At 44.9% G+C, this 144,179-nt stretch overlaps 2 long non-coding RNA genes across 3 annotated transcripts; both read left to right on the forward strand.

The window, feature by feature from the left end:
- Window positions 1–25,009: 25,009 nt before the first annotated feature.
- Window positions 25,010–28,378, forward strand: LOC128786587 (uncharacterized). The gene is made up of 3 exons (XR_008430351.1): window positions 25,010–26,169; window positions 26,996–27,204; window positions 28,178–28,378. It is a non-coding gene; the product is annotated as an uncharacterized LOC128786587 (long non-coding RNA).
- An 8,665-nt stretch (window positions 28,379–37,043) lies between these two features.
- LOC128786586 (uncharacterized) lies at window positions 37,044–104,797 on the forward strand. Of its 2 annotated transcripts, XR_008430350.1 has the most exons (14): window positions 37,044–37,120; window positions 38,322–38,462; window positions 49,426–49,546; window positions 51,810–52,012; window positions 53,897–54,017; window positions 55,897–56,041; window positions 56,454–56,640; window positions 56,756–56,793; window positions 57,028–57,201; window positions 71,584–71,717; window positions 73,204–73,502; window positions 74,360–74,531; window positions 75,282–77,020; window positions 103,811–104,797. It is a non-coding gene; the product is annotated as an uncharacterized LOC128786586 (long non-coding RNA). The 2 variants fall into 2 exon arrangements; XR_008430349.1 differs by lacking the exon at window positions 103,811–104,797 and having other exon boundaries at window positions 75,282–77,196.
- Window positions 104,798–144,179: the final 39,382 nt, after the last annotated feature.

Here is a 144,179-nt window from a genome sequence, read left to right on the forward strand (position 1 = left end):
TGAAGGGACAGTCAGGGACAGTGAACCTGCACATCAATGTGTTCAGACTGGTTTAATATCTCTGCTGCCACAAAAGGGTTGATAATGCAACATGAAGCTGAGTTGTGTGTCAGACCACAAAGTATGGGGCTGCTCTGTCAGATGGAAAAATCATCCAGGGCCTCAGCCATTATCCTGTCATCTTCAAATAATCTGTTCCATTAAAAACATTTGGAATATGTTGATAACTATTTGGTATTTTAAGCACTATTCTGGTTATTTTCTGTCAACTGATGATGACTTTGAAATCACTCCAAATGTGGCAGAGCTAATAATTGCATTGGCCTATGGAAGTGCAACATAGGAAATGGCTGTTGAAATGTAATTTTTATTTTTCCATCCATTTCTAGCTATGCCTTAGAACAGTGCATCTCAGCCCCTCTAAGCTGCAGTGCAAGGGGCTCCTCCATGTGCTCTAACAACCCCTGCTTCCTGAATTCCCTGCTGCTGCTGGGTGCAGGGCTTGGTGCATATCAATTTGGTAACTCCTGTATCTTGTACTGAATGAAAATGTTGTCAGCACAGTGTAGTGCAAGAAAGTTATGTGAGTACCCCTCAAGAGTTTAAATGAACTTGGTCTGTGGTTATATGATTATTATCTGTAAATAACATCTGATAGGCTTTAAATGCAGTTTAAAAAAACTGATTCCATGAGCCTTGCTAGTTTAACCAAGAATCAGAGTTTATCTGCAAAATATGCTTTTAACATTAAGGAGATTCTGTTTTTTGAATGGCTAGTTCAAAATAAATAATTTCTGTTTTATGTACACAAGAACATGAATTCAAGGATTTTTGCCACAGAATTTATGGTAGCTAATTTTAGAGTTTTTTTTCTGTGAGCTATTTGTAGGCAGTCCACAGACTCCAATGTGTCTCTGGGTTCATGTATTTGTCATAGAATCTCCAACTGGGTATGGCTACTGTCAGCTTTATATCTGCTTGTGTGATAAATCAATACCTGCGGATCACACAGGTACTCAAGGAGATGCCCCCATTCCTTCCCTTGGCTTGCATGCTCTATGGCCACCTGTAATTCAGCTCATCAGGATGTCTCTTGACCACCAAGGATGATCAATATTCATTTCACCACATATGAAATGTGTCTTTTGTCCCCTTTTCCAGAGCCTTCCTTTCTTTGGTATCTTGTTCTGCTCTGTTATCTCTTTTCTGGGAAATTGTCTTTCTCGTGGCTCTGCAAGCTTGGCCCAGTGTCAGGAAAACTTGCCAGAGGACAAAATATGGGCTCTTGGAGAGGATTTTATTACAGGTTGTTTTTCAGTTCAGGTGTCTGTGTAAATAAATCCAGTTTAGGTCCTTCTCCAAACCAGGGGTCTGAGAGAACACACAGATGTGCTACAAACTTTGACCTGGAAGAAATCTGCTTTTCTCTTATTTCATACAGCCTTGGACAAAGCCATGAGTAGTAGACACAGGGCAGTGAATTTTCAGTCAGCTCAGTCCTAAGGAAGTCAAAGTAATTGTCAGGAAGTTTAGCAGTCTGTCTTGTGGTCAGTTCTAAGATGTTTTCTGCAGTGCCCCTAAAAGGCCACAAAGCACAAGCAATGTCAGCCACTGCTAAAGACGCTGTGGGGAGAGGATTTTGTCCTCAGCCGTGTCACACTGCTCCAGGAAAACATCCTCACATCCCAGCCTGTCCTTGCACACCAGGAAACAGGGCTGCTTCCCGTGGAGCTGACCTGGAAATGGCACTGGGATGTGTTGGGACGATGGATGGATTTGGGGGTGTCTCTTTTCCTCAGAATTTCACCCAGACATGATTCAAATCTCAGGAGTGATCATGGAAAAGGAGAATCACGCTGAGCAGTTCTGGCTGCTGGAGCAATGTGCAGAGCATGCAGGAGGTGATGGTAATGGGCTGGGATTTGATTTGCATGGCCCACGGCAGCACAAGGGTTAATTGCCTGTGGAACTGCGGCACGGGGTTAATTGGAGCAGATCAGATTACCATGATTAGCGGTGCCTGGGGAGCAGCACCAAGTGATTCACCATTCCAACAGGTTTGTGCTGCTAGAATGGAAATAACCTGTGCAGGAAAATCCAATTCTCATTGCTGGGAATTATGGGTGTGGATTTGGAGGGGTGACTTAGTTCTTCTATGTCTAATTAAACTCAACTAAAACAGTTCACAAATTTGTTCTGACCTCAGAAAATATGCAGGAGAATTAACCCTGAGGGGCTGCACAGAGCTGAACTCTCTGGAATATCATATTTTAAAATAAGGGATTTGAAATCTTCCAGTTAGTTTGCTTTTTCAGGAATTGATCCAAATTAGCTGGAGGTAATTTAAAATAAATAAATAAAAATTGTTATTAATAATAATAGCAACAGTTACTCAGAGCCACAAAAATGGAAATGCAATGGAAGCCTTATTTTTGTCCTACATTTTTCTAAAACTCTAAGTAGAAACAGAATAGTATTTCTGAGAGGCAGGACAGTTTTCTAGTCTGTGTTGTCAGACAGAACAAGGTCACTTGAAAAAATTCTGTTTAGCAGAGAACTTCATGTTTCTCAATTTTTATCTGTAATAAATTTATGAAAAATGCTGTCTGTGCTATGAACATGTGTTAACCATAGGAATATATTGTGTGTCCTACTTGTCAGCAGTAAATTTCTATCTTTCCAAGCTAACACTTGCCATTGATTCCAGCTCTTAGTTATACCCACTGCATGTTTTCTTAAACCAAGACTTAATCAGACAAATGATTTTGTTTTATTTAGCAAGTAATGGTAAGTTACATAAACTCTGGAAGTCATAACACTTAGAATTGCAGGACATATATGTTACTGTTACTATGATTATATAAGTTAAATGCTAGTCATTTAACTGCATATAAGGTCTTATTGTTTAGTGGTGCACTTAGTTAAAATGAATGTCCTAGAAATTCTTTTTAATTTTAGATTTAAAACTGTTTCTACTGAAGTTGATTTATTAAAGATCGGGCAATGTACATTTAATAACTAATAGTCCCCAGTGATATTAATTATCAAACAGGATTCACTTAACAGTCAATAAATAAACTAATAAATGTAAATTTTGTAGTCAGTTGTCTGATAATTAGAGCAAGACATTGGGAAATTGGATACATATATATATCTCCAATATATATGTGTGTATATATATATGTGTATCTGGTAGATACCAGATACACATATATATACACACATATATATCAGCAGTATGGTATCAGCAGTAGATATACACCTTTTTTCATTAAGGTTTTTTTCTACTACTCAAAATGTTTCTTGTTGTTTCTTAAGCATATACAAAGCTACCAGCTTGTTATTGTAACAGAACCCCGTGAGAACAAATTATTTATATTAGTATTATACATGTCAAACCCTTGCAGTCAGTCAAAAAACAAAAGGAGTGCTCATTGTCTCTCCCCACTGGTGCTGTTACATGATTCAGACATAAAGTGAAACAGTGCAAGATAATAAGGAAATAGTTCTTTTTCTCAAGGTATTTCTTATTAAAAGAGATGGTTTTGCAGTTTTGTTTGCTCCTGACAGTATTTTGAGTAAATATGAGCTTCTAAGACATGCTCAGGGCAATTAAATATTTATGCTTCCCAAACTGAATTTTTCAAGAACATTTTCTGTTGACAGGAAGCAGTTTGCTTTGCTTTTATGGCTTTTCTTACAGGTTATAAGACAGATTTTTTTTCTTCATTTGGGGAAAAGATATGTATTTCTGTGTTTGTGAAGACTTTGTTCTGCTGTAAAAAAGCAATAGATAACATGAGTATAACTCTGTGTTCTTGCATATTTCTGTTTTAAAGTCCTATGACCTGTGATATTTTCCATTTTGGCTTCTATTAGGGCTGAAATTGGAAACTATGTAAAACCTAACAACCCGCAGAGCTGATCCCTGTTCTTTGAGCAGCAGCAGAAGTGTGGCTATTATGGTTTGACATGGAAATGAAGAACAAGCTCTGCTCCCCAGCAGCTGCTCAAGTGGAAATTTGCAGGTGAGCTCTCACCAGCAGTGAGATGTTGGCTGCTGACTCCGCTGCTCCTGGCCACGGACTGCTGCCTTGTTGGATCACGTTTGTCCTTCTGTCTTTTTTGTGGTCTGTGTGGACTTGATGGCAAATGCAGCACTTGTCCTCTTCCCTGGGAGCTCCAGCAGGTCAGGAGGTTACTGCAGGTTACCATCAGCTGGCTCCTTTCAGCCAACCCTTTCCCTTTCCTTCCCTGATCCTGTTTTCCCATGTGGTTGGAAAGAAAACAAAACCACACGTTTACAAAATCAGCTGAGGGAAGATGTTACTCAATTGTTTGTTTCATTCAAACAAACACTTCTAACATTCAGTCCTTGGAGTAGGAATGCCTTTTATAAGAAGCTGATAAAAATAGGAGTTTTAAAGCAGGAATATTAAAAGTAGGACCAGATGGGGGCAAATTCATCACTGGGAAAGTTCCGTTTGCACTGAGGCAGTGCCATCAATTTTGTCTCTGTCCTGTCTCACTGATCCTGCAACAACAGTGCTTGCTTTAAAGAACTTGAGCCTCAGGAGTGATTGGATCTCTGGCACTCTGGGTGTTTCCAGCTGCAGCACTGCATCACGGGCAGACAAGAGCTCTGACTGGATCACCCTTGTTGACATTTTCATGTAGAACTCGTAACTCACTTGATCAGCAACACTTTCTTGAATTTTGCCTTTTGCCTTGGCTATTGCCACTAAATAGTCCTTGAGCTGAGGAGTGATCCTGATCTAACAGTCAACAGGAATCTTTAATTACGCCTTTATAACTCATGAAAGCACAGTAACCTCACTCTCATTTTAGAATGTGAACATTCTTTGGACAGACACTAAATTGTAGCTTCAATGACGTGAGCTAAAGCAAAGACTCTCAGTGATCCTTGAGTGATAGCTCTGAAAGGCAATCGGAGTGAAGATCCTGAATAATTTGCTTTTCCAACCAGCTTTTACTGTATTTCCCCTGCAAATCAGTGAATGTATCATAGAGCTCAATTACCTTGCCCAAAATATGAGAATTGTTGCTCAGAACTGTGGAATTAGGGTAGCGAGAAGCCCAATGCTAGAGCAGATAAACACTGCTGCAATACTCTCTCAGCTCCATTTAGGGTATTTTAAATTTGCAGCAAGTCTCAGTAAGGATGAGGAAGTGCTGAGCTACGTAAAAATAATGGAGGCTGGAGGAGAAATTAGCCTTGCAGCATTCTTCAGTCTCAACATTACCAGCCAGCACATGTGGTGTAGTGAAAATGTTGGTTTACATTTGTAGAAAAAGAACTGCAATCAATGAGATGCACTGCCAAGTAATAAGTACTTTGTTAGTCAATTCCCCTAGGAGCTCTTCCTTGATAAAAGGCCTGTTCCAAATCTATGCCTTGCTAAAAATAAAAACCAGCAACAAGCCATAGTGTCTTTATTTGACCTGTCCCAGACTTCAATTATTTATTTGTTTACTTACAGTCTGAAGTATGAGTCGAGTACCTGTAGTAGTGCCTTTAGCAATGTGAAGTGCAGTATTTTGAATATTGTTATTTAGTGCTCCAATTTTAATGAGTTTGGAGCATAGTAAAGGAGATCAGATGTTGCCAGGTACTGGGTGAGGGTAGAAGTAATTAGAAAGCATTTAAAAAGTAGCATCACTTTTTTCTCAGTTATCTCTTGAGGGGCTGGTGTAAATCCCAAACTGTTGAAGAGCAATCACTGTACAAACAGAATTTGGACCTTGCCCACCGGAAGAGTCCTCGCTGTAGGCAGATGTTTCTTCTTAGAGCAGTACAAGTGGTTGGACACTGAACCTCAAAGAAGAGGGAACTAAGATCCCTGACCTGGATAAGCCCACAAGTGAGTACACTGGAGAAGCTCTCCCACCAAAACCAGTTCTTGTAAGCCTTTGCAGCCCTTTACAGGAAATGAGCTGATTCCTGCAGGGTGCCACATGAAGACTTCCAGGCTGAAGTGAGCATCCTGCTATTATAGCAAGGATTCGGGTGTAGTGCATCATAATTTGTATGCAGAGTTAATCTGTGCCAAATTGGGAATTTTAAATTTTCTTCATTTGAAAAAATATCACATCTTCATAAAGAGACATTGTCTATCATTTCTGCTGTGGATACCTGAATAATTCAGCTGGGCAGGTGGAATGACAAGGTAATACAATCCAGATGTTGAAAGGGTTTTTTGGATGATTTTTCATAGGTTCAAGCTGAAGTCCCTGATTTATTCAGGCTTTGAAGTACCATGCAAGCCTTTCCTGTGGAAGGAATTCTAGTTTACGTAAATAATTCACTGTATGGTAAAGTAGAGGAAGGCAGGGAGCAATGAAACTCCCTAGCATGTTAAAGCTTCACGTTTGGTGTGACTGTACAGTCAATGTTGGAAGACAATTTTTAGAAGTTGTCTTACTTTAAGTTCTATGGAAGCATTCAGCCACTGTTTAATGTGCTTTTATTGTTGCTCTCAGTAATTTTTGCCTGTTACATTTTTTTGATTGGAAATGTTTGACTGAGCTAGCTTCTTCCATTGCAACACAGTAAGAAGCCATAACTAAAAAATTGTAAATTTTTTGTAATTCAAAAATAATGGGAGCTTTATTTGAATAGAAAGTATTCCCAACTCTCCTCTCCATCCCCTCCTTGAAATACTGTTTTAAAGTTATAGAACTCTGTACTCTTTATTACAGAAAAATGCCCTCCATCAAGAAAATGACATGTGCCTTGACAAATCTAGAAATGGCTGTTCTCTGTGATCTTCAATGATGTTCTTCACTCAAAACCTCCAAGCACAAATCATTTTAGTGAGGCAGGTAAGAGAGTCACTTGCATTTTCTCCTCCAGTCCAGCAGCTGCTCCTATAGCTCATGTGACAATGGTTTAGGCAGGCACACGAGAGGTGAAACTATGGGGTGAACTTGGCTTCAGATGCTTCTTGCTGTGCATCTTAGACTCTCAGCCAAATGGTGAGATTCAGCACAGTTCAGTGCTTTGACAGCATGACCAATTTGCTAAAACTAAACTGGCAGTAGCAGCAACACTGAAATATTGTGATGCTGGTGCCTCCTATGAATGACTTTAAATAGCAGAAATAAATGCAGCTGCAGCAATAGTGAAATATTGCAATACTGGTACCTATTAGAAATACTTTAAAATATCACAAATAATGAGAATGACTAAATTCTGAAGTTAAAGTCCAAGATGGCAACTTTTAAGGACTCAGGTTTTACAGGTCCTAAAAAACCTGGGGATTAGTATTTCCTTGATTTTGTGTCAGAAAGCCACACACAGTGGAGCTGTTTGTGCACTGAGGGCAGTCTCCTTTGTGGTTTCTTGAGCTCCAGTTCTTCAAGCCCTTTTAGTGTGAACAACAGCAGCTTAAAGCACTTCCTAATCTTAAAGAGATCATGAGCAACACACTGCTGTAACAAGGTGGGTTTGAAGCAGATTTAGCAGTGATTTGCCTTTTCCTGTGTTGCAGTTTTCATTTTGCTTAACACTGAATTGTTGTAGGGGTGGAATAGTTTAGAGTATTCAGCACTTACATATACAGTTTACCAGAGGAAGTAAGAATAAGGTTTCTAGAGTTTTGTTCTTCTTTTGTTCATTATAATGTGAGTTATGTGGCTCAACCCATAGAAGTTCCTTGAAATTTTAAATTCTAAGGAGTCAAGGATTAGGTTTTCAGTGGGTTCTGTTATGCTGGTGCAGATTGGAATGATTTGTTCAAACCCTGTCCATCTTACATGACATCTGTAGCAAGTGAATCCCAGAAGATTTTAAGATTTTGAGTCTGTTTCAATCTTGAATATAATTCCAAAATTATTTCTATTTAGTCCTTGTAGACTGGAGTGTTTTTGAGACTAATTGCGTTATGTGTTGGGGATTAGAAGAAATGGAAAAACTATGTGAGAACTGGGGGGAGAAAATGGTCTTGCAATAAAGTAACTACCGACCCAGATGTTGTCATACATTATGAATAATAATCTCATTTTTGCTGGAATCCTGTAATGTATTCCAGACATTATGGCTAGTAAAATGAGCTGCGGGAGTACTGCTTTCTTAGGTACTTCTGTACCAGAAGATGGAGCAGGAGAGCCTGGATTCAGGATCTCAGCAGGACCAACTTTCTTTTAGTAGTGCTGACCTGACTTTTGTGATCTCCATGGATGAGATCTAAAAAGGAAAATTGAGCTCACAGCTACTTCACAATTTAATAGCCCTGTAACCATTAAAACAAGCTAAATCCAAGAATAAAAGCAGAACCTAAGTCAAGTCAATTTAAGCAGTTAAGGAGCAAAGACACATTTCAGTGGGAAACATCTATAAGGTAATGCAGAACTGTTTTTTACCTAACAAATACTTACAGATTAATTTTAAATTCCAGTGTGGCAGGTCTCAAAGGTAAAGCTGAGTATGATTATTAATGTAAGATCATTCATAGCTGATTCTCTGTAGGACTTGGATTGAATTATGCAAAGCAAGGGATATGATTCTGCAAACTTGGTCACAGGCAGACCTTTATAGAAACTGTTGCTGTGGAATTTTTAAGCAAGATGCCCAACGCCAACTAGTTTGAAGAGTTAATGCATGTTTGGATCCTCTGATGGATGGCCCTGAGGATCAGTACTTGGCAAACTTTTTTTTACCTTACAAAGCCCCAGCCATGAGATATGCCCACATGATTGCCATTTTCAGGGTTTCTGAGCACAATAAAAGCATGTGCATTTTATTAATGCAGATGGAGACATTTTTAAGAAGAATCCTGATCAGTCACGAACATGGCAACCTCCCCCTCTCCCTCCCACTAGTATTGCAGGCACGATGGATCTAACTAACCCTGCAAAAATAACCTTAGGGAAGGGTTGAAACCAATTTCCATAATTTCCTTTTTTTAATAGCAACAGTTGCAAATCCATCCATAATGTTGCCGCCACTTTATCCACTTACTGTAAATACCACATGCAAATCAGTAGGGTCTTTTCTGTTTTCCAAACAAATCTTGAATGTTTAAAAAGCTCTCTGAAAAGGAATCCTATTTCAATATTTTGCTTTGAAAGTAGTATATTCTGTCATTGATTTTTGCACAAAATACTCCTTGTTTTATTAAGAACTCCTTGGGAAGTTTTGCATTGTTGGACATGAATTCACTCCATCTTCCAGACAAACCAGTGCCTGCAGAAATTTATTTCCTTGAGGTTGCTGCTGGAGCTCTTGGACTTCTCACAGGAAACACCCCCGTGTTTTATCATCCTTGCCCTCCACTCTTCTCCCTAGCAGCCTTTTAATTACTGTAAATAATTAAATGTTTTAAATTTCCTTAAACACTATCTATGACCAACAAAACACCAGTAGTGGCAGTGCCAGTATTTGGTTTCTGTTTGCAAGGTCATGACATGGCACAGCGTGGGTCTGATTGCCTGCTGTGCTACTGCAGATTTTTGAAACAAGCAGGACAAATGATATTTATGTTGGTCATATTCTGAAACCAGTCATTGTATGAAAGAACTGCGACCTTTGGGTCACTTTGCAAAACAGCTTGAATGCTGTTGTGTGTTTCAGTCAGTTATTTCCTGAAGTGCCTAAATGCTTCAGGCATTTCAGCAAGTGAACATTACGTTGCTGTTACATAGAATCTCTTGCTGTGAGTGTTCTATCCAAGTGGGTTTTTGTGAGTGGTTAATACTTGCATAGAAAAATCAGACCCGTGCACTTGAGAGTTCTCACAGACGTAGGGCTGTAGTTCCAGAAGTACAGTTGCCTACTTTGGATATTCCCAGTGGCACCCTGCCATTGTTTTAGTATGTAAAACACAAGCTTTCATACAACTCTAGTCCCTTTGCTTTTTTATTTATTGCTGAATAATTAACACAAACACATCTGTGTATTGTGTCCAACTGCATACGGGCTTCTTGCTGGATGATTGTAATTCTGTGGTAAGCCCAGAGGGTGATTATTAACAAATAATAGCAAAGGCTGTGTCGTGAGCAACAGTAAACCAGTGGGCTTGAAAATGTGAGAAAACACACTTCTACTAATTTTCTGGAGTGTCAGTCCTTCAGGTAAGTCAGAAGCCCTGGCTCACAGGAGCAGCAGAGCACTGCAGATTTATTCAGTAGGTCTGTAATTTACATACATTCCTCCTTGACTCCCTGTTCTAATGTGTAATATCAATAACTTCCTCCTGCTTATTAACGTTGATTAATAGGCAAAATATGGGGCCAGGGGATGCAGAACTCAACTTCTCTATCTACCCCCAAATATTCAAAATACTGTTTCCTTTTGATGAAGAAACTAATGATTTTACATTTTCAAGTTTTGCATAAAATTGCTGCATAATTTCTAAAGGCTATGCTATTACATCAATTCCACTGAGAATTGGTGGTGAGGTCTCAAGTCACTCTTCTTATGGGTCTGGTGTCAGAACCTTGCCCACAGAGAGCAGGAATCCTCCTCAGCCACGTGACTAAATGAGTGCCTGCTGAGTGAAACATGATCTATCCTGTTTTTCCCTGGGGAAAAAAAATCATTGCAGTAATGGAATCTGCTTAGATCTACTAAAGGGAATTCCTCCCAGAGCATTAATACCTTCAGTGGGCTTGAGACCCACAGAACAAAGGTTTAGGCTCACCTTTTATGAGAAACCACGAAAGATGAGAATGTGGTCAGTTTTCCAGTTTCTAGTTGTAGCTTGCTGAACTAGTGTTTATTTTAAGGCATTATATTCCTTGGGCTATAACTCTGAAATTTCAAATAAGAACACAATTAGCATGTGACCTCATTATAACCAACACTTGCATTTGCTGTTTTGTATTTTTGTAGTTGAGACTAAATTGGGTGGGGAAAAAATCAGATCTCAAAGGGGGTTGGATACTAAATCTTGCAAACCCTTAATAATCTGCTGAAGGCCAGAGTGCTTTATCTTATGTACTTTTTGTCAAAGGGTTATGCTCTTCCAGACATTTTCTAATTAGCCTCTTTCAATCTCCTTCTATCAGTTTCATTTCCCTGCACTACACTTGACACTCACATTTCAAATCTTGTGTTTTTATGCTAAATGCTTCTGCTGCATCATTAATTTGTCTTAAAATCAAACAGATGAATATTATTCCAAATCTTTCACAGTCTAAATTTATTTTGGAAAATTATTAAGAAAGGTTTTCTCACTCTATTTCTGTCCTTGAATATAATTCCCCAGGCTAAATTGAATCTTTTCTGCATAGAGGAGGGCAAAGATTTCAGTTGTTGCTGCAAATCCTCCTGAAGCATCTCTACAGAGAATGTACAGTTCTGTGTAACCTATGGCATATTTTAAGTACAAAGGTCATAAACAGCATTTCTGCAAGAGCAGAGGAAGCACAGTAGAAATTTTAGCTTTAAATAATAAAGGCGAAGCCAAGTATGCATCTCTCTTTCATAGCTTCCCCTCAGCCTCAGTTTAATTCTAAGTTCTGCACAGAATAGAATAAAGGAACCATGTGAGTCTTGGTGTGAGGCCACTGAAGCAGAGTTTTCTCTCCGGTTTCAGTCACCTTGTCATTCACAGGATGCTATAAGCACAGGACATCAGTCTTTCAAAATAAGTCAAAACTATTGCTTCTCTACCATAAAAAGTGTGGAAGTCACTTTCTGTAGTTTCAGTTCTGACTTGTTTGTGTGATAACTGCAGGTCCTCAAATTGGTAGGTGTCCTATTTCATCATCACGTTTATCATTTGCAGGTGCCAAAGATGCCCTTCTGTAAACTGACTTTGTGTAGCACTCATCCTTTGGTCTGGACTCAGTAATTGTGTGATTCACTCAAAAGGCTGTAATCATATGACAGAAGAAGAGCAATTAAATACAAAATTATTGAATTACTCTTAACATAGGGATTTAAATGTGTTTTGTTGCATTGCAGTGCTTTAGAATATTTTATGGCACTTGCACAGGCATAGAGTCTGTAACCCATAAAACAAGCAAAAGGCCTAATTGCTCTGTGCACGGATCATTTATAACTCTGTGGTCTATGACGGAGTAAGAGTCCATAAAAAGAATGCCACTGAGTGTTAAAACCCATCTGCTTGCTGCATTTTAATTGGGATGAGAGTCTTAGATTTCAGAAACATTGCACTATGGATATGGTGCTTGCATTCTAATTTTAAACAGAAATAGGAGAAGTAAATATTGATTCAGGAACTTTGTGTGTCAGGGGTATGGTCACGATATGACAGATGAAGCCATTAAACCCTGGGAGATTTCTCTCTTATTGGTTCTAAAGTTTAGATCTGCTGATTTACTTGGGAGGGGCAGGGAGAAGTTAGGATTTGCTCATAGAATTCCTCTGTCTGCATAAGGATTTGTGGAGGCATAACCAGGCATGACTCGAGTTATGCAAAGGTGTTTATGTCAGCCTGCCTCTCTCCCAGTTTATTTCCTTGATTCATTTGTTCTCTGCTCTCTCTTGCTGAACACATGGGTCTGGACCTCTTAGGACACACTGAAGCTTCCTTCTGGCTCTCTCCTTGTCTGGAAGATACCACAGGCTGTACCCAGTGCATGGGTTTTGTACAACAAGCTTGGCACAGAATTTGTGTGAGGTTGGCAAATGGTGATGCCAGGAATGCAAAATACATTGAATTTCATTGACTGTGTAAAATAATTTCCTCCTGACTTCCCTTAAGGGAGAGTCAAGTTTTACATCCAAGTTGTTACACAAAAGGTAATAATTCAGCCATATAATGGCTCACATAGCACTGCTATAGTGCCCAATTAAAATCTGTCCCTGCAGGGGTGCTAAAATCCATGATCACCCTTGAAAGCTGCTCTGGACGCTTGGCACTTAACCTGATCTATTGATCCATTAGTGCTCACCTTTTGCTAACCTATTGGTTAGTTAGTCTCCTTTAATTTTCCCCTTTACTGAAGCAGTTCCACTGCTCTACATGTAATTATGGTCCAACATGCATACCTTGTCAAAACCTGCATCTTGGGAAGCTTATGCTGGTTTCTGTGTGGGAGAAGTAAGGAAATTGCTGTTAACCGTGATAACTACCCAGAAAAGGAAGAGAGACCCAAACCCCCTACAGCTGATGCACTCTGTCTGATTTATATTTCACATGAAGTAACTTTTGTTACCTATGCCTGAAGGGAAACAAACAAACAAAACCTACAAATGAATCAAACTTCACAACTGCAAGAGGTGTGAGTTGTGAAAATGAATTGGAAAACAATGGCACTTGGAGTTGGATTAGATATAACAGGACCAGGCTTGCTCTCTTCTGAGACTGAGGAATAGCAGAAAAGATGAAGGGTAACCTAAGCACTCAGGGGTCAAGAAGGAATAATGTTTGTTATTTTTCTTAACAACATCTTTTGATTGTGGCAGAAGATATATTCAGCAGTAACAACAAATCTGTGCTGCCTTCAGTTTAACTATTTCCCATACAGTAGAAAATCAATGCTGTTTAATAAGGATAAAGGAGGGCAAAATTGTTACTTTAAACATTTTTCCTTCATAAAGGAATATTTCATTAAAATATCTTAGAAAGTAAAATACTACTTATCAGAGTGTCCTAAAAATTATGTACACATTGGCTAAATGTATACGTTCCAATAGCCAGTAACTGTATTCTTACAAAGCTAATGGTATTCTCCCTGGAAACACCAGGGAAGATGAGGACACTAAGTGGTTATTTTGCTTGGGAAAAAGTAGTTCAGCTTCAGCAAATTGTCTGCTGATACTGAGGTTTCTCAAACAACTCATACCTTCCCATACCTTGTCTACCACCTGCCTTGAAGTCCCATTTCAATGAGCTTCATTATCCTAAAAGTTAAATAAGAGAAGCTGAAAACATAGACAAGGTTTAACACTAATGGTACTTGTGAAGAGTCTTTTTCTATTTTTAATTAAAAACTGGACATGCTTTGAAAAGAAGCTAGCCCATGTGTTGTTCTGAAGCTAACTGTAAGATCAGTACATTTTGCAGTGAAATTGTTGCTGGGCACTGTTAGATAGCAGCAAAACTCTAGAGGTGAGCAGCTGTCAGTTGACAGGAGATGCAGAATGCATTTTAGGTGGAATTAGGAACAACTTGGTGTAGGCTTCAAAGAGACAGGAACTGCCACCATCAACTTCTTCTGGTGTCCTGTGTGGGTGTTCCTTTAGGGTCTGGAGGTGGGGCAGGAGCTGCTGCTTTGGAAAGCTTCAGTGTGTGTGGTGTATGCTCGTGTGCATCCCAGGCTTTATGGTGTGTGACAGATTGGTTTAGCTCTTCACTTACATTTCCTCTGGGAACCTAAATAAACATCATAGGGCTCTTGGGAAACCGAGCTGTTAATACTGCACCACTGGCACCACAGCAGAGCTCAAATTATTAAAGCAAGCAAAAAAAACCCCAGATCTAGTGAGCAAAAATGCTTTTTTATTTATATTCCCTTGCAGTCGTATTTCTGGCCTATGACTGTAGTGTGTTGTAGATGTTCAAGATAAAGTTTGTCCCAGGTGATAAAGTACACTCCAATTTTCATAAGTCTTCATGTAAAAAACAGATCCGAAGCTGATGGACTTGGACAATTTTCTGATTCACCCTTAGTCACTGGAGCTTAGGGAATATATTCTGGAAATGCCATGTTATCAGTGGATTGCCAAGTCATTTCTGATTTAGCCCCTGGCTCTAACCAGTCTGTCCTGCTTTCTGTGAGAGGAATAAAAAGATAAGCCTTGAGATAGATGTAGGGGGGAGAAAGCTCATTTGCATTCAGATGCGCTATTCTTCCAGCCTCTCTATTTTATCATATAAAAATTATCATAGATTTGACCAAAAGCAGAGAAAAGACACATAAATCCAAAGACGGGTTAACAGCAGAGTTTCTTAAAATAGTAACTCCAGTAGAAAACTGATGCATAGAAATCCATCTTTCCACTCACTGAAATCTGTGTGCAGAGTATCATGTTCTTGATCAGGAGTGTTAGATGTGACACTGAAATGTCAAATAACTTCACAATGAGCTGAAATAGGGAATTTCATCTTAATAAGGCTTCTCTGAAAATGCTGACAGGGTCCCTTAGCTTTGATGACATTGCTAAGTTTCTTTTTGGCCACCATTGCATATGGCATGCAAACTGTTTTATTGCTAGGAACTCTATTGAAGGGATGTAGGAGTGTGCTCCAAACACAGATACCAGAGGATATCTTCAGCCCTGTAATCTGATAATGCTCCTAAAATAAGGCTGCTGACACAAGCCTGTGGGGCAGTCTGTTTATGGATGTGTATTTCTCACCTGGCGGTCATGTCCTTACATTCCTTTAGTACAAGTGAGGGCAGACCCTCAGTAGTATCAAGGCATGTTGATCCTCCAACCCAAGAACACCAGGTAGAGGTGCTGACCAGTGCAGAATCCTGCCAGGATGTACACATGGAGACCTCGCTCAGCCTTCTCCAAGGATCCTTTAGACTCTGTAAATAAGATTATAGCACAGGATGTACAAGTTGGTGGCAGATAGTGAACACCGCTGCTTCTTCCTCTCTGACAGACTGTTCAGGGGGAAGTTTACTTGTGGTAACACTGTTTTGACCCAATAAATAAAAGTAAAATTTAGGAAGCAAGTACCTCTGAGAACAGATAAACTCAGAATGTGGTTTAAAATGGCAGGTTTGCACAAGATGCAAAGCAAGTGTTTTTCTTTCACATTTTTTTGTTTAATTACAACAGGGGAAAAAAGCTCCTATGTCCTTGTTCTGTATGAGACACTTCCTCTCTTTGTACAGACTGGGGAGGAGAAAGGACTGAACTGCTCTTTGCTTTTGCCTGTGGAGGATTGCAGTTGTTGACTGAAACCTACCTCAGCCATGCTTATTTTCAGATTGTTGCAGCTTGTTCCATAATGGATTTCTGTCTCTTGACTGGATACTCAGCATCTGTAAGTGCAGAATCCTTCCTGGTACCATGCATCCTCACCTTGTCCCTGGCTCCACCAGTGGAATATTTTCCTTTCTTTGTAAAGTGAGTGAGATTTTACTCAGGTGGGATTTTGCAGTGAAATGAAGTTTTTTTATGCACCTTCAGAGTGAGCCTTTCATAAGGGCTTCTGTCTTACACAGAGGACACACATATTTGGGTCTGAAGACTGATACAGTTCTAATCACTTTAAAATCGAACCACTTTGGTTTGTATGGAAGGCAGCCATTCTCTCTGTTACCAACTTTATAAAATAGTTTACTCAGGTTGAAGAAAAGTACCTCTTGGATATTGCTGAGAAATTGCATCATGATTAGGACAGGGATGGATAAGAGAAGCATCAACTTGCTCATGCCATCAGACTTGGGGTCAATATGCAGGCCTGCAGTTATACTTTTAATCCACAGCATCTACAGATCATCCTTTATTATCTAAAAAAGTCAATAGTATAACGCTGGAAGCAAGTTGAAGTGGGACGAGTTGGGTTCTTAAACACTCTTGTTTACAGCAGGATTGGAGAGTCTTTGCCTCTTATTACAGTTTTTAAACTTGTGGATAATCCTGACCTAGGAAATACAGATTGGTGGCTGCATTGTTGCCCTTCCAGCAGCCACATGACATCCAAGTAAAAGTGCTTTGTTCTGACCTCTGTGGAAGCAGTGGCTGAAAATGCCGTAAGGAAGTGGTGAATGGCAGGACATTGGATGGATGCTGCTAGCCCACAGTCTAAAAGGACTTGGAAACATCAGCTATAGCCACATGGTAAGTCCATTTATGTAATTAAAAATCAGTTCCTGCACTGTCTGTGCTCCTCTGTTCTGTATCAGCTTGGTGACCAGGCTGATGAAACTGTCGGGGAGGAAAAAGCACTTAGACTTAAAGCAAAGGAGTTGCTCCATTGTAAATTATGAAGATAAACCCGTGAGGCTATAAAATAAATCTTTTTGGCTTCCAGTAATAATTTAAGATGGGTAACAAATATATGCTGCATAATCTGCTTTTAATGTATTTATTTTGGGACATAACTGCATTCCATAACTGCAATACGTTCACACATGCAATTTCACCCTCAAATGGCCACAGGAAATGTGACAGCTTCTGTTTTCTGTTCCTTCTGTTTATTAATGCTTCAAGGTGTTTCTCCGTATTTGTACACAGCTGTCATGGCATTAGAAAGAAAATGTTCTAAAATTAGGAGCAAAAACACTCAGAGAGCTGCTTTTTGAGGCAGGCACAGGCAACATTTGATCTGAATTGTTTTTGCAAAGCATCCTAGTGGAGAGGCAGATACCAAGAATGCAAACTGCAGAGGGTGTGAGGCTGCTCAGTACCTCAGGCTGGGTTCAGGAAGGGCAGTGTTACAGAGAGGAAAGCCAAGAGTTTTAATGAGCTGAGCATGAGCCACCAGCCAGTCAGGGTGCACACTGCTGATTTGTATCAGGGAAAGGCAAGAGTCAGGCCCACCTGCTAATGGAAATGCAAGTTACAGCTTCAGCAGCCAGAGGGTGTGCGAATCAATCGCTCGTATGGGTTGGCGAGTACTAAGCATAAAGTTTCTGTTTCATACAGTTGTTTGAAGGCAACGCAGGACTCCAGAGCTTAGTGCTGGAATTGCAACTTTAATTTCCTTCTTTGCTGTTATTTAGACTGCTCTGAAGTAGTAATGAGAAGAAAAAATTAAAGAAAGCGTTATTTCACAGGGACTGTGGTAGGGCTTTCTTCACAGACTTGAAATGGTTTTAATTCATTGAAGTCTCCAGGTGAGGGGAAGATTGTATTCATTGCTCTCTCTTTAAACCAGATTTTCAAAGAAGGGTCTAAAATTGCATTGAGGGTTGCGATGGGGTTTTTTTCCCTTCTTTCATGTGCAATCTAAGAACTCCAATTTTACAGGCCTATTTAACATTTGATCCATAAACATCAGTCCTTGGCTTTGTATTTTGGGAACTCCTTAATCTTGGGAAATGTGTAATCTTCTCTGGGCATTGAAGGTCAATCAAATGCTGCAGGTTTCACTCTGCATTTAATGTGGTTTATGTAGTAGGGTTTGACTCTTAGCCAGAGATGTTTTTTATTGGCAGCCTGGCAGTTCTACTGTGGAACTCAGTGCAGGAAAATTCACTTGAGAGCGATGGGTAAATCAGCTCCTGGGAAGATGGGCACTGCCTGGCCCCGATGCTTCAGCATGCTTGGGGTCAGGCTGGCTGTCTCTGACTGTCTAATCACAGTGCATAATAATGTAAGTATTCATTTTAACTGGTGATAAATAAGATTTTTTTCAAGTGAAGTCTGTTTCATCAGTGACCTCCCTGACTTTAGCCTGAGCTTTCTAGTTCCTGCTTTTCTTATTTTCTCCTCTGTCCTTCTGAGAGGAAGGGATGGGGGCTGGAAGTGTGCGGCCAACAAGGGCCAGGCCACCACAATCACCCTGCACACTCAGCCTTGGAGATCTGATCAGGAATCTGCTGCTGCTGCTCAGCTTTTCACTGCAGAGACTGGCCCTGCTGCCATCACTGTGCTAGAACACTGAATTTTCATCTGTTTGGTCAAACTCAAAAAACAGCCTTCATTGTAAAGAGGAATTCTTTGTGGATGGGGCTTGAAGAATGTGGTGTTTATGCTCGCATCATACTGGCAGTAGAGCAGAACAACTCCTAACTGATTGGCAATCAAGACCTAGTTTTTTCTTCACTAAACCTGCACTAGCAAAATTCACAGGCTGGTGATAGCTGTCTCTACAGTGGAAAATATTTATTGACTTTATTGACAATATACTTTGTCATGCTCTGTTGTTTAGTTTCTATTGATCCTGAGACACGTGGGGCTGCTTTTGCTTCCTAAGGGATTAAACTGGCAAGCAGTTACAAGCAGATATTGGGAAGATGGGTGCACAAGACTCTCTAATTCACTTCTGAAAAGCATAATAATGATGAAGATTTCAGAGAGAAATGATAGTATTTAATATGTAAAATTTTTATTATGTGATTTTTTTTTTTTTAATCCTGGATAAATTAAATGAGGCTTTGGAGAAAGCATGAGTTGGACTTTATATTGAGTTTGATAACCTCTGATTCTGCTCTCCCTTCTCTTTCTGCTGGAACTTGTGGTGAACTTATTACGCCTAACTATAATTTTGTAATAATTAACTTTCAGATTGAGCCTTTCTCACTTGGTGTTGGGGAGGGATGGGAATAGAGAAAAACCTGCTTTCCTGAAAACAATTTAAATTTCATACTGATGATTTGACTGTTTCCAGGATTCCACTGAGCAGTGGATCTGGTTGAAACTGAGGGGACGACTCACAACTCAGGTATAAAAACTACATTTCATTCCCTGCATTAGGAGTTTTCGTTGCCCACAAGAAAGTTAAGGGGAAAAAAGAGAAATGGGTTTAAAATTTCCTGTGCAATTTTCAGCTTGCTCCTCTTTCTGGAGATACCTTAGCAACTGTAGGACATCTGAAAAACTTTGAACGGTGTGTTTTTGAGGCTCTGTTGAGCATTGCTTTTGTTATGGTGTTCTTATGTCAGTACTTGGAACTTACCCAAGTAATGCTGGTATCAGCAGTGACTCTGATAAAGCTATGCCTTTCTAATTAATAATACATGCTTAATGAAACAAAGAATATACTTCTCCATGTATTTGATAACCTAATGAGTATAAGACTGAATGAAGTCAATACCAAGCAGATCTAAAGCAAAACACTGTTTTTTAATGTGTTTCACTGTAGGTTCTGCACAAGGAAATAGACATTTATTTTTAAGTTTCAGCTACCTTTAATTACTTACTCTATGCATATTCAAATTCAGGTTGATGAATGTTGAACCAAAAGCAGACCTAAAATAGTTAATTTAAATTTTCCTACTTCAGAGGCCAACTATTTTTGTCGCTTTGTTTTGAGGTTTTTTTTGCTAAGGAAATGGCAAGTATTTATTTATGCAGCTCCCTCCACATTTCCCCCGTCATTATTCCCAGTGATCCCTGCAGGGATAAGTGGTCCCTGACCCCTCGCCCAGGGCAAGCTGCAGGAGCCTTGCAGCCGTGCCTGTGATTTCTCACAGTGGCAGAACAACTACAACAGCACAGGCACATTTTGCTAAAAGCTCCTATTTTTCCCCACAGGTTATTATACAGGCAGAATAAAATGCTTTCTTAAGGAACAACCACATCTTTTATCTGCCCGAAAGGTCAGATTTGTTTGGTTTTTTTCCCCTCTTATTTAGGTGAGAGATAAAGAAACGAAGAGAAAACTTGGAGGAAATGCCAAAACTACCAGCTGGCAGTATTTCTGTGTGAGTGCCTCCATTTACACCTCGAGCTTGCTCTTAGAGGCCTTTGAACTACATTGAAAATGTATTTTAGCAGGTGGTGGCTGCTGACTCTCTGCATTTCTTCTTCCATTTGCTTTCTGTGCTCGTTTGGTATCACTGCTGAATGTCGCCAATAAGGAAACTGGTGTGGAAGAGTTGAGGAACCGGCTTTTGAAATTGTCAAGCTGATTTGTAGGGTTTTTTCCTATCGCATTTGTAGAAATGGGTACGGCACCAAAGTTAACGTTCTCCAGACAATAGCAACATTGTCCTCCTCGCAGTGAGGGATCTGTGTTTAACAGAGGTGTTGATGGTGCTGTAATGGAGCAAGATGCAGAGTAACTCAAAGAGAAGTCATTTAAGCCGGGGGCACGTCGTCGTGTCGCACCAAGTGCTTTGTTCCACATCTCCCCTCTCCCCCCAGAGCCTGGTGCTGGCGCTCTTAGCCGGGTTACTGCCTCCCCTCGCCCCTGCCTTCAGTGGTGCCCCCCTGGCTGTGATTCCCTCGCCTCCGCCCCCTTTCCCCGGGTTTGAAGCCTCCCGCCATCAGCATTCCCGCTCTTGGGAGATTGAGAGGGGCTGCGGGCCCTGAGCCAGCCGGATCGGACCCCAAAGGCACCGGGATCAGTCTTACAGGCGTACTCATGGTTGGTTCCGAGACATAAAGTAACTAAGGTTTTGTTTTGTAGGAAAATGAACTCTAATCCCATTTTGAGGATGAACAGGATAAATGCAAAGAGCTGAATACAAATAAATACAAAAGCCCCAGAAAGATACGAAACAGGACTGGGCCTCTCGGGACTGATGGCTGGCATAGCCCAGCAGCCCCCGGATGTCTCTGCCTGCCTGAATTCAGCCCTTCCCTGGGCCCCGGGCTGGGCCGCCCTGGGTGTGTCCCACAGCATTCCAGGGACGATCCTGCTCCTTCCCTGGTGCCCCGGGGTCCTGCAAGCACCTTCTGGGGCCACCCAGACACCTCCCGGGGCCTTTGGGGGCCCCCCGGCACAGTGCAGGCGGGGATCGACTCCAAGCTTCCTGGGAAGGTGGAGGCAGGAGAATATTGCCCACCATCCCCTGTGCAGCAGCTGCTCTCCATACTCGTGCAGACCCTGCTGGAGCACTCAGGCTCTCATTCCAGGCAGGCTGGAGCTCCCGTGCGAACCCATCACTCGCCGTGTCCCCTCCGGGATGGCGTGTCCAGAAAAGGGCACAGCACAGCGTAGAGAACGTGAACTTTATTCACTTGACTGCTCCTAAAATCTATACTACGGGGTGACTACAAGACTACGGGGTAAGAATCTTATGCCTAAAACACTTCTACTTTTAGAAAGGGACTACGGGGTAAGAACTTATGCCTAAAACACTTCTACTTTTAGAAAGGGAACACCGAGGGCAATGTCAGCTTCTTATGGAAAAGGCGTCGGGGATGGGGCGTCTCTTAACTCCTAAGATGGGGATGTCGCAGCGCCCGGGCCGGGCGCTGGTCACACATCCCCGCAGGGCTCTGCAGCGCGCTGGGGCCGGAGCTCCGCGCTAGGGGAGGCCGGGGTCTCCTCCTCTCTCAGTCGGGCCCCGGTGCCGCTCTCTCGGCTCCGGGCCTCCGCTGGGAGCGGTGGCGCAGGCACAGCCGCAGCAGGGCGCGGTTGTGCCTCAGCAGCTGGATCAGCTTCCTGGAGCAGCCGCGTCCCCGGCAGCAGCAGCGGGGCCCGGCACGGGCCGAGCACACCCGGCGCTTCTCCTGCAAGGCCAAACGCAGGGATCCCCATGGGAGCGGCGGAGCGGGGCCGAGGCCTCTGCGAGAGAGACCCGGGCCTGCCTGGGCTGCCCGGAGCAGAGGCTGCAGCAAGCAGAGCTGCCTCGGGCCCGGTGCCTGCCCAGCTGCTCCGCTCCCCTCTGCCACCGCGCCTTGGCCGAGGGGCTGCCCAAGAGGCCCGGCGGCCTCGGGCTCTGCCCCCTCCTGCTTGCCCGACTCCTCCCTCACCTCTGTGCGGCGTCTCCAGAGCCTTCTGCCCAGGTAGCATCCCAGGACAAGGCCTGTGATCAGCAGCTCCCCCAGGAACAAGGTCCAGGACACCAGCGCCAGGTCCCCCCACAGGGCGGCTTCACCCATGTCATGCAGCTCCAGCTCCTCGGGAAGCAGACACCAGGCATCCGTGTCCCGCTTAGGACGGCTGGAGGGGTCGAGGGGATGGACCATGAGCATCAGCATGTACAGCTGCAGCATCCAGGAGAAGCCCTGGCCGGCCATGGTGCTCTGCACGAGGAACTGCCGCCACAACGCAAGCTCTGGACGTCGCTCCACGCCGAGATCTGCCTGGGTTCTGGACACGGACGGCTGGGGACAGCCGCCAGCTACCATGCTGTCTCCAGAGGCTGTGATGTCACAAATCACGGAATGTACTGGCTTGGAAGGGCCCTGTGAAGTGAGTCCAACCTGTGGCCCATGGCCACCATGGCAAGCAGGCCCGAGCCCGGTGTGCTATGGCCGGGTTTCCCTTGAACGCCTCCCACAATGGTGACTCCACCAGTGCTCCCGGGGTGGAGCATTCCTGCATCTAATGCCCCTTTTGGGGCCAAAGTCCTTCCTGATGTCCAATGTAAACCTCTCTTGGCACAGCTTCAGACCCTTGTTGGCATCTGCTCTCTCGTGTCCCGGCCCATCTCTGAGAAGGCCGGCGCTGCCGCACTGGGCCCTCGCTGGGTGTGGAAGAAGAGGCTGTGCCAGCGAGTGCTGCTCAGCCTTTAGCCACTCAAAGGAGCACTGGATTGTGCTTGCTGTGGAAAGTAGCATTTGTGCACGTTGCCATTTTTTAGAGGTTTTACCCCAGATTTTCATGGACGGCTGTCCTAGTGAAAGCAAGTCTGTTTTCATGAGTATTTGAAGGGTAATAGAACACAATGTCATCTCAGGGAAGTTCTGCTGGTGTCATTTTACGGAGGTTTTGAGATGAGTTGTAAGTCCCGAAAATTTTCTCCTTGGGGAGGTAGTAATTTCACAGTTTAGGTTGTGGGGATATTGACTGCCCAATGTTGAGGACCTAATGCAGCTTTCAGCACGAGAAATTTTAAACATCCAGTGTTTGTCCTTGAAACAAAAACATTTTAAGTCTTTTCTGTGGACAGGAATTGCTTCTGCGTTATTTTACATAATCCATAAAAAATTTCTGGAAAAAGTCCATGGTGCTGTGTGATTTCCTTGGTACTGTTCTTTGGAATGGTTTCCCCCCCATTTTCTGAAGCTGCCCACAGAAAGGTAACAGATGTGTGAGAAGTTCTGTCAGGCAACTGGTGTCGGTCTTTGCCTCCTGTTTAGAGGTCTGCGGTGAGCTGTGCGTCCCAGAGCTGATTTTACATGATGTTGAAAACGCAATTTAACCTTTTCGCAGCAGGATGTATTGACAGAATCAAAGCAGAGCATGGCTGATGCTAGTAAATGGATTAAAATGCATATCTGGAATGTGTTTATTTGGTTGTTATGCTAATATTGTAGTAATAGTTATGGTGTCTGAGTACTAAACAAGCTAACACCTGATTTGTCGTTGATTGTCTGTCTCTAACGTAGTGAACAGGTTTTGACTTTATGTATTATTGTCTGGCAGGCTAACCTTTTCAGATTGTGTGCTGCAAAATGTTGCTACTAAGGACAGTTGGTGTCAAAACAGGTGCTTTTCTAGCTTTTATTAAAACATTGAAAGATGAAAGGTTTCTAATGAAGTTACAGAACTGCACATCATTAGGAAATGAACCTCTTCCCTGCCTGTATCTAGAAAAACAGGTTGGTGCCAATTGAACTTCTGAAATATGATGCAGAGATATTGTGAGAAATATTATGTACAGTGGCCACCCCAGGTGTATTCAATTCTGGGAAACACAGTTTTTGCTAGAAACCATTTTTGCTTTAATAGTGCCAGCCTATTACATCCCCAGACTGACAGGATATGTCCTTGAGCATCTGCATTTGTGTTACATTAATCATGAGCTTTTGTGTTAACCATGGGCTTGAGTTTCCTGTCTTTTTATCACTTCTTCAAATCCCAGATTTATACACTTGCTGGCTTGGTCTTTATGTTTAACGATGGTGTACCTTAGGCATGTACCTCGGTGTTAGTGTGAGCTGTGACGATAACATTTCTGGTCTGCCTTCCTTTGGTTAAGTGGTTCCCGTGAAAGGACTGGGAGGTTTTGTGTTTGAAGATGGGAAAGAAGAAGTTCAGCAGCCTTGGCAAGTGAGTGTGCCAGTTCACAGGATGAATGTACAGAATCACCCGTGCCTCAGCTAGAGCATGCACTATTGGAGCTTGCTGCTGCTGGGGTGTTTGGATTTGTTGGCCTGTGAATCCATTTGTCAGAACTCCATTTCACTTTTACAGTCCCTCTGTTTTCCCACTTCTGAATTATGGTGTTCTCCGTGCCTTTTCTATGGGGAATTCTTGGGGATAAAAATAATACGTGGTCCATAATGGTTTATGTTTCTGATTGGATTTTTTTTTTCTAGTTTTTAAATAATTGCCTTTTGTTTCTATCCTGGGGCAAAATGCATTTACAGTTTCAGTGGGTTTTTCCAATTGCTATTCCCACCCAGGCACTAAATAAGGAAAAAGAAGTCCCTTGGTTTCATGGAAAACATTCTGTGTTCTTGTGTACCTTTAAATTAATTAAAATATGGTTGTATTGCTATCTGTTTAATTTCTTAACTTAATTTGGTAGAGTATAGAAACCTCTTAACATAAAAAAGGTAGTGAACAATGCCTGCCTTTCTGTGTTTAACTGCTGGGTGGGCATCCCAAGCTTAGTTCAGAGATTTGCTTTTAAACATCCCTTGTTCTTCTAAAATCTCTCATTTTGCTTGTTTGTATTTGTGTTAGAACATAAAGAGGGAAAGCATCCTGAAAAATTTTTCATCAGAACCGAATTTCACCCCAGCAGTGACTGCTCATTTGTTTTCTTAAGGCATGAAGGACACTGGGAATTTCTCACAGACTCATTTTTTGGGACAGCAGTCATTTCTGTTTGGCTGCATGAGAGGCTTTGCAAGTAGTGCTGAAGCTCTGAGGGGCAGGGACATTCCATGAGGACGAATGATAAATAATTCCTATACCTTGCACTGTTTCAAACCTAACACAGCAGAAGGAATTGTTTCCCTGATTATCAGTTTAACGGCGCTCCTGACGAGTTCTGCTGCTGAAGAGCACCAGCCTCGGATGTGTGAGGGGTTTCTCTGGAGGAGAAGCAGTTTGTGAGCCTGGACCTTTGTCCAGTGGGCAGCCCTGGTTTTACACAGGAGGGATCTGGAACTTAGTAAGGATTTGGAAGATGAGTATGTTTGTTGCTGGAGGTGTGAGGGGGGGAAAGTCCTCTACAGTCCCGGAGCAGTGATGAGAGAAAGTCCTGGAACAGCCCCTGGAGAGGGTGCTGCTGCTGCACACGATTCTCCTGGAGCTCAGCAAGATTTGTTATGACTAAAAGGATTGCCACTAAACAGAATGCAGTCATTTCTCTTGTCACTTAGTGAAGCATCTTTTGATCCATTTTGAGCTGCGGGCTCACTGTGCAAGGCTGAAAGTAAATGAGATGCTCTAAAGAGATTTTGGTCTTTGTGACTTATTGAAGGTGGATAGGACAGAATTCCTTTGCTCATTGGGACTGCACAGTTTAGTTTTATCTGCTCTGTTTCTAAGCACTGCTAAAAAATGTTATTTCCCATGATTTTGATGGCAGCAGAGGCTCAGCTGATTAATATGGATCTAAGTAAGGTCTGTAAAGTGAAATAAATAGTCTGAAAACCTGCTAGACAACCCTATAGGCAATCTTAACAGAAAAGGAAGAAGCTGAACTTCCATCTTAATTTCAGAGAGGATTCCTCTGTCCTGCCTGCTTTTCCTGCACTGGGTATGTAACCACCACAGTTCGTTTTGATCCTTAGCCCTGCCTGTACCACCTCACCTGCCTTCTGCTGCTCACCTTTGCTTTCTTGTCAGGTGGAGTCACTGAAATAGAAAATATGGCCTTATCTCATTTACTTCATTAAAATGTCTTGGCAATTTTTAAATTTTAAAACTTTGCCCTTTTATCTTTGGCTGAATACTGGTGCTGGCTCACACCTAAGGTAGCAAATGTAGATGGAAATGCTGTACTGGACATAACATAATTATGTTAGGAGGAGCAGTTATTGCTGCATTGCTAGGAAGAATACTAAATTGAGCCTGTGGGACAGTGTGCCTGATTATACTAATTGGTGCCTGTGCTTGTAATGCTTAGTTACTTTTTTTTCCCTCACAACTGTGGAAGAACACTCGGTCATCTGATGTGGCCAAGCAATTACTGCAGCTTCCTGTTGCCCTGCTGGGGCATGCAGGAATGGCCATTTGAGCACCAAGCTCCCCATTGATGCACGTGTTATGGTGATGCTAATTTGGGATGAGGGCACATCCGTCTCAGAAAAGTCATTAGCTTTCAGAACACTTGCTTTTCCTAGGTGCTTTCATGAAATCTACTGATGAGCTCCCTTTTCCGGGAGAGAATTTAATTTCTTACCCTGAGACGGGAAAGGTTTAGTATCTGTCACACCCAAGGATGTTGGTTTGGCACAATTTCATGATACCTGAATGAGTCCTTTAACACAGCAGCATGCTTTCAGATCAGTTAATTGTTTCTATTTTCCTCAGGTAGATTACTAACCCTAACAAATTAGTGGTGGTTTTTGATTTTCCTGCAGCCAGCAGCACAGCTTACCCCCTCAAAGAGGTTCCAGCAGGACAGAAGCACAACTCATTCTTTTCACCCCAACACATGGGCAGGAAAACCTTTCACAGCTCTCATCCCAATTTCTTATGTGGACCAAAACAGCCTGGTCTCATCACAACAGATGTTCTCTTCATCAAAGTCCCATGGACAACTGGACAAAGCCTCTTCTTTCACTGCTTGGTGAGTACCAAGGTCAGCATCTGCTGTTTCACCACTGCTGTACTACGACATTGCCTCTGACTATGGGGTGGCTAAATCTTGCTCCAGCTACAGTTTATCTGTCTCACTTGCTCCTCCAAAATGGATTTACTCATGAAAATTAATGAAGTCCATTCTTGCAACTGGTGCCTAGCTTTTGCAACAGAAGAAGAGATCTATTTTAAGAAGTTTATCCACACAGAGTATTATTAGTTATTATACTACTGAGAAAGTTTTCATTGTGTTAATTTTGTTTATCTCTGATTCAGCCTCCCATTAGCCAAAATTACTAGAAACCCCTAACAAATCACTGACTATGTCAGTTATTTTTGATTCAATATTGAACCAACTGGCTATCAAAATCCCATTACCTTGGTCCTCCACTCCTTGGTGTGAGTCTTTAATTTCTCTAATTAACTTTTCCCAGACAAATGAAGCCAGCTTACTGTGACTGACAACTTCTGTCCCTTGACATTTGTTACCTTTTGAGGTAATGCAGAGAGGCCCTGTGGGAACTCCAGTCTGCTTCAGGCCTCTCTTAATTGATTTTCTGTGAATTTTAATGATAAAGCTTCTCAGGGTGCTAGTCTGAGTTCTGAAGGGAACTGGGATGATCTGCTTCAATTAATGCAGCATCTTCAGTTTCCCATTAGTTGCTGACAGTTTCATACTGAAAAGTCCTCTTCATTTGGGTCCAGAAAAAAACATCATCCTCATTGCTAACTCCAGGAAAAGGACTTTTGGCATAGAGGGAAGGAGATCTTGTCTTAGACTGAGCCAGAGAAGTGATAATCTAGTGAGGCCAGTTATTAATCTTCTCCCTGTAGCCCTTATGCCTTAGCAGGCTGAAAAAGTTCCCTTTTTTCCTATCTGACTTTGAAGACAATTTCCCAGCTGGTTGCCTGTAAAATTCCTGTCATCCTGGGCATCTGGCTTTGTATGTATTTCTGTGTAGATCCTCTGAATTATTGGGAGGCATTCCAACTGCAACGTGGCTGGAAAGCAAGGCCAGAAGACATTGGTAAGTCTTGTGCAGCAGGATGCCAGCCTTATTTCGAAGCATGTTTTTCTTTTTTTTTTTTTTTTTCTTCCCCCCCCCCCCACTGCATGTGTAATGGAAATCAAAGTGTTCATTAGAAAATCTTGCCTTTTAAAAACAAACGTTCCTCCCTCAAATGAGCCATGTAAATAAAGAAACAAAGCCCAAAACCCAAAGCAAAGGTATTCTGAGAATGTACTGTAGTTGTTTCTTTGTTGAAATGTTACCTTTCCACTTAAAAAGTATGGAAATAATATGAACCCTCCTCAAAAACAGGAAGCCTACAGACTTCATTGTATCTTCAACTAGAGATAGGGTAAGTGGATGAAGAAAGGATCTTCAGAAAGGTTAAATGAAGTTCAAACGAAGCAGTCAAAAAGATCTGGATTATTGCAGTGATGTCACTAAAATGTTTACTGTGACATTAATAGTAATTAATCTCTCCAAACCTTTATTCCGCAGATAAAACTGAATATTTAACTGCTTTTTCATCATAACTCATTGCTAAAGCATAGTATAAAGGATGGGAAGCTGGATATATGAAGAGAGACATCTTCTGTATCGCTTCTAATACATTTACTGGGTCTTTTTTTCCTCCTTGCTCATAACACCAGGCTCACGATACAGGGCCACTGTACGTGCCTTAAGTTATGACTTCATCAGAGAAGCAAGAAAGAAAAGCTTTTGTAGACGACATGTTGCAGTATTTCATGCTGGGTTAACTGCAGGCAAATCTGGATCTCCATTCCCACACATGCCTCTGAGCAGCGGAGTTTTGAAGTCTCCCATCAAGCACTTGCAATGTATGTGTGCACTTCCCTGTTTTCTAAGGGCATCCGTTCACCTGAATATTCCTCAGCCCTTTCTCTCTTCACCATACACTGCTGAAACCTTCTGCGTGTTTCAGACAGTTTGAGGGGTTTTTTTTTTTTTTTTTTTTTTTTTTTTTTTTTGCCATTGTTTGTGGTTTTTGTTCTGTTTGGTTGAAATAATTTTAAGCAGCCTATGGTGTTTTTTTTTTGCAGAAGAGCAGTTAAATTGATGGAGGATTGCAGTATTTGATAGTGTTTGCAGTCTGTGGCTATGGCAGTGTGCAGTGTTTGGGTCAGATGTTTTTAAGCAGTTAATTGTCTGCCCAGCTGAATGCTCAAGCATAATCAGGCTGATTATGTTCAAGCAGTTGAAGGTTCAATGTACAGTGAGAAATAGGATAGCAATTATCTTCTAAATTCCTTTAGAAGAGCCACAGGAGGTACTTTTGCTCAGGACTGGAATCCTGGATAATCTGTATCATAAACACAGTTCTGGTTTTAGCTCCTAACATGTTTTTGAGGAAAAAAATCAGCATGCAAATGACTGAAGTCAATTTTTATGTTAATCCTCAGGCAGCTATGAGTGGGGACACCTGTGATTTCAGACTTGTAAAAAAAAAGAAAAGTTCAGCAGGTAAAATTCTGAGCCCTGAAAGTACAAGACAACTGCTTATTCCAGGTATTCATTAAAACCACATTCCAGCACAGCCCAAAGAAGGTGCCTGTGCATTACAAGTATGGGATTACATGAGGCTTTTTAAACACTGTTTTATTGGCCTTTGAATATAGGTGATATTTCAATATCTGGTGTATGTATCATTGAAATCCCTTGTCTTTTATCTTTTTAGATACGTTCTTAAGAAGGCTGTTTTCCAAGATGTATTTGGTACAAGGAATATGCCATCAGAATCACTAATTTGATATTAAGACTTATTCTCTTGGTTTTCTAGAAATGGTGTGCAGGCAGGGAAGTTAATTAGTTTTTTATATAAAATGCTCCAGTCTGAAGGGAAATATTTCTTCCTCTGGGTTTTGGGGAAAGGTGTCTTACTGAACACCTGGGGCTGTTGTGTTTGGCCATTCTGGCTGGATGTCACACGGATTCTCTCAGCACAGCTGAGAGCAACAGAAGGACAGTAGAGAATTTTTATGGTCTTTAGACTGTATCTGAAATACGGAATCAACTTCTGCTTAATCAGCTTCCTGATGGGTGTGAATACATTCAAATAATAAATATGTGTACATGTTGTTTTTGTTAATCAATTCCATTTTTCCCAGCAGACCTACACCTGTTGATTTAATCTAGTTGAAATGTAATTTTTTTTTCAATCAGAACTTTAAAAAGCTATAATTTTTCCAGTTTCTCTGTAAAGCAATATTCCCTACAAAAAGATCAAATGAATGCTCTGAAGCACTGAGGTCCCTGTGCATTTGAATGAATCCAAAGGCATTCTTCTTGTGGTGTTGGGTTAAATCATAGCCACGTGTTAATTTGTTTTTGGTTTGAACCACTTTGACCTGGTTCACTTGAAGCCTGATAGAATTCAGTTTTGACACAAAGCTCAGGTAAATTTAAAAGCAAAAGGAAATCCAAACTCTGCTTTTTGTCAGTGCATCTTTATGATCTATCCTCCACAAGAGGCTCATGCTCCTCTGATAATGTGGGATTATAGATAATGGGGGAATTGTTCTGCTGCTGAGCTGATCATAAAAACAGGAAGAGATTAATGAAATCATCAAACAGGTTTAAAACAGCAGCTTTTATTTCACAGCGCCTTTAAGACAGTGCTTCAGAAAATCTCTGAAATCTTGCTGCAAAGCCTCATGATGCTGAAAAAGTAAATTGCTTGAGAGGTTTAAACCCAGCAGTTGTTCAGTGTTTTCTAGACTGTTCTTCACTGTTTTCTGAATTCTCCCTGTTGATGGCAAGTGGCTTGGTAACAGTAGGTGATGGCTGGTTGTATGGAGTTTTTCCCTGAAACATGTAATTTAAACATGATCTGTGGTAGGCACAGACTCTTGCTGGTAGATATTAGTTCAAGGCAGAGATCATCTCCATCCTCAACAGCAAGTTTCCTTATTTTAATGGGGCATTCCTCTGCAACTTCACATTATCTTAAGTTCTCCTTCCTCACCTACTTGTATTTCAGATGGGTCATCTTCCTTCCTAAAAACTAATTTCCCAGAGTCCTCTTATTATTTCTCCAACTCGGGGATCTCCTAAGCACAAATGACTACTCTTACACGGGTGTTCCCACCTGTTCCAAAGCTTTTTTGGTTTTGGTTCAATGCAGGATTTATTCAGGGAGGAGCAAATCCCTTCTGAGAATCATTCAGGGGCTACCCCAGCACCTACACAAAGAGCCCTCCCCTTCTGAACTGGAAGGATCTCCCTTCCTTCCAAGGAAGCACCATCTGAAATTGTTTCCCCACACAAAACTGGCCCGTGCATTCTCCATCTCACTGGACAGTTCCTGCCGTGGGTACCACGATGTGCTGAGAATACCAAGTGCCCCTGTTCTCAGTCACAGACTCTGTCAAAGACTACATGGTCAAAAGAAAATTTGTTAAAACGCGTTGAGAAGTAAAATAGCAACAATCACGACGGCCAGATGGTGCTCGCAGAAAGCTTGAAAGAATGAATCACTGTGTTCTGTAGGCTGGTGGCAAAAATATGTTTGCTATATTTAAACAAGGATCCTTTACTGAAGAGTTTCAGAGTGATTAGGATTTTCTTAAAACTCTGTCAAAATGACATTGAAAGAACTGTGGGCCAAATGATTTAGATCCAAATAACTTGGTTCAAGCATTAGATGCTTAGCCCAAAAGTTCTTCCCTTCCTTGTCTTTCCTATTGAATATTTTAGCCCTCATGGCTTCATCTGGTGAAGTATTTGATAAGACTGTTGTAATTCAGGTATCCAAGAAAAGAATAAAGCCACACTGTGCAGTAAGATGCAAGCTAATGCATTTTAGTATTTTATAAATTGCTGCTCTGAACCCTGATCTCAGTGACATCCCCAATGGTTTCAGCTGAGCCATGATTCTTAGTTTTGGAATCCTCTTTATTTGCTGTTGCTTTCACTACCAGATTACAGTTTAAGTGGCTGTGAAAAACTTCTTCATGCTTGAAGACAGCTTTCTGTTTTTTCACCTTTAAAATATATTTGAAGACTCATTAAACAAGTCTTTAAGAGTTCTGCTACAATAATTTGGCTGCTTTTGGTGCCTTTTTTGCTCCTGCCACATTTCCTTCTTTTTATAAATTTTTTTTGTCCTTATTCCATTGTCACATTTTCCAGTGAAATCAGTGAACTCCACAATGGACTCTAGATTTCTTGCAATTATAAAAAAACCAAAACCATAACCAACCACCAGCAGCCAACTCCAACCATGCCACATCTTCCTTTCCATAAATGAATGTGAGTTTCTCTAATTTACTCTTGAACAACTTGCAGGGGGAAAGAACTAAAAGAAAAAAAGGTAATGGCTGATCTTGCTTCCTTCTTCCTTTTCCTCAAAGGAGAGGACAACAGGATTTCTGATAGATTTTCCCTTGGAAGACAAATGAGAACATTCCAGGCTTTGTGGATTGGAAATCAATGTGCACAAAGCAAGAAAAATGGGCAGTGTTATCAAGCCCAGAGTTTGCACAGCCAGTGAACTCCAAAGAAAATGGGCCATTTTCCCATATCTGTCTAAGCTGGCAAGCTCCAACAAAACTGGCTCCATCTGTGATTCCCCTTCCTGCCCCAGCACACAGTGTTTGTGCTGCCTTAGACTGACCCACCTGTATCCTGAGAAAGTCCAGTGCATTTTTTGGTATTATCCAGTGCTGTGGGGGGGGGGTTTAAAGTGTGGTCATCAACGGTATTTTTCTTCTGTGTATGAAATGGTTGCCCATGCTTTGTAATGTTTTAAATCTTTTTCTAGAACTTACCCAAAAATTACCTCTCTTTGCTACAGTGAAGTTCCATAATGGCAGCATTATTAGGGAAAATACTTGTAGCTAAGAGCATTCACCTAAATCCAGTTGACTTCTGTGGTGATGAATAGGTCCCACAAGCGATTTTAGGAGAGAGCATTAACTGTTCTTTTCCATCAGGGACATGACATCAGGAAGGTTTTGTACCAACCCCTTGTGCTTTTTAAGTGTGAAAGTGGCTCTTGTAATTCTTAACCATTCTGTCCTGGCATATTCCATGTGTGGAATGTAATTAGGTTTATTTGGAGGACTCTGCAGAATGCCTGTGAAGGGAAAGTGTGTGGGTGGAATCTTGGCCCTGTTAAAAGAGATGAGAAGTTTCCATTGCCTCGAATGAAGTTCCAGTTTTTAACTAGGGTTTTGTACACATGAGATAAGCACCAGGCAAAGCTCCTCGGTTGTGGATATTTCTTATCTCACAGTGAAGTTGTCATAAGAAACGAAGCATTTAGAATCTTCTGACACGTAAATTATTGTCAATTCTCAGAGTGGCAAAAGAGCTACCACTCGAGTCAGTGAAAAATCTGGATAGTTGTAGCAAGAATCAAGGGTACATCTTTAGGAAATATTCCTTATAATCAACCTGAGCGAGATTTCTTGGCACTGAGGCTCTCATTCTGTATTGGAAAATGTGTTTCTTCATTTACATGAGATAAGAATTTCATTAAAATCTCTTTCCCTGCAGAAGAAGTTCTTTCATTAGTGCAGAAGTAACCGTAGGTTAATTTTAAGGATTTTTGCAGCCAAAGTAATCTAATCTGCCAGAAAATTTACCTGGATATATATGAAGACATTACCTATTCACATCCATTTGAATAACAGAAAGTCACACTATTTTCTTACTTAACCAATGAAGCAATATTCAGTCTAAATCCCTAAAATTGTACTGCTGCCTTAAAATTTAACATTATACAGGAAATTAGAGCTGGAGAAAGTCCGGGACTATTCTCCATGGAAACAGCATTGGTCATTATCCCTGGGATAGTGAAGATTTTAAAGCTAAAACAAAGAAGCTCTGCCCTCTTTCAGTATCCCAACTGGGCTGAAAATTTTATGGGACAATATACAGATAATCAGTCGTTATTTCTTTGCTTGTAAATAATGCTAGAATCAGCTCCACGAGTTGAGTTCTATTCTCAGCCTCTCTTCTGTTGTCAAAAGAATTTAAAATCTGCCAAACTTAAAGCAAGCAAGGAAAGCACACTTGGCTTCTTTTGCCTTGAGTATATAATAGCTTTCCTCAGTCTGCTGGCTGTGCCACTCTGAAATAAATGACACTTGTTTTTGCAATATAGGAGAGTATCTGTTGATAGTATACCATCTTGTCATCCATTGCAAAAACATTTGTGGCTGCTGATAGCTCTGGAGTCTTGGATTTTCATTAAGGCATTCAATTTTGAAATGACTGCTTCCCACTTCTCTGCAATGTTCCATTCCAAAAGCCTTCAATGCAATTTGATTTTCGTTTCCTTTGATCACCTTCCTCGATTAAAGGTAAAAATGCAAATCAATCACTAAAGGTCATTTGGGAAGGAACAGAGATAATGAAAATGCATGTCCACATCTAGAACCATGTGTGCAGTTCCAGTTTCTTTATCTCAAGAAGTGCATCAGAAATAGGGAAGAGTTTCTCCTTTGTATGTAGGACATGGATGCGTGTCTATGTGAAGAGACTTGTACTGACATTGAGGGCAACGGGAGATCGGAAATGAGCACGGAACAGAACTGGAATCAGACTGGAGTGCAGGGCGGGGCTGGTGATATGCCAGGTCCAGAAATAAGGAGGTTGTTTTGTTAAATCAATTCACATCTCTCCCAAAGGACAGGGAAAACAGAAGTGACCACATTTTTGTAGCTTTCTGTGAGAGAAAACAGATTTCCACCAAATCATGCCTGTTCTTTCATGAGTCTGCGGTTCTAGGATCAGTTGCACTCCTGTTTGCTGCTTTGGTCAGTTTTGTATATTTTGTTGCATATTTTGCTGCAATAATCTCAAGATGGAAATGGATGGATACTGCAAAGATGATCATCACAGCAGGCAGGTGGTAAGAGACAGCACACAGGAATGAATAAGGAGCTGAGTAATGATGAGGAGAGAAATAAAAAGTACCAGAGAAAAATACCAGCACGCAGTCCAAACCATGGGGACATCAAGGAGGAAAGTAAATCCATGGATATTTTCCAGCTGTTGCTGGTCTAATTTAATTTAATTCTCTTCACCCAGTGTGTGAATGAAAATAGAGTATCTAGCACTGGCAGAAATTTCCTTTGCTTGTGTTACACATTTGTGTAAAAAAAAATAGTATTTTATCTGGATTGTCTTGTACCAATTTTTAAAGAGTATGTTTGTTTTCTTCAAAGGGAAAAAGTTAGGCGTTACTAGTAATCAGACCAGACTCTATTGTCAACATTGCTAAGAAAGGAATCAGTCGAAGCTGAATTTAGTGGTAACGGAACCTTACAGTGCTGTTTCTCTGGTAACAGAAAAAATGTGCAAGGAGATCAGTGTGTTCACAGGCAAGGCCATTAACATTCTCTTACTGCAGTATAATTTTGCTTTGTTGCTGGTATCTTTTCCTCTGCTCTTCTCACTGGCTTTCTAAATTCTAGTGAAAAATGATCTTTTTTCTTTCTCAGATAAAATTATTTTTCAGCTGTAGGCGAAAGCAGGATTTTTTTTCTCGAAGAAATAGCCTGAAGTTTGTTGGTTTATTTGTAAATGCCACTTTGAGCTGTGACTTTGGCCCGATCAATGCACTGCTGAGCCTCCAGCTCTGTGCTCCTGCAGCGCCCCAGGTCCCTGTTTGTGTGACTGGATGTCAGCTGTGGGAAAGGCCCTGGCCTTGCAGGGGCTGAGGGGTGTGTGCCCTGTTCGGAGAGGAAAAGCTGTTACTGATTTTTGTGCTTGTTTATGGCAATGGGAAATGAAACAGTCCTGGGTGGCAGAAAGAGCAGCATGGAGCCAGAATAACCTGTTTGTGGTGAGAAGGGTACTTGGTAAATAGTCCCAGCAGGGTCACCAGGAAAAAGAGGCTGCTTTTTAATTCAGGGAGCAGAATGGAGGCACTTGGTAAATTGATGAAAATGACTTATTTGTTTGTACTACTGCAAAAAGAAACACAGTGGAATAACATCCACAACATGTCTTGAAGGTTTTGCATGGTACAGGGAAGGAAAATGGCAGTCAGAAAAGTCTATAGAATCCAGATGAAGTATGAGTTGGTTCATTATATGTGACAGCTATAGGCAAGAACATATCTGTGACTGAAGTTGTCACTTTTAAGAGGACATATTTTGGTTCACAGGAGCTCTTAAGTGTGAAGTGAATTGCATGGGTATAAACAGGGAAAGACTTTGAGTTAAAAGAGGGAAATCTATCACAAATGTATATAAGAAGTGTGGGAAAGGGGAGGCAAAGTGTATAAAGAACTCTAAAAATAATGAGAAGATTATTTCCAGAAAAGTGCAGGATTGAATAAGAACCCCCAAAGACTAGAATTGAATGTATTGGTGTAGAAAACAGTCATGATTTAGAGATCAAGAAACACAGGGCTAAAACCAGATTTGACAAAAGTTAAACCAAGTCGGATTTTACAAGGATGATTAAAACATGTTTGCAAGTCGCCTTGGAGTGATTCTGATGTCAGCCCACTCCACGATCCTCAGCTTTCTGCCCCAAATGGTTGCTGGACCTTCAAGGCCCGGGCCGTGTGTGAGGGGCCGGGCCCGGGCCCTTTGGGCGGGAATTTTGGAAGCCTCTGGGCCCGGTGGCGCCGTCCGGTTCGGTTTGGCTCGGCCAGCTCGGTTTTCTTGACCCAGGCAAAAAGCTCTTCCCTTCCCTGGCTCGGAGGAGCTGCAGTAGCGATTCTCCAGCTGCCTCCGCGGGAGCTGAGGCCGGAGCAGCGGCACCGCGGGGAACGCAGCCCGCTCCGCTCCCAAGCCTCGGGAGGCCGAACCGGGAGGGAAAGCACAGGGGGAGAGAGAGGGGGAGAGGCTCCAGCCTCGCTGCTCCGCCCGCCCTGGCTGCCGCGGAGAGGAGATCGACGCCAGAGAGCCCGGCCAGGTGCTGGCCTCGGGGCGGGAGCTCTGCCGGGGAAGCGCCGCTTCCCTCAGAGAGAAAAGGGAAGCTTTGGGGGAGCTCCATTTCCCTCAGAGGGAAAAGGGAAGCTCTGGGGGAGCTCCATTTCCCTCAGAGGGAAAAGGGAAGCTCTGGGGGAGCGCCATTTCCCTCAGAGAGAAAAGGGAAGCTTTGTGGGAGCTCCATTTCCCTCAGAGGGAAAAGGGAAGCTCTGGGGGAGCGCCATTTCCCTCAGAGAGAAAAGGGAAGCTACGTGGGAGCTCCATTTCCCTCAGAGGGAAAAGGGAAGCTTTGTGGGAGCTCCATTTCCCTCAGAGGGAAAAGGGAAGCTCTGGGGGAGCTCCATTTCCCTCAGGGTGACAAGGGAAGCTCTGGGGGAGCGCCATTTCCCTCAGAGAGAAAAGGGAAGCTTTGTGGGAGCTCCATTTCCCTCAGAGGGAAAAGGGAAGCTCTGGGGGAGCGCCATTTCCCTCAGAGAGAAAAGGGAAGCTACGTGGGAGCTCCATTTCCCTCAGAGGGAAAAGGGAAGCTTTGTGGGAGCTCCATTTCCCTCAGAGGGAAAAGGGAAGCTCTGGGGGAGCTCCATTTCCCTCAGGGTGACAAGGGAAGCTCTGTGGAAGTTCCATTTCCCTCAGGGTGACAAGGGAAGCTCTGTGGAAGTTCCATTTCCCTCAGGGTGACAAGGGAAGCTCCGTGGGAGCTCCGCTTCCCTCAGTGAAAGCTGGCACACCACGTGTCAGGTAGGGAGATTTCTTCAACATCTGCTGCGTTCTCCGGCATTTTTGGGTCTTTGTCCTTCTGCGTGTGTGGGCCAGGGGCTGAGTTCTGGGGATTTGCTATTCAGAAATTGTTTGCTTTTCTTCCTTGCCTTGTGAGCATTCTGTTGTTAATAAACCATTGGTTTTGGTTTTGGCGTTTTTCCCCTTACTTTATTAGTATTAATTTTCTGTCTGTGGAGGAGAATTGTTGAAACTCTTTAGAGAAGAGTACTCATTGCAGAGTGTCCTCTGTTAAGTTTGTCTCAAAACTGAGACATGAGTATATTTTAATCTACATAAAGTAAAAGGAGAATAAAATCTGGGACATCATCAAAGAGAAAATTAGCAAGTAATTCAGAGAGAACTGATTATCTTCAAAACTAAAATACTGGGATTTATAAAACGAGGCAATATTTTCTTGATGACAGGTAACAAGATTTACATAATGAACTGAAGACATGAACTGAAGGAAATGATAGAGATGGAGAAGGACCAGCTATAAATACCAGAAGGTACACCCCAAAACAGTGAGGAAAAGGCAGATGTGGTTTTAGAGCACGCCCAGCAAGGTAATTGCAACGTATAAAATATTCATACCATTGGGAAAGAATAGTGGGATCTCACTTGGGAAGCTGTGTCCAGTCTGAGTCCCCCACACAGGAAGGATGGGGCTGGAGAGATGCAGAGGGCCTAGAAGGGAATGGAAAATGAGGAGCAGAACAGTGTTTGATGGGTTAGACATAGGGGAGACAGACAGAGACAGTATTATATGTATGTACTAAAACTGCATCAGAAGCGTGGGTACTAGAGGTAGAAGAACAAACACCTAGTTTTTCAACAAATAGGAACAAACAAGAGTTTTTCAACTAATTATGTGTAAATCGACTCTGAAAATTAGAAGTGGGTTTCTGATCATTAAATGTGGCAAAGTTTGCAGCTTCAAAAAAGAGCAGTGAAATAATTGCAGAAATTGTCCAAGTCTGCAGTTAGCAGCAACTGAAAGGTTTTACATTTTGCTAAGTAATTGTCAATTTCTTGGTTTGGCTTCTCTCACTACATATATTTAACCTTTTATGAGTAGTGACTCAAAAATTAAGCTTTTCATCATGCGAGACTCGTTTTCAGGCCCTGCAGTCAGACATTTATTCATTAAACTCTGCTGCATCAGAGCTACTTGTCTGCTCTTGGATACCGTGAATACAAACGTTCACCATCGGGCTGTCTACAGTGTCAGCCCTGAATAAACATGCAGGAACTACCAGGTGGTTACAGTGATTTAGGTATGACAGATCTATGGTATCCTAAACCAGGATCCAGGTATTCCTGGTTTATTATCTGTTTGTTTTGACACTTAATTTAGTGCTGGGCGATCAGACTCCTCCGAAGCAGTAAACATCTGTTGCTGCTGTTACTCGGAGCATTTGCAGCCCATAATGCTCTTGTCCCCTCTGGCAGCCGAAGGGAAATAAGGGAACATCACTCAAGTGTCATTGTGGAGGGGGACCATGTGTGACCACAGAATTAGGTCTGAATTCTTTTCCTGAAAACATCTTTTCCATGGGAGTTCACGTATAAATAATACGAAAATTAGAATTTAAACAACAGTCTAATATTTAAAGAATTGCTTCGAAATGCAGTTTTGCATAAGTGTATCTCTGAAAAAACCCCAAGCAACCCTCCCAATAAACCAGGAGTGAATATTGCTGCCTTGGGGTCCACGCTTCCTAAACTGCAGTCAGATTTCCACTCAGTTTAGGCTGTTTCCTTTCAGCCTTTGAGTTTGAAAAGACTGTGAGGGGTTGTACATTTACATGAGGTAATTGGTATTCCATAGATAGGGAAGGTGGGCTTGTTAGTGCTGCTTATTGTCACCATGCCCCATCACATTTTACTGGAAGACCTTATTTTCAGGTACGTTTGTAGCTTCCACTGCACATGACCTTCCCTCCTTCCCCTGCCACTGGCTCCTTTCAGATAACTTCTTCCTGCTATTGCAGCTAAAATAGCCATTTTCTGAAACTGAGCTGAGGAAAAATTCCTGCTAGCCACGCTAATAAAATCACGTGAGCATTTAATCCACATGATCTCGCATCCTCTGCATGGTGGAGCAGAGGCTTGAGGTCAGAGGAACAATCTTTTGCTGGGATGAGTTCTTTGTGTCTCTGTGAAATTTGCTTATCAAGTCAGTAGTCTCTAAAAATCCCATTTTACAGACATTTACTAGAAACATGTGGATTTTGGTGGGTGAAGTCTCTGAAAATACCCCGGGCAATTCTAAACCTTCTCCAGAAATGCAGCTTCTGAGTGAGCTGCTGCTGTTATCCCTCCTCCCCACTGCAGCTGTTTTCCTGCAGGGATTGGGACCGTGGGGACCGTGACTGACCGTGGCTGTTCCTGCTGCCACCAGTTCTTCACTACAAGATGAAACGTTCAGGGTCTAGTTTGGGTAGTGCTGGATGCCTTTCTTTTTTATTTTAGTTCTGCAAAACGTTTCTAGGGAAAGGAAGGACGAGAACAAGTCTGTTCTGACTCTTAGTTTTTTCATTTATTTTTTAAGGGAATTTATTTTGTCTACCGTTTTCATCGTAGTGTTGAACATTATAGAAAAGCTAGGAAAGAAATGGTGCCCTTTCAAGGGAACACAAGGCCTTTTGTTGAGCCCTGTGTCTAGCCACAGGGTGAGGGCAGGTTATTAAATAGTGAATAAGTGCTCGCTGAGCACCACAGGGCATAGACATGAAAATACTCCTGCAGTCAGAGCACCTTCAGTATGCACCTCTTCACACTGCACAGCTGTGACACCTTTATATGATGTTGTGCCATAGCAAATGGGAAGATAACCTCACTTTTCTGCCCATTCATTTTTCCTGTCTTCACCCAAATTATTTAACAGAAGGTGATAAACAGAGCAATTTCAGCATTCAGGGAAACTGCCATTTTTTCTTACTCCATCTTTCTCTGAGGGATATTTCTCAAGTCCCGGTTTCTTTATACATGTGGAAAGAATGCATAAAGCCCTCTGAATGATGTTTTCTAAGCCATTTTGTCATCTCTGTTGTTCTCATCTGCTTGGATTTCAATTTGTCTTTTTAAAATGTCATGGCCCAAACTGAGTCACATCAGTGCTGCTGCTGAAGCCTGAGCATTGCTGAGCAGAGTAGAAGGATTATTGTGCTGGTTTGAGACAAACTGTTATTGTTGATGTAGTCATGTGTGGCATTTTCCTTTTCTGTGTAAGCATCTTAGATGTGAATTGCAAGCAGTTTATGATTTAACTTCTAATAACTGTGTCTTGGTAGGAGTGTTCCTTGGCCCACATTTCTCATAAATACTGGCTTTGGGTTCAGTAGTCACTGGCATTGCTGCAATCTTCTGGACTGTAAAAAAAAAAAAAAATCTATTTTAAAGAGTTCATATAAAATGAATTAGGCAATGGAAGACTAAGACAAAATGGCTCTCTGTGGCAGGGAATATTCAGGGAATGTCACAGAGAATATCACAGAATCACAGGGCTTTTTTGTGGCAGCCCAGCAATCCAAAGGTATTTTTTCATGGTTGTTTAATGGATCTGAAGTAACTGGATTGTCATGGGGAATAGAGCCAGCCCTGAGTGCTGCATTTTATTCACCCTGACAGACTGCACAGGGCTCAGGGCCTTTGCTGTTAATTCAGGGGAGAGGAGCACAGTGATGCTGACATTTGAAACAGGAGGGACAGTGGGTACTTTATGGTAGAGGACAGAAATGTGCTACCAAGATGTCACAGCTTCAGATAGCACCTCCTGAGTGTTGAAATGGATGTGGAAATCAGTAGCTGAAATAAATGGAAACTGCTACTCTAGGTCGCTTTACTTTTTCACTGCCAAATATTCTGCCTTTTTAATATAAGTTCTACAGATGCCATGGCCCAACTCCTGTTTTCTCTCCTGTGACCACATTGACCACATCTTCTCACAGGGGAGAAAAAAATACTTGAGCTCTTAAGTCCCTGGCACCTCTCAGAGCAGATTATATACAATTTTAGTAGTTTCTCTGCAGATCAGAGGAAAAAAAATGGATTTTTTCTGAGACCCTCAGAGTTCAAAGTGGTAGATCAAGAGTTTGTGCTTGGCAGGGGAAGGTAATAAGATAGTCAGTGCTCAGATAAAAAGATCAGATCAGAAATATGAGTGTTACGGTTTTGTACCTCACTGTACTGACACCACCACAATGAGGTAACCACTCATTGACTGCTACTAATGAAAAAACCCTAATGTTTACTTGGAGATGCATCATGTTAAAGAAACAGGTTATCTAGAATAAAATGGAATTAGTGCATGGGTCCAGCTGTAAGATATGTCGAGCAGCCCCAGTTCCCACTGTGTGGCAATTCTGCAGTAGCGCCACTGTGGGCACAGTAATTTCCACACCAGGAATATTTTTGTGGGGACTAAATGTGGCCGCACATGGGGGCGTGGAGAGCAACCACTAGACTTGAAATTCCCTCCCTGATTTATCCCACCGTGGCTTCCATCTGCAGGCAATCTGGTCTCGTTCCTCATGGCTCATTTGTGCAAACTCCTGCAAAGGAAGTCAAGAGAAGAATGAGAGCAGGTTAAAATCTCAGAATGTGGGTGATTTCTCTGAGAGTTGGGGGCACTTAGCACCTGCAGGAAATCTTCAGTTCTTGAAAAATGGATGCTCAGGGTTCGTGTTGCTGTAGTTCCGTTAGGGAAAGTGCCTGGGAAGTGAGGGAAGCCAAACGTTACACAAACACATTCAGCAGTCCTAGCGCTACCCAGCTTCCCTTGCTTTTCACTGCAGAAGTGGTGAAGGCAGCTTTGCATGGCAGTTTTCAGCATTGTGGGATGAAGGGTGAGGCATCCACTCAAGTTCTCCACAGGACCATTTTCTCTGGGTGAAATTCAAGTTGATGATTTGGGCAGAGGAAGAGAATCCTTGAGAACAGAAGCTCTTCCTAGCAGTGTGCTCAGCTTGGTTCCAGTGGGGAAGAAAGTCCATGTGGACTGGGAAAATGGGCAAGGATGGGTGACTTGAGAGCTGGTGTTGGTTCTGTTGTACTCAGACCTGCAGCTCAGTGGAGTTTTGACCTCTGCAACCACAAGAGAAGCCTGGAGAAGTTGTGGAAAGTCAGATGAACTATTCTGAAATGTATGCAGAAAAGTTCTCATTATTTATTGCAAATGCCCAGCCACTGAATGTCAGAGCCATGTGGTCAGTTACGAGAGGGTAAACACAGCTGTGGGAGAAGGGCTAATGCAGATATCGTGGAATAGACTATAAAATACAAACACTTCTTCTGTCACTGTAACTGAAGTTGCACATAGTGACAGTTTGAGTTACAAATGATGAATTTTTATTTTTTTTTTTTTTAGATTGTGATTTAAATAAATCTTTCACCATGACATTCTGTGTACTTTGAGGAGGGATTATAAAGAAATAGGAGAAGGTTATAAAATAGAAATTGATAAAAGGCTTATTTGGTGTTTGGGAGTCCTGAGCAAGCAGCTGAAAAAGCCTTTGGAACAGAACCAATCTCTGTGGAAGCTTTATTGATTACACAGAGAAAAGTCCATTTCACACATTTTCATAGCCCTGCGTTGCCTGAGGAAGCAAAATCTATTACACTTAGATGATGAACCTTTTGTTTATGAACTCAGCTGTCTTAGTGGACAGCTGGAAGCAAGCATTATTATTTCTTCTGTCTATAAAGCAGAGTTACCAAAAAGCCCATGTTTCCCCATGTGTCTGCCCCTGCTGTTTTCAGGCCCTCCACAGTGTGAGGTGCTTTGCCACACGCTGCAGCTGGAGCTGGAGTGGCTCCTGGAATGGCTTTCCAGGTCAGGGAGCTTCTCAGGCCCCCACACCTCCAGTGGGCAGCATCTGGGCTGTACTCCCTGCTCGGTGTTTGTGTCGTTGCTCTGGTTGCTCCAGGCTTTTTTCAGGCTCCGGGTTGTTGTGTTGCCTTAGCGGAATGACTCAGATCTATCCATGGTTAAACAAGCTGTGAAATAAGCTGCCCGAACAACTCTCACTCATCAGGGTGATAGTGCTGCTCTACACGAGGATTTCCACCTCTCTTTGATCTAAGGAAAGGTCTAAGCCAGAAAGATGGGAGAGGAAAAGAGGTTCCTTTTCTTTGCCTTTCCTTAAAAGGGGTGAATGTCAGGCTGCAGTGGAGGAGAGTCTGGGTTTGGAAGGTGCAAGGAATCTCTAGCTCCTGGGGAAAATAACAGAAGCTGCTGGAGGGCAGGGACGCGAGGAGAGAAGGGCGGGCGGGGCTCAGCAAGGGGCCGGGGTCTCGGCAGTGGCTCTGGAGCTCGGGGCTGTGCAGGTCGGCTCTGCCTCTGGTGTCTGGGACTGCAGCCAGGGGGGCTGAACTGACTCCTGGAGGGCAGGAAAGGGCAATTTCGTGTGTGCTGTGTGGTCTCAGGCTTCTTCTGGCCTCCAGTGACGGGGCTGACATTTGGTATCTCACTGAGGGTGAAATGATGTGATCTGCTTGTTCTAGCACCAGGTCTTTTATCACTGTGGGCTCATGCAGCTGAAATTGGTACGTGTGAGTGCTTGTGAGTCTCAGGAACTGTGAAGTTGATTACATTGACTCTGAACCAGCATCTTCAGACACTTCTGCCTGTCCCCTTCATTCCCCCAAAGCTCAAAGCATGCAGAGAAAAGGGTAAAAATGATAAAATGCCTGACTTAGTTCCATCTAGATCTTTCCTTGGAGCTTACAGTTCTTTTCCCTCCAGCTGACCCTCGTTTCTGACTGTGAGGAACAGACTGTGCTGTTCACAGCATGTTTGCTCTCTCCTCTTGTGATACCTTGCCAGCCTGACAAGTTTTAATGACTCCTTGAATTTTTTTTTTTTTCAGCAACAAAATAGAAAAGGATGAGAGAAAGATTTCTCACTGGTAATATCAAAAGTTAGAGCCTGCTCATTTGGACAGTAGCACTAGGTAGCTGCACTTTTACCATTGATTTATGTCTCATGGAAGATGTGGATAAACACAAATACAGGGAAATGCCTCAGAGCACTCACAGTTCTGTTCTCTTTTACTCAGCTTCTCTTTTCAATATAGTTCTGAATGAAAGCTTTAGCAGAAGGGTTCTGGCAGATTGTCAGGCACTCGAGTAGATTAAACTTCTTTCTTAGACTGAACATTGTAGGAAAGCTTTGCTGGAGAATTAGAAACTAATGCAATGAAATGATGGAATTCTTACAAAATTAACAGCCTCCCTGTGTTTCGATCTAGGCATACCAGCTGTAATTTCTGTTATCTGTGATCTTGCAGGGGTTTTATGACAGTTTTACAGAGGTATGTTTAAAACAGAAAACATTTAAAAGCTTTCCAAAACCAGTGTGTGGGGATTCTGCACCGCTTTGCTCTGTACAAGCTGTAGTTAAAATTAATCAAAATGTTCGCTCTTGAGATGAGCAATAAAGGTTGGCAAAAATTGCTGCAAGTGTAGCAAAAGATATGACTGGATGAGTGGGGAGCTGTTTTTTCCTCAAAATGGCTTTATTTTGGTAAGTTTTTTACCAGCAGAGACTCAGTGATGAATGTGCACTGGTGTGTGAAAGCAGTTCAGCAGAAATTCCAGATCCTCCATAATAGGCAATATGGCAGTCACTGATTTTTAGGGAAAGATCAGTCCTGATTTCAGTGAATTGGACTTTGCAACTGTTAAAAAATAATACTAAAAATACATATATATAATTCTGTCTCACCACATGAGTGTTTCTGTTCCATTTCTGCTGCAAGAGTGTTTGGTGAAACTGTTAATTTTAGTAAGCCGTGTTTCTTTAAAGGTGTTTTAGTGCAGTTTAGAACTTAGCAAATGCTTTATAACTGCTGAAACTGCTCTGTGATTAAATAAGGGCCTCTAAATAAATGTTTGTGATCTTTTACCTTGATTTGAGGTTTCTGTCTGAGGACTCCTGATGTATCTGTGTTGTCTAACACTGTGCTGCCTGAAAGGAGGGATGGTATTGACAAGCTTTAAATTGGTCTGCTTGGTTTTACTGAATTTTAGTTTAAAAAGAATTTGAGTTCTTTGAAGTAGTCATTAGCAAGGAAGAGTGTATTGGTAATTGTATACAAATTGTAACTTTGTAATTTACAAATATGACTTCTAATACCAGCCAGACATTTCAGTGCTAACCAGACTTAGCAGGCTGGGTTAATCAAACTTAATTAATTTGCTTCATGTATCTTTTGGCATATTGTTAATCTTCTCTGAGGTTTGTGCAGGCTTTAACAACCAGACCACAAACACAGCTCTGTGAGCAGCTGCTGTGGGCTGGAGGCAGCTTTGAACATCAGGTGTGTGCTGACAGGGAGTTGGAATGGCCCAAATGCCTTCTCTGAGCCTTTCCTGTTTCCCCTATGTTTATGGACAGGGAAAGCAGTTTTGGAAAAAAAAACCATTTCCTTCCTTGAAAAGTGGGAAGGGAGGTACTGGCCTGGAATATCAGAAACGGCAGAAGGGGTTTTGCCCAGACTTTGTGCTCCTTGTAACTCGGTCACTCGCTCATGTAACCACACGCATTAATCACAAGGCTTTGCCCCAGAAGTGTGGGAGCAGCACAGAGCAGGGCATTGCCCAGAGCCCCTCTGTGCAGCAGAGCTGATTCAGCTGCATGTTCTGAGCAGGTGTCAGTGTGAGACTTGGGTCATGGGAGAACCAGTGTCTTGAAGGTTTTCTCTCTTCTCTATAACCTTTTTTTCCCCCAAGAAATGCTCTAAGTTCATTACTTTCAGCTAGTACTTTTTGTTCTATTTGTAATATTAAGACTCCAGGTTAGAGTTTGGTTTAGTAAGTGAGCAATGGCACGTGTGCTGTGATTAAAAAAATCCCACCAGATTCAAGAGATGAAGAGCAGTCATGTAAATAAGTAAGGTAAAAGGAAAAATCGGGTTTCCATTGCTCTCTGCAAGTTTACTTTGCTTTTTGTCTGGGAGACTTTGGATGGATTGTAGCCCTGAAACTGTAAAAATAAAACTTTTTTTTACCAGCAATGTTATATCAGCAATGTGTGGTAAAGGCTTGCTTGCCCCTCTCACCTACCATGTCTCCTCTCTAACTTATTCTCAACACAGAGCAATCTAGGTCTTCCAAGTAAGTACTAAGTTTCTGTAGCCATGCCAGTTTATGCAAATTCTTAAAAAAAATAACTTCAAAAATTAAGTACTTGCCTCATTAATCTGATCTCCTGGAAAGAGAACATTATCAATTATAAATAAAATACTTTAAATACAGCTTAATTAGTTCCATTTATGGAGCATTAGTATATGGTTCTGCTATTATAAAAATAATGCTAAAATAGCCATAATATGTTTAGCTAGATAAGCTGAATGTTTCAGCTTCCCTTTTAAATGGGCACCTTTGTATCTCATCTCTGATCCCTTTGAGGCTGGACTTTTTTATTCATTTCCTTATTCTGTCAATGTTTACTGCAGGAATTCATCAGGACGGTGGTGTCTTCAAGGCACCTTAATCTCATACAGTTTATTAACATTTCAAAGGTCTTCCTCAAAATCACAGATAACATAATCTCTGGGAGAAAAATCTGTTTTTTTGTATTAAGTTTGTTGTTTGCTCTGCTCGGAAGCAGTAACAGCTTTCCTCTGAACCAACAGCTTGGTTTCCAAATTTCAGCTTTAGAGATTCATTTAGAGCATCAAAAATTAACTCCCTGGATTAGAATTGTCAGAATTGACATCCTTGTGCAAAACTTTGGACAAAGGGATTGCAGGTGCTGTTGGTGTGAAGAGGGAGAAGGTGCTCAGTGGCAGGCTGAGCCTAATGAGGCACCTCAGTGAAAACTGGAGAGGGAATGAGACAGGCTCTGCAAGGAGGAGTTAAAAGAGCAGCCAGGACACAGAATAAGAAGCAACAGTGAGCTGAGAGAAGCCAGGCTAGCAGCAAAATGAAAAGAAGTATAAATAAGGTAGGAAAATGTTAAGGGTGACTGGTGGGTCAGAGAGTGTGGAAATCTAGTGATGGATCAGAGTCTGGAAAGGAGAAGGTCCCTGCAGACTGCCAAGAGGAATTTCTGTTAACAGCTGGGTTTGGGCTGCTGTGGAGGGGAAGGGGCCTCGGGCAGGCATTGTTCTGTGAGCAGTGAGCTTCCAGGTGAGAGGGGCAAGGGAGATATTTTGGATATTTAGTCCCTGCCGAGGGTGGAGCCTGGGGCACCAGTCCCTGCATCCAGACAGGCCAGGGAAATCACACAGGGGCAGCAAGGGGGTGCAGTCTGGAGGAGAAAAGCTGATTCTGCTGTACCAGCTCATCTGCACATTCAGTTCCAGCCCAAAGAGAGCAAGGACTTCACAGCCAGGTTACAAAATGTGACTGGGGAATGCAGAGCTGGGCTAAATTCACCAGTTGGCTTTGGTGTCAGGGAGACACTGCCATTGTCAGCTGCACTTCCACCCTTAAGTGAAGGTGATGCACAGAATTTGGTTATTTTAGAGGAAGAGCTTGAGGCTTTTAAATTGTTGGGTCCTTTAATCCATGGACACACATTTTATGTGTTATGAATATAGTAAATGCATTTAATGATGAACATTAAAGGGAGTAGCTAGGATGACATACCAATATTTCTGTATTAAACAGGTTTTTATATTTGAAATCAATTTCTGAGATACTGTGAAAATGGTTTTTTCTTGTTGCCCTCTTAATTATAGATGCTTTTTTTTAAATGGAAGTTTCAGATATCAGACTAGATTTTTGGAGAACAGTTGTTCTCCTTCACTATGTGGATTTTTAAATGAAGGTTCTAGGTGGTAAGAACTCTATCATATCTGCACAACCAGGTCACATTAATATCTAAAGGGCTTTTTTATATATTTTAGTGACATGATTAGAGAAGGAAAATGCCAGAGCTATATTTGTCCTTTCAGAAGACAGCAGATACTAAAAGAAAGCCTTTTTAGCAATTGAATTTTTATGATGTAAGCTGGGCATGAATTCAAACCATTATTACACTTGGAACATAAATGTGTTAAACTGAAGTAACAAAATTAGAGCAGACAAGAAATAAAACTGGGGGGGGGGGTGTGCTTTTACTGCCTTAGCACAATGAACTCCTCACAATCATGGAAATTATCGCAATATCACTGATGGAAGGATCTTTCTGGGACACAGACCAGACTGTCTCATTCCAGGATATTCACACATTATCCATGGGGGCCAGTCAGTGCCTTTCCTTTATCTGTTGCCAGTTGCCACAAACAATTGGTGATATTTATACAGTGGTTGTGATGAAAGCATCAGCCAACAGCAGCAAAGCCCCAAAAGTCACCTCCAGAGCAAATCCCTCCCAGTTCATTCATGCCACTGGAGAATGGCACTGCCCTTCTGAACAGATGGGGAGCATTTAACATTGCAGTACAATAAAAATCCTTAATCAAAGAACAGTGCATTAAAAGAATTAGAGAAGGTTAATACTGGTGGCTTAATGCAGGGGAGCAGCTTTTTTATTGAATTCCTTTGGAACACATTTTGCCTTTGTGCACGCTGCAGCATTAGCTGAGGAAATTGTGGTTGAGCACAGGACAAGGACAAGCGAGGCAGAAGGTGAAGGAAGGAAGGGCTGATGTGAAGAGAGATCCAAGCATCGCTTCCTGATCAGACTAAGACTTGGGTGAGTTGTTTGATACTTAATTGTAGAGCTCTTAATTAAAAGCATCTTCCCATTCCTTTGGCTGCTGTTTGCAAAGGGGATGTTTGAACCCATTCCAGTTGCAACCTGATGCTGTTGTATATGGCTACCAAATCAGAGTCTCTATGGATCCAAATTCTTAGGAAGTCTGTTGGAGAAATGACCAGGACCCTGGGATGTGTGTTTAAGAGTTTTCCCTTTGAACAATTGGTTTGCGAAAGCAAGAGGGCAGATGTGAGTGTCGGTTTAAGAGGTGCATTTCCACTGAGTTCCTGACACCTATTCTGAATTTCATTAAAATCTACATGAACATGAAAACAAATTTGTTTTTTTCTGAAGTAGCTTTCTCAAATGCAAAGCCTTCAGCTGTTAGACTGTGTACAGACATGTACACACAGACAGGCCAGCCTTTTTTTGTTAAACACATGCACACGCATAGACACAGCAGATGTTTTTATCTATGAAGAGACTTCCACGGTCTAAAGTAATGTAATAATCCCATTGTTTTCTTGCTAGGGCTTTCTTTCTCCATCTGGTAGACTGGCATTCTGCAAAGTGGTTAAAATAGCCTGGCTTTTAAAAACATTTGGAATTGTCTGGTCTGATAGACTGGAGCTGAAGGTAGAATTATTTTTGAGATAATCAATTACTGTGCTGAGACACAGCTGAAATTCAACCCAAATGTCTGAAAGTCCAAATCTCTCTAGACCATATTGTTGGTTATAAGCACATCACGTTCAGAAGAGCTTTTTCTTCCCATAAATTGACAGGATTTTATAAACAAAGGAAGAGAAAAATAGCCAAATTTTAAACTGAGTGTTGGAAATCCTGGCTCCTCCCCAGAATAGATCCAAATGCAGTCCTGTAGGTGGCATTTCTTGGAAATGGATGGTGCCCAGATGCAATACCATATTGCACAGCTACTATGGTGAGTTTTTTAAACAATACACAGTTGTTTAAACTGCAAAGATAATATACAGGAATGTAAAGGAAAGGCAAACTTCCCAGCCCGTGATGCTGTGTTCTGTCCTTGCTAAGAGGAGAAATAGAATTGCAAGTGAATCTCTAATATCAGCAAATCTGGTTTTTTAGGTTGTAGTACAACAGTGTATGTTATTTCTGTTAGGAGAAGCAAGTTAAATTCATATTGTTTACCTTCTGCAGTTCTCCATCTAGTAAGAGTAAAAGCAGAAAACAGCTTTGTACCATTGCTTTGAATAAGTAGTGGAGCTGTGATGGAGTGGCAAACGACAGAGTTGTCACATCAGGTTTGCAGGTGACTGGATGGACGGATCTGTGTACATATAAAAGTCCAAATAATGCAGCAGAGATACTGCAAATGCTTCTCTGGCTTATTGGTAGCACAGAAGCAACATCTCATGTTAGACATAAAACCAGAAGCATTTTAAGTAGAATAGTAACAATATTGAAACCTTTCCAAACACCTAGGAAGGCTGGTTTGTGACACAAATGACACCTCCTGGTGTGATTGAATTCTTAACATGCTCTGTGTTTTGCTCTTTACCCCTGTAAAGAGGGGTGGTGGGAAAATACTAAAATGAGTCTCTGATGTTTTGAAATTGCAGAATTGTGTGGGGTTTAGGACCCACAGGGCTATGGGCAAGTATTACACCGTTGTACAAATCCCTCGCAGCAGAGTTACCAACGAAGCCAGAAACGAACAGGGTTAAAAAGGTCCTTCTTGCACACAAAAGATGGGTGACATCTTAAAATAGGAGACAACCTCTTGAAGCAACTCAATTCTCGGGGCAGCTTCCCATATTAAAACCCCTGGTCTAAAATGATGAGGGGCACCTGTGAGAGTTTTTTCCCAGATGTCAATATGCACCTCCTTGTTTGTTTAGGTGGTTGAGTGGCCGTGAATCATTCCCGGTTCTGCATTCAGGGCAGGATATCGGAAAAGGGAGCCTGGGGGCACCCATTAAACACAGAGAAGGGCACTGAGCGCTGCTGCCTGGAAAGAAATTCATCTCAGCATTGACCTCTCCCTGTGCTGAGCTGAGCACAAGCCCTCTCAGAGAGTTCTGGCCCGGGCAGTTAAATTCGTACTTTAAATTTGTATTTTGTAGCACGGGCTACCCACATTTTGCATTTCCCCGTGTTTCAGCTTGAGTGTGCAGCGTGCTTCATACCTTGATAGGGTGTGTGGGAGGGAAAAGGGGTGGGAACTGGGCTGTAGTGCTTCCCGGCAGTCTGTTGTTAATTCTGTCCTTGAGAGATTTAGGCCTTGAGAGACTTGGACCTTCTGCAAGGCCAGGAGGAGCACGGGGCAGCTCTGTGCTGCAGGAAACCTCTTTGCAAGGAGAGGTTGAGCTGAAGAACAAATTCATTGGCAAACCAGAGGACTGTGACCCTCCTCCTGGAACATCTCAGTACTTGAAGGAAAAGTCACCTCAGGAAATCTTAACAGGCTCTGTGACTGGCACGGTGAGCTTGCTGACCCTTTGTACAACAGAGTTCATGGAACGTTGGCTTGGTGATGGAATTTTGAGTAAGGCTCAGAGCTGGATGCAGAGTTATCTGGAGTGCATCATTCTGTTGTTAAAACAGAGTACACTGATAGAATCTCTGGCACAGCTGGTGAAATACACCTGTATGCCACAATGCGGTCTCACTTGTAGGTGTCTATGAGTGACTCTGTCATAACTTTAAGAGCACACCAATGATATTTTTCCTTTTCTCCTGAGTCATTCCCCTTTATTATGCACGGTGCAGTGTGATTTATAAGAACTGGGATGTCTTCTAGTGATATGTGGTAACACACCATTCAGCAAGGAAAAAGAAGTTTCATCTTGTTAATATTCCATATTTCACTTGGTTGGCTCAGTGGACCCTTACAATATGTATTCAGAGATCGTGCCTGTAAGTGAATGTGGAGATAGAATTAGCAGTGGAAGCAAATGCAGAATGTTACAAATGATCTGGAAAAGGTTTCAAATTCTTCATTTCTGTGACAAGAATTACAGCCAGCTGGGAAAATGGCACCAGGTGGATGAATTGTAGTGACACTGAACTGTAGCAATGGAGAGGAAAGGTGAAAATTTTAGTCATTATTTTTAGAACTTCAAGGTCGTTGTATGTGAGTTGCTGTCAGATGTTGCAGCATGGAGAACTAAATAATTGCACCAAAACTAGATGTACATTAGTTAATTTTACGTGATTTTTCCATTAAGGCTACAATTCTCATTACTAGAATAGAAATGTAGGAATATATTTTTTCTATTAATTTCCTTTTTAACACCATCCTGCAAATAGTTTATACTGAGCCATAATAATTTATTTTCATTCTTTCTTGCTCTGCCTTTATTTGAATGACAAAAATCATAACCAAGGTAGAAAATAGTGCAGAGGTAATCCATTCTTGTGTCACAAGTCATAAAAAGAAAAAAGTAAGGCAACAATTTATAGTTTTGACATGCCTAAATTACTTACAGGAGTTAATACCTGTTTTTCCCTGTCAACTTCTTGTTTCAATCTCACAGTGGTTTATAAGTAATTTATGTGCAAAACATTGTAGCAGGCATACAAGGCAGTATCTAATTATTCAGTAGAGAAATTTTAAAGCTGCAAATTTTAGGCCTTCAGATGTGCCACATGTTATGGTCTGGCTGCAGGGTACAGCAAAAATTTTAGAAGTACTGATTTTATAGTTCAGGTTTTACAACACAAAGTTGTTGCAGGATACACAGTATTAAAAAATTGCTGTTAAATTTACAGGACTCAACACCCAGAGGTGTGGGAGATCTTTTGCTGTGTGCCAATCAGAAGTAGGAGATTTATCAATCCACTGCTGTAGCTTGAATTAAAGTGGCATAGAATGTGCATTTTAAACAGCCTTACATTGCAATGTTTAAATGCTTCACTGGAAACAGCAGAAAGATTGCTCTTGAGCTCTGTCACTGCAGTCAGTTTGGCATCACTCAGGTTTGCAGGGTTTAAGTGCTGGCTGCTCTTTAATCCTAATTTCTCCCTAAGTGCTGTTTTTAGTGGGACCTTTTTTTTTTGCATTTTCAGGAGCAGTCAGAAGCCATTTTTAGGTCAGTTAAATGCTAAAAATACTGTCAGACACAGTAGAGGGAGAGCAGCAGGAAAGCAGGCAGTGGCAGTTGATGCCATGTCAGAAATGCCATCAGTGGGGTGGAGAGAGCTCTCTAAAACACATCTCTAAAATACACAGACTCTGAGTAGGGACTCTGTGTCTCAGTGCTCCATCTCAGAGTGGGATTCTGCCTGTGTACAGCACAAAGATGATACATGCTTGCAGATACGCTGCTTACAGTGACTCTGCTTTAATATATTTTTAATTCTCAGAAAGAGAAGAAACCTTTGGAAGCTTCACCTGTGGTCTGAAAGCCAGAGCTCTGCCTTTCCTGCTTTCTGCCTCATCGGTCCTGAAGATTTTGCAGGGAGAGCTGAGTTGATGCCAGTGGTGGTAAGCCAAAATTGACAGCAGCTCCCTTTTCTAGGACTCCATGGGCTTTGCAGCCCTAGCAGGGCTAGAAAGGAACAGCCTTTTATTTCAGTTACTGGGGAATCAGCCATGGCTATGGATCTACACCCACAGGAGCTCAGTTATGTAAAAGGGCAGGGAATGCAGAGTGGAATTGTGCTTGGATGTTGGAGGAATGCTGCTCTGGGGTGTTGGCTCTCACCTCTCTGCCCCTGTATGTCCATGCATCCATCACCAGGGCAGGATGGACCACGGGGCTCCCTCACCTCAGGTAGTTGCCAGTGTTTGGCAGGGCACTGGCTGTGCAGAGCTCAGCAGTGTATGCACAGTGCTGCCCACCAGCATTCTTCAACCTTTGGGCAGGGGTTCCCATTGCCAGAATGGATCTTCTCACCCCTACTTAAAGTAATTTCCTTAAAACATCTGCTTTGCAGCCATGGGGAATGCCAGATGAACAGCTGTGCTTCTGATGAAAAGTATCTTGCACTGCTTGAGCTCCTCCAGTGGGCACAGTCTGTTCTTCGTATTACAGGCAAATACTGGAGGATGTCCACGTTGCACTCTGTAATACTTAATCAAGGTTACTAAGAAAGTAATAGCAAATTAGAAATGTGTTCCTCCAATATGAAAGTAGTCTTATTTCACTGAGGTTTCCCAATGGTCACTGTTGGTTTCATCCATTATCTTCGTTAGTAAAAGGCATACCTGATTCATTCTTTTTGATATGCATGCTTTAGTTTTGGTATCTTCTCAAAAGTTCATCTTGAGGTCACAATGTTCTTAGTCTAGAAAGGCTTGATTTCAGCAGCAGTACAAATCAGGTCAGGATCTGTGAAGAGATCCTAGTTTGTGAAAGAATTTTCCTCCCACATTTACATTATAAGTGGTCACCTCCTTTCCCTCAGTCTAAAAGCTCAGTCAAAGTAGTATGAACTGTATCTATTTATACAGCTCTGTTAATCTGCTGAAAGCATTAAAAGAGAAGAAGAAATGTAAATTGATTAAGGCACTGTTTGCTATACCAGTAAATTAAATACTTTAGTAGTTTTGCATTGTTGTAAGTGAAAACCAGTCAGATAACTAATTTGCAGTTTGAAAACCATATAGTTTGAATCCTTATTACTCATCTTCTTGACTAAAAGTTAAATCAGCTAAACTACGGTGCCCAAAGAGATATTAAATCAAAGCTACATCTGAAGAGCACAAGTTTCTCCCAATAAAATATGTATTGCTGTTTTCTGGCATCACATTTACTGTGTGAATTTGGGTTATCTATTATACCATTGTAGATATAACAGCAGGGCTCAAAATATTTTTATGTCTGAATAAATCATTTATTCTATAATAAACATCAAAGATCTGCTGCTGTAATGTATTTAATTTCTGGAGAAAATGAAAGGCAAGCAAGTGGAGAAGTTGTTGCAGTAGGGTGTTTAAAACTGTTCATGCTAGGCAGAATTAGACCGGAAACAAATGAAGTTTTGTGGGAAATCAGTTGATACTCAGTGGTACAAAAGTTGGCTTTGCCAAGGACCCTTCATCACTCAGAAATATCCCACACCTGCTATGGGATTTGCAGAGCCTGGCACCAAAGGCAGGCTCTGGTTCCAAATGAGCCCTAGAGTTTGGCTTAGACATTTGGGTGGTGGCAGAGGGGAGGCTGGCTCAGAGCATTTCCTGCAGGCAGCGTGGGCTGCCCGACTTGTGGCTGTCTGGGGAAATGGGGGAGCTGCTTCCAGGCTGGAGATCAGGCGCAGCAGTCAGTGACAGGGTAATGACCTGCTGAGTCCTGGGACCCTCAGCTCAGTTCTAGGTTAAGCATTTTGTGCTTCATTGATTTATTTATGGCCATTTTCCACAGCTGCCTGAGTTGAAGAGCACCTCTGAGGCTGCTCTTGGGTCAGTTCACTCTGCCCAGCCCCAAGTTCACTGCTGTGTGCAAAGGTTCAGATGTTCTTTCCTCCCTGCTCCACGGAGATCCTCTTCACAGCAGGAAGCCTGACCAGGTGGGTGAGGGATCAGAGTGGCCTTTTCTCAGGGAACAGAAGGCAGGTTAGGGATCAGCTGCCACTCTCAGAGGCTGAGAACTAAATTCTCTGGGGGGAATGTCAGCAAAAGGTTGTTTGTTAATAGAGTATTAGATTAGATGGGGGAAATCTAGCAGGGCTGGAAGAAGGAACAGAGAGCTGGAAAGAGACAGGAGTTCCCTTGCAGGCTTTTGTCACAAAAATTTCCTAAAATTGAGCTTGCTTACGGAAGGGACAGATGGGTTGTAAAGGCTGGAGGCTGAGTGCCCACAGACACAGGAGCTTATTTATATCACAGCTTCTGCCTTGCTGAGTGCACCTCCAAGGGAGACTCTCCAGCCAGCAGCTCTTCTTAAGTGAATTCTCTTCTCTGGTTTTCCTACATGGAAAGGAAAAGGAAACCCTTCCAGCTGGTCAGGCCCCAGACACTTCCAAAACTCTGAGAATCTGTCTCTCTGTGGAGCTGCTGCATTCATCTCCCCTGTTGTAAAGGCAGCAGCTATATCCATCTTTCCTTAAGATCCATGCATCAGATGGAGATCCAAACAGACCTTGGAAAGAAGGAGGATAAACCACAGGTATGCCTTCAGTTTATGGCAGGGTGCTGCTTCTCCTGTTGGGATTTTTCTAGGATAGGGAAAGCTCCTCCTTTTTGACCGTTTTCCTTCTGCCTCTTTTTTTGCTGCCCTGTAGAGCTGGCCATGGCAACCCATCCCCAGGCTCTCAAACAGGTCAGATTTGTTATCAATACTTTTGCTGAATGATAATTTATGATTTCTTGGAAGATTTTACAGTCTGGGAAAAAAAAAAAAAGTAGTACAGGCCTATTTTAAAGCAAGTGCTAAAGGTTCAATTTATAGATCAGTTCTACAAGTTGTGCAAAGCTTGAATTTGACATTTCATTCCAAAAAGGTTTTAATGAAAATCTACCTTCACCAATATTTTATCTATTCTTTATTTTGAAGCCCAGGCTATCATCAGCTGATTTAACACAGATTCAGTTCAGATCACTACTCACCTTTCAATTCAATCAACACAGTCATCCTGTGGGACTTAGCTCTTGCAGTGAAACCACAGATCCAGAAGAGTGTGGGAGTCCAGCTCAGGGAACAACATCTATTGAGACCATTGAACAAAGGGTAAGAAACATGTCTGCTGTTCTGGAAAATGATTATTCCTCTCTTTGCACTTCAGTTAGTCATTTGCCATGGTGTTTTTGGTTTTGGGATGTCAGACAGAGGTATTTCAGAGGAAGACCCTTTCATTGTGTTTGTGATGGAAAAATCAGCATTTCTTCCCCTGCTGTTTATAATGTGACATCACTGGGCAAGCATTATCTGTTCTGCCAGGGAGCTTACCATGGACTGCTTTCCCTGCCAAGTGGAAGCTGCTTGGAGCCTTCCCAAAGGCACTGGTGAGGCAGAAGGTGAGGTCTGATGTTAGTCATTAGGAGCCAAACTGCTGTGTGTGTGATTAGGTTGAGCAGTGTCTACAGCTGGATCAGTGATTACAGCTGGATCAGTGTTTACAGCTGGACCTTTCCAAGGTCCCAGCACAGGTTAACTTATTTGAGTGAACATTCCACAGCTCTCTGTCCCACCATGACCCCTCACAACGCAGGGCAGGAGTTGGAAAACTAGTTTAAGGCTCCTGAGTAAATGGGTACTAACCTGATGAATTAATATTCCCAATCATACATAGAAATCCAGTTCTAATTTTTATTTTTGTTTTTAAAATGTTTCTGACATGGGTTGTATTTGCTGCAAGAGACTTCATTAAAATATATGACCACTCATGCCTGTAAATGAAATCTGAATTAGTACAAGCCATGGAGATGAGCCAGAAATGTAGATTTATGTCTGTTTTACTGTGGTAAGAAGGATCTTCTAAAAAGGAAAAAAAATACATATTCCCATAATTTAAGAAGTGAAGCCTCTTTCAGCAGCACTTGTATACCTTGAAGGATATACACGAGGACCTTTCATAAATGACCTGGTGGATGTAAAATAAAGGTTATTCAGAGTAATTATGTGGGGCAGCCTAATACAGTAGGGCTGTATTGAGTCCATTAATGTAATTTGTGTCATGTTAGAGAAAAATCAACTGGAGGTATGCATTAGGGGATTGCACTTTGTTCTGAAAAGGTGGAGCATGTGCTAAATCCCCCTGGGTGTGTGGGTCAGTTCCCCCAAGTCACTGTTTTTTAGTGGATACATGTGAACTGAGCTACCTGGGCCTTGTCATTTTGGTGTTGAGTATCTACATATCAACTACAAATCAGTTTGTGTGTGTACCACTTACTGTGGATTTCATCCTAAAAGGACTAATAGCAACAATCACACCAGAAGTCTCTGGGAAAAGAGGGATTATACTTACTAAGAGATGGGCAATTTTTTTAGGGAGCAAGGAAAATACGTCACTCCTTCCCTCCATCCCCTCCATTCCACCCACCCATCCATCTTGTTTATTTCTTGGGTGTGCCGTGTATTTTATGTGTTCAAATAAGTTAGTATAAGTAGAACAGACAAGCTAAATAAAATAATGCTGTTCTCTGGTCTGACATTGGAAAACATCATTAAGGCTGTAATTGATTTCATAATATATATTTGCTCATCTTAATTCAATTTCTGAAGAGCCTGTAATAGGAAAGTAACTTTTCCAAATGAGGAAATAAGCTTGAGATAATGATATGATAAGATGCTCATGCCCCAATTGAAAATTCCTTCTATTCTAGTTCTGAAACTGCAGAGAAAAACTCCATAAAAAGTAATTGTCTTTGTCACCCTGAGGGTCTGTATCACCTGCAGAAATGAGTGTCTCTTTTTTTCCCTAACCTGTCAAGTACTTTCACTTGTTTATCTACAGAAATGTTTTACATTTTATGTCCCACTAGAGAATCCAAATATTTCATCCTACATGGAGGGATAGGGTTTTTTTGGGGGAGGGGCAGCCTGGGAAACAGGAGCAGTTTATTCCAAGTTCTTGGAAGATAATGACAAGATGTGCTTCTTATCCTAGATCTTTACTCAAGGAGTTCCTTCCTGGGGTTGGGCATTTGGTCAGCTCCCTGGGGGTTTAAAGTGAGCACTTCCCCTTGGTGAGAGCTGCTTAATGCCCAGTCCAGGCTGCTGTGTGTTCACCAGGTGATTTTCTGGAGCTGTCTGCGAGGTGTTTGCACTGCTGGTACAACAAAATGCAGTTCCTTGATGGGAGTGATCCATAGATGGAGCTACTGACAGAGCTGTTTAGTTACATCCAGAGCAATGGGGATGGGACCAGCTTCTCCACTTGTCCACAGGCAGGAATGCACTGCTTGGCTGGCAAAACACGCCTGCCAGAGAGCCAAATCCTTGGCTCTGTAATCCTTAGCAAGGTTGTTTCTGACTCGTTGTGGACTAAAATGGCCTTTGCCACTAAAACCTGGTTCAGGTGGGGGCCAGAAGAGCAGCTGCTTCAGGTGAGTGTTTCTGTTCACACTGCTCTGGAGCCTGGGGCTTTGCTGCTCTTCCAGGGGCACAACACAAAGCCATGGGCATTTCAAGATGATGTGGCAGGTTGTGTTTGAAAATCTCAAAGGCAAATAAGCAGTTGGCATTTGTCACTTCATGGGCTTTGTCTCAGGGATTCTCTCAGTTGGAACCTTTGCTGGTGCTGGAGAACAAACCCCATTTTCACCATCTGTGACATCTGTGTGAAAGCTTGAATTTACATCTGTCATCCTAGCGTGTTCCAGGTCCTACTTTTGCAACTTCATGTTTCCATTTATGTTTTTATACTGCCTTGGAGGAAATGTCCAGTTCTCCAGCTCTCTCTTCTTGTGCAATAATGTGTTGTATGTGCAGTGCCCTACCTTGTATCTTGTTTAAGTTTAACAAAGCCTGCAAAGAGCTTTTCTAATCTAGTGTTATTCCCATAGGCCTCTCCATAAGTCCTGTTTTATAAGCAGAGTTACTGGGCCAGTGATTTAGCTGAATTCTTATCAAAGTATTAAATGAGTGATGAAATGAACAGATGTTTTTTACTCAGTTTCTTCCTCAGTTTGATGAGTGGCAGCTGCCATGCTAATAAATGCATGGTGGCACAGCAGACAGCAAATGCCAGCACACCTTCCAGCTGCATTTTCATTTCCTTACAAGAGTGCCTCCCATTTTAGCAGCAGAGTTTTTATCTTCAGTACAAAGAAAAAATTATTAAGTGTATTTTTAAAGTCTCATTTACATACTCTTGAGGAAAGCAGAATGAAAGAAAAAGTGTTTAGGGATCACTGAAGCATCTGATTAATTGCAGGCCTTTTTTTGCCTTAGTTGCACATTAATCTTGAATTGCTGCCTCAGTCTTTCTGGGGACTGAAAGCTCCCCATTATCCAGGGGACTTTTCCAGCTCTCTGTGTTGGTAGCACAAATGGCATTCAGAGGTCTTTGCTAAGAAGCTGCCCAAATCTGAAAGCAAACAGCACAACAGCCTCAGGACAGAACCACAACATCCTTTAGGGCTGCCTAATCCATCAATTGCCTGTGATGATGGAGAGGAATACAATATTTCCCCAAATTTTCGCCTGAAAAAGGAATTTGTGTGTAAAGTCTCAGTGGGAGGAATTTTGTTGTGACTCACAGCACTGACAGGGCTGAAGTGTGCAGTCAGTGCTGATGTAGCCTGCTGGAAGCAGGATGGGAATGTGGCTTTGGGGTCTTGCTGGGGCAGAATGGGACATTATCAGTGTCCCTTCAGCCGTCTGAAGGTGATATTTGTGTCATGGGAAAGGCTCACCTGCTTCCTGGCTGGGCACATTGCAGGTGGTGTCTGTGCTGGGGCACAGGAACAGGAGTGCACTGCAGGGATGTGCAGGGAAAAGGGCAATTGTGGGAGTGAGTGTAAAGATCATTACCAGAGTTTCCCAGGTGATTGCTTTTTACTGCTTTCATCATGGGCCCCAGCAGCAGTACACACCGATGCTGTGTGTGTGGGCTCCTGATTGTACCTGCAGACAATGTGCTCTGCAGTAAGGGGGAAGATCAAGTCTTCAAATGAGCAGATGTCTCTTTACACTAGGTAAGGCCTGACCGACGTTTACCCAGCTAAATTAAATTAAAAGCAGTGTACTCGTGATCTTTTTGTTCCACACATAGTGAATTATTGAAAAACAGTTTTACATGTAATTTCTGATCCTTATTACTAAATTCATTACTTAGGCCTGCTTCCAGTGAAATCAACTGAAATTTAGTTTCTGTTCTCACTGAGAGCAGGATTGAAGGAACCCATATTGGTGTGGGAAATGAAGGCAGCCACGTTTTTGAATGGGGTTGAACATGTGTAATAAAGCATAGTACTCTCATTCATCCCAATAGGCATGATTAGAAAAACATAGTTTTCATACAAGCCTACAAGTAATACAAATGAATTAAAGTAATTTAATTGCAAAATATTTTAAAAGTTACAATGATACCTTAAAAATAACTGCTGTGCCAAGTTTTAATAAGATAATGACAGCTTCATTAGCTTTAAATATGTGCATAATTTACAGGAATGTTGTGTTAGCATTGAGGTGACATTTCCTACTTTATTGAGATTAAAATTCTGTAAATAGGCCATTGGAAATGCTCCCATTGTATATTAGAATTAGCTATCAGGGAATTAATTCTTCAGCTTCTCAGGAGAGTTACCCTTATTCACACAGGAAGTCCCATTGATTGGTGACATTTTTCAAGCATAATCAGATGACATTGGGACAAATATAAAAATTACTCATGTGAAAAATACCAATTCCATCATTCTTTGTTAAAGTATTTGCTGGTAATGGTTCTTTTCATGCAATTTGCTGTTCCAGTGTTCAGTGCTGCACAGCAGACATTGGGAAATTCCAACCATCTCCTACTGGTTTGCTTGAGGAGTTGTGTGGTTTAGTTTTAGGCTCTTGACAAATAATGCTTGTTTTTATGAGCAAAGCCTTTCCTGGGACTCCAAAGCAATCCATGGACATCAGAGGGTCTTTGGAACACAGACTGGAAAAGAGTGGTTTGACTGCTGCATTGCAGCTGATTTCAAGCCACTTGTATTCCTTTATCAGCACTGGATAAACTTACTGATGACCTAAGTGTGGATGCAGAACTCTAGCCTTTATTGCGTATTTTATCCCATATTTCTATTTCCATTTTCTAGCCGTGCTTTCGTGCAGCTGTTGCTCTTTGACCTGCTCTTCCTCACACACAGCATCCTGCTTACATCACTGTTTGTGTGACTCATTAAAACACACATGTTTGAAATGAGAACTCTCCTGGGCACTTAAAAATCATCCTCTGGTAGTGTATTGAACAGGATTCCTTGGGATTGATGAGAAACACTCAATAAAATATGTCAGCTCCTCATCCTGTAATTTGTTAACAGATAATCCTCATCAACAAGAGAGAGGGAAATGCTTCCTAAAGCAATCTTGTTGCTTTTTTAATAGATCAGGTTGGTGCAATGTGGTACATAATTCAAGAGAATATTCGAGGAGTTAAGCTACAGATTCTCTTAAATGACTCTTTCTTCTCCCTAAGTCTGGGCTGAAGATGTCTCATATCATCCTCTAATGATACCTGGAATACATTAAAATACTTTTGGGAGTTATTTTGCTAAAAACCAGTTTGCTGCTCTAATACTATTTGCTCAGCCTTCATAGTTGATCATGAGAAAAAAGGTTTTGCTTTTATTATTTGCTTTTTTTGTCAGAAAGACTTACTTCTTTTAAAAAAGTAAAGTATGAGCAGCTGCTACTACCTCTGATTGCAGGATCCAGAAGCTCAAATGAAGAGATTTAAAAAGTAGTATCCAGAAATTCAAATGTTCTCTAATAAGTGTGTAGCCATCTTTGTGTGTTCACTGCTTAAACAGCACAATCTGTCATTCACCAGAAAAAATTCCCAAGATTTGGGTTGTGAAGGGCAATAACAGTGTTAATTCATTGCAGCTTTATTGATATTCAGAGTCCTGGTGTGAAGTGCTTGGAGGGAGCCAGTACTTTTCCAGCAACCTTGGAAGACTTTCAGAGATTCCAAGGAGGTGATAGATTCTCTTAAAGCACAGCTTTCAGAATTTTCCCTTCCAGCAGGAAGAGGGAAGGGATTGTAATAGAATGAAAATGGCACTGGGGCTCTGTGTGAAGCAATGTCAAAGTCAAAATACAGGGCCTTGTAAGCAGGCCAAAACTTACCTTTCACAGGTGAATTAACAGGATGGAAAATTTCTGATGAGAATTGAAATCACTTTTGTCACCTAAATTAATCTGCACCCGTGTCCTGTAAATCATTTCATGCCACAAGTAATTGATCAGCAAGAGAAACTGGGCTGTGATTTAAAGGGAATTAATTCTTAATTAAGTTGGCTCACTTTGGATTTTCATCTTTAGGGAGAACAGGCTGCTAAGCATTCCTAATATCTGCCACTTAGTTGAATATTAGGAAAACCCTTCATGAGAGATTAAGGAACTCTTCACATGAAGGAGATGGGAATGAAGTACCTGAATTTAAAACTGAAAAACAGAACTCCTGGCAGTGTACAGGGGTCTGGTGTCATCCACTAGCGAGCTTCCAATCATCCCAAGAAGTGATGAGCTCCCAATTATCCCATGAAGTGAGGCAGAACAGCAAGCTCAGGATCCTGTGTTTGCAGGGGAAGCAGGCAGTTAATCCAGAAACCTTTACAAGGGGATCCTTCCTCCACCGTGTTTCTCTGATACAGCTCCTGTCAGCAATTCCCAGTAGGATCAATGCAGTCCCTTCTTTGGCACTAATTGTGGGATCTATGGGGAGCTTCTTCCTGACTATTCCTAGAACTGTCTGTATTGTTTCCAAGTGCTGCTTCCTTCTCTCCTGTGTTAATTGTTATTTATTCTGTCCTGCTCGTGGGTTATTTCCTTGCAGATGGATGTTTTCACAGTGCTTTAATGCAGTGTGGAACGTCAGTTCTGGATGTCATTTTCCATTTCACTTTTATGTTGCCTTAAGAGGTTTTTTAAAAAACCTGAGTCTCTGTTTCTACCACTGGAACACTGTACAATCAGTTGCCTTTGTGTGTGTGTTGCTGAGATCAGTGGGATGCTCTCCCTTCCCCAGTGTATTTCAAACCCTGTTTCCACCTGGTGACTTGATGTATTTGGCAGTGTTCCTTGATTAACTGCATGAAGTGCCCTCAGAAGTCAGGAAATGAAGCACGGTGGTCAGTGCTCCTGATTTTATTGCAATGGTTGTGAAGTCATGGAGGTAGATGAGTTTCTGCTGGTGTGTTTTCAGCCCTTGTTGCTACAGGAAAAAGCCAGGAAATGTGATGCAGAAGAGTGATGGGAATAGCAAGCATCAGGAAAGCTCAAAATACACAGACCTCATGATTTTAAGTCAGTCTTGCTGTTTCTTAGGGTCTAGCTTGCTATTTGTCAATCTGAGGGTAGGCAGCCTTGCTGAAGGTACAGAAGGAGAAGAGTAAGGGGGAAAAAAAAGGGAGAAAGTAGAGGAGAGCCTGCCCCTGAAAATGAGAGAGTGAGCTGTGTTATCTTTTTTGTGTTGCTCTTCTGGCAAGGTATTTCTCCTCTTGACTGTCAATGTTCTTGCATCTCCCTTGGAGTGTGTCTGTTCATTAGAGTCTCCAGACAGAGGTAGTTTAGCTTTTAATTAAAGTACAATTTGCAGGTTTTTTAGTGTGCTAATGAGACAGTAAAAGTGAATTCATTGAAAGAGGAGCAGCTATCTAGGCCTTACAGCAGTGAAAGTTAGAGCCTCATTAGTAGCTAATTATGCAGCACAGTATATAAATAGAGCTGTTGTGGCATTAGAAACAGCCTCAGTGCATTACCTAATGACACAAAATGTTTACAGCCTGTTCTGAGTATGGTCTCGTACCTTCCTGAAGTAATTAATGGCATATTTAACAGTGACACAGCTGGAATCACAATGGCTTTGCAGGTACAAGTCGAGGGCAAGGGAATGCATTAAAGTCTTTGAGGAACAGATTACTTGTCTGCTAATAAATATATAAAAACCTTTCAGAAGATGCAGGAGGAGCACAGGATTTATGCAGGGGGTGGGAAAATGTCCGTGTCTGACAAGGACAGAGTACACTGGCCTCTGTTTTCAGGTTGTCCAAAAGTGAGCAGTGAGATGCCAGAGCTACAAGCTGGCACTTGCAAAAGGGGAGTAAGAAGAAGGTGGTCAGTATTTTGAAAAGCCTTCCTTTTTGATATACGAATGGCAATCAAGGCTGATAATACACACGAGATGGAGCAGAAGGGATTTTGTTTCACTATGGGGGCCCACATAATTAGACAGACGCACTCAGAACGGTACCTGAATAGCAAGTTAAATTATGCTTTTAATAAACTAAAGCATGCGTGTGATGTTTTGCTGTGCCTAATAAGATCTACACATGTAGCTTAACAACTGATTCTCCCAAGAATGGGGGCAACATCCTGGCCCAGAACACCAGAGGGGAGCTGAGGAATGCTCATCCTAATAAGAAAGGCCTGTAAAATGGTCTGTGCATTAGTCATGATGATTGCAATTACTGTTGTATTGACCAGCAGCCACAGAGCCACAGAATCCATTATTCCTTTAAAAACAGAAAAGGCTCTTTCCTGCTTCAGTTTGTTCAGCAGTCAGCAAGTTGAGCGTTTTTTTTCCTGGGAAATGATTTTGATGTGATGACCAAGTTAGAGACTGATTAATGTTTAGCTGGGGGTGGGTGAGTTGAAATGACTTCGCTGTCAGTTTAGTGCTTTATCTTGTAGTTGTGATGCTCGGTGAAGTAACACAGGGCAATGGCAAACAGCATTATTCCATGTGTTAAGGACTTCATCCAGTGGGAGAGAAGTTAATGACCTGCAAGTTTGTGTTACCTGCAGATAGGAAAACGAGCCACTTGCTAATTGTGGTGGGATTAGTTCAGCTCATTCATGAAAAGAACTCTTTATTCATAAAGAGGTCTGGGTAGGCAGTGCTGAAAGCCTGAGAAATCTGTTCCACATGGAATGGGTGCAGTTAAAAAGCATCAGTGCCACCATTGCTGAGAGCCCACCAAACTGCCTGAGTCTTAATTTACAAGGACAGCTCTGTGTGTGCATGAATTATTTCTGCTGATCTCCGAGTCTGAATTGTTTAATGACCACGGTCAGTGTGGGTTTATCGGATTTGCTGTGTTAAAAAACTTAAATTTCTTCATGGGTATTCTTTGATAGAAATTCCTCAGCCTTGTCCACAGAGAGATCCTCCAGAAACATTTGTCTGGATTTTAAAATAGTTTATATTTCGTTTTTATAATCAGGAGGATAAGCAGGGGACTTAGAAACTATCCAGGTTAAAAAATATTTCTTATGGTGCTGCGGATGGTTTCTTTATTGTTAGAACCCTGGGATCTTATTTGGCCCTATACGAACATGATTGGAAAGATGCTACTAGAAAACAAGCTGTTAAATTAGGTAATAGCAAGTGCAGAAGAATTAAAGAAATGGGTAAGGGCTTTGTCTGATTTTTAGGTAATTGGCTGGCTGTGTAGCAGAATATACAGGAAAGAAGAATTAAATGTCCTGTTTTATGGGAAAGCAGATGAGGGATGGAACATTCAATGTTGTTAAAATAGAATATAAGCTGTAAGTGTGCCCAGTGGAGGATTTCTCAACAAGGAATACAGAATGCTGTGTGGGTACAAGTCAAGTGGAAAGAAAGGAAATAAGAGTGGTTAGAAGGGGCCCAGGGGTCCCTCTGTTACTAAGATATCCATAATCCCTGTCAAAGTCTGTACACAGAACCTCCTCTTGGATAATAAAATACAGCTTCAAAGCCAACCAACAGAAGCCCTCACATTGGATCTCATCAGAGGGACATGTGAAAACAGATGTTCTGTGGCTAAGTTAATCCTTACAATGTTGATTACTTCATTCTCTTAGATTTTTAACAGAGCCCAGGAATATGGTCCATGAAGCTGTCCGTAAGCTATGACATAAAAATGAGGCAGAAGAAAGTGATGGCATGTGTTGTTTTCTTTTTGTATTTTGTCCCTACCGGCTCAGAGAAGTATCCTCACAATTCCTAATCGTGCAAGGGGGGAAAGAATGCTTTATGATTAGATTTCCTAAATCCTGGCTTGATTTACACAATCTGAGAATTCCTCTGAAACCATTAGATTTGCATTACCCAATATGTGCAGTTAAACTATTATACAGCTATTTAAATGTGAGGCTTTAGAACCCCTTTAGTATCAGTTTCTGGCAAGATTTTGATCTTTTATGCTTTGATTATGAAATAAATAATTGGTGTCATATTGTGGTTAATTTTAATGTGCACTATGAAGTTTTGTTTGTGTTTGTTTATCCAGGTTGTTCCTAAATATGACAAAATTTCATTTAAGCAAGGAATTATAAATGAAGGGGGTGTGTTCACTTTTGCTATTCAGTAAATTTCTTGCAAAGAAACAAATATATGTGTATGACAAATTGGGCAGCAAAAGCATTACCAGGAAGTAGTCCTAGGCCAGCTTTTTCTTCTTCATTTAAAATTACATTCATTGGGTCTGTCTTGCTGGAATGTCTTCCTCAGATAGGGAGTGTGCTCACACTTTGTAAGCTTGGGACAGAAATTCTCTTGTTACATGTAAGATTTATTGAAATATTCTACATTAAAAGCAGAATTTCAGCCCAACCCAGGACAGCAAACTAGAGAAAGCCAAGCTGATGGTTTGCATTCATAGTAACTTTCTCTGGGTATACATACACTCCTCTTATCCATGTAAAGAGGGAAAACAGATGTTCCTGCTCAGTTCAGAACCACGTGAAACCTTTTAAGCCATGGCCAGCCATAAAGCACCTCTGCTGCAGTGTTCCCTGCAAAGCTGCAGAGAATGCACTGGAGAAACTCTGTCAGTTCAGCGTGGCTGTTGGAAGAGGTTGCTGAAGCAGACAACAATGTAGCCACTGGGATCAATTTTTACAATGATGTTCAAAAAGTCATTAACAAGATGAATGAGCTCTAATAAAATATGCAGGCTCCATGCCACATTTTACTTAGCTCACTGTAGCTTAAACTTTTATGTCCTGATTTTATTAGGCATATTACTTAATTTTTCTCAAACTGGCCATTTTATTTAGGTTAAAACTTATTCAACAGATTTTTTTTCCCACACTGAAATAGGATTTCTTTTTAAAAAAAGACTTTGTATAGTGAAGCACCTTCCTAAGGTAGGTTTGTGATCAGTGGCTCAAGGCTGCTTTGCTGCAGCAGCACGAGGCTCGGATGAGCTCTGCCAGTGGGTTGGTGCAGAACTGCACTGCCTTGGAAAAGTGCTGGGAGTGTGAGGGGTGGTACATCCCAGCCATGCATCCCCTGGGGAAGGTGATTTCTTTGGTGACTTTTACACTGGGGAGCCCTGGCAGAGCTCTGTTCAGTGCTCCTGCTGAGGAGCTCAGAGTGGCTGGCCCAGGACATGCAGAGAAGCACAGCTCAGTGAGCTCCAGCACAGAGGCCCAGCCTCCCAGGGAGGGCAAACCCCTGTGAGGAGCCCCTCAGCACAGCTTGTCTGGGTCACAGGGTGTCTCTGGCACAGGGAGAGGCACATTTCCTGCTCTTGGGAACACTTGTGGGATTTCTCAATTAATGAATGGGAAGTGGCTCAGGGAAGTCCAACCCAGAATACACAAACAAGGTGTTCTTTGCCAGGGATCCAGAGTGAAAGAGGCTTGATAACCATGTTCTTGCATCTGTGTCGTCTCTGACCTTCTTACTTCTCATCTAATCCATTTTTGTGTTTTGTCTGGTCTAAATAATTCCAGCTTTGTGCAGCATCTGACAAGCTGCTGGTCTTTCATATCCTACTGCTTAGTGCTCTTTCACAGAAAGTTTCTCCTCGGGATTTTTTGGAGTCCTACTCCTTTCACAAACCTCTGTAGTCTGCTCTCTGAAGACTGTCATTCTTCTAAAATAAACCCTAAGGAACCCAAGTAGGAGTAAGAAAAGTTTAGTGGATACAGTGGCCAGTCTTTCCATATGCAGTTTCCAATCAGTCAATGTGTTGGGAGTTTGTGATGCATCCTTTTGTGCTCCACTGTGATTCTTCTGAGCAAACTTGATGGAGAGAAAGTGGCCTGTGTCAAAACACAGTTGGTTACCATTTATTTTTCCTTTTTTTACTCAAAAACTACTTCAGAGTTTTTCATACAGCTGTGTTGTGGAGTTTCATACAGATTCAAGACAGGGTACTTCTGTGATTTAAAAGTTGATTTAAAGGACATTCAGGCTGTTGCAACATGCAGGAGCAGTGCTTGTCTTTGATTCATAGAAGTGCTAGTTCCTGGATTGATTGGTTTAATATCCTTTGTCAATAAAGCAGACTGAATGCATTTATTCCTCTGGGCTCGGGGGGTAGAGAAGAGGAAGTTTCAGTCTCTCAATAACTTGTTAGCTGTGGCTTCACAGAGCATCTTGGAGAGCTGTGCTCTGCAGTTATTGCTTTATGCACACACCTCTTGTTTGAAAAGACTCCTCTGTTATATTTGAAAATGCATATATTTACAGGATAGAAGTGACCTTTCAAATGTAGCTCTCAAGCTGGGTATTTATTTGAATGATCCATTTGGAACAGTTCCTTTGCACTTCCAGTGTTTTGTCCAAGGGATTTGTGGTCCTGAGGCAGTACTTCAGGAAAGCAATCTTACCAGGAGAAGATGATGAATAGCACACTTCAGCAAGTTCCCCAGTGTGATGAGTCAAGTTAAATGTTTGTTTCTTAGTAAAATCTCCCCCCCAAAAAAAGCATTTTCATTGGCTGCTTATATTCTTCATCCTACTCCATTCAACTGTTTTCCCTTCTGAGGGGAAAGAGAAGCTTTCTGCAATGATTTAAATATTATGGCAAGCCATCTGGGAAACTGCGGACTTGTACCAAGTTTTAATTTACTCTGTTCTTCTCAGAAAACATCTAGAAAATCTTTTCTTTTATGGATTCTGGGAAGGCCTTTGAGAGGTGATGAATGTGGGCAGTGACCTTCAAACTAGAACTGGCTTGGGATCTTAAACCTCATTCATTTTCAGCAGAGCATATGCTTCCAAATGTGATGAGAAAAATCCTAATGAGAATGTCTCCTGTCTGCCCGAAGTCTGGACATGGCAGAGACGTGTATTCCATCTTGCTGAGAAACTCCAAACCAAGTTTCTCATTTAGGAACCTAAAAAGCATGAGGTGGCATTTGTTAAGTGTAAAGGGAAGGCTGTTTCTCAGTTTCTGGGCTTCATGCTTGTCCATATTTGTATGTAGTGTTCATACACTGTATAATACATACTTGTATTGTATAGTGTTCATACTTCTTGTGTACCAGGGGATCCAGGGAGACAGAAGGAAATCCTGTGAAACTTGTGAATGAATGTGCTCCTTTATAGCTTTCCTGTGCAGAATTCTATTAAATTCTATTAAATGCTCTAATTACAAGATTGAGGAAAATTTACTTGATGTTGTACTAAGCAGCAATGAAGGTAACATGTAGACAAGGTAACACAGTTGTGGTTGATCCCACATATTTAGGAAGAAAAGGATCTGTTGTTTCCAAATAAAATTGTTCTCCACTGGTGCTAAGGTTTGGGAACAGAAATCATTAAGACCCTTCTGTCATTCAGAGAAAGAGAATTTAGGTTTAACTTTCTTGGTATCCTCTGGAAAGCCTTTGAAGAATTCAGATAAAAGCTAAAATGTGAGAATTCCAAATGCAGAAAGAAAGAAGTAAGCAGAAAGAGGCAAAGCAAAATGAAATCTCATGCTGAAAATCCTATGTATTGAAAAGTTCTGTTGTAAAAAAAAATATATTCCTATGTATCCTTGTTCTTTTTCATTTCCACTGTGCAAAAAGCTGAGTACACATGGGAACAGCAGGGTAATGCCACCAGCCTTGGAAGGAAGGATGGCTGCTTCCTTGTAATTTATTTACCAAAAAGGTCAGCTCCAGACATGACAGCTGTTTTCACTGTGCTCCCTAGTTGACCACATAATTCTGTATGCTGCTGAAATGTTCAGGGAAAACATTATGAGATGAATTAGCTGTTTCGAAAAATATTCTGAAACACTGCTGCCATTATGGGCACATTGTTCTGGATGAGATTCAGGGAGAAGCTTGGGAAGAGATGCCATGAGGTGGGAAAACAGCTGTCTGAAAGGAGAGCCATGATGGGACAGGATGTATGCAGTTGTTAAGTTGGAGAATAAATCCTTCAGGAAGAGAGGGATACAAAATGAGTTTATAGCCTGGAATGTGTTAGTTAATATTTATAATGTGCATCCATCTTTCTCTGTTTCTTGGCTGTGCACTGGGTCTTGTGTGGTCTTGTATCAAGTACAAATAATGACATTAAACAAAGTGATTAATGTCTGTGTGAGACAATTGGAAGGTTATTTCCAGCGTTTACAGTGCTGCTTTTTGTGCAGCACACAAGCACAGCATATGGGTACTTGGGTAACAACACAGAGGTGTTTTATTGATCTCCTCCCGTTCCACTTCACTAAATCTGCCATTTTCCAGCCAGGCACAGCACCGGGATAATCAAGTCAGCATCCACTGCAGCTCTGTCTGGTGAAATCAAAGAAATTCTGAAAGTTACGATGAAGGGAAGAAGAAGGGAGAAAAAAACCCAAAACCACGTGAGAGGTTCTGAGGTAGTGGGGATAAAGGGATTTAAAGCTAATTGAAGGTCTAAAAAACAGGAGCTGTCATTTAAAATGGTAAATGTCAATTGTACTCTGAAATTAAACCCCAGATTTTGATGAGAGATGTATGTTCTAAGCCATATATATATTTATCTATATATCCTTGAAAGCGCTCCAAATTAAACCAACAGATTTTATGCAATGCAAAAATGAAGAGAGAATTACTGGGTAGAATGGGGAGAAATAGAGGGCTTTTCTCTGTATACATTTTCAACACGTCTATCTACTGGAAATGATTATTTCTATATAAAAATGTCACTTCTTGGTAAATATTGAAAAAACATTAATGCCTGAGCTGGCTGGAAACACAAAACCTGTGATTAATATCTGATTAATTATTAAATAACAACTTTAGTAATACATTTTCCCTGTAGACATAGTCATAGTTGGTATAACACATATTAAGATAATTCAGAAAAGCATATCTATGTACAAGAAATATACATATTATCCAAATGGATTTAATTAAACCAATATCAGCAGTCAGTGCCTCAAAAATTAGGAAATAGCTGATATTAGCAGTTCGAGGGCTTACTTAATTTATTCCCACTTGGATTTTGGCAATATTAATTTATTCAGTAGAAAATATCCTAAGTGTACAGTAATTTTACAGTAGGTTGCAATGCACAAAAGGGAATGAAACCAATTAAGTGAGCAAAAGAATGAAACAAAAGCAACGAGGAACACTTTACTCAGGAAGTGGCCTCATTCTGGTACCTCATGATCAACTCCTAGATCTTGTATTTATATTTTTGTGAACAATCCAGTGAAAAGGCAAAGGGAATATTCATTAAATTATTAATTAAATCCAGAGTTCATAGTGTATTGTGAAGCACTGAGATAACACTGTGAAGAGAAATAAATCCATTAAATGGGGCTCAATAAAATGACCAATGGTGAAATGAAATGCATTCTAATCCATGATTTCCCTTATTATCATCACATCCTGGAAACCACTTATGTAAGTGTGCCTCGTGAATCTGATTAGCTGTAACAGAACAGTCCCTGGGAAGCATTTTTACCCTCTTTTACAGAAGGTGTGCCAAAGACATGGAGATACAAGGTTATCAGCCTTTTTTGGAGTACTGGAGGAGGAATTTCTTCAGTGGCGTGCATGTTTTGATAAGAATAAGCCAAATTTACTCTAAAAGTTCTGTTCTGATAAAGCCTCTCTTAGAGTAATGTAGGATATTCAACACCCAATTCAGTACTTCCAAGATTAAAATATTCCACTCCTGTAAATGAGATAAAAACATAAATGAGAAATTTAAGGTCTTGTCCATGTTAATGAGGGGTAGAACTTGGACATGGATGGACTGTGCAGGCCACAGATTTACTTTCATGACTGCCAGAACACTTACATTTACGGAAAAACAGGACAAACTTTTCCTTGTTTGTTGAGGCTGATTTGTTTTGCCTTTCTTTTGTTTTCAAGAGGTGCTGCTGCTCTGTGCTGGTTCCCAGTGACCCATTCCTCCTGGCTGCTAATATCCATGGATACAAGACATGGCTTGTGGCCACGTTTATGTGCTGCCTCCACCTTCTGTGTTCTTGGGTTGGAGGATTACAAGTTGATAGCAGCCTGTGTCAGGAACACTGCAATTCCCTTTGGCTTCATGTAACTCTTGTCCATTTTGAGAGAAAACATTTGTCAGGCACTTACACCAGCAGGCTGCCTTAACTGCATTTTTTTATCATCTACACAGTTCATAGGTTGTAATGGTTTCCAGACAGGTGAGATATGTGTAATCTGCATTTTTTAATATGTTTGTAAATGCTCAATTTATGATTTAGGTAATAATGCTTAAATAAAGGTACTGGTTTAGTATAATTAGCACAGCTGTTAGTGGCTCTGTTTCAGATACCAATGGTGTTTATTTCATGACAAAGATAGGACAAAATGGAGCTGGGATTAGCTTGAGCATTCCAACCAAAGGAACTGCCTCAACAACAGTTTCTTGGCAGAAGTCATGCAGGAAGGAGGAATTCTTAAATAAACAAAGCAGCCCATTGCAGCATCCAAAGGTGCTTCTTACTGCTTAGGAACAACAGGCCTTCATCCACCTGTATTCCTTTTTTCTTTTCCTTTTTTTTTTGGTCTGGGAAAAGCAGACTTCAAAACTGGCTCGAGTTTTGAAGCTTAACAGATGAGACTTGTCTGTGTGCAATACTGTGCAGACAAAAGGCACCTTTCAGGCAGCCCAGTCTCCAGTAATAGTACCTGAGCTCCATGAACACCTCATTTTATCAGTGCTTCTGTCACCATCCATGTGTGAAGTCATGAGCTCCTCGGGGTGTAGGCCATCAATGAACTGGTACCATTAACTGAGTGGGATGTAAATCAGGGCCCCATAAAGCTCATCAGTGAGCAGGGATCAGTAGGAAGGAAACAGGAACATTTCAGGTGTTTTTTTGTTCTGATAAATAAATTGATTTCTCTGTTGATTTCAGTTATGTTCACCATTTACAGGCCCATAAATATATCCTGGAGATACATCCTATGTATAATAAACAGAAATGTTTACAGTTAATAGTTGGGGATTAAAATAGCTCTACTTCTTAATCTGTGTTTCTCTTTCAAACTTGTCCAGGTACCTGGAATTTTTCACCATTCCAGTCGATGCAACAAGGCATTTTGTCTTGGAGAAAAGAGGCAATTATTTATACTGGGAAAGCTCCCAAATGAGCATGTCCTCTTGCCCCCAGGGCCAAGGTGGTCACCACAGTCAGTGATCCATGGGCTCAGACACACTCTGGTGCCAGGTACAATGATGTAGCCTGCTGTAGCCACCATTCCTGTGGATTTCCCCTCTGGTGCTCCATCAAAGAGTGCAGTGTGCACCTCTGCTGCATCTGGAACAGCCACATGGGTTGAACACTTTCAGCAAGGCTGTGGTCCTGCTGTGACCCTCCAGCAACAGACTGGGATGTAAAAACAATTCTCCAGCAGCACCAGGCTGTGCTTCAGGATCCAGCAGTCCTGAAACCTTTCCTGGGCACTGGGAAAAGAAAATCTTGTTTGCCATGTTAAAGGAACAGCTGAAAGAACCTGCATTTTGTCAGGGCTTATTTCTTCCTCTGGCTGCCCTTTCCTTTTCTACCTACCTGTTTTGGGTTTTCTTCATTTTGAATTTAAGTTCTGATTGTTATGGAGTTTTCTGAAAGGCTCTGGAGAAAACATATGTGTTGATTAAAGTTAAGGAAACTCTTGAAATTAAAAGTTTTGGAAGTAGAAGTGGGTTTTTGATCAGTGTTTAAAGAAATGCAGAAGAGAAAAAGACAATAAAATATCCCGAAATACAAAGACATTGTTTTAAGGGCAATTTTGATTTCTTTAAGGAAATTCTTCACACTTAGTGATTTCTTTTGAAAATAAGGAAACCCAGACTTTCTGTTTAGAATAATTACATGAAAAGATGTTGAATATACATTTAAATTGCTGTTACATATTACTGTTAAGACATTAACACTTTTTGAATTCCTATTTTGAAATAGCTTGGCCTTTTTTTCCAGGACCTGACCTAAACTTAATTACAGTCAAGGGTGGAACTCCAGCAGTTGATAAAATACGCTAATCTACTAACTTCAGTTAAAGTGAGTATTGGAAAGAAGATTTCAGACCAAAAAAAAGAGCAAATCTCAGCTAAGAAGAAATTTTGGAACTTTGTGGTTCAGAAGTGCCTGTGGTTCAGTACTTTATTATTGCTGACAACATTGGCACAGCTTATGCGTTTTAAAAGCATATTCCCTTCACAGTGATTCTGAAACCCTGTTAGAAAAATCAACCCTTTTAGCAGCATTTACATCTGTACTCAGCCTTCAGTGTCACTGAAATCTCTGTGGGACTTAAACAAATCCTTAAATGCTGTCCTTAGAGACATTTTCCTGAGGAACGAATTTTCTGGAACACGGCCTCTAAATGCATGGAAAACCAGCAAAGCGTCTTTGTCTTCCCATTTCCTGAACTTCAGATCAATTACAAAAACTCTGATTTTCAAAAGTTCTTCCAAAGGAGCTCTTTTCTTGTCACCGTGTGTCACTCTGTCAGTTACATTTCAAGGCATGGATTTGAAATCCGACCAGCAGAAACAGCTACCTTTGTCATAAATTTAACTTGGCAGCTTCTCTGTGGGACTTTCAATTAGGTTGTTTTTCTTTTTAAGGGAAAAAAAAAAAAAAAAAACCAAAACACTGAAAGTGTCAGTCCAAACCCAGTGAGCAAATGCTGGTATATGGGAGGCGTACCCATACTGCCTTCTACTTCAGACTCCAGGATGATCAGGAACATAAATTGCCAAGTTTTGGAGAAAAACAACTTATAAAAACTTGTTCCAGGGACACAGAAAGAGCAGTTCCTGCTGTGTGAGGGGATGGGTGGCTCTGAGGCCTCTGAGGATTGGCAGCGCTGAGGGCTCAGCCCAGGAGGCAGAGAGGTGGCTCTGTGACACTGCTCAGAATCTCGTGTTTTCCACTTAAAACTTGGGAGTCTCTATGGAGGAAGTTTACAAACCCCACCATGTTTTAATGCTGGTTGCTGAAAGCTTGGATTCTGAGGCAGTGGGAGCTGGTGTGCCTGGAAAGAGCCGAGCCCTGGGGCCGGGCCGGAGCCGCCACAGCCTCGAGGGCAAGAGCCCCTCCCGGTGTCCGTATGAAAATGGGATCGAGGTGTGGGAGCTGCCGTCCCTGGCAGCTCTGCTCCGGGCTGCCTCCCTGGAAACCTTATCTCTGTGGATGCGGGGAATGCCAGGATCCTGTGAAAACCCCGGCTGCCGTTCCAACGGCAATGAGCCCGTGCCTCAGGACTGCCGCCATTTCCCCGCAGCCTCCTCAGCTGCGGTGAATGTTACCGTCCCGCTCCAGAGCGGGAATTTCCTCGTGACGTGTGGAGAAAAAAAATGTTTAACTGAGTTTATAGCTCGAAAAGTGGTAAAACTACCCTTGAAGAAGTCATTAAGTGTGAGTGGACTCAATGATTTCTGCCTGAATTATCAGCAAGCATTAAAGACACACGATGTGTGTGTGAGGGGAAGGCAGGAGCCCCGGCCGAGGACTGTTCCTGAAATCCCACTGGCGTTGTAGTTTTTGTCATTTTATTTGTATTTGTCACTGAAACGTGACTGGAAAACTGATAAAAATGCTTTGGATAGACACAAAGGGGTGAAGGTGCGAAGGACCGATGACATCCCACACCAGCCTTTCTCATCCGCTGCCTCTACCTTCTGCTGAAGCCGCGACTGCGACAGCACGATCGGGTATGTGCTACGATTTTAAAAGATACTTTGTTTTTATAGCTGGTAATTATGGATGGGCAACAACTGAGAAAGGAAGCAATTGTAAATATGCACAAACTTGAAAAGTTCGTTGGAATTTTTCAGGTCTGTAATAATTCTGATGTTTTTGTGTGATCTATAAGATGACTGTTTTGCAGTAGGAGAAAAGCTTTTATGGAAGTGTTTCAGTATTATGTCTCCATTCGGTGTGGGAAGGTTGGAGGGGGGCTGAAGCTGATGGTAACTTGCAGCCGTCAGGTGCTCTCAGCAACTCTTCCTCTAAGTGCCAGGTTTGTTTCTAATTCATGGAATGTGAACTTCAGGTAGCTAGAAAATGGCTCAGGTTTTAATTGCCAAATTGTGTCCCATCCCTAAATTTCCAACAAACAGCCAGTGTAAAATGCAATTTAAACAAGGCTGACAAAGAAATAACGTTCTCCTTTTGAAAATATCAGGAGATCTATTATTACCTCTAGAATTGATGTTAATCTTTAAACCAACTGTTTCCATATAATATTTCTATTTTGAGAAGGGAAGACTTCAAATTGAGCTTTGTTGTGTAAATTCTTGCTCTGCCCTTAGTATGTCACTGTTTTGCAAACAATGGTCCCTGCTGTGAGCCACCATCTCTCCTGGCAAAGCCGAGAGTCACAGGCTGGAAAAATAGTTTATTCACTTACAAAAATGACTGGTATTTAGGTGAGAGCATGATCAGAAGGTAGAAAAAAGGAGAGATCATTTTTCCCTAAAGAACTTATACTCGTAGAGTGCACTCTTACCCTTTGGGATTTAAGGTTATATACAGTGATTGTGTATAGGGTATTAGTGCCAGCTAATAGTTGTCAAAAAGAGGTGAACACAGGTAAGTAGTTACATTTGAAATTAACTGGAAACCTGCCAAAGAATCCAAGTATCAAGGAGGACTCTGAAAAGGAGGAAGGCACCTGATTCCTAACTCTGCACATCTTTTAGGTGAGAAAGTCAGTGTTTTTGTGTCCTCAGGAGCACCTTTGTGGGATTTTTAATACAGTTGAAAGGAAAATAACCAACAAAAATGCATTTTTATTTTCCTTTGCTGCTGCATTTCTTGACTTTGTATTACATATCTTTACAAAAGAGATATTTGGGGGTATTCAGCTAAGTGATGCTTTTCTGTTTGTCTGTAAAGAATGTGAAGTAGCAGAGATGGGATTTCTTAGTTACAGGATTCCAGTTTCACTTGTTGATCAGAGAACTTTGTGGCGTTTTCTGAAAAGGAAAGCAAAGGAGAAATTTGGGCCGTGGTTCTGGGTGCTGCTACCAGAGCCGTGGGACACAGCCGGGTTTGGAAGTGTCTGCAGGAGCCCCGGTGTCCTGGGCTCTGGCACTGCTCAGACCCCGGGCTGGCAGGAGCTGCTGGGAGAAAGGGATGGGGAGCGAGGAGTTCCTCAGGGGCTCCGTGAGGCATTTCCCGGCCCTGGAGCAGCTGGGAAGGTTCCTAAAGCTGAGGGAGGGCGGAAGGCCCTGGGCAGAGGCACTGAGCTGGCACAGCAGAGGCAGGGAAGAGTACTCCTGGTCATTCTGGAAAAGCTTTTATCAGCTCTGCCATGCTGCACACGTGCAGGGGCTGCTTCTTCCGACCATCCCGGCCGTGCTATTCCCTCCCGGCGGACTCCAGGCCAGCCGAGGGTGCCTTGGAAAGCTCCCTGGAGCTGCTCTGGAGCCAAGCTGGCGCCAGGCTGTTCCTCAGTGCCGAGCCTGCCGCGGAGCCGGGTGTGTCCGAGGGCAGCGGGAGGGAGCTGCGCGAGTCGCTGCGGGGTTTGTCACCTGTCGCTGGCGGCGCTGTCGCTGTGCCTGCAGCTCTGAGGCCCGCGGGGGGAAATGCGGCCGGGGGGTGGCGGCGTCTGGTGCTCACCGCGCGGGGCTTTGCCAGCCACACGGCGATGGTCGCTGGGCTCTCTCTGGGCTGTGAGGCTGGGAGAGCACGGTCCCACCGCTGCCAGGTGGCCATTTCGGGTTCTGTGCCTGTGTTGAAGGTTTCCTGCTGCTCCACTGCTCATCCTCAGCTGTTCCCAGCCCTTCCCTGGAATCCCCGCCTCTTAGTGAGGAAAACCAGCAGATCTCAAAAGAGCTGCAGTAATCCAGGAAAAACGGGAATGTTCCCTGTAAGGGGTCATGCCGTTTTTTTTTTCCCAACAGGAAAGTTGTTTTATAGTGGGAGAAGGGTAGCAGAACTCATGTGTAAGTTTCTCTGCTTGGGTGGGTGCAAGGACTGTTCCTTGGGCTGACAGCAGCGGTGCGACAAAGGACAGGGAACTGTTTGTGGGAGAGCTGAGCTTGTCTTTTACTTCTGTGCATTGCACTTGGTGGCTGTGTCCGAGCTACATGAACAGATTTTTTTTTAAAGCTGAACAAACAAACCTGAGAGTTCTTGAGCACCTGGGCTGGGGAGCAGAGGGGTGGCCATCTGTTGGAACCTTCAGTTGCATTTTCCTTGTAATTAACTGTCTAATTGCTTGTCCAGAGCTGTTGCTGTTGCTAATCTATTTACACATGTAATTAATTATAGGTTAAAAATAATCACACAACCTTTTTAGGTTGTTTGTCCTTTTTTGTTCATTTGTGGAATGTCAGACTATCACGCTGGTGAACTATTGCTGTGTTTATTTATGGACTACATTATGACTCCCTTCTGGATGTGTCCATGGAAGAACATATGATAGCTAATTAGTTCTCAGGTTAAATAAGGAAACAACAAGCATCAATTGTAGCTACTTTCAGCATGGTAGCCATGGCAGGAAAACCTCAGGAGTACCTCCAAGGCTCATGCTGGCTACCCATACTTCTTATTCTGTTTTTTAAATTAAGAAATGGGGACCCCACTGATGCGGCACATGATGTTCAACTTTCTGAAAGCTGAATTTGGAGAGGGAGACAGGGCTTACTCATTTTGTAAGACACTTGGCAAACTGGTGGGAGTGGGTAAAATGTTTGTATTTGCTGTGAGAGAACTCTGCTGTGCTGAGGGGCCCAGAGCAGAGCTTTGCAGGCCTCTTGAGTGGTGCCTGGTGCTGTCACAGCCTCAGTGACACTGAGCCGTGGGACAGGGCAGTTGCGTGTCCCTGATCCCCAGGAGCACACCCTGGTGCTGCTGGAGCCAGGGCTGCTCGGGGCTGTGTCTGAGCTGTTGCTTTTTCTCCTCTCGGGTTGTCTCTTCTCATCCATGTTTAAAGCTCTCTGTGCTTTCATGTTTGCTCAGCTCCAGGATTCCCGTGGACGTGCCCTTTCCCCCTTCCTAGCCGTGCCAGAATGTGGATATCGCTCACTGCTCGTTCCTGCCACGTTTCCTCCCGTTTCCTCTTCTGTCAGGGATCTGTGGAGCCACCACAAATCCCAGATTTCCCTCCCCTTTGTCTGGGATATCACCTAGGATATCGTCCAGGATGTCACCCCACTCATAGGGCGGGAAGCCACATGAGGGGACAGGGAAATTGACTGGAGCCATGGGAAAAGGTCTCTCAAAACTCCCTTGGCATCATGTCATGTCCAGTGCACGTGGGAGTGCCATAAACATTGGGAACAATCGGAACAGGAAGAGCTTCATTGGCAAAAGCTTCCCCTGGGCCTTGAGGAAGGATGATGCCTGATGTGTGGTAGTGTGCACAGAGAGATGTTCAGGAAATCTTCCTGTGGGACTGTCCAGCTATGTTTTAGATTTCTCTTTGCAAGTCACCCACTTGCCTCAATATTTTCCTCTTTTTCTTCCTCAAAGAGCAGTGGAAAGAGAGGTAGAATGCACTGGTGGATGCAGTTCTGCAGCAGGGTCTGAGCCTCTGGCAGCAGCAGCTGTCCCAGCGGTGCCAGTGCCCACTTTGGCACAGTGAAGGTGTGGGAAACCAGAGAGGAGAATGATTGTGAGTTCTGCCTCAGTGAACTGTGTGTTTGCAGGGTATCTGTGTACCCTGTGTGCCCGATCCTTGGTGCGTTCAAAATTGCTCCTCTCAGCTGTTTCCTTTAGATGTGTGTGACACACACAGGAGTGTTTGTGATGGGCAGAGAGGCAATATATTGAGAAAACTCAATATATTGCTTACAGTCCATCTGCACACACACAAAGTCCTGGAAGTGTGAAATCTATTTTTAAAATAGCCTAGTCTATCTCTCTGACTATTTCTTATGTTGTTAAATAAGTTTAAAGTGTGATTGGTGATCTCCAGATCCAAATCTGGATTTCTAAAGTGTCCAGCTGCATCTCCAGCCCTGTGGTGAGAGCCCCTGTCATCCAATGCCAGATCTTTTCAAGGCAGCTCACATGTTTCCAGAGCTCTCCTTAGCAGTTTAATGGCTTTATCACTATTAGAACAAATATCACTCCTTTTGTTAATGACAGCATTGGGCCAGTGTTTCAACTAAGGGCTTAGCAGGCAATGCTAGTGTGTTTTTGGATTCTCAGTTTTAATTTTTTTCCTCTCTTTCTTTTGAATTGGAAGCCCAGGTTGAACATAGAACATAGAATGCGCAGATTTGACATCGTTGTTTGGCATTTGAATATTTCTTTGCCTTCCTTGCGTTGGCCTTTTCACATCTGTGCTCAACACATTCAGTGCAAATGTCAATAACACGTTAGAAAGGTGGATGAAGAGATGTAGAACATTGATGTGTGGTGCTGGTGGAAGCTTGACAGCTGTCAACTTTGCCTGTGTGCATTTACCTCCTCCTCTGTATTATTTATTCCTCTGAAACACTTCTGCAAATGAAGCAGGTGAGAGGGAATGTAAGGTAAATTAAGCCTGTTTAGGGTAACTGGAGATGAGAAGGAGCTAAAACACCCACAGGAGCAGAGCACCTGGGTATTGGTGGCTGCTGCCATACCTGAGGTGTTCCCCTTAAAAACATGGCTTGAATTACTCAAGAGTTACCAGCCTCTCTAGCCCCAAAGCATCTTCATTCTGAATGTGCACATAATAAATATTTTATAGTTTAAACTCTGAGTCTTCAAATGCTTAAAGGTGGCAAAAGGAGAAAACAGCGAAGAGAAGAAAGTGAGCGAAGAAGCCTGTGTCTAAAGAGAAGGAAAGGTGCATCCAGTCTGTGCATTTGGGCACCTGCCCCACGTGAAGAGAGCAGAAAATGCAGTCCAGTCCTTGTGCTGTGTCCTGGTACCACATCACTGGGGGCAGATGGTGACAAGGCATTCCTGCAGATCTTTCCAGGCTGAGTTAAATCCCAAAGTGAAACTATTGGAGTTTCAGATCTTCTTGTCTCCTGGGTGTTTGAACTGGGTTTCACGTAGCTTAGCTCAAGGCAGTGGAATTTTTTGGGGTGTCTGTATTTTTCAGCTGCTGCTGGGAGTGGAGCTGGTGTATTACCACTGCTGTTAGATGTGGCATGAAGGGTGGGGAGTTGACCTCTGTCTGCAGAGCTTTGTGCTGTAAAGGGTTCTTTCTTAGCTCTGTAATTTGCATTCCCCTTGCTCAGTTTTATCCCTGCCCCGTGGTAATAAATGGCCTGGGAAACCTGGGTAGAGTTGCATTAATCATGACAATCATAACAGTAACAAAAGGGCTCTGGCTTGAAAAGTCAACACTAAGTCCATCAAGCTGGATTTCTTTTTAAATGGCTGGTTAACTGAGCTCCTCTACTTAAGAATTTGCTGGTTCATTTCTTTGGGCAGCAGGATTTCAGGCACTCTGTGTCATACAAGCAATATCAGTTTGATTTGGTCCCATCTTTTCTGTCCTCTCCTACCACATTAGGGCCCCGTTGCTCTTCACAGCTCTGTGTTATCTCAGGAATTCATTTGCAAGCTGGGAGATCATCAGTAAGTACTGACCCTCCAAGGCTGGTTTGATTATTGGTTGGTGAAACCACCCTGAATATTGCACAGTCACAAGCCCCAGAACATAAATTAGCTTTTTTAACGCCTGGCGGTTTTCTTACGGAAAATCAAGCAAGCCTTTGCTGACACATTGCTGCCTGCAGGTAACGATGGCATATTTGGAACTCAAAAGGTTACAGTTAGAGCTCTCTGTCAGGCTGTGGGTGCACAGTTGTGTCTTTTGTCCTCAGCCTGTTGCTCCTAACACCTTTGGAGATGGGAAACCCTGTCAGAAATGCATAGATAGGCTTTCAAAGGGTTGTTTGGCTCTGTTTGCAGTGAGTGCACCCAGATTATGTAAATATGTGAATATTTATTAGGACAGTGGGAATGAATGCCTGCAGCCAAAGAGATCTGCTGAGACAAGGGAGAGATCTGGATTCCAGCTGCCACTTCAATTGATACTTCACTTTATTGTGAAGCAGAAAGTACTGATGCCTTCCTTTCAGCTGAGTTATTAGAGACCATGTTCTGCCATGCTGTGCCCCCTCTCATCACTGAGTGTGGTGAGGGAGTGTTCGTCTGCAGTGGTTGCTCACAGGAGCAGCCCTGGCTGTCTGGACACTTGAGTTGCATATCAGTAGCTAAGTCCAGCTGGCAGAGGTTGTTTCTGGAAACTGGGGGCTCATGGCACAGGGCAGTTTTTGAGGGTCTGATCGAGTGAATTATGTGCTGACATTCGCTGTGTTCTCCTTGGAGGCCAGGAACTCAGTGGACTTGATGAATTTTGAGTAAGAGTATCTTTTTAAGCTCTTCAGGAGGGAATTGCATTTCAGTTCTAGAGATGCCAGAACTTTTCAGGCAGTTCAATATGGGAAAAATATATTTTGTCATAAGCTTGATTTGTTTTGCTGTATCTCCAGCTCACATCTCTTCAACTGCTTTTTGAAGTATGGACAGAAATTGAGATACTCAAAGCATGCATCACCATTGCTGCTGTCTTGGGATGCATGAAGGCTCCTACTGTCCTTTTGCCACATTTCTGTAACTCACATGTCTTTATGAAATTTCAGATGAGACCTTTTTTCAAAAGGACTTCTATCTCTGTAGCCTTTTTTTTTTTTTTTTAATGTGTAATAAATACATCTGGAGAGCTGTGCTTTTTGTTCAGTTGAAGAGTTACAACCCTTCAGCGACCATAATTTAGTTGTTAAATGGCCTGAAGATTTTCTGGCATGGCCCTGAAGTACCCACTTCATAGTGCAAAAAGGCTTTTCCTGTCCTTTCCTCTTGTGATGGCACTGATGTGGTTTTGGTGTTTGGCATTGGTCCTGTGATTCTCTTTCTGGCTGAAATTGCCACAAAGACTTCCAGAATGTCTCAGTTATTGGTTAATATTTGCAGAGTCTTAGTTTTGTGGACTTTTTGCTTTCAACACTAAATGTCAGCTTTTTTTTTTTCTTTGTTTTTAATTTGATTCTGTTTTGGTTAGACACAGACCTGAAAGAGATTTATTTAGACCTAAAGAGGTTTAGAGATTTATTTGTCAGAACGTAAAGGAAATGGGTTAAGTGATGCTGAAGGTGAGGCTTGTAGCAGCAGAGCTGGAAATGGCACCAGCACAAACTGAGCAGCCACCATGCACTGGCTTGAGTGTACATTTTTCATGCCTCTTGGTCAAGCTCATGTAAATGCACCCCAGAATTGTCTGGTTTGTGGTTTCAGGAGTTATTTGAGTTTGAGACAAGAACAGTGCAAATCTGTGCGATGTTATCCTGAGGAGCAGATGGGCGCATACAGGGAAATCAGCAGACTCCCAGTGCTCCAGAGCAAATTAAGGCAACACTATTAATAGTCTGACCTTTCCGAGAGTGTCACTCATCCTTCATCAGCAATTCTATGATGCAGGGTAGGTGCCATTTCAGTCATTGTATTAGCTTTGTTATTTGTCTGTGCATTAACCAAATTCATCAGCCAGTTTGCTCACAGGAACAGGTTGGGGACTAACCTTTGCAAGATGCACTCACAATGAAACATGAGAGATTCTGTTTACTTTTGTTTATTAACTCCTCACTGTGCACTTTCTGTGACAGTTTTTATTCCCTCCCAAAGCCTGCAGTGCGCAGAGGTAAATAGTTGAGGACATTACATATTTTTAAGCCGCCCACATGACATTGATCTATCTTAGCTGAAGCTAGACCCAGTCCTGAAACCTCTTTCACATGAGCCAAACAATTCATAAGTGCTCAGCTCACTTTGCAGTTTCTCCACCTTTAAGGTGAGGGTGAGGAAATGCCCTCACTTACGCTCTCCCATAGATGCTGTGCACAGGGCAGTGTGAGGATGAAGTGCACCAAGAATACACTGATTGCTGCTGGTTCAAGTCAATGCAGCATAAAACTGTAGTAAATAAAGGAGAGGTGTCCCAGGTATTTGATATGTGCACTCCATGTAAACTTTCATATCCTTTGAATGCTCCAGAAATCAGAGCTCAGGACTTCAAAAAGTTCCAGCTCTTTGTTTGATTTTTATCCCCACTCACAACAAAGTGACAACAAACTGAAGTATTATTCCAATAATCTTCTTGTTTATTGCTGTTCAGAGAAGGGCTTCTGGCTAAATGTTCATTACCCTTTTTTTCACATGCCAGCCAATACAGATCATGACTTTATGGGTGCATTTAATAAAATTACCTATTTGAAAATTTTGAAGGCTATTCAAAAAGTCCTCACAGTTGTTGGATAATTGTATAAACTCTGTATGCAGAAATGCAAATCTCCTCTTTTTTTTTTTTTTCCATTTGAAGGAGAATGGCAAAGTGACGAGTTGTGACTAATGCCATTTCCCTGTGCTGCCATCTGTTTGTAGTGCACTGAAAGGCTGCATTGGCCACGTCTTTCCTCTTTTCTCATGGCTCAGTTCTGCTGTTTGCATCCACATCAGCCCCTTAACCAAGCCCGTTGATAACTGCAGCAGCGCAAGGCAGAGATTCATCACAGGAGTGTAATGACGGCTGTTCCAGCGCAGCCAAGTCTGACTCTGCCCTGCCCCAGTGGGACCATTTATACCCACGTGGGGAGTTTGTTTCCCTCAGCAGCACTTCCAGGCACAGGCAAGCCTGGTTCTCGGGGATGGGGTTAGATGGGCAGCATTCCAGCCTGAGGGGTGGGATGTTTGTTTTGTTTGTGCCAGGTTTTAAAAAAGCATTTTTAATATCTGTCTCTTGTTTAATATGCTGTGGAATTCTAACTGAAAGATGCTTAGAACTGTGCTTGACCAAAACAAAAATGTATGTATGGCTCTGGCCAGGTTGCTGGTGTGCACCTGTGGTGTGGGTTCTGCGAGGTGGAGCCGTGGAGCCGACAGGGCTTTGCTGCTCCTGCCTCTCGCAGTTTCCATTGCAGGGTGTGTCCTGTGGGGCCCGCTGGCACGGAGGCTGGGGCTGGGCTCAGGGCTGTGCATGGGGAGGGAGAGGAAGGTGCCTTCCTCCCAGTCCCATTTACTGAGAGCAGTGGCTCTCACCTCCAGGTTGTGCACACAGCTGGTGCTTCACATTTGTGATGTTCACCTTTCCCCTCTCCTCTGCTGTACGAGGGCTGCTCAAACAGGACTTTGGCTTAGTTGGATCCTCTACCAGTTACCGAGGTGCAAGTACCATTAGCCAGTAAATTTTGGGTTATTTTAAAGGAATTCAGCAATGTCCTTCAGTATTTCAGCTAATGGCATTGTGTGCCTGGATTCCTCAGTGTCCTCTCAGAATCTTTCCCCTGCAGCCTAAATGCTGAGTACTGTACATGAAATTGTCTCTAATTAAAACCCATCATTGTGGGTAACTGCTGTTCTGGGAGAGGAAAACTTTGCCTGTAGAAAAGCAAGTACCCAGTTCTCCAAAGAGAATGCAGTTCCTCAAACCTTGCAACATCAGAGCACAAGCTTTAGTGAATGTGGTGAAACCGTGCTTGCAGGTATTAATTCCAAAGAAATCAACATGGAAACAATTTATTTTTTATGATTCCGTTTATTAGCACATGCTTCTCTGTGCAGCCAAGCCTAAAATGAAGCTGTTTTGGAGCTTTTATCCATCACTTAGTGAGGGTTCTTTGAACTGCCATTCAGCTCAGCAATGTTCCCAAAATGCCTCAGTTCCAATTTCACTTTGAATTTCCATTCACAAGGCTTCACCGTCCCTCCCCTGCCGTGTACTCTCTGGAGATCCTAAACAATCTACAGAAGTTCCATTTTATTGCCCAGGTAATGGTGTTATTTGAGGATTCAGATTGTTTAGGGGCATCCCAAGTAAGACACTTAGTAAGTGCTGGAGCTCTGAAATTGTAGGGAGATGAAAGGCAGGGCTCTTGCTGCTTCTGTCCCAGACTAAAGCCGAAATTCTGATGGCTTTTGACTTTCCTGGCACTTCCCTGGGTTTAGATTGGTACGAGCAGCCCCAAGTTAAACCCAGTTCCAGGTGAGAGAGACCTGCAGGATCTCTGCTGCTGCAGCTCAAATAAAGGATGTGGTTAAACTCTGTTCACAGGTACCTGTGTGGGAAATGCAGCAAAACACTTTCACTTGGTGGCCTTTTAGGACAATTATGGCACCAAGTAGAAAACCTGGATATTGATGTGCCAGCTGGGTTGGGCTTTTTTAATCAGCTGGGACAACTCAGAAATGTCTTAGTGACAGGATTTTCTTTTTGTCTATTTGTGTGTGTGTGTTTCAAACCAACTCATGAGCAATGTTTGTGTTACCAACACTTAACTCCCACTTGTTTGTCTTTAAGGGTTTCTGGTTTTAAGATTTCTGGGCAGAAAAACTCACTGGGAATCCTGAGTTCCTGCTGATGGTCAGGATTTTGTAATGCCAATTTGAAATGTGTTTGTCGGTACCACATATAAGGAACTGGGAATGGTAATGCTGTTTTAATTCATTATTGAGCTCCTTTTGCAGTGACCCTCCTACAGTTATTTGTGAATAATTTGAGACAGTTTAATTTCTGAGCTGTGTTTGCTCACTGTTTAAGCAAGATAAATGCCATCCCACCAAAACCTGCTTGGATCAAGAAATCAAATCAAGATAGAGGATTTGATTCCTGGGAAAGCACAAAGTAACTGGGGCTGCACTCAGTAACATTACTTCTGCTGCCTGAAGGGAATGACAGGAAAATTCCACATGAAATGATACCAGTGTTAGAGCATTTTAGAAAGTATGTTTATTGTGAAAGGAAATAAGTATGTAAATAAGTTGAAGTTTCTAAAGTTTAGGTAAGTTATTTTTCAGGTACTTAAATGTTGGAAGTGACTGGCAGGATGACAAGGGAGTGTGTTTTTCAATTCAGAAAAGTGTAGTAAACCAAATTCAAAGGGTAATGTGTCTTTAAAATACATGGCAGTGAACTGTTCTCAGGTAGTCCATGATAAATAATCCAGGATAAATTGTGATTTTATACCCCGAGGACTTACTTGCTCCTCAGTTATCATTTCACACCTGAGATTAAACTCTGCTTGCGCTATGAATAACAAGTGCTCTGACATTAGGACACTGTGGGCCATTAGGAGCAACTTAGAAATCAAGTTGTAATAATCTTTTTTTTGAATTGGTATCAGCAAGGCTGGCTCAGCTGAAGGGGTTGATTGTAAACAGCAGTCCATTGCTCTTTTTAACCTGTACCACTGGGATGAGTAACTTTGGTTCATTCTGCCTCCCACCAGTAGAATGAAAAAGTGACAGACGAGATGTTGGCTTGGAGCTGACACCCATTTCCTCCATCCTTGGCTCCTGCATGGGCTCCTGTCCCCCTCAGTGCCTGGGCCCAGGACACTGCCCCAGAGCTCTGGCTCTTCCCTCCTGCTGCAGTGGGAGCTCCACGCCCACTTTGCTTCCCTCTGGGGTTTCCTAAGGGTGGCAGAGAGATCCCGCAAACACACGACGGGAGTATCCATTTCCTCATCTCCTAGGTTCAGAGATCACATCTTTGCACTGTCAAGTCTCTTGGCTGCTGGGAACTGGGGGGCACAGAAAAGCAATCTGGCCCTGGGCTTGCTCCATGTCCCTTACACCTGGCTGTTGCTTGTTTCCAGAGGCAGTGTCCTGGGCAGATTTGTGCTGTGATCTAGGATAGCCTTTCCTCAGCTCACAGGAGCAAGGGCTGAGCTTCTTTGGTGTCCATCGGCTTGGACACCAAAGTGTAGATTTGACACCTCTCAAATCTACAGCAGTGATCCCAAAAGAAACACAAGGAATGTAAGGGGCTGGAAAAAGCCTCAGTGAAAAATGAGTAAATGTGAGGGGTTCTGAGAAAATAGAGCCTGCCATTTCCTGATTTTTAATTATTTGTGCAGGAGGACATCACTGCTGTCAGGGAAGGCCTGACTCAGAGATGTGTCTCAGTTACATTGCTACGAGTTGGACATAATAAATGTATTTAGGATTTGAGAAGATTTGTGACCTCTTTAGGAGGTCATAGGAGGGAGGGTCATAGGAGGAGGCAGATCCAGAGTGTGACACATTTGTGCTGGCTCCTTGTGTCACATCTCAGCCCAGCCTGAGGGAGGTGATGGCTTTTGCTCCTTTCAGGTCCCCACCGGCAGCCCTGCCTGGGTCAGGGCTGGTGTGGAGCAGCCAGCACTTGCTGAAATCAGTGATCCATGCATTGCACAGCTGGTTTTCCGTGGGGAAAACCCCTTTGTGTTTACCTGAGTTCCTGGCTCCCTTTCCCCATGGCTGGCAGGGGTATTACAGTGCTGTTCAGTAAATGTTAACTACCACAAGTAATTCGTATCAGGCACCCTGGAGAGCACCTGGGGGAAAGTGAGCTCTGAAATGGAATGGAATGATTCTGTAACGTGATAGGGAATGACCTCCCCTGGCTGATGAGCAGGAGAAGAGCAATTCCTGCTGCAGTGTCCATGGGTCATTCTTCCCTTTAGAAAAGAGAAGATTCCCATGTCTTTGAGGTAACTTGAGTGGCCTCTGTGTTTCCAGGAAAGCTCACTGTTTAGTGGGTCTTTTGTCTGCAGAAAAGATAACCTGGCATATTCCAGTGGAGCAACCCAATTTTAAACATTTTACATAATAATCTAGTATTAGGAGTATTCATAGGAAGTGCTGACAAAGGTAGAGCAATAGTTGGGTAGTCTATAAAGTAAAATTAATTAGCATTAGGTGTGTAACTATTCAGTTCAGAGGCCAGAGATGTGTTCCAAAGCTGTGTTTACTGTGCTGGGACAATCAGGCAGGAGAAAGGTATTCCCAGTGTAGAGGGGCCGTTCTTCCCAGTTGGGCCAAGGAAATGGCCCCTTTTTCTGAGCTGGATTTCTGTGGCTAACACTGGGAGGGGCCGAGGCCGTGAACAGCTCAGGGAACTGGAGCTGGATCTGGAGGAGGCACGAGTCCCTCTGCCCAGGCAAGCTCCAAACAGAACTCTGGCACTGGCTCCTTTCCTCCTCCTTTCCTGGCCTGTCCAAAGTGGCAGAGGGGCTCAAGGCCTGGCTGAACACAGCACCTGCAGCCTCAGGCCACTTCTGCAGGCACAGGGGACAATGGATGGAAGGGGACAATGGAAGGAAGCTGTAACTGCTGTAGGGAAACAGAATTCCTGGTGTAGGATGTGACTGGGACACTTGGCAGGGACCAGGGCAGCTTTATCTTCACGTCCCCACTCAGTAAAGGAGGTCCTGGCAGTCTGGGCTCCACTCCCTGCTCGATGGAGCTGTGATCCATTGACACTGTGGGAAGGAGCTGCAGGGACTCCTGAGCCCAGGAGAGATCCCAGAATTTATTTAATGGAAGTCTCGTGTGCCCCATAAATGCACAAATATCTGGGCACAGACACTGGCTTGGTTCTGGAGAGCTTTTAGTGCGTTCAGATGAAAAGAGAGTGAGAGGTCAGGGCACGCTGAGACTGCTCCATCTTGCACAGCACTGGCCATTTGTTCTGCAGTTTTGGGGTGATTTGGGGCTTACAGCAAACCCAGGGGTGCCTTTGTAGCATGTGGCCTGTGTTCCTGCAGGTTGTGGTTCTCAGGATTAGCTCTGTGAAGGGCTTAGTCCAAGAAATAGCAGCTAGGAGAGTTCTGGACTAGAAATTTGGGTTCCTGCTGGGGGCACCAAACCCAGATTCTTTCAGCCACGCAGCAGTGACGCCCCTTTACATGGGAGCCCTTAACAGGGAGGGGCTTGGGCCATCCTCTCCATCCCAAAGCAGCAGAGGTACAGCCAGTGTCACAAGGGGCCTCAGTAGAGAGAGCAGCTTTCTGCTCACTGTTTCCAGTTCTCCAAAATCCTTGGCAGTTCTGCAGCGAGGGATCACTTCTGTAGCAAAAGAGAGTGTGGCTGATCCTTGGGGGTGTTGGAAATCACAAAGCCTTGGCATTTCTGTTTCCAACAAGCCCATTATCCTGAGGGGTCCTGAAGGGTGAAAGATGGGAAAGATGCAAAATGGTGCAGATGGGGTTTCTTTTGAGATTGGTTTAACATGAAAATTAAGAATTTTTCCTTTTAAGAGTGCCAGTGTCTTGATCCTAAGGGAAAATCAGTGTTCCCAAGGAACAGTTATTTCTCCTCTCATCCCACACGTGCAGCACTGATGGACATAGCTGGACATCCACCTGCAGCAGCAGTGCTGGGAAGTTCCAGTGGAATCGCCAAACACACAGAGGGGCCACTGACCTCTCTTCTCTCAGAGCTTGGGAAAAACAAACGGGCACAGTTAATCCATGGACAGCTGTTAGGGAAGCCTGACACTGATACTGTGGGGATGGGCTCTTGCTTAGTCTGAATCTTTGCTCCTACAAACGTTGGGATATTTGCAGTAGGTGTGTTTCCATACGAGGTAAATGCTATGAATCCCTTTTTTGGTTAAAATTGGGAATATGTAGGCTTGAATACAGCCAGTCATGCTCTGAAATGACATGTGCTGGAAGGTTTTACTGGAGTATTTATTTTTGCTGTAAATATTTCATTGGGATGAAGCAGCCAGGCCCAAGGAAGCCCATGGTGTGTGCTGTGACCAGCAGTGGATTTGCTCCCTGCTGGCTTTGCTCTCTGGTTCCGCGAGGCAGCTGAAAGCGGGGTCTGAAAGCAGCTGGGACCCGCTGCCTTCACTTGGCAGCTACAGCAGCTGCAGCAATGGCAGAGCCTGACTCCATCCCACGTGGGGGTTTGGCAAGAGGCAGCACGACAGCAAGCAGGGAGCCGGTGGCAGAGGGAAGGAGCAGCTGGTGGCATTTGGGTAGGTGGGGCTCTTGGATTTCTCTTCAAAGCTGCGGGCAGGTGTGGAGCTTGGGAAAGGGAGGAAAACTAACCAGAGCTCCTGTTGGTGCATCCCCACTGGAGTCAGTCCCCCACTCCCAGTCTCAGCTTGTGACCAGAAAAACCCCCTGGCTGCTGAATATCTCTGGAGCAACAGTGACACCTCGCGGGTCAATTTTAATTGTGTTCCACGTGGAAATGTTCCCACCCCCTCCACCTCTGCCTGTGTGGAAACCAGCAGCTGGCATTCAGGCAGCATCCTCGGCCATCTGCTGGGCACATCCCTAGAGCTGAGAGCACAAGAGCTGCTGGATGGCAGAGCTGCTCACAGACCAGGGTGCCAAGGCTGCGTGGAAATTCAGTTAGCAGGATCGTATTATTGGGAAATAGTGTTTTAATTGGCAATGATTGGTAATTGGATATTGCACATATTTCATTAGGAAGACACAGAGAAAGCTTGGTTGTGCATGGACAACAGAAGGCTGAGGCACTTGCTTCCATGCAGGAGTTTAGGGATGGCAGTGTCCTTGTTTTAATCTGGGAGAATGTAATTAATTAATGTGTTTCAGGTCTCCATTCCCACTGTGGTAACCCCTCCCCCCCTTTTTATTTTGGTTTCCATCTCTGAGCATAACTTTTGCTGCTGTGTTTGCCAGTCTGCTTGCAAGACTTTATTCGATTCAGACCTATTTTTTTTTCCTTGCATATTGAATTTGTTGCTCCAGAGGATTTTTCATTCCAGCTGGGCTTCTCAGAATGTGAGTTATTCTCACATTCCCTCAGGCTCCATTCTGAGTCCTACTGTGATTTGCATTTGTAGCCTTTCAATGAGTGAACATCAGAGCTCCTCCAGCTCTGTGCTGGCACATCCTCTCAGTGGCACTCAGCTCCTGCTGATCTTGGGAAAAAGCTGGATGCTTTGCATAATATTTTGTATGGCATTCAGTTATGGAGATCTTCACATTGGAAAAAACATGGAACTGGGAGAAGAGTGATCTAGTATTAATTAGCTGTCTGATGCCCTGGACTCATGTTGATAATAATGGTTCCCCTTGGCTATGGTTTAGTAATCCATAGGAAAAGATGCCATTAGAGATACTAAAAATTCATTTCTGAAGAGTACTGGCAGTTTGAAAAGTGGCATTCAGTCTTTTAATTTACTATTTTAACAGAGCAGTTTTAAATAGCAAACTCCAGATTTGAAGTACTTAATTCCAGCAAACTTGAAGAGAACATCTTTGTGTCAGCACATGTTTTGCACACAAGCACTGCAATGTCTGCTTAGAAGAGCTTTGAGATCTCTGTCACTGAACATACTGGATCAAATGATGGCCGTGGGTGAGGTTTCTAAAGATGAGCACCCAGGCTGATGGTTTAGGTCCTTTCCACCTATTTCCTCCTAATGCCCAAAGCCATGCCCAGACATTTCTGCACATCCAGGCAAACTTCTTCAGTGGGTTTTTGGAAATGAATGTCAGTGGCCCACATCTGTTCATCCTCTCTCCTTCCTTGTCTCCCTGCACCATTCTCATGTTAAAATCCAGCCCCTGCCTTGCCATAAATGCAGTGCATTGGTCTGGATTAAGGACTGTCCTGCATGCTCTGCCTGGCATTGATTCTCCCAAGGTTTCCCTGCAGGCTGCCAAAATACTCCTGGTATTTTGGCAAAATACTCCTGCCTATGCCTAGAAAGAGATGACCATGATTTTCAGTATCACCCCACATCACCTTTCTTGTAAAATCAGCAACATCTGCAAGGATTTTCTTCTTGGAATCAGAGCTTTAGAAGTGAAGAAGTAGGAAATAGAGCCCACAACCTAATAATCTCCTTATCTTGGGAAGTGGTAATTCATCCCAGTGCCATTATTCAGAAACATTATCAGTCAGATGCCTTCCCTCTACCTGTAAGGGTGTCCACAGAAGATTCGTGGGGTTTAATTTATTGAAAATAAATAAAGGGAGATAACAATCCAGCAATCTATCAGTTCCAAAGCTACATTCTGTTGGGCATTAAACATTAATTAATAAAATTATGCAGGTGCAGTTTGTAATGCATTTTTTAGTGCAATCAGTGTTTCAGTTTTGTAAATTTTTAAGGATTGTGAGTTCTGTTTTTTTTGCCATAGGTGCACATTATCAGGGCAAGGGGATGCCTGTCAGTGCAAGATGTATTGCTGCGTTATCCCTTAGAATTTAATCTGCTGTCCTTGAAGGAACATTATTTTTACCCACAATGCAACTATTGGGTTTTTCACCAGGTTCTTCTGGCCTTATTAGTTTGTATTCATCAATTTTTCTTCCTGCACTTCTGCATGTTTAATAAATCCCGAGTGTTTTTTCAGTGTAGGAGCACCCTTAACCTGTGAGATGTTGTCCCTGGGAAGGGAGTTACAGATCTGCAGCAAAAGACACTTGCATTAATTGATGCTCATCTGTACTCCTGTTGTGTGAGCTGTACAGGCAGCAGCAGGCTCTGAAGGTTTTTTTCCAAGGCTGTTTAGGTCTCGTACTTTCTTTCCTCAGGTGGTTTAAATATGTTACTGAGGAGAACTTTCTTCCAGGAGAGCCCAAAAGCAGCTCCTTCCTACAGGAGCGCTGCTGGCACAGCCGTCGCCGTGTCCATAGCCCTGTGCACAGCAGGTCTTCAGCAGGCCTTGCTCTGGCATGAAGGATCCAGCCTCTGAAAGGTGCCTTCCTTTCAGCTGTGCTCCAAGAGATGTCTTTAGTTAAAATCCCTCAAAGTGATGAGGAGAGGTACTGCCCAAGTGCTCGCAGTGTGTCCTGAGGGTCTGTCCAGCTGGCAGACTTTCCATAGGTTTGGAACTCTTAGAGCATCAAACTGCATTTTTTTGAATTATTATTTTTAATGACTTGAAAGCTAATTGGAAAATTCAGATGTAAGTTTTTCTAAACATGACAGTTTCCAGTTACACTGCAGGGATTGAGTGTCTATATTTTTTTCAATAAGCCTCACACTCTCACCTTCCCATATCCTAAACTTTATGTGGTGCTGAGGCACTTTTCACACAATTTGCCCTGCACTTCAGGGAAGTTTGGTATTTTGCTTGGTGTAGCTGAGAAGAAAACTGCCACCTACATGGAAAATGCAGTGAATTAAAACAGCTCCTGATATTTAAAAGAGAAAAAGAGACTGACAGGTACGTCCTGAAGACCTTGTTAAGGCTACCTAATAATTTGCCTGGTTTTCAGAAAATGCCAAGTTCTTGACAGGCGGTGAGGAATGGCATTTACCAAAGTGATGGGAAGTGGTGGAGAACCTGGGAGCTCTGAAACACAAATGGTGATTGCTTCTGACTGCATCCTTTCCTCATGTCATCTTCTTAAATATGTCATCAACTGAAAATTTTAGATACAAAACTGAGTGACAGAAGCTTCTTACTACAAACTTCAAGCCACTTGATGTCATTTTGATGAAAGGCAATCAATCCTGACCTGGTTTTGTTGCCAAATGGCAGCTCTGCCAGGGGGGCAGCAGCAGGGACATTTCCAGTCTCAGCAAGGTGGCTGGGAAGGTGAGGAGGCCTCGTGCACGGTGCACAGGGATGGGCTAAGAAAGGGAGAGTAGCTTCTCCTTCCCAAAGAAATTCTGGTGGACATAAAAGCTGGAAAGTTAAAAAGTATCTTCCAACAGTAGTAGCCATGAACTTCTCAGAGGAAGGCGCACATGGTTTGGTGTGTTTGGAGGAGGCCTGGATGTGACATTCTGGGGGAAGAGGCTGCTGGGTTTTTCCTCTTTAAATAAAGATGTGGCATTTGAGGAATGGCAGGTGGGAGGCATTGCTGTGTCCTTGCCGTGGGTGCCAGCTGGTGTCTGCTCCGGGAGCAGAGTGGGAAAGGCGTTTCCTCGGTCTGGCGCTGCAGGCAGCGCTGGGAGCTGGGAGCGGTCGGGGCTGGCTCCGGCCGGGAGGGGAAGCGGACGGGGACACTGTGCCTGGGAAGGGCGGCGGCCCCTCCGCAGTGCCAGCGAGGGCAGCGTTTCACAGCTGCCTCATCCTCTGCAAGCGCTTCCCTGCGAAAGGCAGAGTGCAAAGCAGCCCGGACTGACGCGTCTGTGGCATTTGCGAGAGAGAATATTTTCGTCCTTGTGAATTCTTCCTCTGCAGCTTGGCCGTGCAGACAGAAATGGCAGGATGTGTCTTGAGTGCCACCAGAGACGCTGTCAGTCCCCTTTGGGTGGTGGGACCACAGCAGTTGAATGGGATACTGGCCAGAGGGGCTAGAAAAGAATCACAGCTTGGAAGGTCTGCAAGGAATTCTGCAGGCATTGGTGGCATGGTGCAGGATGGAGCAGAAATTCAGAAAGGCTTTGAAGAGATGTGACAGTCAATGTTTATTCTGAAATAGCTGCTACTCGTTTTTTCATGTTTTCTGGAAGAGGGTTTGAATCCAGGCTGCATAAGCTGGAAAATGAGGGGGAGAAATTGGGGATAAAAGTGAGAAATTGAGGGGTTTGTCAGAAAGAAAAGTCTGTGGCATGTTTCAGTTTTTTGGTTTGTTTTGTTTATGAGGAAGGGCTGATTGGCTTTTGGACAGAAACTGTGAAGCACAGCCAGGGTGTGCTTTATGGCCTGCGAGCGGAATACACAGAAAAATTAGCAGCACCCTGCATCACCCTCTGGATTTGTCAGACATGTGACATTTTGGACACTGTGTTCCTGGTCTGAAGGGACAGAAGAAGCTAGGAGAGGTATGGAGGCAGCTGGTCCTTGCTCACCTGCAGTCAGTGACCCAGAGATGGAAAACGCTGCTGGAATGTGTGCACATCCTTCATCGAGAAGTTATGAAAATCTAGCAAGATTTTCGATGCTTGCAGTAACTTGTAGGAGTTGCCCAGATTTTTTCTTGTTCTTTGTACGTCATGATTCCAGCGTGTTTCATGTATGTGGCACTAAATGTGGTGTAGTAATTGATTTCCCCCTCCGCACTCCATGTGGGCGTTTCAGGGGCAGGAACACATATTTCATCAGGCAATTTGAATTTTTATGAGAATTTGAAGTGTACAGATAATCCAGAAGTCACTCCTTGTAGTAAACCTTGTGTTAAGAAGACTTCCTGTGTTTTAAAAAGCTATTGAAGCTGAAGGATTATGCTAAAGTTGGCATTACAGCAAGAGCTGTAGTAGGAACTAAAATGTTAACAACTGAAATATTTATAGCTAAATTCACATCTAATACATTTCCCTTTGTAGGGAGGTGAGGGAAATGATATTTGTGAAGCCAGTGATTTCGTGTGCCGTATTTTTCTGTAAGTCAACATAAAATCAAAATAGTTGGTCTGGACACACCAAATCCACCTCTCTGGGTGCAGATGCTGTTGACAGGTGTGCTGGTTTTGGCTGGGAAAGAGTTCACTTTGCTCACAGCAGCTGGCACAGGGCTGTGGTTTAGATCTGTGATGAAACAGAGTTGATAATTGAGTGAGTTTGTTACTGCTGAGCAGCACACTCACTTTCACTTTCCTAATTCTTTCCCCCATGGCACTGAGGGGGAATGAAGGAGGGGCTGTGCGAGGCTTATTGCTGGCTGGGCTTAAACCATGATGTGTTTAAGGTCTGTCTCTTTCGGTACTTCCAAGAGATTTATTTGTTTATTTGTTACGATGTTACCATTTCTGAAGACCTCTCTGGCCTTTCCTTGCCTGACCCCAACTGCAGCAGTACCTCAATGCCCTGTGCATCCCACACAGGGCTCTAACAAAGTCCTTTTTCCTGCTCTGTTCAAAGTCCAGTCATTTCCAAGTCCCTCCTGAGCCTCCAGGCTCCTTCAGCAGAAGGAAGCTCCAGGGCTGCCTCCTTCCTTTCCAGCCTCTTGGTGGGTCCAGTGGAGCCTTGAGCATGGGACAGAGAGCAAAGCCGTGCCATGGAAATCCTGGTGGAGATTCCACGTGCAGTTTGGAGGCACTCATCAGCATGATGGTCAATGAAAAATAATAATACCAATCTCTGTAGCACAGAGCCACAAGGAGCAAAGATGCCCAGTGTTTTCCGCAGCCTCATTTCTGATTCCTTTTGGGAGCTGCAGGTGCCACTCCCTGGCACCTGGCCAGGGATCGTCACCAATCGGGCTCCATTCACTCATCTCACATCACGATGACCGTGGGTGACGGCTGCAGAGTTCAAAGCTGCCTCTGCTGGCTGTGATTTGTCTGCAGCGGTACTGAGGGATGTGTTTGCAGAGACTGAGCTGGGCTGGCAGGGTCACTGAGTGGTGTCAAGCTGCGTTTAGCAACAGGGAAAATGACTTTTTTTTTTTTTTGGAAATACTGTGGAGCTGGTCAGCACACAGAAGCACACAGGCTGCTGGTGGGAGGGATCCTTTCTGTGCTGTCTGTGGTTTGCAAACCTCTCCCTCCCACTCAGATCAGCAGCTTGACTCAGGTAATTAATGGCCCCAGACAGAATTTGGTGTTGGCCTAAAGCAGTTGTTGCCCTCTAGCTGCTGGTTAAATGTGTAATTTTTTGGTTCCACTCAGTTCTTTCCTTCCTGCTGGTATCAGCCTGGCAGCCACTGCAGCGATTTCCCCTCCGTTTGCTCAGTGAGCTCCAGTCCCAGGAAGTCGGGCGGGGCTGCGTCAGGCACTGAATTCAGATCCCGTCACTTCTCCTGAGAAGGGCCAGAAGCAGTGCAGGAGCTGTGGGCTCCACACTGGAGCAGCACCTTCCATCCTCTCCTCTGCTCTGCTCCCTGCTGAGCCACAGCAGCGCCGGTGTCAGTGCTGGGGGCACAGGGGCAGGGCTGCCATGGTCGGTGATGGGCAAGGAAATGCTGCTTTTCCCCTTCCAGGAGAGAGAACATTTCCCAGACAGAAACAGGAATTCTCCCCTGCTCCCAGGGGGCTGTTGAGGGCTGGAGATGCAGAGGCCACGTGCTGTGGCTGCAGGAATATTCACTACTCTGGGCAGGATTATTGTTCAGCAGGGCTCAGTGAGTGGGGGTGTTTTAAAAGGGGTCCATGGAACACCAGCACCACTAACTGGGCTGCCTCAGCCTGCACACATTCCACCTGCACACTGGAGAGGACACTCCAGGGAATGCCTGCAGCAGCACTGGCATCAACAGTGCTGGACTGGGGCACAGACAGAAATCTTACTGGGATGGGGCTTCAGCGAGTGGGGTTTGTTCCTCTTGGAGCACCAGGCTTTGCTTTTCCTCCCTTCACATTCGCTTTTCTTAATCATCTCCCCATTTTTGGGTTTGTGTTGGACAGTGCCAGCCTGTTTGTGCAGCACCTGGACCTCATCCTCCTCTGGACTCCTGCTCTCTGTCACCCCAACATCTGCACTGCTGCCCAGCTGTGCCACCCCAACATCTGCACTGCTGCCCAGCTGTGCCACCCCAACATCTGCACTGCTGCCCAGCTTCCAGCCCGCTGGGTGCCCTGGGCCCGGGGAGGGCAGTGGGTTCTGGGATCCCGAAGGAGCTTCTGTGCAATGGCTGCTCCCAGCAGCGCAGGGCCCCACATCCCAGCGTGCTCCGAGTGCCCCGGCAGGGCGCTTTGCCTGGAGGAGCTGCCAGGCAGGGTTTGCTGGGTTTTTCACAGCTCTCACTTCTCCATCCCCCAGAGTGGCCTTGCTAAGAGGAAGCATTGATTGCTGCCAGCCAGCACACACACGTGGGAATGGGATTCATCCCAGCCCAGTTCTCAGAATGACTTATGTGAGCTGTTATCCCTGCTAAAATGAACCTTTTCACAGCTCTGTATTTCCACCTAGCACGCACACAGTAAAGTTACCAGAGGGGAAAGAGAAACTTCCCTTGGCTTGGGAAGAAATTTTCTGTTGTTGTAGGGGACTCTTTCTGAAAAAATGACAGATATCTTTATACTACATTAATTTGTATGTAAACCCAGCACCGTATTTATTTGGTGTCAATATAGGGTCAACAGAAACCAGCACAGGTAGCTGGAAATAAAGGTCCTCTTGTCCCATTACACAATATTAGTGTTAAAAATATCAATTAAAGGCCAGATTCCACCCAGTAATCTGGTTGAGAGAATAAGGGCTTATTCAGTAGTAAAATGCTACACTCAAAGTGTTTCTTTGCACTAGGATTTTCCCAAGTATCTAATTTAGCTTTTGTTAATAGATTAAAGAAAGGGCATTGCATTTTGGTAACCTTTTTGAAGTGTACATATTTTCCCTGTTAAGTGGTTGAACAGGAGTGCAAACCCCTATGGATGAGTGCTGCTGGAGAAATCCTATAAAATTTATTATATCCTAGAGAGTCATCATTTTCTCCTATTTGCAACGTCTCTTATTCTTTCAGTTCAGTTAAACCTGCAAACAATTCAACCTTTAGAGCTTTAATATTTTTTAAGAGACAATTCATGTCCAGAAGGTGTCTCAAGGTGTTTGTTCCGTCAGGCTGGGTTTGATATCCCTATTAAAAATATATATGGCTCACTTGATGAGCAAATCTTCTTCAGAGAGAGGGATTTTTCTTCAGCTAAAATCTGAAATATTAAATTGAGTATAATAAAGTGAAGAGGCAAGTCATGGTGCAAGGGATAGAAAAGAAAAATGGCTGTGAACATGTTCTACCGAAACTGTTTGGATTTATTGGGAAAAGTACAGCCAAATCCTCTGTTAGTAAGCCAATTAGAATAATTTATTGTGTTGAGGGAGTTTGTGCCAGACCTGAGGAAATAACTCGAAGAAGGAGACTTATTTGAAAACTGCAATCATAAGTGTTCTTTCTTTGCCTGAGTAACGAAGAGGTGAGCAGAGAGGGTGCGATGACTTTGGGCCTCGCGTTGTTCCCGGGGGCAGAACGTGCTCTGGCACAGAAGGGAGGAGCCGGAGCTCTCAGGGTTTGATTTGTGCCTGGGCACGGTCGGACCGATGGGCTTTGCTGAGGGCAGGCCCCGGTGGCACCGACCCGGAGGGCAGTGGGCAAACCCAGCGTGGGGAGAGGGAGCCCCGGGCAGGGGCAGGAGGAGCCCAGGAGCTGTGCCAGCCGTAGCTGCGGGCAGGGCCGGGGCCGGGCCGAGGGCCGCCCGAACGGGATCGCCCCGGGGCCGCTCTCTGCCCTGTGCCGGGGGAAGCGCCGCAAATCCCGGCCCGTGCGGCAGCCGGGAGCTCCAGCTGGGAGCCGGGCTTCGGCAGTGCCGCCCGCCGATCCTTTCTGCACCTCTGGGAGCAGGGGTGTGTTCCATAACAGGGCATCGGCGAGGGCACACGTGGAAAGGATGAACCTTTGAGATGTTTGTCTTTTAAAAATCTTGGTGCTCGTTTTCCTCCCTGTTGTCACAACTTTACCCTTAACTCCAGAGGCTGCTGGGTCAGTGTTTTTGTTTGGTGCCTCTGCTTCCTACAGAAGAAATATCTTGTAGATGCAGGTTTGGAAAGAGTCAGTAAATCTGTGTTCTGATTTATTTTTGAAAAAGCTGCAGCTAGCAAAGATTCAAAAAGCACAGGCCTAGGACCCTGCTGTTGCAGAGGTTCCTGGGAGGAATCCAGGTAGACAGGACATGGGCAGGTTGCTCTTCCAGCTGTTGGTGCCAGGTTTGGAGCAAGTAGAGGTGGGAGTGGTGCTGTGACCGAAGCAGTCTGAGCAGGCAGAGGTGACCTGTCTGTGAGTGAGTGCCTCAGTGCTGCAGTGCTGATCTCCATCTCACCTCTCTGACACACTGAGGATGCAGGGACATCCTCTGGCTGATGGGCCTTTTCTGCTCAGAAAACTCCATCCTGCGTCTTGTGTGCTTGGCCCAGAGTCAGAGCAGGGGCAGCAGGCAGAGAAAGGGGGGTGGTGGCGCAGGGTTGGAATACAGTGTTCACTAAGAAGCAAAATTGGTGCCAGAAGCTGGAACTCTTTGTCAGGAGCTCAGGCCTTCCCAAGAGCTATGGATTTGGGTGTAGGTAAAATCAGTCCCTGTGGTTTTGCGTTCCATTAAAGGAAAGAACAGCTAGCCCTGGGCTGAGGCCTGACCCTCTCCAGGACTGGGGATCCTGTTTTATTCCTGGGTAGAGGACTGTCTTGGGGGCATGGTTTGGTTGGATGAGGAGGTCTGTGATTGGTGTCTGTGGGACACCTATTCAGTTTTCAGATCTGACATTGAATTTCTGAACCAGTGCTGTATGAGCTTTATCAATAAAACACTTGATCATCCAAAGTAGGAAACAGTAAATGATCATTCAGCCCATTTGGAAGATGGGTGCAATTAGTCAGACACAGCCAGGACTTTCATTTTTCTATTTGATCATGATGGGTGATGATATGAAATAAAACCTCCCCACTGGTATTTCAGTCTCTCATAGGTTCTTTTCTAGAAATCTCTGTAAGGGAATTCTCAAACCTGTGCCCTTCCCAAGCACCACATAATGGGGTAATGGCGAGAGCTGCTTCCTGTATAAAACGAGAGGCTCAATCTTTCAGTCCCGGGAGAAACAGACTCTGTCCACAGGAACCTGAGGGTGTGCGGAACTCGGAGATAGCTGAGCAAACAGAGCTTTTCTGTGCCAGTTCCTGTAACTCACCTTAAAAACTGCGCGAGGCACACAGCAATCCTCAGTGCCAAGGCTGGAATCTTCCAGGGCTGAGGTGCCAGAGCTGCACAAGGTCAGGTCCCTTTGTCAGGGGAGAGAGCTTTGTCTGCGCCACTCATTGTTTTATTGTCACCTCTCCATGCAAGCACAGTAAAGTTCACCAAATACATTGGAGTAAAGAACAAAATGCAATTTGTTTTGCCATTATCTGTGCGATAACAACGTGTGCATGCAAATGTCACGAGCAGAGATGGCAGCAGGCTTTGGTCTGAGAAGCAGAACAGGTTGGATTTAGGGCATCCTAATGAGATTAGAGTGAGACAAAATCCAAGGTAATAGGAGCAGAGGAGCATGTGGATCCATCCAGGGATTTCTGTAATGGGAAGCTAAATATGCAAAGATCTGGCATCGGGTGTAATTGATGACTGTCACCTTTCTGCTTTTGAAACCTAGTCAGTGGCGTGGCATTGGCCAGAGTTTTAAAAAGAGAATGGCATCAGGTTTTATTAATCTTACCGACGTGTAATTGCATAAAAGGAGGAAAGGAAAGCAGTGTTGTTTATTTTGGTTTTGAAGCCTGCAGACATCGTGGCTGTTTTGCATAATGCCCTTTGGTATCGGCTGATGTGTGATAGTCTATAAAATGAATATTAAAGCCTCTGGCCATCCCTTAATCCCGCTCAAGGAACACAGAGCAAGTTCTCCCCTCAGGACCAGCCCTGTCGGCTGCCAGAGCCAGGTTCCAGCCGGGCAGTCCTGTCCGTCTCCTCCTCCTGGCGGAGGAGAGCAGAGACCCTGCGTCACCGAGTCCCTGTGCGGGAAGTGAGTCCCGGGCTCGGGCACGTCCCTCTGCTCCTGCTCAGTGCCAGGGGCTCGCCGGCTGCTGCCGAGCCCCGGCTGCTGGGGCTCCAGCTCCTCTTGCAAAGCACACGCCGTCCCTGAGAGAGGCAGGGCAGCTGCCACGGTGTGGGAGCGCGGTCATCCTTGCGGAGCTGCTCCTTCCTGGCAGCGGCAGGTGGGAGCTCCCTCACCCTGAGCTCTGGCCCTGGGGAGGAATGCCCGGATCGTCACCTGCTGCTGCCCGCTCCCGCCTGGAGCCACGAGCGGCGTCGCTCGGTGAGCGGGAGGCGGCACAACAAACCCGACGTGGGGGTAACGGGATATTGCATTGCTGGGATAGCAAGGTATTGCAGATAGGCTACATTTTATGGCTTCGTTTCAGCGGATGCTTCCAACCTTCTTCTGCCACGTGTGGTGTTTTGCTAGTCTGAAGCAGTTCTCAACAACAGAATCAAAGATGTGAGAGGTCCATTCCCTGTCACCATCTGTGGGGATGCCCACAGTGAATTCCACGACCCTATGAAGTGAGACTAATAAATTGGGCATTTTTCTGGTCTCAGAATCGGAGTCTTAAGTCCTGTGGGGTTTTTTTGGTGGTGGTGAAGGTGAGGAGGGCTCAGGGACAAAGTCCTCCCTGCCCTTGGCATTCGGACCCAGTCCCATCTGGCCAGGCCTAGGGCTGTGAAACAGGGACTGCAGTGCTGTGGTTTGGGAGTGCAGAAGGAGGCTCCCCCCTGCCTCGAGCACAGAGCCCAAGTGCTGCATTTTGGGGCCCAGGGACCGGGCCCAAACCCCGTGTGCGAGTGCTCGGAGCACGGAGCCTTGGCCCGGCGCTGTCCGGGCCCGGCCCCGGGCTCACGGGGGCGGGTTAGGGCTGAGAGCAGCGCTCAGGCGCTCCCTCGTGGGTCTCCGCACCCGAGCCGGTGCTCCGGCCGAGGCTCTTCCTGGAGCCGGGACACTCGTGGGGCCTCTCCCCGGTGCCGACGGGGCGGTGGGTGACGAGCCGGGAGCGCGGCGTTGCGGGGCTCGTGCGGCCGGCGTTCGGGGGCTCGGACCCGGCCCCCGCCGCGGTCCCAGGTGCTGGAGGCGCCAGGGCCGTTCCCGGGGCGGGCAGGGAGGTGCTGGGGGCAGGAGGCGGTGCGGGAGCCGCGGTGTCCGTTCCCTAGCCGGGCGGGTCCCGGCCGGTGCTCGGGGACCTCGGTGCGGGCACCAAGGGCCCGGGCACACGGTGCGGGGGCGGCTCCGGCCGGGGCTTTCCAGCCCGTTCGGCGACCCCGGGCCCGGCAGAGCAGGATGCGAACGCGGGGAGGGTGACACCGGGACATGGAGGGTGACAGCGGGACGGGGCTCTGCGGTCTCAGGAGAGGCCGGGACGGGGCACGACAGAGCCCCGGGACCCGCGGGGAGAAGCGGCACCGGCCGCGCCCCCGAGGCGGCGCCGGGCCGGGAGCGGTCCCGCCTCAGGGGCGGGCGAGGCCGGCTCAGGGCGGGGCCGGCTCAGGTGCGCGGGGCGGGGCCGGGCAGGTGCGCGGGGCCCCAGGGCGGCTGCGCGGGGCGGGCCCGAGGCGATTTAAACCCCGGAAGCGGCGCCCGGCGCCATTTGCTCCCCGGCGAGCGGCGGTGCCGGCAGCGTCCGGGCCGGGCTCCCCGGCGGGGCGCAGGTGAGGCGCGGGAGCCTTGGCTTCTCACCCCTGCTTCTCTGTACCCCATGTTTTCTCTCTTCCTTTCTCCGCCTTACCTCTGTCGCCTCTCTGCCGCCCGCAAAGCCCCCATTTCTCTCTCCCCCCCTTGTTCTCCTCTTCCTCCCCCGCACCTGGTCTTCCGCTGTCCCTCCCCTCCCTGCACACCTCGACCCTCCGCTCTATCTCTCCTTCCTCCGCCTTACCGTACTCCCTTTTTCCTCCTGAACCCCCCCGTTCCCTCTTCTCCCTGTCACGTTCACCCCGACCTCTCCCAGCCCCCCTTCCTCCCCTCTCCTTCCCCCGGGCACCCAGCCCGACCGCCCCCCATTCCCCCTCTGCCTTTGCTACTTGCACCTCCCTCCCCCGCTTCCCTACAAACGCCGAGCCCGCTTCTGTTTTTTTTTCCTCATTCTCCTTCCACCTTCTCTGCCCCTCCTGACCCGGCCTCCTCACCTCCGCTGTTGCTGCCCTCTGCCTTCTCTGTTACCCCATTCCCTCTGTGTCCCCTCCTGCCCTCTCCTCTCGCTGCCCTCTGCCTCCCTGTACTCTCTGTGTCCCCTTTTCCCCTCGCTGTGTCCCCGCAGCCGCGGGGTTCGGGGCGCCGCATAATAAAGCCCCGAGGGCCGGAGCCGGCGCCCCTGGCTTGGTTCAAAAGGGCCGGGATCCGCTCTGCGGTCCCCCCTTGCAGATGCCAACACTGCCCCACAGTGCCGGGCTCCGGCTGTCCCTGCATCACACGGGGGTCAGGGCGGGCCCTCCTCAGGAGGGGTCCTGGGCTGGGCTGGGTTAGCGAGGGCTGGGGGAGTGGGGCTTGGGGATGGGCCCCCTCCTGGGGAGGGGGTCCGGGGGGGTGGGGGTTGGAGGGCGGGTGGGAGGGCGGGGGCGGGTGGGAGGGAGGGAGGGCCCCCTCCGGAGGAGGGGGTCCTGGGGAGGGGGTTGGGGCGGGCCCCCTCCGGAGGAGGGGGTCCGGGGTGGGAGGGGCTGGGGGGTTCCGCCCCCCCTTAACCCCTCCCACCCCGGACCCTCCCCTCCGGACGGGTCTGCCCCGGCCCCCTCCTCGGGACCCCCTCCTCCGGACAGGGGCCCGCGGGGGGGGGTGGGTGGGTGGGTGGGAGGGGGATCAGAGGGGGTCACGTCACTCTGGGCGGTAATTGTACATTTTTTGTCGCACAACAGCAGTCTCCCTCCTTCCTACCCCCCCCCCGCCCCCTCCCCCCCCCCCGCGGGCCCCTGTCCGGAGGAGGGGGTCCCGAGGAGGGGGCCGGGGCAGACCCGTCCGGAGGGGAGGGTCCGGGGTGGGAGGGGTTAAGGGGGGGCGGAACCCCCCAGCCCCTCCCACCCCGGACCCCCTCCTCCGGAGGGGGCCCGCCCCAACCCCCTCCCCAGGACCCCCTCCTCCGGAGGGGGCCCTCCCTCCCTCCCACCCGCCCCCGCCCTCCCACCCGCCCTCCAACCCCCACCCCCCCGGACCCCCTCCCCAGGAGGGGGCCCATCCCCAAGCCCCACTCCCCCAGCCCTCGCTAACCCAGCCCAGCCCAGGACCCCTCCTGAGGAGGGCCCGCCCTGACCCCCGTGTGATGCAGGGACAGCCGGAGCCCGGCACTGTGGGGCAGTGTTGGCATCTGCAAGGGGGGACCGCAGAGCGGATCCCGGCCCTTTTGAACCAAGCCAGGGGCGCCGGCTCCGGCCCTCGGGGCTTTATTATGCGGCGCCCCGAACCCCGCGGCTGCGGGGACACAGCGAGGGGAAAAGGGGACACAGAGAGTACAGGGAGGCAGAGGGCAGCGAGAGGACACAGAGGGAATGGGGTAACAGAGAGGGCAGCAAGAGCAGAGGTCAGGAGGGGACACAGGGATAGAGACGGAATAGAGGAATAGACAGGGCGGAGGGAGGAGAGTTCAGGAGACACAGGGACACAGAGGGAATGGGGGAATAGAAGGGCAGCGCGTCAGGAAGGGAGAGGGAGCGGGGTAAGGAGGAGGAAGAAGGAGGGGTACAGTGGAGGGTCGGGGTGTGCAGGGAGAGGACGGAAGGGAGCAGCTGAAGGGAGGGAAGGAGAGGTTCAGGACGGGAGAGGGAGCCAGGTAAGGCGTAGGAGGGAGAGGAAGAAGGGGCAGAGTGGGGGGTCAGGGTGTGTGGGGGGGCAAGGACAGGACGGAAGGGGTGTTCTGGAGGCGAGAGGGAGCGGCGTGAGGGCTAGGAGGGAGAGAAAAGAGGGATAAGAGGGGGGAAACCTCACCTGGGCCCCGCCGGGGAGCCCGGCCCGGCCGCTGCCGGCACCGCCGCTCGCCGGGGAGCAAATGGCGCCGGGCGCCGCTTCCGGGGTTTAAATCGCCTCGGGCCCGCCCCGCGCAGCCGCCCTGGGGCCCCGCGCACCTGCCCGGCCCCGCCCCGCCCCATCCCGAGCACCTGCGCCGGCCCCGCCCGTGTCCGATTCCCGCCCCGCCCTTGTGCCATCCCGCCCCGCCCCGGTCCCACCCTTGCCGCGCCCTTGTCCCTCCCTTGTGCCATCCGGCCCCGCCCCGGTTCCGGGGCCATCACTCGGGACCGTCGCTCTGCGCTGTGCGGGCCCCGGCCCGCGCGGGACGCTCTCGGCGGGGAGCGCTTCGAGCCCGGGGCGCTGCGGCGTGGCCGGGCCGGGAGCGGGCGATTCGCGCCCGCCTCCTGCCGGTGTCGGCCGGGGTCCAGAGCGGTGCCGCCTTTCCCCGGCGGGCGGGGCGCGGGTCCGGGACCGGAGGACCGCGACCAGATTGGGGTTGGGATCGGCAGCGGCACCGCCCCGTGCAGGAGCAGCTGCTCCGGGCGGGCGCCGGAGCAGAGTCCGGCGCTGCCGCTCCGGCCGCGGGGAGCCGGGGCTCTACCGGAGCCGGGGCAGCCCCCCGGATCCCGTGCCGAGCCCGACGCGCGGGGCTGGGCTCTGCCCGTGGCTCCAAACGCGGGGTTCGGGCTCGGCTCCGAGCCCTGGAACCGTCCCGGGCCGAGCCCCCAGACGCGGCACCGGGGCTCCGCCGCCAGCCGCAGAGGCGGCTCCGAGTCGCTGCCGCTGAGCTCTGCACGGGGCCGGCTGAGCCCGGCACTGGGCCGTGCCCAAGGCAGCCCCGGAGCCGAGCGGCTGCGACTGACGCTGGGCCAGATGAGCCCGGTTTGCACACCGAAGCACGGCCTCGGGGCTTGACTTAAGCCCTCCGAAACCAGCCCTCAGCCTCTCTTGGTGACGCCCAAGAACCGATCGAGTGAGGCTGGTTCCGAGCTCCCAAAATACAGCCCCGCGTCTCTGTGAGCCCAAAGCTGCAGGGCTCGGTCTCGGTTCCGAGCCCCCGAAGGCAGCACTGGCTCTCTCTGTGAGCGCCGGAGCCGAGCCGGGGTGGCTGAACCCCAGCCGGCAGCTGCGTGCCAGCAGCAGGACCGGGAGGGGCATGGGAGCAGATTTCCTGGCTCCTGAGGCAAAGCGTCCCAAGGAGGAGGATCTGAAAACCAATCAAACCTTGCTTTTACATCAGCTTCAGTTGGGACTTCTCATTTCTGCCAATTTCAACTTGGTTACTTCATCACAAGTGACTTAGGAACAGCTTCTCTCGGTGCTGCGTGGCTCTGGAGCTGTCCACGGCACAGGGAAACCCTGTGCTGCTGCTTCCTGGGGAAGCTGGCCTTGGCCCATTCCATAAAACACCACCCTCAGACTTAGGAATGGCACACAATCTTTATTCCATAAAACGTGACACCAGAGAGCCCCAAGCCCCCAAGTTAGGAACCAGCACAGCCCGCAGAGCAGTCAGCTCCCCGGCCCTGGCACCAGCCAGGAGCGGCTCTCCAGCCCCAGCCAGAGCAGCCCCAGCTGTGCAGCTGCCCCTGGTGCTTCTGGTCAGGAGAGGAAAAAGATAGGGAAGAAAGAACAACTAAAAAAATCCAAGACAGCAGTGAGGGTGAGAGAAGGGAAAAAAACCCCACAGCAGAAGAGAAATATTTTAGAAAAGGAAAGAAAGGGGAGAACAACCAGTAAAAAGGGAAAGAGAAAAGAGGGAAAAAGTAAAAGCAAGAAATAAAGTCAATGAGCTGCTGCCACGGAACGGCTCCCGGCGCTCCCGGGCGCTGGCAAGCACGCGCCTCCGTGCCAGCTCTGCCCTCTGCTCCTTGCTCCCAGCTCTCCTTTCCTCTGCAGACACGTGCAGCTCCCGGACCAGGCCTCCACCGCTGTCAGTTCAGACTCATCCTGGGGGGAAAAGAGGGGAAAAGGGTCTCTGCCGAGGCTGCAGAGCGGCAGGAAAGCCGAGCCTTCGGCCCGGGGATCTGCTCTGAGGGGAGCAGCTGCTCCCCAGGGGAGCGCAGGGAGCTGGGCACATCTGGGGCACGGGGCTCAGCGCGGTGCTTGGATTTCCATCCATCGCTCCAGATCCGCTCACCAGGACTCTCCCCAGGCACACTGCTGCGCTCCTCAAAGCCACTTAGGTGCCTAAATAATTGGCAATCCTAACAGAGCTGACACATAATCCCCTGGGAGGGACAGCCCCCAGTCTGGGCCCTGCTCCGGTTCTTTTCTGGCTGTTTTCCAAGGAATATGCACACTCCAGGATTAAAGGATGCACACTCTAAGGATGACAGCAGGACTCCTGAGGGAGATGGATCACCCTGGCGCTCCAGGTCTGGGTGCACAGCACCCAAGTTGGCACTCGTGAAAAAGATCCCGCTTTCCATTTGTCAAGCACTTGGTAATTGTTCTGCAGACATCTGTGGTTGTCTCTCCTCAAATATATTCCCAATAACTGCTCTGTTCTGGGGCTTCTTTAACTGTGTTCAACTGAGTTACCAACACACCTGCCCACCTGTCCTCCTGCCTCTTCTCTTCCTTTGGAATAATCTCAAGCATGTGATTTTTCCGTCTCAGTATCACGGAGAGATCAGGATCTGCCTTGGCTGTTTTGTTTAATGTGTTGGGAATGATGTTCCCCCTCCATCCAATTACTTGGGATCTGCTTTCTCAGCAGGGCCATTTGTGATCATTTGTCTTGGATTTTCTGAACTGCTTTCCATTGTCCATCTCAGAAATTTTCATGCTTGCACTGAATAAAAAGTGACAGCAAGCGATGGGATGTGTTGTTAGCACCACTTTGGGAGATGCCCGATTCCAGAAATGTTACCCTGTGAGCCGCAGGCCATCCTGTGGGGGACACTTACGGGGGAGGAGGGGACAGTGCTCACTGTGTGGCATCTTTAGTTCTTCTTGTCAGCACGTGGAAGGAGCCCCAAGGCTTTGCATAAGCAAGGAACTCAGTGAGGCTCAGGGCAGAGCCGGCTGCCCTGGCCCCTGTACCTGACAGGAGGCTGTAGCTGGGGTTAGGATTGCTCTCTGCCCAAGGAACGAGCTTGGATGGTTCCAGGATGAAGGAAGCCTTGGCACTGTTCTCCCTTGCTCTGCAGCAGGACCACGCAGGGAAACACCAAACCTCAGTCCAAGGTAAAAGGACTAAAGAAGGGCAGAGTCACCTTTTCTTCTCCAGGGCAGCATTTGCTACAAACTGAACCAGTAAGGGTTTTCATAATTTTGGGAGCTGTTGGCTGCAGGGTGTGTGACAGCTCTGGTTTCTGTGTTCATTCCGTTGCCTTCAGAGTTCAGAAAGACTGAGGGAACGACTGCCTCAAGATCACTGGGTCTGTCTCATTTCTGGCAAAGACTACTAAGGTTGTGGGGTTTTTTTAGCTCTTAATTTTGTTTATGACAAGGCAGCAGAAAACATCTTTCTCCTGCAGGTTTTTCAGTTTTTTAAGCAATTGAATCTGACATTTCATCTTGTTCTTCTTTGCCCCTTCCACAAACAGGAGGCAGAACAGACAATTCCTTTCTTTAGGGTTCTTTGGGAACACCCTAACCCATGAGTACAACCAGAAGAGATAAATCCAAAGGTAAGTCTGGGGCTCACCTACTTTTTCAAGGATCAATGACAAATGCACAGGTGCCATTTGTTCCCCCTGCTCTGCTGTCATAAGCTTTCTTTTATTATTTTTATGTCCTGTGCCAGCAAAATTGAGTCTGTCCAGAAAATAAACGCAGTGCAGCACAACAAAAACTCCAAAGGTGGGGAAGTGAAACAGAATGTGGAATACCGGTGGTTCAGTTCTACAGAACTGACATTAACAGGAACAGCAGTTTACCTGAGTGCTCTTTGTGCAACATTAGCTTTTCCTAGGGAAGCAAAAGGGGCTGGAAGTGCAAGTGGCTCGTGTGTAAATCTGGGCACATTCCCTGGCAAGCACCACTAAGGTCAGCTCTTTTATTTCTGCTGGGGTAGAAACACTGCAGTCAGTGTTTGTTTTGTGTCTGAAGCAGCTCCTCACAGTTACTAGGAAATGCCTCTTCTTACCTAAAGCCGAATTGTTCTCACCTGGTCTCTGCAAGTTTGCACCCAGCATGGAAATGCAATGAAATCCAGGTGTAAGCAAAGTCCAAGCCCCATGTAGGAAATGTCTGAGCCAGCTTTAGGATTGCACAAGAAAAGGGAGAGGGTATTTGCATCTCAGGTGGAGGAGATCCTCAGGTGGCTCTTTGATTGCTGCTGTCATCCCAGCAAAGAGAACTGATCTGAGCAGGTTTAATGCTGGCAGTACCTCTGACCAGCCACTGCAAGAACACGCTAAACTGTTCTCCCTTTAGGGCCATCTGGCCCTTGACCAACCTTCCAGTGGCCATGAAGACAATTTGCAATGCAAATTGTGCTAAAAAAGTCAAAGGGTGAGAGTAAAAGTCCTGTCTGCAGAGTTCTTGATTTGTGCTTGTGGCCATCAGGTGTTGCTGTCCCTGGCAGCAGTGACCTTCCTCTGCTGCCTCTGTCGGGGTTTCATTCCCTTACCTCTTTGGCTGCCACACTGGCATTGAAATGCCGCCTTCTGGCTTTTAACTCCTTTTCCTTTTTTTCTCTTTATTTCTCTCTGTACGGAGGTGTGCTGGAACAGACATTTCCATCACAGCAGCGCATCTGCTCCTGGAGACATAACACACACACCGATCTCTCAGTGTGGGCAAGCACCCTCAGCTCCAGGGAGCTGTGGAGATGGAGCGTTGGTCCCTTAGGGAGCACGGAGTGCTCAGCCCCAGTGACAGGAAAACACAGACAAATGCCAGGGTCAGCCCTGAGCAGGAGGATTCGGAGCCAGTGCCTAGAACCTGCCATAATTATCTCTATAATTGCAATGTAATTATGGTGTGACAGTGCAAGGCTGCAGTTCAGAGAGTGCAGCCATTCCACCGAGGCTGGGGACGTTACTTAGGGGGGGTTTTGTGTCAGCCTTATGTGTCTGAGCAGCATCAAGAACTAAAAGGAAAACTTTACAGAAATGTTTTCAGAGGGATTGCTCCAAAACCTGCTGCTGCTTCTAGGGGGACAAAAGATTGCAAAATATTTCTGTTGAATTCCTCTCAGAAAGTACAGACCCACTGGTTCAGCTGTGGAAGGGATGGATATGATGTACCACAGAAAGAGACAGAAGCAGAAAGGTAAAAAGGTCTATCTCCCATCCTTCCCCGAACACACTCCAAGGAAAAGGTTTCAGACAATGAAATAACAAAGAACTGGTTCCTACCTTTGGAGTCCAGTCCTACATTTTGTCAGAGTGCTAAGCGAGATGACTGCTGCTGCTGTGCAGTCCTCATCAGAGGAGACTAGCCCTAAAAAGCTGCCACACATCAGGTGGCACCAGCCACCACACCTGCAGAAGCAAGGTCCAGCACAGAGCTGGTCTGGAAGAGGAATCACCTCTGAGCACAGGAGACAGGAGCTGCCTTACCAGTCCTGCCGTGGGTGCTTCTGCCCCTGTGGGTACATTCATGGCCTCACGCTGCAGAGCACTGTGCATCTCATTGTCATGGGTGACGTTGCAGACACTGGCTTAAATGGTGTCATGTGCTTATCAATGTGTGGTACCGCATCTACACCCCTGGAATAAAAGCATTGGCATAGATATTCTACTTTATAGGAGGATAACTATAGCCTGAAGTCATACAAACATGTAAAAATTACACTGTTCACAAAAAAAAAAAAAAAAAGGAAGCACTTCCATTACTGTCAATAATACTGGACATGAGGGTATGCACCTCACCTGTCAACATCTAAAGGTCAGCACATTTCCATCCTGGAAGTGCTTCCCAGATGGATTCTCTGAGGATTTATAAAAGCATGCTGGAGCAAAATACAAGCTAAACATATTTGGGGTGAAAGGACCAAAGAAGGAACTAATACAATTATTCAAGTTGAGCCTCATCTAGTGTCAGTTCTAGGTCTTGGACAGATCTGGTGAAGCCCCATTTCTGCTGCAATCCTCTTTCTGCATGGCCTGACACGGTGCTCTGTAGCTGGCTGGAAACTCTGCTCCTTCCGGGCTTTGGAAACACTGCACAGTGTGCAAGGCAGCAGAGACTCATCCCGAGGCTTGTGAGTTATTCCTGTTCTGCTGGAAGCTGACATTCCACTGACAGCCAGCTCCTACCTGCTCTGTATTCGCAGCTTTTCAGTTTCTCCTCTGAGGGACACAGACCAGAGCAATGCTCTTTTTTTCCCTGGCTTGTGTTCTTTGTTGATTTGTGAAAACATCTCCCAGGGTAGTTGATAACTTCTGGCTTTGTGTTGCAGTTTTTGTGCACAGTTTTTCTCCTGGTATCGGCTCCTTCAAAGCCTGAAAGATGAACTTCTTTCCCCTCACTTGCTAAGTTAATGGAGGTCGCCTTCCTGCTGCTCATTTCAATTGCATTTCTGCCATGCTGGATGGCAGAATAAACAGGAAGACAGGATGACAAGAATAAAAAGGAAAGAAAGCAGAAAGAGCCCCCAGAACTGCCACTATTTCCCATTTTTGGCACTTCACGTTGCAAAGAAATCAATTCCCATAACTCCTATCGTGGGAACACCTAAACTCTGAGGTTCATCTAAGCTCCACTGAATAAGAATTAGAAACAGGGAGTTTAATTTTAATACAATTTTAGGATTGAGACATAGGCTGAACTTAGATGAATCTCATTGTTTTGAAGTTCCCTGATGCATGAGCCTTGACTTTTCATGTGACACGAAAAGTTGTCATCGTTCTTTACTTCTTTATTTTGCCCTTCAGCCAGTTAGGTACTACGAGCTCCAAATTCCAGAACTGCAGCTTTTTGCCTTAATTTCAGGTCACCAGAATGATGCTGCAGCCTCTGACTGTTTAGTAGAGGTTACTACACTAAATGAATGACACAAGTGCATGGGCAGAGTGAGAAAAAGGCAAATCAAAGCATTTCAGCTACACCTTTTCCCCTTTTACAAATTACCTTGGAAGAATGCCAATCACCCTGCACTGCACTTCACTTCACTTGTCTCTCAGTTTCTGCCCCATTAAGCAGGGTTGTGTCCCTTGAAGTCTCTTCCACTTTCTTACACTTTTCATTCTTCCTTCCTTCCTTCCGCCTGTCTGTTAGAACTCCGCTCTTCTTGCTCCCTCATTCTCCCTGACAGACTCCTGCCTGCAGCTTTGGCAGAACAGTATTCTTTGTGGTAGCTCCTGTGATGATCTGTTTTGGTGCCCAGAGTGTCAGCTTGTTTCTGAAAAGACAGATCTGATGAAAGTGAAGATCTCTGCTCACTGAATTCCTCATGTAAATGACTCAAACTCTGCCTGTGGAGGGACTGGGAGCCAGATCTTCCTCTGCTTTCTTCCTTCACTGTGCATGAAGGAATGTGGGTGCCTGACTCCCAGAGATGGGGAGACAGGGACAGGTTTGAAAAGAAAAGGAAGATGGGAGGAGGAGGAGGAAACTCCTCCTGTCTGACTGTGGCTGGACCCTGTAGAGTGCACTCGCTGTCAAAGCATTTCTCTCTCTGACGAGTCTGAAAATATACAACACAGAAAAGTGGCTGTGATTTACCTCTAAATGTGGCAAAATATTTTAAATAAAGGGCAAAAGCCTGTCTGCTCTTTTTATTGCATAGAAAAAAGCAGCGTGAACAGATAAAATGCTCAGGCACCAGATGAGAGCAGACAGAGCCAATAAAATGAGAAATAAAGAAGGTGTTTTATTGTGCTCTGTGGATGGGTGGATGGTGTCTCTGAAATCTCTCTCCCCTCCTCCCTGTGCATGGGCTGGATGCCAAGTAGCCCTTTCTGTAATTGCTGCCTCGTGCTTGCTGAGCAGTTTGAAACAGAGCAACAGGGTAATGGCCTCTGTAAAACTCCTCCAGTGACCTCTGTAAAACCTTCCAGTGGCCTCTGTAAACCCACCCCAGTGGCCTCTGTAAAACCCCTCCCGTGGCCATGTGAAGCCCAGGACTGAGGTCTGTAGCAGGGCTTTAACAACTGCAGAAAGAATCACAGCACATTCGGATCCCAGGACATGCAGCATGCTGTCCATAAAACCAGCCACGTGCCAGCCTCTTCCCAGTGCAGATAGATGAGTATCCCAGGAAAAGGTCACAGGGATGATGCAGAGTAAGAGATTCTGTGGGATCATCAGATGGCTTAGACTCAACCCCTGTACAACACATGGTCGGTAAGCCCAGCGTGTGGCCCTGGAGTCCATCCAGGCACCTCGTGTCAGATGGATGCAGCAAGGCACCAAGCCCTGCTCTGGAGTCCCTCAGAAATGGGCAATCAGACACTGCCTTTAGAGTGGTGTTCCGGGGATAAAATGTGCATTGTTACCTCCTGCTGAATCAATTCAGAAAGTTTTGAAGATCCCTTTGTCTATCTGAGACAGTAAAACACTGCAGGGAACATGCAGGAATGACTTGGGTGTTCAGGCCTTATTGAAAAGGAAGAGCCCTGGGAACCAGGAATGCTGATAGTTGAAAGGAGTGCCAGGACTCACTTCAGAATTGATTTGTCCTTCCTGACATCAGTCAGGTGACACATCATCCTCGGGAGGACATCCTGCCCAAAGAGAGGGAAAAGGAAAAGGGATTTTTCTGAATGCCTACTCTAAGTTTTAAGAAAAGCATGATCATATAAAAGGAGTAATACCAAGAGGGTAGGGAATGTTCTGGGGGGAAAAAAGAAGAGATTTGTGCATTCCAGGCCAGACACTGTCAGAATGGACTTGGCCACCAAGTTCAGCTGCAACTGCAGCAGTTGAATGTGCTGGATAAAATCCACTGTACAGTCTCATACAGACTTCTGACAGAGTTTGTATTTTGCTAAGGAAAAACCCCCAAACCCTGCCGTATGAGCTGCACACATGTTATACACGTATTTTGTAAACATATTTCAGACCAACATGGAGGAGCAACAGTTTTGGAACCTGAAGTATCAAAAGAGAGCAATTTGTACAGCCAGCCTGCTCCTCTGTGAGACTGCACAGCCGGGGGATGCTCCAGCTGCAAATGCCCCGATGCTGCTGAATTTCAGTGTGTGCTCAAGCTCAACCCAACAGTCAGGACTTGCCTTTTTAACTCCTCCTCTCAGGAATGCATCCACTCACCACTTCTAGGCTGTGGCTCTGGATTTTCATATTAAGGAAGCACTTGCTTCCTAACAGGGGTTATATTAAAAAGATGAATTTGGGGTACTTTTAAAATACTTATATTTTCACAAAATAATTTATTATCCTGCACATTCATTACTGATGTCAAAAGACAGAAAAGAGATTGGTGAAGAATTAGATTGGTCCAGCAGAATCCAGTGGCTGTATTTCCAAGTCCCACTTGAAGGTCATGGCTGTTGACATTTAACCCACTTGATCTGATCTGGCATGGAATTTTGGCCTCTGCAGCAGCAAAGCCCTTTGCCAGGTACAGGTTTTACCCTGTTCTGCAGCAGCACCTCAGGTGAGATGAGAGGTTGTTGTGACATGAGGTTGTATTTGCTGCTGCCTGTGAGAGCACAGCCCGCATCCCCGAGGCTCCAAGGCCACACGGGGAGCAGGATTTGCTCGGGCAGTTCTTCTGGAACAGCGCTGTGCAAAAGGTGGGGGCTTGCCAGAGCTCTGGAATGTGCTTCCATGAGCCAGCAGAAAGGAAGGAGGCCCTCGCAGACAAAGTGCCTAAAAGGGCTCCTTACTGTCGGGAGCTAACATGCAGTAACTGCGCTGAAGCTTCAGAGGATGTGTTTGTCCCCAGCCCAGGGCTGAGCGCTCGTTCATCCTTTGGGCTCCTGCTGTGGGTCATTCCCGTTCCAAGAGCCAAGGCAGCAGATGGTGCATCAGTGACCCTTCTGTGACTGCTGGCTGGGCAAGGGTGCAGCAGCCCTGAGAGGAGCTGACCCACTGACACTGGGCCAGGGCTCCACCAAACCACAAACGCTGCCTCAAACAGAGCCCTCCCCCAGGACAGGTCAGGAGCTGTGACAGGAGCCACCTCCTACCTCAGGCACCGTGTAACAGTGCTGGGAAAAACAGCAATTAATGCAATTAATTACTGATCACCCGGGAAGAGTTTGTACAGACAGATGCTAACCTAACTCGTATTTCACTGCTGTTCTCCTCTTTCGCAAGTAGTGAGGCAAATCTACATCTGGTGTAGCTGCCAAATGTGAAGAGAAGCTCCGAAATGCTGGGTTTGTTCAGGAGTTTGCTCACAGACTGCAGGCTGTGCACCGGCTCTGAGCTCTGAGCAGGCTTCTGCTCACTGATTCCCCACAAACATCCCAGCTTCTCAAAGTGCCACTGGAGCAGTCAGAATGTCTCAGTCAATCAGTAAATCCAAGCTGAGAAACTGATTTCTATACTCACGATTGCAGAAGGGGCTTGGGGCATTTTCTGATTGTTTGAGGAATGTAGAAACTCTTGCTAAATCTCCTATTCCTGGCAGGGATCTCAGAAATGAGGAATCGCTTTTCACAAGTTACTGACAGGTGCAAGGCTTTCCTTTGGCAGGTCTCTGAAGTAAAGCAGAAGTCAGGTTTGGAGGGAAGCAGTTATTGTGATTTATAAAGCAACATTTAATATTAAAGCAGAACATGAAACTCCTTGTGTTTGTTGAGCTGTCAGATGGAAAAACTGTGAGCTCTACTGAAAGAGAAGGCTTTGACCATTTTGTAGCACCTTTGATGCTTCTAAAGGAGAACAGATCTTGAAATGACAACTTACATGTTCTACATCTAATATTCAGAAACATTTTATATAAAAACATCTAAAAATCAAAGATTCCTTAGTAACTACCGAAAGGATTTGGCATTTGTCATTAATTCTCCAATTTTTAAAAAAAAAAATCTCAACTCAACTCAAACAGTCCTGAATACTATCCAGAAGGAATGTTTTTTTAGTGTCTGTAAATAGCACTTTAGTGCACAACAGTGCTGAAGACAGTTTCCAGCAGTCTTGAAACATGGTAATCTTTTTTCCTCAGATATTAAAATAAATACATACTGAAGTATTTATATGTATATATGTGTGTGTGTGTTTATGCTGCTGTGCCAGATTTCACAGGCATTTAGTAGCCAGACACAGCACATTTTGTGAACTCACACCTCCACTTAAAGCAGGAAATCTCATCTGACCTCACTCCTGTCTAACACAGTTACATCCTAATGGTGTCAAAACGGGAAGGAAAACCTGGACAAGTAGGAGAGGAAAACAAATGCCAACATTCTTTGAAACACTCCTATAGGGTAAGGGCAGCAGTTCAGCTACTTGACAGTTACCTTGCCATGGGAGACACCGTGGGTGAGGCATTGATCTGGGCTGTGTCTTACTTGGAGCTCCGTGACTGACCCGTAACTTAGAACAAAACCTCCCAGCCTGGGAAGGTAATTCCAGTGACCCGTGCTGGTGAGAGTGTGGTTTAACATCAACGTCCAATTTCGTGCCACAAACCAGGATGCCACATCACACCAATCCCAAAACTGAAAATCTCCACTGGCAGGAAAAGGTGCTCTGTGCTACAAAAAATTCCCTGCCAAATGGCTCCTGCTGAAAGGATGCCAGGAAAATTCAACACAGTGTAAACAGAGCATGAACTGGGAGTCCCTCACTGCAGGTTTGATTTACCTGGATGGGTTCCAGGGAAAAATAACAGTACACAACAGGATGTATGGATACATCAGCCTGCTGCACTTAGCACATCTTGCATGGCGTAATTAAAAACTAACCCCTTGTAAATTGTGCAGCAGGAGTTTTGTACTGAAGGAATTAAAGTGCGATTTCACAGACTTCTATAATCCTTGCTTTCCCAGTAGCTACAATCTAGCAGCACTAAGTCAAGTGAAGATGAGGAGAATTTGAGTCCTTGTTGTGTTTCCAAGGTGGGCCTTCTGCGTACAGAGCTGTTGGAGCTGGGCTGCTACTGCTTGGTAGGGAACTGATGTTACCAGGGCAAACAAAAAATACGTACCAAAAATAACTTTTCATGTCTGTTTTTAGCACCTGCCCCCCGGGGATGCTAAACCTTGGTGGCTCCTTGTGGCCACACCTAGAAAGCGCCTCCTCCCCCCCTCCCCTCTCTGCCACATCAGTGTAGGTGCCCTGACTTTGTTATTTCTGAGCTGCGCAGAGAGGAGTGAGAGCAGAGCCATTCCCCAGGAGTACAGTTCCAGGTCAGGTGTGAGCTTGTGCACAGCCACTTACCCACAGGAGTTACGTGAGAGTCACGGATACTCCGGCTGTAAATCCAGGTGGAACCCTGCCACCCATCTGTGAATGTGCTGCACTCCTGAGAGGAGGAAATCAAACCTAAAGACCTGGCAGCCTTAGAAAAGCATTCCCATCGTGACATCATCTTCTAGAAAAAAATAAATCATAGCCTATCTTTTTGCAAATTGACCTGTAAGTGCCTGGCAGCAAATCAATAGTTTACAAATGAAAAATAACAACGCAGCAACAACGCTGTGTATTATCCTGGGCCCCAGATGAAAGCCTGGGGAACGATCAATATGATAAAGATTCAGCACTGCCACTCTCCTACAGAGGAATGGCAAAGCAACAGACTGATTTCAGAAGGCAGCTGTAAAACACACCAAACCCATCTGCCACAAGATGGAAAGAAAATCCCAAATATAAAACACTTCCTTGTTTGTTTGTCTGTTTCTTCTCCCCCAGACTTCCATTAATTTGAACTGGAATTCAAGGGAGCAATTTTTTTTGTTGCTGTTTGGAGGAGGAGCAAGGAAGGGAGAGAATTATCCATTCATCCTTAGCCCAGGAAGCTCAAAGACAGAAACTCACTTGCACACCACAGGAACGTGAAAAGGGGATGTTTTCCCCCAGCACCTGCCTGCACTTTGTTTATCTTTGATTTTAGTATCAGTTTTAATTGGCAGGGGGCACACAGCACACGAGAGACAAGCATGCTTAGGAGGGTGGCTCACGTGTGACACCTCACTGCAGGCTCACAGATAATCATTTCTAATGCCAGCTGCGGGGCTGCCTTGTGCACGAGCCAGCAGAGTCAGCCCCAAGGCCAAGAAATACGAGGTAACTGATCAAGCAATGAATACCTGGTGGTGTTTATTTCTCCCTGTCAGTTTGCAACCTGCTCTTTGGACAGGCAGCAACGCAGAGACTTCCCAAGTCAGACAGTTCAAGGAGAGGGGATGAAGGCAGAACTGAGGGAGAAGAGGCAAACCCACTGGGGACAGCAGCTCTGCAAACAACCCTGCCCATCCAGCCTGTGCTCCTGCCAGAACAAGCTGAGCAGCTGCCTCAGGCATTGGTCTCAGTGCCTACCCACAGCCACCTCACTGGGCAAGATTTTATAAATGAGAGCACGAAAAGGTGATGGCACCTTGTGCCAGAATTCCCAGAACTGTGTGAAATAACTTCCACAATCAGTGCAACATGGCCCATGGCAGTTACCCTTCCATCTCACTTAGATTTTCATTCTGGATTACCAAGCACAGGGTGAAAATAAAATGCCTTTCCTGAAAGGCAGCCAAAAGCAAAGGTTTTCAAATTCCAGTTTATGTTCAGAGCTTTATCACAATTTCATACGAATAACAATATCGTACAAATAAGTTCCTAGCGCAGAAATTTCCACAATTGCTTCAAGGTGCATTTAAAATAATTTATCTCCATATGGGTGCATTGCTCTCAGAACTTTAAGACTTACCTCAATATTACTCCACAGGTTATGGTTACAAGGACAGAACAGAGATCCTCATGTAGCTTCAGCCCCAAGACAGGCCACCAGCTATGACAGGGGTGACTGGTGACAGTTCCTTCCTGATCCCATAAAACCATGAGCACTGCAGTTACTGTGACCTTCCAAGTAAAGGGTTGAAGTCTCACTGGATGTGATGACTTCCAGTTCCTGTGGCACATCGGCCAAGGGAGATGTTGGAAAGCGTTGCTGGAAGGCTCTCTCTGTCAGGGTATGGTCCCATCCTAATTCTGGAGATTTTTAGCAAACTCTGCTTGCATGGAGTTTTTTACCTTTTACAGTGTCTGTCTCTCTCTGTCTTTTAAACAGCGTTTGTTGCAAATCAGCACCAACTGAAAACTGACAAATCTCACTGTGGGGATTATCTAAAAAATCCAATCAAAATTCTTTATAGAAATAAGATGAAAATTTTCAGACAGCTGCAGTTCCCACCTGTTTGCAGCATTTAGGGAAAGAAACTCAGAGGTGTTTTTCCCAGATGTGCCAAAGTGATTTTTGCATTACTCAGCCCTTCTGTTCTCCCTGAGCATGCTGTCACTATCAAACCTGAGGGGATAAGTCTAAGGGGACGCTCCTCCTGAGCCCACAGAACAGCCCCTTTTCCATGCAGGCTGCAAACCGAGCCCATAGCACCGTCAGGAATACCCCGTGACACCCCAGGGAGCAGCAGCAGCTTGTTGCCATGTCCTGCTGGGCAGCAGTGCACCCATAAAAGTGCCAGCAGCAGCCTCTGCTGAGGCCTGTGCCAGCCCCTGACGTGCCTCAGTGCCCTCTTCCCACAGGGAAATCTGCCCCCGGTGCCTCTGGAAGAAGCCTTGGTCTGGAGGAATCCCTTTCACCTGCTTTGGGCAGGAATCCGTGGCTGGAGCTCGGCCTGTGGAAGGAAAGGGATCGGTGCCTGAGGCACCATAGCGTAAGGCTTGAGCTGCAGATGTGGGAAGGGAACAGGGATTGGTGTCCCTTTCCCTTCCTCCCGCTCCCAGCACCTCCTGGCACAGACACAGGTGCAGCACTGCTGGTTCCTGCCCCTCAGCGTGAAATAGTGAAGGAAGAAAGGCTGCAGGCTAAATAAGGAAAAGTCTTCCAGTGGTAGCGACTCGGTTTCCATTTTAAAAAGGCAAGAAAAGATATCCTACAAATACTCTTTTCTACAGTCAGGGCTGCCATTACCTTATATGTTAATGAGAGCTATATGTATTTTCAAAGATCAAAAACCAACTCTCTTCCCTCTGCTATAAAGCTGAACAGAATTCTGCTTGCTGTTTCCAAGCAGGCTGGTAAATCACACAAAGTATGTTTTTACTGTTTTTTAGCTGCTGTCCCTTTTTTCACATGACTCATGGGCCCTAAGAGCCGCCTCAGCTCAATGAAACAGGCAGGCAAACACTACACAGCCCTCACTGAGAGGAAACACAATTAATTTTGATATTTCCTATAGGATTTGTAATGATCAGAACCTAATTTCTACAGCTGAGGTGTCCCAGACCTCAGGTATCCCACTTCAGGATCCATGATGCTTTAATTCAAGCAGAACAGATTCTTAATCTTGATTTTTTGTGCTCAGATGTTTGTATTAAAAGCCTACGTAGTCATAATGTGGAGCAAAACAGGGATAATTCAAATCAAACATCTAAACCCAAGGAAAGTCAGAGGGGAGGAAAAAAAAAAGACGCGTCAAAGCCAACAGGGTGAAATATTTGGAATCAGTCCTCAGCCTTGCTGATTTTAGGAGAGGACATAAAAACCAAGGGTAAAAATACACCACATATAAACAAACAGCTGCCTGCTCTAGTTAAACACTGCAGAAGGAAACATTTCCTTGCTTCACGTGTGCCCTCCTTTCCACTGATAAAAGTCTGGAGCTCTGGAAAGACCACATGGTGATCTGCTGGTCCAAGGGGCCTTAAAGGTAGAACCTGCACTACTGTCCTAAAAATAAATACAGCTTCTTCTTGCCAGTATCCATTCAACCTTTTGTGTAAGAAAAATGGGAATATGTTGGTTGGATATTCAGACCGCTACCCTTAGAAATGAACGTTCATACCTTGAACACAGAACTGACAATTCACCTGTGGAATATCTGCCCGAGGTAGGAGGGAACCATCCTGGGCTGCAGCCGTCAGACACCGAGTGCTGCCCGAATCAGGAGCCTCAGCACAGAGGAAGTGATGATCTCTGGAAAGCTGGGAGCCCCAAGGTGAGCCACAAAGCAGCCAGCTGCATGTGGAATGTCACTCGTCAGCCTCACCATTCTGAGGGAGCTGGAAAAAAAAAAAAGTTCACGTTTAGACTAAGAAAATGGAAAAGGGAAGGGCAAGGGAAGGTATTTTCTGAAACCATTTTATATTTTGTCCCCAAACATAGGTGAAACAAAAGTGCTGTGTAAAAATCACAGTGTGAAACGAAGCCCCAGAAAAAGAGCTAAAGGCTGTGCCTCCCTTCCTTTAATTTATTTCCAGAGTTATTCAGAATGCAGACACTTAATCCCCAATGTAAACCTGTAGGCAGCATTATTTATCCTGAGGAAGACCCGAAGGCTAATGTAATTCAAACTGTGATTTTTGCCTTCTCCTTGTGTGGGGTGGGAAGGAAAGATGGATTAAATTGCTTTCTGCAGATATCAATACAGAGTTTAAGGAGGTGGAGGGGCTGTGACTCCTTGGAATGACTCAAGTACACATTTGCTGTCTTCATTGAAAGGAGGCTTAGAGTTTACAATGGAAAATGTCAGAAATAGGATCCCATCGTGTTGAGTCTGTAGCATTTGGACTTGTTTATGTGAGGCACCTAAAGGAGGCATTTCTTTACAGCAGGATACAAAGCAACAGCTGAAAGAACCAGGTGTGTGTGTGCAGCAGTAGAGGGCTTTCCTACCTAAGGGTGATTTTATGCCACAAATGAATGTCCATGGCCGTAATGAAAATGACTCTGCATTCCTTCATAGTTATCACATTGAATCGTTTTCATCCTTCTTATTAAAAAACTGATTAATAAGAATGAAACTGGCCTCTAAAGCATTTCATCACTGCTTTCAGGAAAATGGATCAAGGGGTGGTTCTCATTATTTTTCCAAACTGAGAAGAATACATTTTAATGAGGCTCTTTTAAGCTTCACTCCCTGTCCTTCTTCTGTCTGGCTTCTGCCATTCCATCTCAGGGCATTTCCGTGCTGAGGTCACAGCTGCCTTAGCAATAGTAAAATATGTGATGCAGATAGGCCTGAAACACGTGATCCCAGCACCAACCAATTTACTTCTGGTCACGAAGCCGACACCGTGAGATGGGTGCTGGCACCTCGAGCTCCCCAGGGTGAGCAGCCTCCAAAGCCACGAGCCCCCTGGCCTCTGCCAGCCTTCATCCACATCCCGCAGAGACACAGGGCCGGCGCCGGGCGGACGGGACCCTGGGATGGCGGCTGAGCGCGAGCACAAGGACACTGCAGCCCGCAGCGCCCTCAGCCCGAGGCACTGCTCCTCCAGCTCCCTCTAAGGCTGCACGTGAATTCTCCTTGTCAGAGTCCTGAAGGGCAGCCTCTCCTCGAGGTAAGGAGAGGAAAGGACCGGGCTCAGGCTCACACCCTGCACTTGCAGTGCCTGCTGCACCCAGGCCTTGATATAAATGATCCTTCCCTCTGCTCATTGCCAAGTGTCTTGCCAGCACCATTTTCCACACCACTCACTTCTCTTTTCCCTTTGCCAGCTCCAGCTTCTCTACTGCCTTCGGTGAAAGTTATTTATCCTCACTTTAAAGGTTCCTTGGCACTCACTCCCCACTCATTACCTCTCACAGAGGATCCAGGGAAGGACCTGTGCACCCCTGCAGCACCCTGGGACAGCAGCCCACCATTCATGTCCTGTCCTTTGGCTCTCCTCCGTGCCTTTGGCACAGGGGAATGGACAGATGGCCCTGCAGCCAGTGCTGAGGCAGTAAACCCCTTGGAGGGGACACAATCTCCTGTCACAGGCCTGAGAAGTGATCTGCACAAAGGACCCGCAGCCCTTCCGAGCTAAACAACAGAAGGGAATAAATAACAGGGAAATGAAGAAGAAGAGTGGACAAGCAATATGAAATATTTCCTGATTTCTGCGGAAAATGCTACCCCAGTGGCACTGTGCACTGATGAATGAGAGAAGTAGGGCAGACCAGGAGGTTTTCTCCAAACCTTTGTCAGCCATCAGCTGTCCAGAGCTTGGAATGACACCCTTGGAGCAGCTCCTGAGGCTGGGGCTTTCTGAGCCACCCACACAAAAGAGGAATCCTCAAACACCAGGCGCAGGGGACAAGGAAAGGAGCCCAGCACAGCGTGCCTAAGATACAAATGGATCCATCTGTCAGCGGTGACTTTGCAAGTGAATTGCTCCCAGTTATGCTAGGAACAGCTTTACTGAAACATGGATTTAAAGTACTGCAGAGGAGGAAAACGTGCAAAGGAAATTCCTGATATAATGAAAGTTGAAAAGAGCGATAGATTCTGCTGTTACAATTGCAAAGGGAATTGAGGGTTTGGATAGAGGTGACAGTGGAACAGCTTTTGGGGTGTAATTTGGCTGGGACAGCAATCGTCTCATCATATGTCCAGCCTGTCCCCACGTTCATATGAGAAATAGCAGTGCTATGTGACAAGTTTCTGATGGCTGCAAAGCAATGTTCATTACGTTGCCTTCTTGCCACAGAAGGGACCAGCCACGTGTCAGATGGTGGGGAGGGTGTCGGTGAAAAACTGGAGTTTAGGTACTCTGAACTGAAATCCTTCACACAGCCCTCACTCAGCCCTTTCTCTTATGACAGGAAGTCAATGAACCCATAGCAAGTGTCAGGCAAATATTTCCCCCCCCAATTTCTTCTGGGTTTTGGTGAGAGAGAGGTATGGATTGCACAGGTGGCCCCAGAGCTGCTGAATCCAGACCTGAGGGAGTGTGACACATTTCTTAGGGCAATCTCTTGGAGCTCTCCCCACAGCCTGGCTGCTGGAACACACCACGTTTGTTGGGCAGGCACCAGTGCTGTAGCCTCAGAGAGGGGGCTTAATAATACTGAATTTAAAGTTATTAGAAATAGCATGGCTTTCACAAGTACACAAATACTGAATTACTGCATCTCTTTGAAATGGACTGAATTACGAGTAGTGCTTCACTGATTTATACTGGAAATGTACATTTACAGATTGTATTCAGCAATAAACTCAGCTTAGGTGTGACACAGAAGTTACTGCTGTTACTCGGGAAATGTTTTCTGCTTTGGCTTTTGTTCCTGGGCACGCTGCATACCAAACGATGAACTTCCCACAGCAAACAGCTTCCCTGAAACATCTGCTGCCACAAAGTTTGTCTGGAACTTGCCATGATGGATGAATATCTGACAGGTAATTGCAATTCAGATCAGATGCAGACAGATTTAGTACCGGGAAGCTCCCAGTTTATTAAGATCACCATTGATTTATTCAAGCACCCCCCTGTCTTTTCACCACCATTCAGAAATTAATCACTTGGGTTTGGTGCTTAGGGCTCATCCAGCTGCTCATAACATGAAATGCATCAGCTCAGCCCAACTTTATCTGTCTCTCAGCACTTCTGAAGGACCCATCACCACAGCACCCAGTCACCACCAAACCTGCAATTAGTGTACACCAAAGAAATCCTGCAATGTGGATTAGTTACACGCTTTAAAACTCCTCAGGCTTACTAAAGCAAATTGTCAGCACTATTCATCACACCTATGAAAACTGTGTTTCTCTTACATAGAAATATAATCCAGTACAGCTGTTCTGGGCAGTGCCAGTCCTCAGTGAAGTAAGCAAAGATTCACTGTAGATACTGCACTCAGCTCTGGCTGTTCCCAGACAGATTTCCATCAAACCTTTTGGAAAGTCAGACATTCACTTTTTTTGCACCTCACATCTGTTCCCACAAAGAATTAGTTTTGCATGGATGGCAGCCATATGACCTCCAGCTCATTTTCTTACACTTTTCCCAGACTAAACAGAGCTAGGGAAGTGTGGGACATGCTTGGAAAAGAGCCACAGAAAGTTGAGGTGAAATGAGCACAGCAAATGCAGACACTGAAAGCACCTCTACCTGATTTAACCCAGAACTGGCATTGCAGTTCTTTCAGAATGGCCACTGAAGTGACTCAAGGAGAAGAATGGCAGAAGGTAACAGATGATACCATGCCTGCCACACCTGCTCTGAGATCCCAGCAGTCTCTCCTGCTGGGGACACAAGCAGGCATCCACAGCCAAGTGGGACAGAGCAATGGTGCTCCTCTGAGTCTTGTTGCACCTGCCAGTTACTTCCAGCCCAGAGGGATTTCTCAGCCAGATGTAATTCTGTGCATTTACTGTCAGAGGTAAGAACCATTAGGCTCACGTGGATACAAGTGTCTGCTCCAATTTGTTTGTCATTTAAAGTCCATTTGGGACGCTGCTCTTGCCCTAAGCCATGGAGTGTTAGTATTCTATTATTCCATATGCCAGTAAGTGGAATAACTTAAAGCAGGAACCTGAAGGCATGTCCACTTTGGAGCAGGCAGCATGGCCTCTTGATGAAAGCAACAATCAGACGGGTTTTAGCAGTGACTCTCAAACTGGTTTAGCTCTTTGCTGGAGAGAGTGGTGGCCACACCAACGCTCTTCGTATCTGTGCACTGGTGAATTACAGAAACAGTAATGCCCCCAGAAAATCCATGTCATTCCTGCCACCACAGAGCTTTGGGCGCTGCCTTTGCCATCCTGCCCACCTCCCTCTGGCTGTCGCACACCCTGGACTGAAGTGGCTGGGATTACTCCATCCCAGCAGCCATTCCTGGGCTGGCTGTGACTCTTGCAGGCTCTGTGTCCCAGGACCTGGTGTGACTGTTTGAGCCCCGTGGGCTCTGATTCCTTTTAGCTGACCCACCTGTCTGTGCCAGCCCAGCCAGGGGAGTGCAGCTGTGCAAACTGTGATCACTCCTCACCCCTCCTACACTGAGCAGCAGAGGAGAGCAAGGAGTCATGTTTTTACCAGTGGTCATCCTCTCTTTAATTACATGGGCTGCTGCAAAGAAATCATTCTTCTGCCAGAACTCCCCAGGTATGAATGCTCCTCTGTCCTTTAATGATTTTAGATAGAAGATGTGGATTCTCTCTCTCGCTTATAAACAGTGGTTGAAATCTTTAGTAAGCCAGGATTTTAAGGAAAGAGGGCCCACAGTGTCTCTGACAAAGCTGATTATAGAACATCAGAATGAGGATACACCTCCATTAAAAACGGTTTTATAGGGAGTGAAGATTCATAGTGGTGTTCTGCTGATTCATGAGGAGTAGATATGGAAATGCATTCCTGGCAGCCACTCAGGGATGAAATATGTAGCACATAATGCATTTGTCTGTAGGACAAATATGTGTGTTGGCTGATTAAAAAAGATATACGAACGTCTGAAAATAAAGAAGAGGAAATTATTCTCAGGAACAAACCAGCTAATTGTAAAACCAACAGGAAACAAAATGTGTCTGTTCAGTAACCACAATTTCTGCTAAACAGGAAACTTTCAGTATTAATTTCTAATGTACTTCATATGCAGCTGACCAGTATAAACCCTGAATATTTGAAAGGCACCCCTCTGCTGGTTCTGGGTCCCTGTCAGTGTCTGTGTGGCACAGCAGGCACAGACAGGTGGGTCAGGGCTTTTTGATGACATTTTTTAAAGTTATTGTCAGAATCCATCAATCTAATAAATAATTTTTTCAGAAAGAGCAGTTCAGCTTCAAGCATTCAACAAGTGATAAATGAAGCTTTTCAAAACCAGAAGTGTCTACATGTGTTGATAATATGTGAATGCTGATGGATAAATGTCATCTGCCTGGGAATGCCAGATTTCAGCTTGTCTCACATGTAAATTATTTGCATTTGTACGGATGTGCTGATGTTACATGCCTTTTGGAGAAGAAAACAGAAATGCTAAAAAACAGCTTCTCCCTATTTATATTTAAAAATAAATGACTCAGTTGCTCTGTCAGGTTCAGAAACTTGAAGCCATTGATGCTGTCTGAGAAAAAATATCAGGATATGAATCATCAAGCTTATAATCTAAAATTTCTGAAGTCTTTTTGCAAAAATAAGACCAAACTGTGTCATAGGTTCAGGAACAAACTCCTGAGAGATGAGGGCTTCGAAATCTGTAGATTTCCCTGAGACTTAGTGGTTCCAAACATATTTTCCCAAGTTTCAGCTCTGCTAAAAGGAGAGATAGCAGATCCAGATACGTCTTTTAACTCCAAAAAGGAAGACGGGATGATACCTCAGAACTGACAATATTTTGGATTTTTTCCTTGGTTCTGCTGGGTTTAATGGAATGCACAGTGTTCAGAGAATGTTCTGTTTTTCATATATCTTTTCTGCATTTTCTCTTCTATCCCTTAAGAAAAAGGAAGGAGAAGATAAATGGCAAGAGGGAGAGGGAGCGTTTGTTGCTTTGTGGCGCACAAAAGAGAGGGGAAAAAAGAAGCGTAACAAGGAGCACACTGAAAAGAGTTGTTACAAATTTCTGTGAAGTAGAAGCAACTAATTTTAACAACTGCCACATAAAACCCTCTATGTTGTTCTCTTTGCTCATCCATTTCTCTTTTATCTTGTTAGGATGGAATATAAAACCATGCGGTGCTAACCAAAACTACAGAGCAGCAGAGCTGCTGCATTACATTTCATTCACTTTCCAGTGAAGAATTCTGAGGTAACTGCAGCCTTCCAGGAAAATTCCCAGTGGCAGAGCTGGTAGCAGAGCCTGTCCTCCGGTGTTGGGGGATCAGTAGATACTGACCACAAGGAGGTACAAGGTGGGACTGTTTGCTGTTCCTCGCCTCTTAGACTGCAGGGGACAACACTCAGCTTGGAACCAGCCTGGGAAGCCGTGTGAGGACAACCCTGCAGTGAGGCAGAGCAGTCCCAGTTCTCCCAAAACCTGCACCAAATCCATGCTCTGAATATCCATGGTCATGGGACCACGCACTGTTCTTTCAGCACAGGCAGCCATGAACTGAAGTTATGCATTATTTTGACCTTTCTCATCTTCTGACATCACATTCTCTCCTCTTCACTTACTCATGAAGCTCTTGCCTGACCCCCCTCAGCCACGGGCCAGGGTCACTCTTTGAGCTGCACTGCCCTTTTCAGCTTCCCCTTAATTTGATCCCCTGTGTCCATTTTGGAAAGTTCAGATCCAACAATCCTGTTTTCTCCTAAAGTCATGGCAGAGTCCTCCTGCACAGTTGTTCACCCATGACTCCATTCAAGCCTGGGACTTGCCTCTCCCTGGCTCTTAGGCATGAAGGATCCTAAGGACCAAATCCACTTGGGCAGTGACAGCTACTCCAGGGAGGAGGAAAGGGCAGGACAGGGGAGGACAGAGCAGGACCAAACCCCTTCAGTGCGTGATGGTTCCTACACCTGATAAGAGAGGTCACAGGAGTAGGGTGCAAATACACAAACCCAAGGATGTCTCTCATATGGAGAATTTGCTGTTCACCTGGTAACTCTTCCTCAGCTTCTTAGTAGTGGGGATTAGAGGCTGGAACTTCTTAACTGCACAAAACTCTCTTTGTTATACAAAATATTTTAGGTCCTTCATTTAATAAAGTTTTACTCTCTTGGTTCATCTACTCTGAGAACACTGCATCTGTTGCATATCCTTGGTTGGCACCCTCTGGATAATATGAAAATCCAGCAGCAGCAATTCCTTGTGTCACACTTACAGTCTCCTTTCAATAAAAACATTAAAGCTGTGCCAAAATCCTACGGAAGCCTGGAATAAGATTTCAGTGGCATACTTCATTTCTTGCTACCGTGGGCCCTTGAATCCTGCCATGCTCCTGGAACCATCCACAAACAGTGCCCAGGATGGACAGCCTTGCTCAGTAACTGCATCCTCTTTTCTTCTTCTTTAGCCTTGCAGTGACTGGATGGAATTATCCAGCCTAATTATTATCCCGCAGGACATCCTACAGGAATCCCATCAGATAAAGAAATTGTTTTAACACCATAAAACATTAACCATAAAAATATCTGAGCTCAGGGCAGGGGTACAAAGTCACCTGTGCCTGCACAGACTCAGAGTGCTTTGGTTACTCTGCCCTGCTAAAGAATAAACTTATTTTCAGTTGCATGAACTGAAATAGGGAACTGAGGGAAGGAGATGTTGATGCCAGAGCCAACATGGATCACAGTTGAACTCACCATTTGTATGATTCTCCTTACACATACAATAAGAACAACTAAAAGAATGAAATACCATGCTGTGAGGCATTGAGAGAGGCTGGTGTATGGAGGTTTCTATGTAATTCTAAATATTCCTTGTAATCAGTGTATAGCAAATAGTTGACTGAAAACAACAGCTAAAACCACCCAAACTTTTTGTTATTTATACCAGAACGAAGCCTAAGGGATCTGGTGTGCAGGTGAAAGATCAGCTCTAAACCTGTTCTACTTTTCTTCCAGAGCCAGCAATGTACAGAACACAGCTCTGCAAATTAATGGGACTGATCCTACTGCAGGGTTCTCTCATTAAACTGCACATTAATATAATAAAAAGATGCTGCACCTTTGATAAAACACAGCATGCTTTTTATGTGACCATTTTTATGTGTAATGCCAGAATTATTTGGAGAACAGTAAAAATGATTTCAAAGCTGTAGGCTGAGAACAAATCCATCTGATGTCACTCTTTCAGAAGGTGTCCTTCTGTCAGTTATGGTTAATGCTGGAATTTTGAGCAGAACAGTTCACAGTGCTCTGATGGCTACCCAAAAACGACTAGAAAACAGAGGTTCAATGAAGTATCTGACCAGGCAGAACAAAAATAGCCAAAAGTATGAAATGTAACACCTCCACCCCCAATGAGAAATCCAGTGACCCAAACTGTAAAATCGCAGGAAATGCAAAGGAATTCACAGACTTAATCACAGGCAGCTAAAAGCCCATTAGCCTCAGAGACAGAACCAGACCCAGTAACGTGCCTTTACCACCACACCAGTGGACTTTGCCATCAAGTCCTAAATGGGAAAGATTTAAGAATTGGTTTAAGTTGAACGATTTGTACCACAAGGAAGAAAAGCTAACGAAGGTTAGCAAATAACATTTTTATATCCATAACTCTGTTTTAAATATCACTCCCCTTACAACTCTTACTTTACTGCAAAATGCATTGTTTCCAAGTGGAAATAAATAATTAAACAGAACTGTTCTTACTGAGAAGATGGTTTGATATCTGTTGAGAAATCTGGGCTGTAATTTACAGAAAATAGGTTACCTAATAAAAACTCATTACAAAAGTAACAGGATTGGAAAGGAGGAGAACAGGTCATTTCTCAAAAGGAAGTGATCCATTACTGATTCTAATGATGTTAAAAAATCAATAGTTTTCTTATTTTTGCCTTTCCTAGGCTGACAGATTGATAACACTTTTTTCTTCCACCTGTGCTTCCAGTCCCCAGCTGATGCTGAGGCAGTTTCCCTGTTTCCCCTGGAATTTGTTCCCCTTTTGGTGCCACCAGGCAGCGGGGGTGGCTGCAGGGACAACCCGTGCCTGCCCCAGCTGTACCCCACAGTCTGCATCCAGTGCCCGCCCAGAGCCATGGAGACAGCTCAGTGCTCTCAGCTTTGCCTTTTCCCCAGGCTCGGTCTCATTTTACACAGGGCAGGAACAAACACCTGCCCCGTTACCCATGACCCACATCCTGCCAGCGTTCTTCAGTGCCATAGCCAAAAGGCCTTTCCAAACTTACATTAGAAGGTGTCAGCAGCTGCGGTAAAACCAAAGGACTCTGCTGCAGATGATGCTCATTTCCTCCAGCACTTGAAGCCAAGGTAGGGATGGAGGAGCTTTAGGGTACTGCCTGTGTTTCACACGCTGCCAGCTGTGGGAAGGAGTAAAACAGGTGACCATGAGATGGTGTTTGCAGCAGGGACAGACGGAACTGAAGAAGTGAATAGGGTTTTACGTGGAATCTAATAAATAGCCTCAAAGCACAACAAAGCGCAGGTAAATTTACTGCCATTGGAAAGGTTAGAAATATTAGAAGAATTATCTAAAAGGCTAATAGAATCTAATGATGTCATTTGAGGTGCCTCTCACAGCTTGTCCTTTACAAGTCAGCAGCATCACAGATGTGGAAGGTCAGGAGGAAGAAAAAAGACCACGTGTGAACCATCTCCTGTTTGTTTCCCATCTCACTGCTCCCTGGTTTCTCTGCAGTGACTTGCTGAGAGACATCAGCCTGAAAAATGAACTCAAACTTGAGAGTCAGGATTGCACTGGGATGGAATCCCAGCTTGGGTTCTCAGTTTGCAGTGACACCCAAGAATGAAGCTTTACAGTCATGGGAAATAAGAAGGAAAAGAGCACAAGGTCATGACTAGAAAATGAGCACTTCTTGCTCACTACAAACTTGTTCATCAGGCAAGTATTTCTGCTCTAGTAAAAATTAATACCTGCTAAATCTGCAGGGAGTGCAGTTACACATCATCTATTACAAATACTGCCCCACCCCTACTCAATAATGTCACTGAAACCAAACTACAACATTTTACATGAATGCAACTTCAATAAGCAATCAGCAGCATATGGTAATATTAAATCAAGACGAGTCACCATAAAAAAAGATGATTTTTTTTCCACACAGAGGAAAGATTAAGCACATCTTTAGCAGCAGAATCATGAGAATGCCTTGACCACCTAGTTTAAATGCAGCCCAAACACATTTGAGATGCACAGCTGAGCAGGCCAAGGCCAGTGGGTGAAGAACTGCCTGCAAAGGGCCTGGGTCACCCCTGCACACAGGTGAGAGTGTGAGGGGCTGCACAGCCTCACTGTCTGCGGGGGCTTGTGGAAACACTGGGTTACAGGCTCAGAAATGTTCCTGGCACTGCCCAAATACTAATCAGTGTGACAAAGCATCAGTGAAGGTCTGCAGCAGTCCCCTACCTAAGCACTGTGTTGTGGTGGGATCAAGAAGGGATTTTTCTCCCCTGTGCTCCTTTCACTTAGACAAAATGTGCTGCAGCTGCCAAAATGATGAAGGGAAAAAGATCCTAATGGGCAAGATGCCCAGAGCTCGTGAATGACAAAGAACTACACTGGCTTTTGAAGTAGTTAGAGAATGATAGAAGGAGAAAGAGCTTCCTACTGAGGGAGTTTAAAACAGAAAAAAACCCTGTTCATCATCATTAGTAACTATTCTCACAGCAGTTTTTGGGGGGCAGGAGAGGGGAGGGAAGCAGAGGGCCCCAGCAGAGGCTGAATGAAGGGTAAGAACTATCAGCTCCTGGACCACTGAAAGATTTGAGGTGAAGCAAGCATGAATTGCTTCCCTTTCTTAGGCCATTCCACCACTGCTCCAGCTGTTCCTTGTTTTCTCTTCTGTCCTGTCTGTAACCACAATGTGATAATACAAAGAGCACCTTGTGCACAAGTATGGTACAGCCCTTATTTCTTCAGATTTTGTGGCATTTATGTTTTGAAAATCAGTCACATGTTGCTTCCATGTATTTTCTTTTATTCCGACAGCTCCTGATTAAAGACAATTCCAACTTCTCCAGGTTGCTCCACAAGGTGTTCTCCCTCATGATCTCACATGGAGTCTGCTATGGAGTAACAGTGTAAATACGGCACCTCATTTAGAAGAGTCTCCAGCCTGTTTATTCTTCATCTCTTTCTCCTCAATTTTTAAACAAAGCACTCACTAGAACATCAAACCATTTGACAAATGACCAGATACTAAAAAATGCCAAGTCTTGATCCAGTTATAATCACTACAATCCCACAGAAATATTCCCAAAGCTTTTATAACAATGCCTGAGTTCAAGGTGGAAAGACTTAAACAAAATCCACTGTCTTCAGATGCTAAAACCTACACTATTTGATAAACAGGGATTTAGTTCCAATTAAACAGATGATTAAAGAAGAAAAAGCTCAGGGAATAATCAGCACTAATTATATGACTGCTGCTAGTGTAATTAATCAGTTTTGCAACCTGCAAAATTGAGATAAGGAGCTACAAGATATAGAGATGAAAACTTGCTGTGTGGAAACAGGATCATCATTACCCAAAATAACACATTAACACTAATTGCTCCTGGGGATGGGTTGTGTTTGGCCCCCTTTCTCCTGCCTGCTCTGCTCTCCCACGCTCCCTGGCCTGTGGAGCTGAGGCCACTTCAAATACCTGCAGTGACCTAAAGGGACAAAGAACATTAACCTAATACTGGCATTCACAGCCCTGTCTGTGCCTCAGAGAGCTCCTGTCACAGCCTGTTGTTGTTTATGAAGCTATTTTTCAAGAGCATATAAAGTTCTCTCACGCCACGCGCTGGTAAACAATAAAAATAATTTTACAGTGACATGAAAGCTATAAATCACAAAGACAGAAATTCGTGGATGCACCTTTATCTAAAGTGCTGCCCTTGAGCCCTCGTGGTGAGCATTTCATATAAGAATACAGCACATGATCTCAAATAATCTCTGATTTTACATGTTAGCTGTAAAGGGATGGAATAATGGATCAGTAAATACTGTTCATCTCAGTTGTGTTTCACCATCAGTTTTAAGTTGTCCTGGCCCTGTGGATTTAGAAAGTATCCTTAGTACTACTTCAAAGTAGTTTTGGTGATTTAATTTCATATTTATGCCTTTACTCAGCTGCAAGAGATGTTTCCAATAAATAAAGAGAGCAGCTATGAATCTTCCATCCCAGATGTAAATTCTTGCAGCAGATACATTTTCAGTGATGCCAAGGCTGGTGCTCGTGGGCTCCTTCTCAATAAATACATCAATGTCCCTCTGAAGCCCCTGGTGGAAATATGGCTTCCATTTTTTTCTTAAAAACATGGATCAGTCATTGTTGCCCTTGCTGATTCTTTTCTGTCAAACACTTCAAATGTGCAGCAGTGTCTGTAAAAAGTTTTGGAAGCACTTTGGGTACTTACGATCCTATGGTGTGACATTTACCTTGGGTGCAGCTCTTGCTGTCTTTGAGTGCACAAGGAGCTGGCTCCCACTTGGAGATCAGTGTGAGTGCTGGCAATCCAACGAGTTCAGCAGATTCCATCGAGCAGTGGAAGGGCTTTTCCTGCCTGCAGAGCACCCTGAGACCAGGATCTAAGAGCCCCCTGTGCCCTCGGGCTCTAGGTTACATATTCTGTGTCCAGGGAAGAAAGCACGGAGTGTCCTACCAGTAGACACAGAGCAGAGGACGTTCTCACAATTAAATCAGCTTTCCAATTTGGCAACATTTAGAATTTTCAATTAAGTGAATAAATTGGAATTAAATAATTGCCAATCTACTTCAGTCAAATTTACAAAGTAAAATTTCCTGGCTTACTGCACTGGCTACAAATGTTTGGGCAGTTTCTTCTTTTTTTTTGTTAGGCAAGTCACCCTTACAAAAAAAAAAAAACAAAACCAATTCCAGAGCAAGGAGATTACTGGAAAGCCAGTAAGAATTAAACACTTCATTGTTTAACATGGTATTTGGGTCTTGCTCCCTAGCAATGCAGGAGAGCCAACATTTCTTCTGATGTCCAAGTCTGTCATCAGAGCTATATCAGCCCTAGCAGCTGGATTAAAATGTAACTCCTTTGAAACTCCAGAAGTTTGTGACTCACTGGAAGGAAATTTAAAGAATAGATGGCTGGGAGGAGTGAGCTTCCCCTCCTGTGAAGTTTGCTACTTGAGCTTTGCCAGTGCCACACTCACATCCACCTGAAATGTAACATGAGCAAGTGGCTTTGATCCTTTCTCCCTAATGATCTGCTCAGTCAGAACCCTGTCATGAAAATGTAACACTACCATCTTGTTAATGCTCACCCTCTGGAAGAGCTGTTCTTGGAATGGAAGTATCAAAGATCCTCCCTAATCTACTTTATGGGAAAGTCTCTATTTTATGGCCATATGCAGTAAAAAGTACCAAACCCTACAGTATTTCAAGTGCCAGCCAAGTATAACCCCTCAGTGACTGCTTGGACATCCTCAAAGATCACAAAACCTGACAAAAACCGTTTGCAAAGCATTGCAATCAATATTGCCTTTTCCTCAAGAAAAAACCCAGACTGATTTTTTAATGGAACTCATTAAAAAGCCAACCCCAACACTGTGAGCACGAACCAAGAGCCAAGTGTAACCACAAGGTGCCCAAAAAAGGCTTGTGTGCACTCCAGTGAAGCACCTTCAGGAGGAGACGCCCTCCCTGAGGCAAGAACCACATCCCAGGGAGCCTGAGGGAACCCCTGCCTGCCTGGCACGGAGAAACAGCTCTGGGAAGAGACCCACGTGCCCACCTGTACCGGGATCTGGAGAGCTGATGGCCTCACATGCTGCTGGCAGGGCTGCAGCACACGTCAGTCCAAGGGAGCAGGGCCTGGCTCCAGAATTCAGCAGGAGAGGCCAGGAACTTGCCTCTGCAGGAGGGCTGTTACCCCATCACACCCTGCAAAACCACCATTTGTTCCCAAGGCACAGGCTCCAGACACCTTCAAGAATCTCCACCTAGCAACAGGAAAGCAATGGTGACTTCTCTTGGGTAATGCTGCACAGCAGCTCAGTCACTCACCTTCCCTGTGGGAAGGAGAGAGCCCCTTCTGTGTCCTTGCCTCATAGCAACACGAGTGTTCCAGGCACCCTCCTCACTCCTCCTGAAACAAAATGGCGGCGTCACTCACGGCCTGACACAAAAGAGCAGAGTGACCACAGAGCCTGACACAAAATGGTGGAGTACTCCCATGGCCTCACACAAAATGGTGCTGTAATCTCATGCCTTGATACAAAATGGTGGAATGCCCCCCTCCCCCATGCCCTGGCACAAAATGTCGGAGTGCCCCACAGCCTGCCACAAAATGGCAGAGTGACTGCACAGCCTGACACAAAATGGCAGAGTGACCCCACAGACTGACACAAAATGGCAGAGTGACCCCACAGACTGACACAAAATGTCAGAGCGCCCCACAGCCTGACACAAAATGTCAGAGTGTCACACAGACTGACACAAAATGGCGGAGTGTCACACAGCCTGACACAAAATGGCGGAGTGTCACACAGCCTGACACAAAATGGCAGAGTGTCACACAGACTGACACAAAATGGCGGAGTGTCCCACAGCCTGACACAAAATGGCAGAGTGTCACACAGCCTGACACAAAATGGCAGAGTGTCCCACAGCCTGACACAAAATGGCAGAGTGTCACACAGACTGACACAAAATGGCAGAGTGTCACACAGACTGACACAAAATGGCAGAGTGTCCCACAGCCTGACACAAAATGGTGGAGTGTCCCACAGCCTGACACAAAATGGCAGAGTGTCACACAGCCTGACACAAAATGGCAGAGTGTCACACAGACTGACACAAAATGGCGGAGTGTCCCACAGCCTGGCACAAAATGGCAGAGTGTCACACAGCCTGACACAAAATGGCGGAGTGTCCCACAGCCTGACACAAAATGGCGGAGTGTCCCACAGCCTGACACAAAATGGCGGAGTGACTGCACAGCCTGACACAAAATGGCGGAGTGTCCCACAGCCTGGCACAAAATGGCGGAGTGTCCCACAGCCTGGCACAAAATGGCGGCATTACCTGATTCACAGCAGGGGAGAGACCCATGGCCGCTCCAAAGTGGGGCCCATTTTGGCCACTGGGTAAAGGAAGGCAGGGGTTTCTGCCAGGAGCTGCCCTCGATTCTCCCGCCGCTCCCTGGCAGCCGCTCCGGGCTGATGGCGCCGGTGTCCCGGGAGCAGGGACACTGATGAGCAGCCCCAGCTCTGGCAGCTGCGGCTGCAGCGTTCCCCAGGCAGCAGCTGCCCTGAACACCGGCTGAGAACGCATGGCCAGGGAGGCCAGGGCACTGTGGAAATGCACACAGCTGTGTCTTCTCCTGAGCAAGGGAGAAACCAAACACTGGCAACCAAACCTGGAAATCGGGTAAATGTTCAGCTTTCTCTGCACTTTTGATTGCAATAATACAAAAAATGGAAGATAATGTTCTTTTTCAGTCCATGGCCTGTGTGGTTATTTCAGACAGGTGCTTCTCACACAAAGCCTCAAGTCACTCCCCAGCCCATTTCCAAGGACTGATGCCCAGGCTCCAGGACAGCAGGACTACAAGTCAGCCTGAGAGCCCGCTGGATTTGGAAATAAAGCTAATTTGGGGTGGGGAGCTAAGGGAAGGGAGCACGTGAACATCTGCCTGCAGATGTTATTAGTGCCCTGATGCAGATGTGCCAGAGGCTCGTGACTTGTTCTACCTAACACCCAAAACGTACCCAATAACAAACAGGCACCTCCCACCAAAACCTCATTTCTCACCAGACACAATCTGCCTGCATCTTAGGAGCTGTTCAGTGATAACATACACACAGAGAAAAACCTTAATTAAAAGAAAGATGCTGCGAAGAACCTAACTACTGCTTTACTAAAACTGCAAGAAACGAAAATAGAGATGCCAGTTGATGTGGTGCTTGTTGACTTAAAATCTGTCCTCAGTTAGACCTGGAAGGAGCACAGCTGCTCTAGGGAAGCAATGAGGCCAGAGTTTGGATCACATAAATTTAAATTTTTTTTCCTCTTAGCAACTTAATGCTCATGAAATTATATAACAAATCTGTAAACCAATTACCAAATGTCAGAAGGTGCCCTGGTTAAAACACACACATCCCCTGGAACGTGCCATATTCACAAATTAGCCATGTGTTATTTATAGCTCCTTAAGGCACAATAATGAAGAAAGCGGTAATGAAATCTGAAAGCCTGAATATCTCCCGTATGTCAGAAAGCAAATCCCACGAGACCCATCTGCAGCCCAAACTGGGGGAAAGAAAACATCCTTTCTAAAGCAAACAAAACCCCTACAAACAACCTCCCCCGCCCTCTGCAGTTCTGTTTCATTTTTGTTTCATTTTTTAAATTAAGCTGCAAATTAAAACCTTACCGTACTACTTCCATTCATTTTATCATAATGATACCTGGAAATTCTTCATTTTTATTCTCCAGCACCACAAGGTGCATCCCAAATGCTTCAAAGAGACAGAGTCCTCTTTATTCCCCCTGTTTCTGTCCACAGAAGGCTGAACTCACATGCACACCAACTCCTGCCCAGGTACCATGGTGAGATTGAGCTTCAACTCAAAACTCTGATTGCTCCACATCCAAAACCTGCATATTTACACCTACCCTTGTGTATTTCTTCACTGGCTCACTTTTCAACATCCACATGCCAGTGTCTGTAAGGCCTTTGCTTGGTGGTCTCTGCCTCTCTAAAGTGCCAGAAATGACTTTTTACTGAATTTTCTTGTCCCACATTTTCTCTGTGCATTATTGATCAGAACTGTTACTCTGCTTCCCATGTGTGTTTTCCCTCCTTAAAAATAATGTATTAAAGTTATTTTTTTCTTCTTGACTTGTGGTCATCTGTACGTCCTATCCTATGCAGAAAAATCTCTTTGAACAAAGCTGTACCAATTACTGCACTGAAATATTTGACACTCAGCCAATTTGGTGCAGCCAAGCTGTAGCACTGTAAGACACAATGAATTCATCACGTTGGAACGTGAGTTCCAAGCAGCACAGAACAAGGATAAATGAAGGACACTGCCTTTTCTTCTGGCACATGGAGCAGTTATGGGGAATGAGTGGGGCTTTTTCATGACAGATGCAAACACCACAGGACTGCCAAAAACATTTGAAGGTCCATCAGAGTATCTGCATGGCTCCATGTCCATACTGATACAATAATCACTACCACTGCCTTTCCACCCCCAGCTCAGTAGCATCCTGGGCTTTCCACCAGAGCACGCATCCATCCATCCATCCATCCATCCATCCATCCATCCATCCATCCATCCATCCATCCATCCATCCATCCATCCATCCATCCATCTTCCAATAACAAACTATTGACTTTTTCCCTCCTTTTTTTTATCTGCCTCTCTGGCCCCCTGCATTTGTTGCCCATCTTCTCATATTGTTAAAAACTTTTAGGCAGTCGAAAAATTCTTGGAAGCATCTGAAGGGGCAAAAAAAATCAGAGCAGAACAGGAGTTGCACCTTTCTGTTACTTGTGCAGACCTGAGGGTGAGCAGATGGGCCTGGCTTGTCAGAACACGCTCTGAATTTAAACAAAATTACCCTGGCTCTTGCTGGCTGCTGCAGCAGCACAGGGACCTCTGGAGCCATCTCCACCTCTGCCCCGTGCTCAAAGGTGAACTGTGGTACGGTTTCATTTGCTTGATTTAAAACTTTGGTCTATGTAAGAGATGTGGATCATAAAAACAAGTCTAAAAACAAATATATTAATTTTTTTTCTCATCTTCCCTAACCCTTCTTTTCTGCAATCCTGTTTTTTATTATTTGGACTTTGAAGAGCTCAGAGATACAGATTTTAAAAATATTTCTAATGAACACAACCCTCTGACCTTTGCTTTTGAAGACAAACGTGTAGCTGTAAATGATAAAAAACCACAAAGCACCCCTCCAAAAGAAATACTTTTGTCTCAGCTGGTTTCAGCCTCAGGTACAGGCAGGAGACTTCCACGGGAAGAAGTCTCCAGAACACAGTTCCTGTGGAGGTGCAAGAGTTGAACACAAAACCTTTGGGGTTTGATTTCAGAGATCTGTGGATATTTCAGGCCGAAGGCAGACTTCATCCACCACTCCACTTTGGCCTGAGTAGCCTTGGGAGGGCTTTGGGCCCGTGCCTTTTGTCCCCTAAGGATGGGAAGTGTGTCACAAACGCAGCTGCTGCAGGATCCCAGGCTCCCTACAGGGGAGTCTTCCCAGGAAATCCCTTCCTGCCATCCCACACGCAGGCCATATCCTGCTGGCTCACTGTGCCACTGGCATCCTTCAGCATGGGATGCTGGCAGAGACAGGAAGCCTCTCTTTTGGTGGAGAGGTCACAGCTCAAGTGTCTTGACTTCAAGTTTCAAATGGCCATTGTAAACCCATCCTTTTCCTACTTTGGTCATTCCAGTCTTTTCAGACTGAATGGAGACACTGGGTGCTGAAGATTGCCTTTGTTAGCAGCAGCAGACTCTATAAACTGTTGTGCTGTTAATTTTTTTTCAGTTCTATTGGCTTCCTTAATGCCATTCAGCTATTTCCTTTCTTTATGGGCACCTTACTGTGCTTGATTCTGTTTCACTTTGAACCTCCACTGATGCTGAGGATTTCACACATTTGTTATCACACTGTGCAAAATGCTGCTGGAATCTTTGTGCAGACTCTCTGGTGACAGGAGAAGGTTATTATTACCATGCCCCTTGGATTGTGTCTCCAGAACTCTATGCACGTGTTTTGTAGCCACCCATTTTGCACTGGAACCTGAAGAAATGATGTTGCTGTACTCACTAGAACAGCACTTCCTCAAAGAGGTGTCTTTCTACTTGTCCCTTTTTAGAGCTGGTGCATGCACAATGCAGTGCTTTCAGGAGGGTTTGCAGTGATTTGCTCCAATTTCTGTGCCTCACACTGGCACAGAGGTGAAACCATCCAGCTGAAGGGAAAAGGCTCTGCTAGGTTGGAATGCAGAGAGCAAAGAATTTAATTCACCGAGGGCAGTGACTGAAGGGCTGCGTGCACACTCTGTTCCAGTCACCCATTACTCTGTTCCTGCCACTCTCAAGGCCCTTCGACCCACATGGAGCTGCTGTGAGCCCAAGCCTCCACCTACAGAGGCTGAGAAGAGAGAGTGAGCTCGCTTTCCTCCCCTCTGAAGAGTTTCCATACTTCCATCAATTCCATCTGCTGTCTCTCTGCTATCCCACCTTCTCAACCATCTGTGCCAAGGATCAGCAGCTGCCCAAATTCAGTGGCCACTGACTGCTATTACTCAGAAACAGCTCTGGGTAAGCAGCAGGTTCACCCAGGGTACTCCAGGCAGCCATGCCCCACTGGCACACAAAGAGCAGCTGCGTATTAAGACATACTTGTGACATCCATATACTGCCCGTGCTCACTTGGGAGAAGCTGGGGAGACTGGTGCCTTGGGAACAGTTAAATGGAAATAATTACACAAACCTGAAAAATTTAAAAAAGCCATCTAGTGAGTCTATGGCTTACTGTGCCCTATATTCCTAAAAATTCTCTTTGCAGTCAGAAGGACACAAGGGGTTTGAATCATTTTCTGCCTTTACACTTCCCCTGCCACCAGAAGTAACAGGGGGATGTTCTTCAACACACCAATCTGCTCTTTTCTCTCACAGTTTGTGTACACTCCGAGTGCAATGGTGACATCAGATTTTTCACCAGGGAAATGAAAAAACCCAACAAAACCAACAGGCCACATTGCTGAAAAGCCAAGAAGCTGAGCTGGCCAGGTCTCTGAAATACGGTACGAACGAAAAGAGAAATGCAGTCAAAATCCCCATCCAGCACAAAGTGGGAAGTGATGGAAGGAGGGCTTTCCCACTGAGACTGTCTCCAGTTACCATCCTTCTGAGCATGGCATTATCCATTTTGCACTGAGGAGGCTCTCAGGCCAAAATTTAAAAGGTGACTGACAAACACAGGAGGCCAAAATGAAGCAAAAGAATCACAAAGAGAGCCTATGGAAGAAGCCTTCTGTAAAGCATGAGGGACCCCTGAGCCACATGAGGTTATTTTTCTCTTTTTCCTCTGAAATTCTCTTATGGTAGACAATATTTCCTCTCCCCCTTCTTCTGAACCTCTACAATGTGCAAGCTCCGTGTTTGGATGCAGGCAGGCTGACAAGTGTAACTGTGCATTAGACCTGCTGAAGGGGGAGGCACATTGCAGTGAGTAAAAGCCACACTTCCATAAATGACACACAAAACCTACATTCCCAAATCTCACAGCTCGCGAAACACGTCCCTGGATCAGTCCCTTCACCAGCCCTGCCCACTCCTGAGCAGGGCTGCTTGGAAGTAGAGCTCTGGGAGCACAGCTGGGACACAAATGACACTGCTGCCATGTTCTCACAAAGGCCCGGGGATGCAGTCTCGTGTATTTGTCACATCCTGCACAAGCCTGGGCAAAAACCTCGAGTCCCTTACC

Source organism: Vidua chalybeata, chromosome 4, assembly GCF_026979565.1.
Source record: "Vidua chalybeata isolate OUT-0048 chromosome 4, bVidCha1 merged haplotype, whole genome shotgun sequence".
NCBI classification, from domain to species: Eukaryota; Metazoa; Chordata; class Aves; order Passeriformes; family Viduidae; genus Vidua; species Vidua chalybeata.